General features: G+C 41.0%; 1 long non-coding RNA gene and 1 other non-coding gene across 3 annotated transcripts; both read left to right on the top strand.

The window, feature by feature from the left end:
- Positions 1 to 38,417: 38,417 nt before the first annotated feature.
- Positions 38,418 to 38,524, top strand: LOC131277383 (U6 spliceosomal RNA). The gene has a single exon (XR_009184561.1). It is a non-coding gene; the product is annotated as a U6 spliceosomal RNA (small nuclear RNA).
- Positions 38,525 to 40,437: 1,913 nt separating this feature from the next.
- Positions 40,438 to 124,107, top strand: LOC131277382 (uncharacterized). 2 transcript variants are annotated; one of them, XR_009184559.1, is made up of 3 exons: positions 40,438 to 40,511; positions 41,267 to 41,353; positions 123,822 to 124,107. It is a non-coding gene; the product is annotated as an uncharacterized lncRNA (long non-coding RNA). The 2 variants fall into 2 exon arrangements; XR_009184560.1 differs by lacking the exon at positions 123,822 to 124,107 and adding an exon at positions 64,359 to 64,449.
- Positions 124,108 to 144,179: the final 20,072 nt, after the last annotated feature.

Here is a 144,179-nt window from a genome sequence, read left to right as displayed (position 1 = left end):
TCCCGGTCCCCGCCGCTGCACCTGAGAGACTGTCGCTACTCCCCTAGGGACCACGACAGAGCACCACTGGCCAGGAATCCAGTACCCCCCCTGCTGTGGTTTTTAATTGTTGCTGTGGCAGCTTGCTCGGTCGGTAGAGGTGGGGTCTGGCTGTGGACAAGGGGTCGGTCCAGCTCTGGACGAGGGGTTGGTCCCGCTTGGGATGAGGGGTCAGTCCCACTTGGGACGAGGGGTCGGTCTGGCAGCAGACGAGGGATCGGTCTCACAAGGGGTTGCGTGGTTCGGCTGACGGGGTCGCCCAGCGAAGCCGGCGATGAAGGGGTCGCCCGGAGAAGCTGGCGATGAAGGGGTTGCCCGGAGAAGCAGGCGATGAACTGGGGACAAGGGAGGCCAGGCCCTTGTTGGGGGCTCTCAGGACTGGAGGGCGCACGGCAGAAGAACTACTGCGGAGACAAGGTAAACACGCAAGTCCACTTTATTGAGGGAGAGGCAACAGTTTTATAGGGGCTGGGGAAGGCTGATTGGTCAAAGCCATGCCCTGTTCTGATTGGTTGCCGGAGAAAGGTCAGCGGGCGGTGCTGGATGGGGGAGGGGTGGTGGTTAGGGATTGGCTGTCGCTGTTGCTGGGGGAAGGGGCAGGGTGGCTGCTGTTGCTGGGGTGGAGGGCAGACTGGATTTTTCCGCCCACGCCTGGCTGTTGCTGCTGTCGGGGGAGGGGAAAAGGGCAGACTGGAATTTTCCGCCCTGCGCCTGCGCAGGGAGAAAGAAGAACAAGGGTGCCGCCCCACAGGCATCCTGTGGCGCCATCCGGGAGGAGGGGCGGCCGCGGAAGCATGGCTGCCGAGAAGGGGAGACCCGAGGGCACTCTGCGCCCATGCCGAGCTCCCTTCAGGGGTGGCGGTGAGTCCGACCAGCCACCCTATTATGGGGGCAGTGGCTTCGCCTGCCGCGGCTGCTCCCCCGCCAGGCCAGCAAACCACACTTCAGCCTGAGGGGTGACCGCAGTTGCCACTATGAGTATATCCAAACATTACCATGCACCCTGGACATATGTTCTGTACAGCTCCCTGTCAGCCATATATCACCTGTCAATGGTATCCTATACCAGTATCCCTCCATTGCCATTGTTGAAACACTCTGTGATCCAGAACTCCCTGAAATTTGAAGCCCAATATAATGTCAGGGTCCCTTACTAGGAAATGGCATATAGCGATGGGTTTAAAGTTTAGATAAAGAATACATGTTGACTTGGAAAGAATTCTATATCCTATCTTTTTCTTTTTCTTTTTTTTTCCCCCTAATTATTGAGCTTCACTTCACAGGAGCCCTAGACCACAGCAATGCATATATATAATATAAAGCACTCCCATACATCCACCACAAAACCTTTTCCCTTCCACAGCGATACCCTTACACCCTATTCACATCATATTTACTTAACGTGATGTACAGCGTCTAAGACAATAGCTTTCTAACAAGGTGACATCTGTGCTTACATTGTGGTGCATACTTTAGGATACACAGTTTTTTACATTCTTAGTTATCCTATGTTTTACATTATGGTTTACATTATCAGTCTGTCATCTCTTATATGTTATGGTGTAATATTATATGTTTTATATCCATCCTTGTGTACTCTCATGAAACTCCTCTCTTACCCCCCATTTACCTTGGTTTCACACATTTAACGTCCATTTTCCCTTCCACCTTGGTGCCCACAGTGAGAGCCAACCTCCGTTTCCCAAGGAGCCACTTTCAGAGATAGATGGAATAGTGTTCAGGGCCTAACTTGCTCAACTGCCCCAATGCCCTGGGAGCCACCCTTTCTCTCGAGGGATACATTTCCCTCTATTTGATGGCATTAGTCCTCCCCAGGATGTGGGTCCACCCCCACTCTCACTACTTGGGTTTCTACCCAGTGGCGTCACCCACTCTGGCAGAATGAGCATTTAGACATTGCCCAGGAGCCCGTCCTGCATCAGACCCTCCCCTCTGAGTATTCTAAACAGGTAACCCTCTTTATTATATTTTGATATGATTATCTCAGCATTTTACTCTCCACCAACACCTGACCCTCTCCTGTGTTCGTATGCTACCCCTCCCTCCCCCCACTTTTGGGCAATGTTACCCATCCGCCCCTCCCCAGCCACCCTCAAACCCGCAAAGCCCCAACCAAAGGCAACCCCTTGCCCCCCTTTTATCTCTTCTTTGTGTTCATACTTACCACCATCTCGTCTTAAATTCCACCCCTGCAGACATTGGCTCACATCCTTCCTCCACCCTCCGATTTCTTGTAAGCCTATCGTTCAGTCTCTTGCTATCTAGGGCAGCTTAGTTATTTCATATCATTGAGGTCATGTAGTATTTGTCCTTCAATGTCTGGGTTGCTTCACTCAACATAAGGTTCTCAAGATTCATCCATGTTATCACATGTGTTTGTAGTGTGTTTGTTCTTACAGCCGAGTAGTATTCCATTGTGTGTATATACCACATTTTATTGATCCACTCATCTGTTGATGGGCATTTGGGTTGATTCCAACTTTTGGCGATAGTGAACAATGCTGCTATGAACATTGGTGTACATATATCTGTTTGTGTCCTTGTTTTCAGTTCTGATGGGTATATAACCAGGAGTGGTATTGCTGGGTCATATGGCAAATCTATGGCTAGTTTTTTGAGAAACCGCCAAACTGTCCTCCAGAATGGTTGGATCCTTCTGCATTCCCACCAGCAGTGGATGAGTGTTCCCCTTTCTTCACATCCTCTCCAGCACTTGTATTCTTCTGTTTTATTCATAGGTGCCAATCTTATGGGTGTAAGATGGTATCTCATTGTGGTTTTGATTTGCATTTCCCTGATAGCTAGAGATTTGGAACATTTTTTCATGTGCTTTTTTGCCATTTGTGTTTCTTCTTTGGAGAAGTGTCTGTTTAAGTCTTTTTCCCATTTTTTAAATGGGTTGTTTATCTTTTTATTTTCAAGATATATGAGTTCTTTATATATGCAAGTTATAAGTTTCTTATCAGATATATGGTTGCCAAATATTTTCTCCCACTGTGTGGGCTCCCTTTTTACTTTCTTGACAAACTCCTTTGAGGTGCAGAAGGCTTTAATTTTGAGGAAGTCCCATTTATCTATTTCTTCTTTTGCTGCTCGTGCTTTTGGTGAGATATTCATAAATCCATTTCCTATTACAAGATCCTGTAGATGTTTCCCTACACTGCTTTCTAAGGTTTTTATGGTCTTGGCTCTTATATTTAGGTCTTTGATCCATCTTTTTTTTTTTTTTTAAGATTTATTTATTTATTTAATTCCCCCCTCCCCTGGTTGTCTGTTCTCTGTGTCTATTTGCTGGGTCTTGTTTCTTTGTCGGCTTCTGTTGTCAGCTGCACGGGAAGTGTGGGTGGCACCATTCCTGGGCAGGCTGCTCTTTCTTTTCACACTGGGCGGCTTTCCTCACGGGCACACTCCTTGCGCATGGGGCTCCCCCACGCGGGGGACACTATTGCGTGGCAAGGCACTCCTTGCGCGCATCAGCACTGCACATGGCCAGCTCCACACGGGTCAAGGAGGCCCGGGGTTTGAACTGTGGACCTCCCATATGGTAGACGGACGCCCTAACCACTGGGCCAAAGTCCGTTTCCCTTTGATCCATCTTGAGTTGATCTTTGTATAAGGTGTGAGATGGTAATCCTCTTTCATTCTTCTACATATGGCTATCCAGTTCTCCAGGCACCATTTGTTGAATAGGCCACTCTCTCCCAGTTGAGAGGGTTTGGTGGCTTTATCAAATATTATGTGGCTGCATATGTGAGGTTCTATATCAGAGATTTCAATTCGATTCCATTGGTCTGTGTGTCTCTCCTTATGCCAATACCATGCTGTTTTCACCACCGTAGCTTTGTAGTATGTTTTGAAGTCAGGTAGTGTGATTCCTCCAATTTCGTTTTTCTTTTTCAGTATGTCTTTGGCTATTCGGGGTCTCTTTCCTTTCCAAATAAATTTCATAGTTAGTTTTTCTAGTTCCTTAAAGAAGGCTGTGTTGATTTTTATTGGGATTGCATTGAATGTGTAGATCAGTTTTGGTAGGATAGACATCTTAATAATGTTCTGTCTTCCTATCCATGAACAAGGAATAGTCTTCCATTTATTTAGGTCTTCTTTGATTTCCTTGAACAATCTTGTATAGTTCTCGGTGTATAAGTTCTTTACCTCTTTAGTTAAATTTATTCCTAAGTATTTGATTTTTTTATTTACTATTGTGAATGGTATTTGTTTCTTGATTTCCTCCTGATCTTGCTCATTATTGGTGTACAGAAATGCTACTGATTTTTGCGCATTGATCTTATAACCTGCGACTTTACTAAACTCATTTATGAGTTCTAGAAGCTTTGTTGTAGATCTCTCAGGGTTTTCTATGTATAGGATCATGTCATCTGCAAATAATGAAATTTTGACTTCTTCCTTTCCAATTTGAATGCCTTTTATTTCTGGTTCTTCCCTCAGTGCTCGAGCAAGTACTTCTAAGACAATGTTAAATAGGAGTGGAGACAGTGGGCATCCTTGTCTTGTTCCTGAGTTTAGAGGGAAGGAGTCTAGGATTTCTCCATTGTACACAATATTGGCTTTAGGTTTTTCATATATACTCTTTATCATGTTCAAAAAATTTCCTTGTATTCCAATCTTTTGGAGTGTTTTTATCAAGAAAGGGTGCTGTATTTTGTCAAATGCTTTTTCTGCATCAATAGATATAATCATGTGATTTTTTTCCTTCAGTCTGTTTATATGGTGTATTACGTTGATTGATTTTCTTATGTTGAACCATCCTTGCATACCTGGGATGAATCCCACTTGGTCGTGGTGTATAATTCGTTTAATGTGTTGTTGAATACGATTAGCAAGTATTTTGTTAAGTATTTTTGTGTCTAAGTTCATTAGAGAAATTGGTCTGTAATTTTCCTTTCTTGTGATGTCTTTGTTTGGCTTTGGTACTAGGGTAATGTTGGCATCATAGAAGGAGTTGGGTAATGTTCTTTCTGTTTCAATTTTTTGGAATAATTTCAGCAGTATTGGTGTCAGTTCTTTCCGGAATGTTTTGTAGAATTCACCTGTGAAGCCATCTGGCCCTGGGCTCTTCTTAGTTGGGAGATTTTTAATAATTGTTTCTATCTCTCTGCTTGTGATTGGTTTGTTAAGATCATCAATTTCTTCTTTTGTCAATATGGGCTGCTTATGTGTTTCTAGGAATTTGTCCATTTCCTCTAGATTGTCATTTTTGTTGGAATATAGTTTTTCAAAGTATCCTCTTATGATAGTCTTTATTTCTGTGGGGTCAGTGGTGATATTTCCTTTCTCATTTCTTATTTTGTGTATTTGCATCTTTTCTCTTTTTTTCTTTGTTAGTCTCACTAAAGGTTTGTCAATTTTGTTGATCTTCTCAAAAAACCAGCTCTTGGTCTCGTTTATCTTTTCAAGTGCTTTCTTATTTTCTATTTCATTTAGTTCTGCTCTTATCTTTGTTATTTCCTTCCTTTTTCTTCCTGTTGGGTTACTTTGTTGTTGTTTTTCTAATTCCTTCAAATGTGCAGTTAGCTCTTCAATTTTTGCTCTTTCTTCTTTTTTGATATATGAATTTATGGCTATAAATTTTCCTCTCAGTACTGCTTTTGCTGCATCCCATAAATTTTGGTATGTTGTGTTATCATTATCATTTGATTCAAGGTAGTCATTGATTTCTTTTGAGATTTCCTCTTTGACCCACTGTTTTTCTAAGAGTGTGCTGTTTAATTTCCAAATCGTGGTGTGAAATCTGGGTTTCTGTCCCTTGCAAATTTCCAGCTTGACTCCACTGTGGTCAGAGATATTGTTTTGTATGATTTCGATATTTCTGAATTCATTCAGCCTTTCTTTGTGGCCTAGCATATGATCTATCTTGGAGAATGATCCATGTGTGCTTGAGAAAAATGTATATCCTGCTGTATTTGGGTGTAGCGATCTATATATGTCTATTAGATCCAGCTCCTCTAATATACTGTTCAGCTGTTTTGTTTCTTTGGTGATTCTCTTTTGAGATGTTCTGTCCAGAGTTGATAGTGGTGTATTAAAATCCCCCACTGTAATTGTAGATGTATCTATTGTTTCACTTAGTTTTTCCAGCGTTTGCCTCACGTATTTAGAGGCACCCTTGTTAGGGGCATAAATATTTATGATTGTTCGATCTTCTTGACAGATTTTCCCTTTCACTAAAATGTAGTATCCTTCTTTGTCTCTCACAATTGTTTCACATTTAAAGTCTATTTTGTCTGATATTAATATAGCTACTCCTGCCTTTTTTTGGTTATTGTTAGCTTGTATGATTTTTTTCCAGCCATTCACTTTCAATCTCCATGCGTCTCTGGGTCTAAGATGTGTCTCTTGTAGACAGCATACGGATGGGTCATATTTTCTTATCCAATGTCCCAGTCTGAATCTTTTGATAGGTGAGTTTAATCCATTGACATTCAGCGTTATTACTTTCAAGGAATTATTTGTGTTAGCCATATTTTGATTGGATTTGTGTTTGTCATATTTTGTTTGTATTTTTTTTTGTCTTTTTTGTTGTTGTTGTTGCTCTTATACTCTCCTCCAACTCTATGCAGGGAAATATTTACACAGTCTTTGGGTCACACATACAGAAGTAACATATTAAATTAAAATTAAATTAAATATTGGCGTGGATTGATATTTAGGGCAGTAATTAAAGGACCAGATCTTCATAATGTCATACATTACCCTTTATTTCTTAAAAATGTGAGAGAAATAATACATATGAGAAGAAAATAATGAGACATATAGCTGTACCCAGCAGCAAGACTTCAATTTCTGAAAATGGACCATTCAATGTGTAATTTTAAAATAATGACAAACTGAGTCAACAGTTATAAGACAGTTTCTGTCAATGAATAGAAAATTCCTTCACCATGCAAATAAGTAGGCTGTCACAATTATATTTCACTAGTTCTCATTTTTTTGAATGTATTGATTTATTTTTCTCACCTTCCATGAATTACAATATTAGTTTTATTCCATCACTGGCTTAGATTACTGTTTCTCTAGACACCATTTTTAGTTTTAAGTACTTAAATTGCTTGAATTGATAACATCCCTACTTTACAGGACTGTTCTTGCAAACTCCACATGCTGTTTGGCTTACAACCAAAATTTATCACCTCAAATTTTGGAAGTTAGAAGACCAAAATCAAGGTCTTGAATGACCGTGTTTTCTCTCTGACATCTATAGAGTTAACGTTTTGAACATCTACAAACCTTGGAATCCTTGACTTGTATCTCTGCTTTTATCACATGGTGATGTCTCCCTCCTCATGTATTCTCTTTAGTTTTCCACTGAATTCTACCTTCTATTGACTTTGACTGGCTTTTTCTTCTTACAAAGATCCAGTGATATGGATTAAATCTTACCATGACTAATTTGCTTATTCTAAATGCGATCTTCAAAGATCCTATTGATAAATGAGTTCATACCTTTAATAATGACAATACCTTCAAAAATCTTATTTCCAAATGGGTTCACTACTCCAGGAAAACAGATGAAGACTTGAATGTGTCTTCATATGAGGCATGATTCAAGCCCAACTGTCTGCCTCTGGTTTCCAAAATGACATATTCCCCAAAGCAAAGCATATTCACCTTGCCCGAATATACCAAGAAAGCTACAGAGAAAGCTAAGCAGGATGCTCCAAGGAGGGCTATGGGACCACCAGGTTGGAGGGCCTGGAATGACAAATTGAGGTGATACATTGTGACCAGAATGACAAGAGAGAGACACCCCTGCCCACAATGTGGGAAGAGGGAGCCTGGGAAAAGCACAGCAGAGCAAGAGTCAGAGCCAGAGTGAGTTTGACCAAAGAGGAGATTAGGAAGGCAGCTGCTGTGCACAGAGCCTCAACTGAGGCTCAGCTGGGGGAGGTACTGCTTCCCAGCCCTGTTGTGTTGATCAGCAGGATTCATGTTAAATGGGAGATAGATCAATAGATGTAGAAAGAGAGTGGTGAAGACAGAAAAGCATTTAGTGTAAGTCTTAAAGGGGGTGTCCTGACATTTAGCCATATTATTTTGTTTAGCAGCAAATCACTAGGCCAGGTCTCAGTACAAGGGAGATATATGAGGCTGCTTGTACCTAGAAGCAGAGATGGCAGGGACCCAAGGCACAGGCAGCCCACCACAGAGGTTGAGAGGGGGCCCTTCATCTGAGTCTATTTACAATGGGGAGACTCTGAAAGGATTCTGGCACAGCAACAATGGTTGAATTTCATCTCATTTCAACCTCATCATGGTACAGACTGAAACAGGAATCCAGGAGGGAAAGTGAGTTTCCTAAGCTAACACAGCCTTACTCAGCTCTGTTTTGAATTTTATTGGATGTTTCACCCATCCCTAACTGTTTATTCCATGCCTATCTGTGTATTATCTACATGGGAAACAAAACTATGGGGTTTTCAGTGTTCTCCCTACTTAGGCCTGATGATGTCCCCAGGAAGCAGATGCTAGAATGAGTCCCACTGTGTCAGTGAGGAGACTGGGGAGGCCTCAGTGACTAGTCTGGGATCACAAAACTGAAAACAATGAGTAGCTGGATCTGAACCAGGCTGGGTCTCCTCATTGCTGAGGCCTGAGCCACACACAGGCCTTCCCAGGTAGCTGTGGGGAGGAATGTGTTGGCAGAACTGTGTCCAGTTAACAAGGTTATCTAGGTGAGGAGGATAGACAGACAGATGTGCAGAGGGACTTTTGTGGAGTTCTTACAGTTGAGGGTCCCAGGTAAGGGGACCTAAGATGTGACCTCACTTCCTTGGTGAGAGGCCCCAACAGAACTTGGAACACTGGTAACCAGGCACCCAGATTCCAAAGGCAGCCCCTTCCCAGCTCACTTGGCAGGAGACACCCAAGAGGGAACCATGTTCTCCTGCTGTGTTCCTAGTTCATAAGGCTCCAGCATCAACCAAACCAGGAATGAGTCTCTTTTCCATTGTTTTCAACATTGGCTCAGGCCTCAGCCACAAAGCCCTTGGCCATCACCCAGGAGGCACCCAAAGGTAATGTGGGGTGGCCCAGGGACAGCCAGTTCAGCACATGCCCCTACTCTGCTCCTACCTGGGCAGCTCCATGTCCACCCACCTCCCAGTGGGTGGAAGACATGAGCAGTGGGACCACCCTGGGAAGGAGCAGGTTTCAGGGACAGGTCCCCAGGAGGTCCTTCCCTGTCACCTGCCAGGTCATGGCTGGAAGGGTGGGAAGGCTCATCTCAGGGGTGGCACCCATGTGTACCAGTGTTAATTCTGAGCCCTCAGCTGTCATCTCCTCTCCAATGGGGCTGGAGAGGAAGGCAGCACCCATCTGGGCCTGATCGGGGTCCCAACCCAAATAAGAAGCAGCTTCCCCAGTGGAGTAGGGCAGGTCACTTGCTGATGCCTCTTGGCCTGGCTGCCAGGCACTGTGTTCACAGAGCGCCACACAGATGGTCAGCAAGGAGCTGGAGGAGGGACTCCTCTACATGGCCTCTCTGCAGAAGGTGCAGGTCCATCACGGCCCTGGCCAGAGGCAGCGCTGGTTCCAGGTAGGAGCAGGTGCTGATTGGGGTCCTGCAATGCGGGGTGGGGGGAGCACCCCAGGGCCTGAATCCCACCCTGGCCACTCCCTTGCTCTCTCCCAGGGCTTTAACTCCTGAGTGACCCACTTCCTGAGGAACCTGGGTCCCCACCAATCACCCACCACACTGCCATTCCATTGATCAGGAGGCAGGTCAATTCCAGTGGTTAAAGGAGTAGCAGAGAGGAGTCATTTCTGTGGGTTTGCCTTCAGGTAGGCTGAGGAATGGGCTCACTTCACATACATGTGCTTTTTGCTGCTGTATTTCTGTTTTCACTCCCCAGCCCCATGTCCCTGGGCAGCAATCTTTGTGACTGTCTTTCCACACCTGGTCCAAGCCATACAGCTCCCCTCACTTAGGAGGATTCTTGCCATCTCCTATAACCTTTGCCTTCACTTTCCCAGGTCAGGAGCTGAGGCTTGACTCGGCTGCCCAATATTCCAGAAGGGAGGCAGCTTAGAGCAGCGATTTGGCCTTTGGTGCTGCTGGACCTTGAATGGTCCTTCCCTGTGGCCCCATCAGCACTGCTGCCCTGAACACCTCCCATATACCCAAATCAATGATCCCTCCTACCCCTAGTAGAGGCTCCCAGGAAAGGGATGGCTGAACAGAGAACACACAGATATCACTTTCAAGAGTGAGGGTCAGATACCTAAGGCTGGAGCAGTTCAGTTATCACCAGCTGGCTGTTTGGTGGGAGAATTCCTGCACCCTGCCTGGAACTGCCTCTTTTCATTTTCCTTCACTTTCCTGATCTGGGGTCAGAATGGCAAATGGCATAGCCTTGTGATTCTGGCCCCATGAACAGTACAGTCCTCAAAGTTGTTTACTGACCAGGTGGGTCTGCTGTTCCCTGAGGAATGTGCTTAGATCCTTGGGCCTGTAAGGATCTTTATCCCCCCAGGGACACTCCAGGTATTTGTCCTTTGCTGGACCTAGGATCTCATCTTTCAATTATTTCCTTACCTCAAATTCAATTTTAAGGCTGAGGGCCTTTCTCTGCTAGAGGCACACACATCCCCTTGGCCTCAAGTCGCTGAGGGCTTGGGTGCAGCAGGTCAGCCCACAGCCCTAGCCTCACCTGGAGGTCTACAGTTCTGCCTCTGACCACTTGTGCCTCCTCTGTCCCACCGTAGAGGAAGAACAACTCAACCCTCATGAGGGAGGAGAGCTGCACAGTGTGGATGGTCAAGGCAGGCAATTGGAAGAATCTGGTGGAGCGCCTGGTGCCCGACTTCCTGAGGACAACCTCACTGCCACCAAGCAGGTCCTAGACTGGTTGCTCCACAGGTGAGAGCCAGCCCCACCCCTGGCCACTTGACTGCTCTGCCCTCAACTTTATTGTGTCTCAGAAATGTCATTTCCCGTACTGGCCTCAGTTTCCTCCTTGGGAAGGGGAGCATTTAAAGGAAAAATCTTCAAGGTTGATTGTAAGGTCTAACTGGGAGAATCCATGGAAAGTGCTTTCCCAAGCCTGACTCAGTGGACAGGGTGGCTGGAGGGGCAGAGTTGTTCCTAGGCAGGACTTTCCTCTTCCCAGTGAAGAAGCTCACAGCCTCTCCTCATTGACCTCAGTTTTCTCATTTCTAAAGGAGGTTTGAGATCCTTTTCAGGGCCTCCAACCTTGGTGTGGTCAGAGCAGGGATCATTGTAGGCCACCAGAAGGGTCCACACTTACCCAGAGTCTGAGAAGGTGCTGTTTAGGACTCATTCTTTCACCAAGTATACATCAAGTGTCTACTTGGTGCAGAAACTTTCTGAAGCATGTAGCTTCATGCAGTGAACAAAGCAGACTAATTCCCTGCTCTTCTGGGTTCCATTTGAGTGGGGGCTGCAGGCAGTAATGAGTCATCTTAAGCAGGGGTTATACTTAGTAAGTTACCTGTGACATGCTCATGGTCTCTGCTAGATATGGATGTCAACACCGTGGCAGTGGCAGGCATGACATTTGTCTTGAAATGGAAAAGTGAGTGCACTTTGGGAGAGGGGGGCTCTCCTCACCTGAGACCAGTGTGGGGAGTTGGATGGTGGGTGGCAGGAGAACACTGGGCCCTGCTCATCCTATGACCCCTCTTGGTGGGTCAGCTCCTCAGGCAAAAATTACTAGGTGGGGGCCAGAAAGGCCTGGGGCAGAAGGACAGACCTTGTCCCCTCCTCACTCATATATTGATGAAGTTCCTACTATGTGTCAGTGCCAGACTATGAACAGACCAGTCAAAACCCATCCATGTCCTTATGGACTTTGTGCTTCAGTGAGAGGGTCTCTGGGGGGCAGTGTGGAAAAAGGGCCATTTTCTGACTCTGCTGCCCACCTACCTGCCCTCAGCACTCTCTCCTCCCTCCTGAGCACCTGGCTGGACCAGTACCCTGAAGATTTCCTAGAACCAGCAGTCTCTCCCTGCATCAAGCTGCTGGTGATTTGTGCCCAGGTGCATTTACCTGGCTTTGCCCTGGAGCACCATGCCATGATTCTGCTTTCACAAATGAGCCTTCCAGAGCCCTTTGAGGCAGACCCAAAGAGTGAGAAGGCTAGGGGTGGTAGGATGTGAGCTTGTGGGTGGTGACTGGGACTGGACCACATAGGCAACACCTACTAGAGATTGCCCTTGGGTCCAGAGCAGAAAAGAGCCTCAGACTAGTCACCTGGGAGACTGCAGTCTGGGCACACTTTTTTGAGCCAGATATTCCCCTGAAGGTTGTGGGATCTTCTCTGTGTTTGAAAGACACTTGGAGCCATTCATCATGGGAACCTTCCTCTTCTCTAGCTCCTTTGTCAGTTCCAGAGCTGCAATGCCTCCAGTGCAAACTGTAGCACCAGTTATTTAGGCATTTCTTGATTTCCTTTAACACTGAGTTGCAGCTTTCTGAATGCAAGTGCTTTACAACATTGGTTTAAGTTTATTCCTGAGTATTTGAGTTTTCTGGCATGTTTTATTTTCTTCACTCTTTTTACACTTTTAGTTACTTTTACTAATATAATCTTGATTTCTAGACTCTCTGCTAGGCCCATCTCTCCAGTCTTTTCTTTTCAGGCTCTAGCCCATCCTTTAGAATTTCCTGAAAATCTCATCTCTTGGTTAGACATTCTCTCAGTTTCTGGATATCTGTGAATATTCTAAACTCTCATTTTTTTTAGAAATTTTTTTCTTCTCTTTTTTCAGATACATCAATCACACAAAGTGTTACATTAAAAAATATAAGATGTTTCCATATACCCCACTCCTTGTCCACTCTCCTCCCACATCAACAACCTCTTTCATCAGTGTGGCACATTCATTGCATTTGGTGACTACATTTTGGAGCACTGCTGCACTGCATGGATTATAGTTTACATTGTAGTTTACACTCTCTCCTAGTCCATTCAGTGGGTTATGGTAGGCTATATAAGGTCCTGCCTCTCTCCCTTAGATATCATTCAGGACAAATCCAAGTCCTGAAAATGCCCCCATGTCATACCTCTATTTTCTTCTCTATACCAACAGAAAGACAATTTAGTGGAAATGGACAAATTCCTAGAAACACATAAGCAGCCTACATTGATGAAAGAAGTTGATCTCAATAAACCAATCACAAATAAAGAGAATCAGTTATTTAAAACCTCCCAGCTAAGAAGAGCCCTGGGCCAGATGACTTCACAGGTGAATTCTGCCAAACATTCCAGAAAGAACTAACACCAATCTTGCTTAAACTCTTTAAAAAAATTGAAATTGAAATAGAAGGAACATTGCCTAACTCATTCAATAATGGCAACATTACCATAATACAAAAGCCAAACAAAGACACCACAAGATAGGAAAATTACAGGCCAATCTTTTTAAATCCTCAACATAATACTTGCTGATCATATTCAACAACACATCAAATGAATTATACACCACGACCAAGTGGGATTCATCCCTGGTATGCAAGGATGATTCAACATAAAATCAATCAATGTAATTAATATATCACATGACCAGAACAAAGGGAAAAATCACATGATCATATTTATAGATACAGAAAAAGCATTTGACAAACTAAAGCACCCATTCCTGGCAAAAACACTGCAAAAGATAGGAATAGAAGGACACTTTCTGAACATGATAAAGGGTATATATGAAAAACCCACAGCTAACATAATTTACAATGGTGAAGTCTTAAGTTTGCCCTTATTTTTGAAAGACAATCTTGCTGGATATAAGATTCTTGGCTGGAAGTTTTTCTTTTGTAGTATCTTAGATATATCACACCATTGTCTTGTATTCATGGTTTCTGGTAAGAGATCAGCACTTAATCTTTTTGGATATCCCTTATATGTTATGCATTGCTTTTCTCTTGCTAGTCTCAGAATTCTCTTTACGTCTTTGGCATTTTACATTCTTTTTAGTATGTGTCGTGAAGTTTGTCTATATGGACTTTTTCAGATGGGAGTATATTTTCCTTCTTGGACATGGATGTTTATGTCCTTCAATAGGATTGGGAAATTTTCTGTCATTATTTCTTCAGATATTCCTTCTGCCCCTTTTTCTGTCTCTTCTCCTTCTAGGACACCAATGACACACATGTTTGCATTTCTTTTGCTGTCATTTAGTTTCCCTGAAACCTTGTTCAATTTTTCTATTCTTTTCTTCATCTGTTCTTTTGTATGTTGACTTTCAGAGGCCATTTCTTCAAGCTCACAAATCCTTTCTTCTGCTTCCTCAAATCTGCTATTATATGATTCCAAAGTTTTAAAATTTCATTTATTGTGCCTTTCATTCACATAAATCTGCTATTATTATATGTATGCTTTCAAATTCTTCTTTGTGCTCATGCAATGTCTTCTTAATATCCTTAATCTCTTTAGCCATCTCATTGAATTTATTAAGGAGATTTGTTTGCATCTGCAATTAGTTGTCTCAGCTCCTTTATGTCATCTGGAGGCTTATCTTGTTCCTTTAACTGGGCTGTTTCTTCTTGTTTCTTGGTGTGCATTGTGATTTTATGTTGGTATCTTGGCATCTGGCTTATTAGAGTATTTATTTTGGGTGAAGTTTTCTCTTTAGTTTAGGACTTCCTGCTATTTCTCCCTTCCTGGTTGTGCAGTAGGTGCTATACGCTGTGGAGGCTCAAACTGCCTGCATTGCCTAAGGGACCAATGAAGGTTTTCCCAACTTTCTTCTTGCCAAGGGCAGGGACAGAACCACAGCCGTGTTGAATAATCCCAAGTATGCAGCCCTAGACTCTAGTTGCCCAGAGAGACTGATGAAGCTTCACGACCCTGCCTGGGGTGAGGATGAAGCTGCAGGTGTGGGCAGCAATCTATGCAGTGCAGGTTCAAGATGACTGCTGTTGACCTGATAGACTTCTGATTATTCAGTCTGTGCCAGCCAAATGTACCTGAAGTTACCTGGATAGGACAGTGCAGGGCCTGCTAGTCTCTTCCCTACCAGAGGTGGGGCTGGAGCCTAGTCTAGGACTGCAGGCTCATCTGGGTGAAAGAAACTGGTTCCTACCATCACCATGACTTTTGGTCAGCCCAGCTTCCCCTCAGGCTGGGGTTGGGGTCAAAATGGTGGCCATTACTAGAGTGATTACAACTGAAAATGGGAGGATTGCATCCAGCATCCAGGTGGAATCTGACCCTCCTCTTGACATAGAGGTGCAATGGACACAACCAATCCAATGTCCACATAGAAGAGGTGGCATTGGATTGGGAAAAGTGGACATAATGGACAAAGTGTATGGGGAAAGGCAGGAAGAGATGAGAGGTGGAGGCGTCTTCGGGACATGGAGCTGCCCTGGATGGTGCTTCAGAGGTAATCACCGGACATTGTAAATCCTCACAGGGCCCACTTGATGGAATAGAGGAGAGTATGGGCCATGATGTAAACCAATGTATATGAGGTGCAGAGGTGCCCAAAGATGTACTTACCAAATCCAATGGATGTGTCATGATGATGGGAACGAGTGTTGTTGGGGGGGGGAGAGGGGGGGTGGGGGGGTGGGGTTGAATGGGACCTCACATATATATTTTTAATGTAATATTATTACAAAGTCAATAAAAAATAAAAAAATTAAAAAAAAAATGGTGGCCATTGGACTCTTTCCAGTTTAGACGGGTTCATACTTTACCTGTTCTTAGGGTTAGACTTTAGCAAGCTGAATTTACTAATCAGTAGCTGAAATCATGACCAACCATCTCCTTCTCCCCTGTTTTTTGGAAATAGAGCTTCCAATTCCAGCCACAGAATAGCTCCTGGGGTGGCTAATGCTGCCAAAGTAGAATAAACCTTCATGGCTTGGCTGGTAATTTCCTGGAGAGGCTGATGCAGGTCCCTGCAGCTTCTTCCCTGCTGGAAGTGACACTGGTGCCTAGGCTAGAACTGCAATCTGACCTGGATTGAAAGAAGGTGGTCCCCACCAGCTCTGTGATTGTCAGTCCACCCTGCTTCCCCTCATACCAAGTGTGGAGTGAAGATGGCAGCTACCAGCCTCCTTTTGACATGGACAGTCTCAAACTTTAGTTGTTCTTAGGATTATACTTCAGCCCACTGAATTTACTCATCAGCAGCTGAAGTTGGTGCCCAACTATCTCTTCCTCCCATTTTTTGGAAGTGGAGCTTTCAATTCCAGCCATAGAACAGCTTGTGATGTGGCTTGTACCTTCAGTAGAGGATGGGCATGGGCCTCCGTGGTGTGGAGTGATCTACTTACAAGTTTTCTCTGCAGATGGGCAGTCTCCTCCTTCCATTCCTTCAAGGATGTGGCAGGATGCTCTTCTGGCCTCCTTGAGCCCCCAGATGGATGCTTCACCTAGCTCCAGATAACTCCAGGTGTTTATTAACTGCCCTGTAGCAGGAGCTGACTCTGGGAGCTCCTTACTCCACCGCCATCCTCCTCATTCTGGAGCCCAGATTTTGAACTTGCTAAATAAAGTTTATAAATTACTAGTTTTTAGTATGCTCTATGAGTAAAAGGAAAATATGAGAATTATGTCTCACCAAATAGAGAATATTAATAAAGAGATAGAAAGTAGTAAATCAACAGAAATAAAAACTTTGCATTTGAAAAGTCCAATCAGTGATATGAGAACTTATCTGGAGGTCGTCAACAACACTTGACTCCCTGTTGAAAGACCTGAATAACTCTCTGAGCGTCTTGGTGTGTGCACCTTTCCTATTTCAGTCCTTCCTCTCCCAGATCATGCCCTTGCCAAAAGATGTAGCAGTGAGACCTTCTAGTTTTCACATGAATTTTACTTGTCAGTAGTGATGTTGAATGAATGTTTATACCTTTGCTCATGCTTAACTCACTGCAGCTCCTATGACTTATGGTATACAGATGAAGGGACATGGTGAATTATTAGTTCTTTCAGAGGACCTCCACTTCCTTCTGAGATACAAAAACTTTACCCAGCCTGAACAAAAATCCCCCAAAGGAGAGACACAGCTCTGTTCTTAGCTCTCAGCTCTGTTCCACATCCTTTCTTCTGAGTCCCTCAAGACTTACAGGAAAATGATGTCTCTCCATTAAGGGGAAGAATTAATCCCTCTTTCTGTGACCCTAGTATCCCTCATAGGATCCCACAAATCCTACATATCTAAGTCAGCCAAATGTGTTCATGTTACATAAATTAATCTACCCAATCTCACAAGAGAAATAGGTGATTGGTTTACCAGTCAAGCCCCTTATTGATGTCATGTAAATTTGAGAATTGGTTTTTCCATTTCTGTAAGAAAAAAATAAGGCTGCCAGGATTTTTATAACTATTATATTGAATCTGTAGTTCCCTGTGTGTAGTATTGATATTAGAGCAATAATGAGTCCCATCATCCATTAACAATGGTTGTCTTGCCATATGTATATGTCTTCTTAAACTCTTTCATGTATGGATGCCAGTTATTCAAGTCTTCACCCTTTCATTAAATTCATTCTTAGATATTTTCTTTGTTAGAGGCTAAATGAATGGATTTTCTTTAAAAAATCCATTTCACATTATTTTCTGCTATATAAACAAAACAGACTTTTGAGTACATGTCTTGTAGAATGCAAGTTTGCTTAATGTCCATTTCTTCCAGTTGTATTGTGGATTCCTTGGGACTGTTTGTTGAAAGCATTCTTTCATCTGTGTATAAAGATAGTTTACTTCTTCCATTCCAATTTTGATGACTTTATTTCTTTATGTTGCCTAATTCCCTGGCTAGAATTTCCAATACAGTGTTCAATAGCAATGATGAAAATGAACTAATATATCTTGTTCTTGACCTCATGGGAAAGACATTCACTATTTTATTATTGCTTATTTTAGCAGTGGGTTATTTAGATGCAGCTCAGAACAGAGTGTAATGAGTTCCACAAATGACCATCCACTCAGAGAGAAGCAGAAAATCCCCAGGATATAGGATGCTTGGGAGTGCATTTCTGAGGTCCTGGAATGTGAGCTAATTGTAGAAGACCTATATTTGTATGGTTTTGAATTACATGTTTCTTACTAATGTACTTGTGTTCAAGTTTTAATAATAAGATCATGACAGAATATACATAAATGTTTGTGTTCTTAAATTTTAAAAATTCAGTAAAACCCATTAAATGATTTTTTCTTTCTAGAGGTTATTTATAAAATAGTGGGTTTTTTTAGCCATAGCAAGAACAAGTATTAACCAGAATCCTTGAGAACCACGGGAAATATAAAGATTACTTTGGGGGATGTCAGTGTATGTGCCTGATGATAGATATAAAGCCATATAGTGGTAATATTGTAGTCCAGATATAAATGACACTGAACCTATGTGATTGTGAATCTGAAGCAATAGATATTTTTTAAAATTTGTTGAATATAGACTGCCATTGCTAATACCAAGTATGTATGAAAATAGATTGATATAAAATTAAAAACTGTAGTCAAATGACTCAGTATAAAAACAAAGAAATTTCATTATAAAATATATATAAGAAACTAAAATCTAATGATCATAGGAATACAATAGATATAAATATGCAATAATAAGATAATTCAGAAATGAAATCCAATGTAACTTATTGAAATAACCTATAGATAATTGATTTTGAAAATATATAGACATTCATAGAGAATGACAAGATTTTGCCAATGTAATAATGTTTCTCCTCAATAGAGTACATGTAAAAGGAATATTTGGTAGTCAGATAGAGAAAGAAAATGAACAACAAAAGGTGTAACAGAGGTAATGAGAGTGAGGACCCATTTTTTAAGAGTGGTAGAAGAAGAGAATCCAGAAATATCAGGAAGAAAGTTGCATAATTTTAAAAATTTCATTAAAAGTCTAGGAAAAGAAACAGATCTCTGCTTTTGCTGAAGCTATTTTGAATCTCAATTTTGTCTATAATGTTTTAAAATTGTATGCATACCAACAGAAAAATTTCATGTTACTTTCAAGTACCAAAGTAATATAGGGAGAAAAAGAGCAAGTGCAGAGTATCCCACAACAAATGGATGAAAGTTCTTCATCATGACCGACATCATATACTGACATATAGTTTCTGAAAAGAATATATAAGGCATTAAGAAAATGGCCAGGGGAGCCCTGTCACAGTCCCTAAAGGAATAGCAACAATCCCCCAAGTGCAATGGCAAAGACCAAAAAAAGACTATGACTATGCTTGTGAGCCTGTGCACCTGAAATAAGAACAAGGCCTAGAGCTGCAGAGTGCCTAAGAGTTACCTCCTGAGAGCCTCTGTGTTGCTCAAATATGGCCAGTCTCAAAGCCAAACTCAGCATGTAAACGTGTTGCCTTCCCCCCAGCATGGGACATAACTCCTGGGGATGAACCTCCCTGGTGCTGAGGGATTACTACCAAGTACCAGCTGATGATGTAACTAGAAAATGACCTTGAATAAAAGGGTCAACTCAGACCAGCAGAATGTCTCACTCTACATATAATACCAGGAGTTAAAAATACATTTTGACCTGAAGAAAAGGGGGAAATGTAAAGGACAAATGAGTTTATATGGCTATGAGTCTCCAAAAAGAGCTGGGAGGTTATCAGAGGGATCACCCTTATGCATTCCTCAGCAAAGTCCCAGAGACAGATAAAGTAGATACAACCTCAGGTATTGGTTCTTCTGAGGGCTACAGAGACCCACATGTTCTATGGTCATGGCAGATGGAGCTCAGTGCCATTCCAGTTGCCCCTACTTTGGAATTTGTGTTTCTGTGTGATGGAGCTGGACTCAGATGTGATCTTGGTCCACAAGTGTCTCCTGTTACTTTTACCAGAACTGTAGTTGTTGCTGGGGTTTAATGTATACCCAGGGGACCTGAATCTCTGGACTGCCCATGTGATAGCTAGGCCCTGAGCCTCAACAGACTTGCAGCTCCTACACTCTGGTTTATTGGACTTACCCCACTCAGCTAACATGGAGTTGAAGAAGGTCAACCACCACACCAGGGAGCCAAGAGTGCCTACAACTGAAAGTAGGATTGCATCCAGCATCCATGTGGAATCTAAGGCCTCTCTTGATATAGATGTGGAGTGGACACAACCATTCTAAGGTCCACAGGATGGAGGAATAGAATATAGATTGGAGTGGACTTACTGATATTCTATTCATGAACTATTGTGATTAGTAATTGAAGAAAATGTGGCATTGGTATGGAGAAAGTGGCCATAATGGCTGCTGGGGGTAGGGAGTGGGAGGAAGAGTTGTGATGTGGGGGCATTTTCGGGACTTGGAGTTGTCCTGGGTGGTGCTGCAGGGACAGTTACTGGACATTGTATGTCCTCCCATGGCCCACTGGGTGGACTTTGGGAGAGTGTAGGTTATGATGTGGACCATTGACCATGATTGCAGTGGTGCTCAGAGATGTATTCACCAAATGCAATGAATGTCTCATGATGATGGAGGAGATTGTTGTTATGGTGGGAGGATATATCATAATGGATCAAAGACCTAAATATAAAAGCCAGAACCATAAAGCTTCTAGAAGAAATTGTAGGAGAACATCTCAAGTCCTGGTGGATTCATAAGAGAGATGAGAGGATGGCTGATGGATTACTGCTGCTTAATGTATGTAGAAGTTTTAATTAATCCTACTGCAAAAGCGTGGAATTGTATAGAATTGATGGTAACACATTATAGTGAGTAAGAGCTGATTTATAAATGATAATGTGCCTGGAAAGGGTAGTATAGGGATGTAAATGCCAATTAAAGAAAGCTAGAAAATAATCTAGGGACTGAAAAACACAGTAAACCAAGAGGTAGGTGAGAATTGTGGTTGCTGGGACAGATGCAAGAGTGTCCTTTGTGAGCTAGAGAAGATATATGCCTTATTACTTTTTTTAAGATTTATTTTTTTATTTATTTTCTCCCCTCCCCCCCCCCCCCCCCAGTTTTCTGCTCTCTGTGTCCATTCACTGTGTGTTCTTCTGTGACCACTTCTATCCTTATCAGCGGCACCGGGAATCTGTGCTTCTTTTTGTTGTGTCATCTTGTGTCAGCTCTCCCTGTGTGTGGCACCATTTCTGGGCAGGCTGCCCTTTCTTTTGCACTGGGCAGCTCTCCTTATGGGGCGTGCTCCTTGTGCTTGGGTCTCCCCTATGTGGAGGACACCCCTGCGTGGCACGGCACTCCTTGCATGCATCAGCACTGCACATGGGCCAGCTCCACATGGGTCACGGAGACCCGGGGTTTGAACTGTGACCCTCTCATGTGGTAGGCGGATGCCCTATCCATTGGACCAAGTCCACTTCCCAACTCTATGTTTTAATTATGCATGTCTTTAAAATGGCTAATGAAAAATATAGTGATAATAGCTGTGATGTGTCTAAAGATCATTACTATATTTAATTATTTCTGTCCCATATTATAGATAAATACTCATGGTATGTCTGAATATTTGATTCTGGCTTTATTACTGGTGATTAGTTTTAAAACATGGTACCTTATGATATGTATGTGCTATGTAGAATGAATTTTAAATATTGAAAATATAGTAGTAGAGAAATCACTGAGAAATTTAGCTAGTGCAAGGACTAAGAATGAAATATAACTTGAACTAGCTTGTAAAGGATACCTAAATAATTCAGAAGCAATAGTAAGTTCCCATAGCAGCCTGTACATTTGAGAGAACTTCAAGGTACAGGATACTGCCACTCCGAAAGAGATGATTTAGTGTTTTGGATTAAAGAATTCAAATAAAAAAAATTTTAGGCGAAATAGACTTTATTATCTTTTTAAAAAAGATACATAGATCACACAAAATGTTACATTAAAAAATATAAGGGGTTTTCATATATCGCATTCCCCACCCCCCCACTCCTCCTACATCAACAACTTCTTTCATTAGTGTAGCATAGTCATTGCATTTGATGAATACGTTTTGAAGCACTGCTACACAGCATGGATTATAGTTTATGTTGCAGTTTACACTCTCTCCCAATCCAGTGAGTTATGGCGGATATATAATGTCATGCATCTGTCCCTGCAATATCATTCAGGACAACTCCAAGTCCCAAAAATGCCCCCATATCACACCTCTTTTTCCCTCTCCCTGTCTTCAGCATCAATGATATACTTTCTTCCATTGCTAGTCACAGCATTCACCTTTATACAAATATCTGTGCCAAGCAATAAAGAAGTTAGACTTGCAACACAGCTGCAATATTACAGACACACCATAAGTATATAGCATTGAGATCCACAGTAAAGTTGGTTCCCTAATTGAAAAGCAGATTATAAAAAAACATGGCACTCAACACAGAATGTCATTTGGCACCTTATTCTCTCTCTATTATCTGGCTGAAAAGTGCATGACAAGCTCATTAAGTTCTACACCTGATGTAGAAGAGTTATGGAGTGGATTGAGACATAGCAAAGCAATGGAATTGAATTTTGTGTGCATAATACTATATATTTCATATATTATATGATATATTTTCCCCCACCCAAACATTAAAAAAGCCTTATGGAACAAGTTTTATTTCCCTGATTCTCAAATTTGAGCCAGGATTCTGATGGTTAACATAATTTACCATTTTATATTTTATAGTTGAATCTGAAGAATCCCTATCTTGATAATTTTCAGTGTTAAGGATCTAATTCTCTTATAACATCAGGTTGCAACCTGCAACTGGTAAACAGAAAAACTGTGCTCATTATGTTCAATGTCTTCTGTTGGGAATTTTTGAAAAGTAGTGAATGAATATCAAAAATCTATCATCAAATATAATACTAGTAAAATTCTGAAATGAATCCCTATTCCTCCAATGACAGAGATATATCTTTTTATTTTCAATAATTATTGAACAATCCATCATGTTTCTTTTCAATATAATTCATTACTACCCAGATCTCTGATGCAACTATTTCTTTGGGAAAAAAGCACTGTCCAATTCTGTATTCAATAACAGACTTATTTGAATGTACATATTTTATATACATATTGTTATGTATATTTACAGACAAATTTCTGTATCTTTGCATGTGGGATTATGCCTTTATTTGTACTACCTCCTGACTTATATTTCAATTTATATTTATATGTGAAATTACTCTCCAAGTTATTATCATGAATATATAGATTATATAGATCCATTGATTTCTAATCCTTAAATATCTTGATAAAAATTCTAACAGTGTTCTATGTCCATTTGATTGTCTCTTTATAATTTTATATTTTATTTTATTTATGAAGTTCTATACTGATTTAACTAAGGTTTTTTTTGTCATTGTGTATGTGTTTTGTTGTTGTTGTTGTTGTTTTTTATTAGTGTTCCCTTCATGAGTTAGGCTAGGTCAGTCAATAAACTTAGGGATTTCTAACCAGCATAAATCTACTCTTTTACATTTTTTACTTGTGTGTGTTGTTGTTGTTGTTGTTTTGCCCCATTACACAATGTTTACTGATTATTATTTTAAACCAAAACACAATATTAAGAAAATCCATTAAAATTTTTCTTCCTTAGTTATGTTTATACTATTTGGATTTCATCAGTACCTTAGGACCAAATTGTCTATTTTTTTTTTCTGTAGAAAATCTGCAGGGATTTTTATAGAGGTGTCAATTAATAAATTAACATAACAGACAATTTATAATATTGCATCTTCCATTCCATAAATATGGTCTAGTTCTCCAATTATTTACTTACTTCATAACTCTCCCTGAAACTTTAATCAATGGCCAAAGGACTTAAACAGCTTTCTCCTTGAGGGGTTACTGCTGAAATGATGGCTCATATGGGAGTTACTTATTCTATAGGGGAGAAGTTAAGGAAACAGCCTAGACTTTGAGTCCCCTTTCACTCCCCTACTTAGGCCCAACTGAGACTAGAGAGGTCCGGAGTGGCAGGTCAGAAGTAAGTGACTCTCAAGTTAATTAAGCAATTAACAGTCTAACTTGCCAAGTTGAGGGTCATTTCAGGATCCTCCTGGTTGATGGTTTGCAGTGTTAACCAGAGAGCCACTCCTGGATTTGGCACCTTCCATCCTTCCCTGGCACAAGGCCTTGGCAGGTCCAGGCAGTGAGGCAGCTTTGGACCAGGGGTCCAACCCTCCACACTTGAAGCAGGTTCCTGCCAAAGTGGAGCCTGGATTCTGGTGGCCCCAAGGTAGCAGGGTGCCTTCTACAGTGATAGCTAAAAGGAGAACCTGTCCTGGTGGGCCTGAACCCGTGGGCCCTGGGCCTGCCTCTCCTCATGCTTCTCAGCACTGTGGTCTCAGTTGTTGAAAACTGTAAATGCTGTTTCTAAAAGGAAGTTCATGGAAGTTTGGGGACCCAGGACAAGGTTTTGCAGCTTCCTACAGGTATCTGAGACAGATTGGCCAATAAAGCAATTTCCAAGAGGATCTATTCTTCTCTAGAGTCAACACCTACAGAGGGCATTTTTTTTCATTGACTCTACCAGCTTTCCCTAAAGTAAGTCTATATTTTTATTCTGCTCCTTAGCAATTTTCCTGAGCTTATTTTGGTTGACTGGTTTGGTAGTGCCCTTCATAATCCCTTTGAGTAGACACAGGGCCACATTGTCTCTGGCCCTCAGATCTGTCTGTCCCCTCCTTCTCTCTTACACAGGAGGTTTACCTGAATTCATCGTCCATACAGAGGCCACACTTGGCTGTCCTCTAATTTGTATTACATCCATGTTATGTGGCAGGTAATAGTAACCTCTTCCTTTTTAGACTATCAGTAGGGAGGTTGTCCCAGTTCCCGAGAAGGCACTCCAATGGGAAGTCTGCTGGATGCTGGAGAAGCCACCCATTATTCTAGGGGAAGATAAATGTATTGGTCAGTCTTAGTGGAGTCTCACTCCTAGACCTGACTGAATGGAAATTGCCCTGTGTCCTAAGGATTGGGAGTCCTACTCACCACTCCAGTGTTCTGGAGATTGGGTGTCTCTTGTCTCTGGGTATTTCCAGAGCCTTACAGGTCTTAGAAGACATCTGGGTCCTACCAAACTGGACTTCCTCCCTAAGAATAGTACTGGCTAAGGATATTACTTTTGACCTACTTGTGTAGTGGTCTTAGTAAATGGCTGTGAAACAGATCTCATTTTATGGCCACTGCCAGTGACCAAGTTTTGCATTTAAACCAGATGTTAACAAGCACATTAAAAAGCTATAAAATTACTGCTCTGTGGCTTGCAAGCAAACAGCCTTGGGGCCCACAGAGTAATGGGTTAACGGGAATCTCAGGGCCTTCAGGGGTCTGAGGAAGGAGCAACCTCTGGACACTACCAAGGCTGGGAGTCTGGGGTTTTCACTAATAAGACAAAAGAGGGCACAGACAGGCTTTAATTAAAATCCTAGACTCACCAGGTTTATCAGATGTTGGGAGAGTTACCTGTCTCTTTGTCTCCTGGATTGCTCACCAAGTATGGTAGCAGAACACTCTGGGTTCTGGGTTTCAAGGTTCTTGGCTTTATTACAAGAAAGAATTCAGAGATGTGCCAGTTTAACAAAGCCAGTAAAAAGAATTCCTTGAGAAATGAGAGAAAAGAGAAAGTACATACCACAGACAGGGTTTGGGGGTGTTACAAGGTAAGATATGCAACATGGAGACCTGGGGTAGATATTTTTAAGACCTTTCCTCCTTTCCTCTTCCCATATCAAGGAGGGATCTCAGCTCTTTGCTGTTCTAATTGTTTGCCTTTCTACCTTTACTTGTTAGTTTTTAGGGAAACAATAGGGAGGTCTTTCTATTTGGAGTTATCTGGAACTTCTTTTGGGCCAAGAATTTCAAATGGGCCCTCATGACCAAGGTCCTGGCAGGATTTTTGGCTGTAATGGTCATAGCTTTGTTCTCAAGCACCTGCCTTCCCTCAGGGTGTTCCTGGGTGGGATCTATGTTCTGACCAGTAGGGACACTGCTGTTATTGTTTTATTCTGACCAGCTGCCTTCCCCATTTCATATGCTAGTCTGCCTCACTACTCTATTCATTGGTCCATATTTTAATCTTTTGTGCAAGGCTCTTTTTTCAAACTTAAATTGATGTTTATGTGATTCACCAATATTGGGTTTACAGTAGTCTGCTTATTTTAAATTTTTAATAATGTTAAATTTTGTAAGCATTTCCAACTTTATCAATTTTCCTTTAATGGGCATCTGTGCCCTATCCATATTTTGGTTACTTAGAAAAAAACTGTTGGAAGTTCTTGTACAAGTTCCTTTGGACATAAGTTTTCAGTCCTGTTTGTTTAATAATGAAGATAATTCACAGCTTCAAAAGATAAGTTTTGTTTAGCTTTATAAGAACCTGCTCATCATTTGCAAAATGGATATAATGGAACAGTACCAAGAAAAATCATGAAAAGTTAGTTTGAGCATAATCATCACTATATTTAGTTGTTAGATGTGTTCGTTTATCTATTTTACAGGTGCAAAATAGAATATACTTTTGGTTTCAATTACCATTTTCTTTCAGAATATATCAAGAAGGACTACACACTAAGCCATTAAAGAAGTTCCAGTGGATTATAAGGATTTCATGTAGCAAAGTGTGTTTTTAGACAACAATAGCATTAAATTAGATATTAACAACAACTGTTTAGGCAAAATAAAAACAGTTGATCTGTGAATCAAAATAAATTACCACTATTTTTTTAAATTTGAAATTGAATGAGAGTGAAAGTGATGGAATAGAATTAAAAAGCACATAAAGCAAACTTTAAAATTGTAAATGTTTATACTATAAAGGAAGAATATATAAAAACAAATGACCTAATTTCCAATCCAGGAAACCAGGAAAGAAGAGCAAAGTTATACTAAAAGTAAGTAAAAGGGAAAACTAATAAAGAAAGAAGTAGAAATCAATGATATTCAAATAAAAGAAGCAAATGGAAAAAGTAAAAGCTTTTCTTTCAGTACATCAACCAAATTTATGAGCTCTACCTAGTTAATAAATAATAAGAGAATGAAAAAAGTACCAATATCAGGAAGTAAATAAGTGTTTTTACTAATCTACAGACAGCTAGTCAAACTTTGTTGTTTGACAGATGTTGTCTCCAAAACATATATATTGAGCAGGCAACCAAGAGCACAAAGTAAGAAGCTCTAGCCTACTGCTCTCCCATAGAAACTTATAAAACTATCAAAAACTGGCAGCATCTACTTCCACACTTTTGTATTCCTTGGGAATACAAACAGGGGATGCATTAACTGAGTGAGCACTGAGTAATGCAATTTGCACTTAAAAATGGTAGTAGAAGTTGGTGGTGACCTTCCTGGTCTCCCCTATCCCTCTGTGGCATGCTGTGAAACTTGCCTGTGCTCTCATTGTGGGCCCCTGACCATGTCCCAGAGGGAGGTATTCACCTATATATAGACTGAGGTGCATGTATTCTGGTGCCAGTCTATGGGCCATTCTGAAGTATTGAACTAGGACACTCATTTCTGTCAATCCCTCCAAATACTTGCCCCACAGGCAGAAGCAGCTTGCACAGAGCTAAAGCAGTGTAAACATCAATCAAATTGTAGTTCCACTGAGCAAAATATTCCCCCTAAAAACATCCATTGTGATGGGAGGAATCTATTCCACATAGGTAAGATGGAATGTCTAATTCTCAAAACAGGGGAATTCCTAAGGACACGAGCACATGTCCAAGACAAGATTCAGGCTCAAATGACTGAGAAGGCATCATGGTTTCTCCTCAGGCTGATCCTCTTGATAAGAAGGATAACTTTGAAGGAGACCACCAGCCACCCAGTCAACACAGTGAAAGGTATTTATTTGCATTGATTTGTTTGTTTTGTTTATCTTCTGCCATGGCAGGAAATCTGTATCATATTGCTAGCTGGATACAAACTTAAAGATAAGACAAATCAAAGACTAACTTCCAGAGGTAACTCTTTAAAATATTCAAATGTAGTGTGAAAAAAATGATTATGAGACAAAAAGCAAAACAGGAAATTACAGACCATCCAAAGGATAAAAATAAAATATCAGAGAAAGTCAATGAAAAAATACAAGACATTGTTCATACCAGTCAAGATTTATAAAAATCTTCTTTAAAATTCTAAAATAAAATTTAGAGAAAGAACTAAAGGGCACAAGGAAAATGATGAATAAACAAAATGAAAGACCTAATAAAGAGGCAGATTTTATAATAGGGAAAAAACACAATATTTGAAGGCAAAAGCAACTGCAATAATAAGTTCCCAGAGGCTTTCAAAAGCAGAGAGAGATGGCAGAGTAAAGCATCTGTGAGTCCCAAGACAAGACAATTAAAATGATTCAAACAGACTCAGAAAGAAAAAGCATGACAAAATATGAACAGAACTTAAGACAATTGTGGGATATTATCCTGCTCACCAGTATTCACCTTATAGGGTTCCCTGAATTATAAGAATGCTGGAAAGTGGGCAGAAAGAATATTAAAAGATAAAATGCCAGAAATCTTCCCAATTTTTACAAAAGTCCTGTATATACACATTCAGGACTCCAATGAATCCTAAGCATGATACTCAAAGAAAAGAAGGCCCAGGCACATTGTGTTAAATGCTTGAATGACAAGGACTTGGGAAGAATTCTGAAAAGTCCAAAAGAAATATAATGTTCTATGTACAAGGGATCTCCCATGAAATTAAGTAGTTATTTTACATCAGAATCCATAGAAGAAAAGAAGGCAGTGGAAGAAAATATTTAAAGTGTTAAATGAAAACACTTGCCTACCAAATATTTTATATCTGGCTTGAATGTCTTTCAAAAATGGGGGGAGATTATAAAAAGCTACACGAGTTCATCATTATGACACTTGCCATACAAGCAATGCCAAAGGGAGTTCTTAAGATTGAAAGGAAAGGACACTGTACAGTGAACTGAAGTGGTATATATAAATAAATTGTTAAAAAATGTTATAAAGACTATTATGAACAATTGTTTGCCAACATATTTTGTAAACTAGATGAAATGGACAAATTCTAGAAACACATAAACTACATAAACAAACTCTAAAGGAATAGATGCCCTCAGACAAATAACAGGTAAAGATTAACTCAAGGATCAAAAACCACCCCAAAAAAGTAAACCCAGGACCATAAGGTTTAACTGGTGAAATTAAGAAATGTTCCAAGAAGAATTAACACCAAATATAATGCAAAAACTTCCAAAAAATAAAGAGGAGGGAAAAGTTCTTTACTTTTCTATGTAGCTATTATCACTCCAATAACAAAGGCAGAGAAAGATAGCAGAATAAGAGAAAATTAAAGGTCAATATCTTGTATTAAAAATGCTTAAAATATCTTTAATGAAATACTATCAAGCTGAATAGAATTGCTTATATGAATTATACACCATGACCAGGTAGGATTTATGCAACATATGTAAGTATCATTCAACTCAAGAAAATACCAACTCAATGTAACATACCATATTAACAAAACAAAGGACTTAAAAAAAAAAAACCTCATGATCATCAGAAAAACCAGGGAAATCAGCAGCAGCAGCAGAAAAACCAGGGAAAACTGGTATTGAAGGAAACTATTACAACATGATAAAATACCTATTTGGAAAATCCACAGCCAATATCATAGTCAATTTTTAAAGACTGAAAGCATTTCCCTTAATATCAGAAAAAGGGAAACAGATATGGCTCAAGCAATTAGGCTCTTGTCTACCATATAAGAGGTCCAGGGTTTGATACCCAGGGCCTCCTGGTGAAGGCAAGATAGCCCACGTGGCGAGCTGGCCCACATGGAAAGCTGACCCACACAGAGTGCTGCCCCATGTGGAGAGCTGACATTACAAGATGATGCAATAAAAAGAGACTCAGAGGGGAGACAATAAGAGACACAACAGACTAGGGAGCTGAGGTGGCACAGGTGAATGATCACCTCTCCCACTCCAGAAGGTCAAAGGATCAGTTCCCAGAGTAGCCTAATGAGAAGACAAGTAGACACAGAAGAACACATAGCAAATGTACACAGAGAGCAGACCATAGAGAGAGGGGGATAAATAAATAAATAATCAGGAAAAAAGCCAAGACTGCCCACTCTCTCCAATGTTATTTAACATTGTCTGGAAGTTCTAGCTGGAACAATTAATCAAGCAAAAGAAATTAAAAGCATCCTAATTTGAAAGGGAAATCATGTAATACATGCTGATAATATGATCCCAAATATAGAATATACTGAAAAATCCACACCAAAATACTAGCATTAATAGACTAATCCAGCAAACTGGAAAGAAACATGACTAAGTAGCTGGGGCCTGCCTTTCAGTCATATGAATATGTTCAAGTGTTTGAAAAGCATTGTCTTGGTGGGTGGAGACCCACACTATCACCAAAAGAATGTTGAATTCCTATTCTGGGGAGCCCTGCTACATTCTCTAATAGAAAGGCAAGAATCCCACAAGTACAAAGGCAGTGCCTAGTGAAGGAAGACAGATCATTACACCAGGCCCTTGATATTGATGGTTGTACTTATTTAAAAAAAAAAAAAAGGTAGGTAAGTACAATCTTTTCTTGTGAAATTGAAACTTAGACTAGTGTCATATGGTGCTTAAGAGTTACCACCTGAAAGTCTCTTTGTTGCTCAAATATGGCCTCACTCTAAGCCAAACTCAGCATGTAAACTCACTACCTTCCTCCAGCATGGAACATGACTTCAGGGAAAGAGCCTCCCAGGCAATGAGGAATTACCAAGAGACAACTAGCAATGCATGTGGAAAAAGACCTCGCTCCAGTAGTGGTACTCCTGAGGGCTGAGACGCACAGGTTCTATGGTCATGACAGATGCCTCTGGAGTTCAGTGCCTTGCCAGTGGGCACTAATTAGGAATTTGTGCTCCTGAGTGTGATTGAGTTGGGTTCAGATGTGACCTCTCTACACATGCCTTTTCTGTCTCTTTTACTGAACCTGTGGTTGGTTCTGGGGTTGATGTATACCCAGGGGACTTGCCTCTCCAGATTGGCCATGTACTAGCTGAGCCCTGAGCCTCAGTAGAGTTGCAAATCCTACTCTCCAGTCCTCTGGACTTACCCAGGTCAGTTAACAGGGAGGTGAGGATTGTCAACCACCACACCAGGGAACTGAGAGAGTCCCTGCAAGCAGGAGAATCCCATCCATCAGCCATGTGGGATCTAAATCCCTTCTTGATTTAGAGGTGGAGTGGACATTACCATCCCAGGGTCCTCAGGATGGAGGAATAAAATATGGATTAGAGTGGACTTACCCCACTCAGCTAACATCGAGTTGAAGAAGGTCAACCACCACACCATGGAGCCTGGAGTGTCTACAACTGAAAGCAGGAGGAGTGCATCCAGTATCCATGTGGAATCTAAGCCACCACTTGACATAGATGTGCAATGGACACAACCAATCCAATGTCCACAGAGAAAATGTGGAATGTGTGTGGGAAGGGTAGCCATGGTGGCTGCTGGGTTTGGGGAATGGGAGGAAGAGATGAGATGTGGAGGCGTTTTTGGGACGAGGAGATGTTCTGGGTGGTGCTTCATGGACAATTACGGGACATTGTGGATCCCCCCAGGGCCCACTGGATGGAACGTGGGAGAGTGTGGGCTATGATGTGGACCATTGACTAGGGGTGCAGTGATACTCAGAGATGTACTTACCAGGTGCAATGGATGTGTCACGATAATGGGAGAGAGTGTTGCTGTGGGGGGAGTGGGGGGTGGGGTTGAATGGGACCTCATATTTTTTAATGTAATTTTTAAAAATAAATAAATAATTTTTAAAAAGTGTGGACTTACTGGTCTTATACTATAGAATTATTGTGACTCTAGCAATGGAAGAAATTGTGTCATTGATGTGGAGACAGTGGCCATGGGAGTTGCTGAAGGCAGGGAGAGGAAAAAGAGGTGTGATATTGGGGCATTTTCAGGACTTGGAGTTGTCCTGAATAATATTGTAGGGACAGATGGAGGACAGGACATTATATATCCTGCCATAACCCACTGAATGGACTGGGAGAGTATAAAGTACAATGTAAACTCTAATCCATGCCATGTAGCAGTGCTCAAAAATATATTCATCAAATGCAGTGAATGTGCCACACTGATGAAAGAGGTTGGTGATGTGGGAAGAGTGGGGGTGGGGTGGGGAGTGGAGTATATGGGAACCTTTTATATTTTTTAATGTAACATTTTGTGTGATTTATGTATCTTTTAAAAAACATTAAAAAAAGGGGAAAGGGGGGAGAAATATTAAATACTGAGATTTTATGGCTAAGAGATTTCAAAGTGAGTCAGGAGGGATTTTCAGATGTTTTACTTATGCACATCTCAGCAGGATCTCATTGCCACAGTAAACAGTGCCTCAAACAGTGGGCTTCCTGAGAGCTCTAGAGATGTCCAGGCACTATAAGCAGGGGAGACAAGCTCTGGAATTTGGCACTCTATCAGTGAGCCTTACTCTAGAATTTATGCTTCACATTGTAACACAATTCAACTCATTCATAGTTTACCTACACATGGCTCTTCTACCCCTTTTATTTGAACATATAATCAGCATTATACTTATTAGATATGTCCCTGTGTCTGAAATCTTTGGTCCATTCATGTGCCAGTTGAGACCTGAACCTGAGCAGAGTTCCAACATCTACTCTCCAGTTCTTTGGACTCACCCAGGACAACCAAGGAGATGATGATGGACAACACCCATCCCAAGTAATAGAGAGTGTCTGCAACTTCAAGCAAGACAGTTCTATCCATCTACTCTATGGGACCTAAGCTTCCTCTCAATCAGAAACAGAATGGGCATCACCATCCCTAAACCCTCTAGATTGGGGATTGAAAATTGGACTAAAGGGGGGGTGGACTTGGCCCAGTGGTTAGGGCATCCATCTACCACATGGGAGGTCCATGGTTCAAATCCCGGGCCTCCTTGATGTGTGTGCAGGTGGCCCATGTGTAGTGCTGATGCACGCAAGGAGTGCTGTGCCATGCAGGGGTGTCCCCCACGTAGGAGCTTACGCGCAAGGAGTGTGCCCCATAAGGAGAGCCGCTCAGCATGAAAAAAAGTGCAGCCTGCCCAGGAATGGCACCGCACACACAGAGAGCTGACACAACAAGATGACCCAACAAAAAAGAAACACAGATCCCCGTGCCACTGACGACAACAGAAGTGGACAAAGAAGATGCAGCAAACAGACAGAGAACAGACAACCGGAGTCGGGGGGAGGGGAGAGAAATAAATAAATACATAAATCTTTTTTAAAAAATGGACTAAATAGATGTAATTATTTCATTATAGACTTAGTACTTTTCTAGTAATGGAAGACATTTTATCATTGATATAAACGCAGTGGCTACCAGAATTTCTGAGAGGAGGGAGAGGGATAAATAGGTGAAATATGGGGGAATTTTCAGGACATTGGAATTGTTCTTCATGACATTGTAATAATGGATACAGGCCATTATATATTTTGTCATAGCCTACAAAACTGTTAAAGAGTGTAAACTATAATGTAAATGGTTAGAAGCAATGCTTCAATATGTCTTCATCAATTGTAACAAATGTACAACACTAATGAAGGATGTTGTTATTGTGGGAAAGCAGGGGAGGGGGAGAGGGAGAGGTATATGGGAATCCCCTATATTCTTATGTATCATTTTTATAATCTAAAGCTTCTTTAAAAAATAAAAAATAAAAAAGTTTTGTTTAATACACCAACAACAAAGAATCTGAAGAAGAAATCAAGAAAACTAATTCCTTAGACAACAGCAACTAAGGGAATCAAATATATAAGATTATATCCAAGTAAATAAAGAAATTGTACATGGAAACTTAAAGAATGCTAAAAGAAAAAGAAGTAAACTTAAATAAATGGAAGAAATTCTTTGTTCATGGATTAGAAGGATAAATATTGTTATGATATCAATTCCATCCCAATATATTTAGAGTCTATGCAACCACAAAGTTAACAGCCTTTTTGGCAGAAATGGAAATGTGAGTCATCAAATTTATATGGAATGCTAAGGAGACCTGAATAATTGAAATTTCTTGAAAAATAAGAAATTTGAAGTTCTCATATTTCCTGATTTTAAACCTTATTACAGTGGTACAGTAATTAAGACTGCATGATGCTGACACAATGACAGACCTAAAGAACGGTGAACTAGAATTTAAGATGCAAACACAAACCCTTATATCTATCATCAGTTGACCTTTGCAAAGTCCATTCAGTGAGGAAAGAATAATCTCCTCTACAAATGGTGCTTGTAGAACAGGATTCCATAAGCAAAAGAATAGAGCTGGACCCCTACCTCACACCATAGCCCACATTCAAATCCAAATAGATCAAAGTCTTAAATATAAGAAATAAAGCTACAAATCTGGAAGGAAATCTAGGGAGTCATTTTCAGGAGCTTGTGTTAGGCAATGGTTTACTAGAATTTACACCCAAAGCACAAGCAATAGGAGGGAAAATAGATTAAATGGGATGTAATCAAATTTTTTAAACTGTGCCTTAACATTCATTCTCATGAAAGTAAAAAGACAAAAGGGATGGGAGAAAATATTGGAAATGACATCCATTAGGTGTTTAATATATAGAATATATTAAGAAATGTTATAAATACAGCAATAAAAAGTAAAACAATCTCATTAAAATGGGCAAAAAAAGTTGTTTAATATGCCAAAAGGTTGCTGATGAAAAGTACCAGAAATGTGTTGGCTTGTAAAAGGGTATTTATTTAGGGTAAGAGCTTACAGTTCCAAGCCAATGAACAGTCCAAATAGAGGCATTGACAGTGATGCTTTCTCATCAAAGTCAGCTACAATTGATCCTTGCATTGCTGTCATTCAGTGAAGCAAGATGTCCATTGATCTCTTTGGAGGTCTCTCCCTTCCCCTCTGGGCTCACCATCTTCTCTTGAGCTGCTCCACGAGCCCAGACTCTTGGGAGATTCATGCTTAAGCAATCCTCTCTGTCAAATTACAGAACCAAATATGCTGGCTTGCTTTTCCTCTCTGTCTGAGGGAGTCTCTATGTTTCCATTTATATCAGACTGAGCAAGGGTACAGAAACTCAGCCTGAGTCATGCCTGACATAGTCCAATTAAAAGCCCTAAATTGTCCTTATCAAGTAATCTAATCCAAGCCTTCTCAAATGAATGTAATGCAATCAAAGAATAGCACAGCCAGAGGAATAGATTAGTTTGCAAATTTCTTTCTCTTTTTGGGATTCATAAAATAATTTCAAACTGCCACATATGTGAATAAACATTTCTCCAAAGAAATATATAAATGACCAATAAACACATGAATAGATGTTCAACGTCATGAGCCATTCAGGATTTGCAAATCCAAACCTGATTAGATAACATTTCATACCTATTAGAATGGCTAATATTAAATAATTAGAAAATAAGTTTTGGAAAGGATATGGAAAAACAGGAACAATGGGCGGAGAGTAAAACTTAGCAACTTCTGTGTGAAACAGTTTGGGATTTCCTCAAAGTACAGGTATACCTTGGAGGTATCATAGTTTTGGGTTTAGAACACTGCATAAAGTGAGTCTTACGAAGTTTTTGGTTTTCTAGTGTATAAAATGATGTGTACACTATACTGTAGTCTATTAAGGGGAAATAACCTTATGTCTAAAACAATTTGCATATGTTAATTTCTTAATTTAAAAACACTTCATTGCTGAAAATATGCTAAACACCACCTGAAACCTTTAGTGAGTCATATTCTTTTTGCAGATGGATGACCTTGCCTTGAAATTGATGGCTGCTGACTGATCACTGTGTTGGTTACTGAAGGTTGAGGTGACTGTGGCAATTTTTAAAAATGACAACAATGAAGTTTACCACACTGATTGTCTTTTCATTTCATGAAAGATTTCTCTGTAGCATGTAGTGCTGTTAGACAGCATTTCACCCCATGTAGAAGTTTCAAAATTTCAAGGAATCTTTTCAAACCCTGCTGCTGCATTATCAACTAAGTTTAAGCAATATCCTAAATCTTTTTTTGCTGTTGTTTCAATAATGTTCACAGCATCTTCACCAGGAGTAGATTCCATATCAATATACCATTTTCTTTGCTCATCCCTAAGAAACAATACCTCATCTATTCAATTTTATTATGAGATTGAAAGAGTTCAGTCAAATCTTTAGGCTCCATCTCTAGCCCTGGTTCTCTTACTATTTCCAACACACCTGCAGTTCCTTCCTCCACTGAAATCTTGAATGCTGCAAAGTCATTCATGAGGTTGGAATCAACTTCTTCCAAACTTCTGTTCATGTTGTATTTTGACTTCTTCCAATGAATCATTAATGTTCTTAATGGTATCTTGAATGTGAATCCTTTCCAGGTTTTCAATTTGCTCATGGATTGGAAGACTAAATAGCTTTAAGATGTCAATTCTACTCAAATTGATACACAGATTCAATGCAATCCTGATAAAAATTCCACCAACATTTTTTAAATTGAATACACAGGGAAGTGGCTATGGCTCAATCAGTTGGGCTCCCATCTACCATATGGGAGGCCCTGGGTTCATGTCCCAGGGCCTCTTTGTGAAAGGCAGGCTCACCCACCGCCCAGCCCACAGCACTGCTGAGAGGCAACTCAGCAAGGTGATGCAAAAAAAAAAAAAGGAGACAAGTGAAAAAAAAAACCCACAAAAGAGAGCACAGCAAATGGACAGAGAGCAGACAGCAAGCAAGCAATGGAGAAGCAAACTATCATATACAATGGATGCCCAGAAAGATTTAGTATGGATTTCTCCTCAGAACTTGGAGGAGAGAAGACAGTGGTATGATATAATTAGGATATTAAAAGAGAAAAACTGCTAGCTGAGAATTCTTTATCAAGCAAAATTGGCCTTCAAATATGAAGGTGAGTTTAAAATACAAACAAGGGAAAACGGACTTGGCCCAGTGGTTAGGGCATCCGTCTACCACATGGGAGGTCCGCGGTTCAAACCCCGGGCCTCCTTGACTCATGTGGAGCTGGCCCATGCACAGTGCTGATGTGCACAAGCAGTGCCCTGCCACGCAGGGGTGTCCCCCATGTAGGGGAGCCCCACGTGCAAGGAGTGCGCCCCATAAGGAGAGCTGGCTAGCACGAAAGAAAGTGCAGCCTGCCCAGGAATGGCGCTGCCCACACTTCCCGTGCCACTGATGACAACAGAAGCGGACAAAGAAACAAGATGCAGCAAATAGACACAGAGAACAGACAACCAGGGGAGGGGGGGAATTAAATAAATAATAAATAAATCTTAAAAAAAAATAAATAAAATACAAACAAAACAGAAACTAAGAGAATTCATAAAAGTGATTCCATTTTGTAGGAAATATTAAAGGAAGCCTTACAACTGACAGAAAAAGACAGGAGACAGGGGCTTGGAAGAGATTATAGATGAAAGAATAGCAGAACAGATAACCAAAAGAGAGAAAATACAGACAGAAATAAGACATGACATATGAAAACCAAAGAGTAAAGTGATAGAAGTAAATAATGCATTTACCATAATATCATTGAATGTGAATGGATACAAACTGACAGAATGGATGAAAAAACATGAGCCATCCATGTGCTGCCTACAAGAGACTCACCTTAGATCCAGGATAAAAACTGCCTGAAAGTGAAATCTTTGAAAAAGATACTCCATGCTAACAGTAACCAAAAATGATCATGTCCTCTACACAAGTAATAGAAAAAACTTGCAAACTTTGATGAGTGATTCTGCAGTTCTTTGGGATTTGAGGTTCTTTGACAATAGAAAAGAAGCCACTGCCTCTTGTGGTTTAGAAAAGCCTGAGAGAAGAGAAAGAAGAGGCAGGAGGAGGAGGGGTAGGAGGAGGAACTGGAGGGAGGAGGGGAGAAATGGGACATAAAGAATGGCAGGGAAGGTTCATGTGGTCAGAATGATGTGGGCTATAAGTGGGAGGTTCTTTGTCTCTTCAGAGATAACCTAAACTATCTGTGACTTGTGGGTTTGGGATGATAAAAGATTGCAGTCCCATTGCAAGGACTCCAGTCCCAGGAAACAGTTTAACAATGCAAGGCCTATAAACTTTAAGTATTCAGGGGAAATACAAACCAAATATGCTAAAAGCTTACCTAGAATACCTAAGGTCCATGCTAAAAGCTTACCTAAGATGTGGAAGATATATATGCTAATTCAAGCCTATTGAGAACTGAAAGAAAAGGACCATTTGGCCTTTCCTCTATATAAAAAGGACTCAAAAATCTCGTTCCGGGCTCGGGATTGAAACAGAAAGCTCCCAAGTCTGGCTGGCCATCAATAAACCATTTTTCCTTCTCAAAATCATTTCTGAGTCCTGGCCTCTCTATATACAAATAATTGAACCTCTCTCAAATTCTACAACAAGAGAGGACCCTGCAAAGGCACTAATAGAAGAGGGGGTGCTCGCTTCGGCAGCACATATACTAAAATTGGAACGATACAGAGAAGATTAGCATGGCCCCTGCGCAAGGATGACATGCAAATTCGTGAAGCGTTCCATATTTTTGTGCAATGGATGTGTCATGATGATGGGAGAGAGTGTTGCTGTGGGGGGAGTGGGGGGCGGGGGCGGTGGGGTTGAATGGGACCTCATATTTTTCATAACGTAATTTAAAAAAAAATAATAAATAAATAAATAAATAAAAGAAGAGGGGAAGCTTAAGTGAGCTAGGAGAAAAACCCTCTGACCAGGTTCTGTACTAGAGCAGAAAAGAAAAATGCTTTAATTGGTTCTAGTAATGAAGACTAGCAAGAGACTTGCTCAATTGCAAAATTCCTTTTTCTTCCTAATTGACTCTTGAGTATGTGATGTGGGCTATGGATGGGAGGCTCTTTGTCTCTTCAGAGATAACCTAACCTATCTGCAGTCCTGCCCTTGGTGACCATGGCAATGACTCCAGTCCCAGGAAACAGTTTAACAATGCAAGGTCTATAAACTTTAAGTATTCAGGGGGAATGCAAACAAAATATGCTAAAAGCTTATCTAGAATGTCTGAAATCCATGCTAAAAACTTACTTAAGCTGTGGAAGATATATATGCTAATTCAAGCCTGAAATAAAAGGACCATTTAACCTTTCTTCTCTGTATAAAAGAAACTTAAAGTTTTCCAGGCCCGGGTTTGCAACAGGAAGTTCCCAAGTCCAGCCAGCCATCAATAAACAATTTTTCCTTCTCAAAATCATTCCTGAGTCCTGGCCTCTCTATACACAAATAATCAAACCTCTCTCAAATTCTACAACATATGTCTGTGTTGATAATACTTTTTTAACTTAATACCCCAGCTTTTAGCCATTTTTAGAACTAGAGAAACCTATTCCTCGAACAGGAACCAGTCAGGATTTTTGTGGCTCCTTTGCAATGTAGGCACACCTTGTCCTTTTGGATGGCATGGAACTCTACCATCAGCAGGTAACAACTCAGAACTGTGCAGGTGAGAGATATAGTAGAAAGAAAGTGTTCCTTTCAAGCACCAAAGAGCATTATAATTATGACAGTTTCTTTTTCCTCCACTTTACATCTGTGTTTTTTTTGTCAGGTGAAATTAACATAACAAAATTAACAATTTTAACAGTACATTCTGTGGCATTTAGTATGTTCACTATGTTGTGCATCAAATTTATCTAGTTTCAGAACATTTTTATCCACTCCAAAGTAACTGTCATAGACCCAAAGGGAGCTACTCCATCTTCCCCACTCCCCTCAACCCCTCCCAGTCATTAATCATCTTTCTGTCTCTCTGTATTTGCATATTATGGTGAGGGTGGAGTATGGGAACCTCATATTTTTTAATGTAACTTTTTTATGATCAATGTAGCATTAAAAAAAGGGCAATTAAAATTTTTTAAAAATGTTTCCATTTATATGATAGTTTTTGACATTACAGGAATAATCTGGAGTGATTACACAAGTCCTAAAAGATGAATTACTGACAGTTTGCCCCAAGTATTGCTCTAAAATATTCCAAGTGTTGATTCACTTATAACCACAGCATTTCATAGGTCTTAATTTCCCTTGAAGATTTTCCACTTTAAAAATCCTGTGTATAGATGTGTCATGATGATGGGAACGAGTGTTGTTGGGGGGGGGGGGGTGGGGTTGAATGGGACCTCACATATATATTTTTAATGTAATATTATTACAAAGTCAATTAAAAAAATCCTGTGTATCTTGAGAAACTACAATTCTGCCCATTTTAACTATTTTTATAATCTTGGGTCCTAGAATCATGATCTGCTAGTTGAAAAGGAGCCAGTAACCATCTGTTTACAATGAGACTCCCCGCTCCCCCCCACCCAGCGCACCTCCTGCTGCCCTTTATTGCCTGCACCCAGAGCTAGTCTTTTGTGATGTAGAAGAATGTTTATCTCACAACAGGGGGGGCCAGCAGCTCTTCCTGGGAGGCGGCCCCATTCCTGGCCAGGGGGATCCAAGGGGCTGCCAGGCCTTAGCCAGGTCTCGGGGGTGGGGAGACGCTCGGCCCAGGAGATCACAGGTAGGGGCCCCGAAGGCGCGTGGGACGGGAAAGCCGAGGGGCGCGAGGGCGCGCGGGTCCGCCTGGCAGGGGCGTGACCGGGCACTCAGCCCCGCCCCCTCAGGCCCCACCCCCTCAGGCCCACCCGGCACGCTGCACCGCGGAGGCCCTTTGAAGCTCCGGGTGTTCGTGGCCGTCGGACGCGCTGACCTGGTGCTCCTGCAGGGCCGAGGCCCCGCGCGCGGGGCTCCGCGTGTGCGGGCGTGTCTGGCCCACAACCCTCAGGCGGAGCGCGCGGCCCCTCCTCAGACGCCCGCCTGCGCCTGGCTCGGAGCCCGGTACTTGTGCGGACCCCACCTGGCGGGCGGGGAGCGCCCGCGGGTCTGTGGGCGCGGCGGGGCGCGGGGCTGCGGGGGCCGCCGGCGGCGTTGAAAAGCGGGCGAGCGGCCGTCCCCGCGCTGCGCTGTGGGAGTGCCCGGCCGCGCGGCTGCCGAAGCTCCTGCTCGCTGGACGGTTGTGCGCGGCTCCCCGGCTGGTCCTGCCCTCTCTGTGCGGTTTGGGGCCAGGAGGTTGGGGGCTGCCTTCGCCGGGCCCTGGGGCAGCAGGGGGCTTGGGGCCTGCTTCAGTCTTTGGCATTTTTCCAGACGCGGATAACTTGTTTATTCTGTGAAAGTTAATTGAATGAAATTACCTAGTTAGAGCTGCAGAGCTATTTACCTTGTACCACCTTCTCTTATCCAAGCCCCGGGTGATAGGCATTTGTATTTTTTTTCCAGTTTTGGCGGCCATGAACTTGCTGTGGGAATCATGGTACAGCAATTTATCTTGGATAGATATCTCGGAGTGGAACTAGCAGCAATGATGTAAGTTTATATTTTTAAGAAACTGACAAAATGTTTCCCAAAGTGGTAGCACCTTTTGGCATTCTCACTAGAAATGTATGAGGGCTCCAGGTTTTCCACATCTTCTTTAACAGTTGGTATTATCTTTCTTGATTTTAGCCATGTTACTATGTCTATATGATAAGTCATAGCAGGTTTTAATTTGTATTTCCCTAGTGATGAAAAGAATTGAATGTTTCTTTTCTGGTGAAAGTGTTATTTACATATTTTCCCAGTGTTAAGTGCTGTTTGTCAATTTTTTTAAAAAAATCATTTTTATTGGTACGTATCAAGGAAGCGTACAGTTCATCCAAAGTGCACAGTCATTGGTATTTGGCAGCATCACATAGTTGTGCATTCATCACCTCTATCATTATTAGAGCATTTTCATTGCAATAATAATAAATAAGAAAATCCATCACTTCTCCATCTGTGCCTCCCCTACTCTTCACAACTCCCATATTTGAATATTCTTGCACAAATACTTTTTTCCCCTTTATAAATTGATTTATATTTACATTTTATATAAATGAAATCATACAGTGTGTTATACAATATATTTAATTCATAGTAATGCTGTATTTACTGTATTCGTCCTTTGTGTCTGGTTTCACTCAACATAATGTCCTCCAGGTTCATCCACATTGTCAAATGTTTTATGACTCCGTTTCTTCTTACAGCTGCATTATATTCCATCATGGGAATATACCACTGTTTGTTTATCCATTCCTCAGTTGATGAACAACTGGGTTCTTTCCAGCTTTTGACAGTTGTGAGTAGCACTTCTATGAACATAGGTGTGCAGATGTCTGTTTGTATCACTGCTTTCAGTTCTGGGTGTAGACCCAATAGTGATATTGCTGGGTCACTGGCAAATCTGTATTCAACTTCTTTAGGAACTGCCCAACAGTCTTCCACAGTGGCTGTACCATTCTACATTCCCACCAATAGGGAATAAGTGTTCCTATCTCTCCACATCCTCTCCAATATTTGTAGTTCTCTGACTTAATAGTGTGGCCATTCTGATAGATGTGAAATGATATTTCTTAGTGATGATTGGCATTTCAGTAATTTTTACTCATGTTGGACATTTTTTCATGTGTTTTCTTGCCATTTGTATTTCTTCCTTGGACAAATGTCTATTCATGTCTTTTTCCCATTTTTTAATTGAGTCTTTTTATTATTGAGTGGTAACATTTCTTTATATATTATAGATATTAAACACTTATTGGACATACGATTTCCAAGCATTTCCTTATGCTGAGGCAGCTGCCTTTTCACCCTTTTGACAAAGTCCTGTGAGGTGCACACGTGTTTAATTTTGAGGAGGTCCCATTTATCTGTTTTTTCTTTTGTTTCATGTGCTTTGGTGTAATGTCCAAGAAGCCACCATGTAGCACAAGGTCCTTAAGATGTTTCCCTATATTTTTTTCAGGTAGTTTTATGATCCTTCCTTTTATATTTAGGTCTCTGATCCATTTTGAGTTGATTCTTGTATAGGATGTAAGATAGGGGTCCTATTCCATTCTTTTGGTTATAGCTATCCAGTTCTCCCAGCACCATTTTTTGAAGAGACCTTTTTCCCATTAACATGGACTTGGTAGATGTGTCAAACACTAGTTGGCCATCGAGGGGAGGGTTTATTTCTGGACTCTAAATTCTATTACACTGATCAATGAGTCTTTCTGTATGCCAGCACCATGCTGTTTTTACCTCTGTAGCTTTGTAATATGTTTTAAGATATGGCAGTGAAATTCCCACCATGTTGCCCTTTCTTAGAATGCTTTTGGTTATTTAGGTGCACTTTCCCTTCCAAATGAATTTGGTAATTGCCTTTTCTTTTTTTTCTTTTTAAATATTTTTAAAGATTTATTTATTTATTTAATTCCCTCCCTCCCCCGGTTGTCTGTTCTCTGTGTCTGTTTGCGGAGTCTTGTTTCTTTGTCAGCTTCTGTAGTCGTCAGCGGCACGGGAAGTGTGGGCGGCACCATTCCTGGTCCAGCTGCACTTTCTTTTGCACTGGGCGGCTCTCCTTACATGGCACACTCCTTGTGCGTGGGGCTCCCCTACTGTGCATGGGCCAGCTCCACACGGGTCAAGGAGGCGCGGGGTTTGAACCGCGGACCTCCCATGTGGTAGGTGGATGCCCTAACCACTGGGCCAAGTCCGTTTCCCTGCCTTTTCTATTTCTGTAGAGTAGGCTGTTGGAATTTTGACTGGTATTACATTGAGCCTATAAATCAGTTTAGGTTGGATTGACATCTTCACGATATTTAATCTTTCAGTACGTGAACACGGAATGTCATTCCATTTATTTAGGTCATTTTAAATTTCTTTTACCACTGTTTTGTAGTTTTCTGCATATAGGTCCTGTACTTCTTTGATTAAGTTGACTCCTACCTATGTGAGTCTTTTTCTTGCTTATTGTAAATGGAATTTTTCCCTGATTTCTCCTCAGATTGTGCAGTACTAGTGTACAAAAAACACTGATTTTTGCATGTTGCTCTTGTATTCTGCCACTTTGCTGAACTCATTTATTAGCTCAGGTAGCTTCGTTGTAGACATTTCAGAATTTTCTAAATATAGGATGATGTCATCTGCTAATAGTGCGAGTTTTACTTCCTCTTTTCTTATTTGTATGCCTTTAATTTTTTTTTTCTTCTCTAATTACTCTAGCTAGAACTTGCAGTACAATGTTGAATAACAGTGATGATAGTGGGCATCCTTGTCTTGTTCCTGATCTTAGATGGAAAGCTTTCAACATTTCCCCACCAAGTACAATGTTGGCTGTGGGTTTTTCACATATGCCTTTTATCATATTGTGGCATTTTCCTTCTATTCATATCTTTTGAAGTGTTTTTTTATCAAGAAAGAATGCTGGATTTTGTCAAATGCCTTTTCTGTGTCTATTGTGATGATCATGTGTTTTTTTCCCTTCAAGTTGTTAATGTGGTGTATTATGTTGATTGATTTTCTTATGTTGAGCTAGCCTTGCCTAGCAGGAATAAATCCCACTTGGTCACGATGTGTAAGTCTTTGATAATGATGCTGCATTCAATTTGTCAACATTTTGTTGAGAATTTTTGTATCTCTATTTTATTAGAGAGATTGGTCTGTAATTTTCTTTCCTTATAGTGTCTTTATCTGGCTTTGGTATTAGGGTGATGTTGGCTTCATAAAAAGAGTTGGGTAATTTTCCCTCCTCTTCATCATTTTGGAAGAATTTAAACTGAATTGGTGTTAATTCTTTTTGAAATACTTGGTAAAATTCATCTCTGAAGTCATCTGGTCTTGAACTTTTCTTTGTTGTGAGGTGTTTGATGATGGATTCAGTCTCTTTAAATGTGATTGGTTTGTTAAGTTCTTGAATTTCTTGTAGTGTCAGTGTAGGTTGTTTGTGCATTTCTAGGAATTTGCCCATTTCTAGGTTGTCTAGATTGTTGGCATACAATTTCTCAGAATATCATCTTTTGATTCTTTTTATTTCTGTGGGGTCAGTCATTACTTCCCTCCTTTCATTTCTGATTTTTTTTTTTTTTTGCCTCCTTTTTCTCCTTTGTTAATCTTGCTAGCAATTTGTCAATTTTACTGATCTTCTCAAAGAACCAGCTTTTGGTTTTGATTTTCTCTTTGTTGTTGTTGTTCTCAATTTCATTTATTTCTGCTCTAATCTTTATTATTTCTTTCCTTCTGCTAGCTTTGAGGATTGGTTTGCTGTTCTTTTTCTGATTTCTGTAGGTGTTCAGTTAAGTCTGAGTTTAGCTCTTCTTTTTTAATATAGGTGTTTAGCACCATAAATTTCCCTCTCAAGACTGACTTTGCTGTATCCCATAAGCTTTGGTAATTTGTGTTCTCATTTTCATTTATCTCAATACATTTCCTGATTTCACTTGGAATTTCTTTTTTGATCCACTGATCATTTAAGAGTATGTTGTTTAGAGTCCACACAGTTGTGAAGTTGCCTTTTTCTTGTCTATTATTGATTTCCAGTTTTATTCCATTATGATCTAGGAAGGTGCTTTGTATAATTTCAGTCTTTTCACATTTATTGAGACCTGCATTGTGCCCTGCATGTGGTGTATCCTGGTGAAGGATTCATCGGCATGTGTGAAGAATGTATAACCTGCTGCGTTTGGATGCAGCATTCTGTGTGTCTTTTAGGTCTAACTCATTTATTATTCTTTAAGTTCTCTTTTTCCTTGTTGATCTTCTGTCCAGTTGTTCTGTCTCATGATGTGAGTGGTGTATTAGAGTCTCCAGTGATTATTGTAGAGATGCCTGTTTCTCCCTTTGGTTTGGTCAGAGTTTGTCTTATGTATTTTGGGGCACCCTGGTTAGATGCATAAATATATCTTCCTGGAGGGTTGTCCTTTTTATTAATATGTAATGGCCTTCTCTGTCTCATAACTTCTTTTCATTTAAAGTTTGTTTTGTCCAATAATAGTATAGTGATCCCTGCTCTTTTTTGGTTTCTATTTGCATGGAGTATCTTTTTCCAACCTTTTACTTTCAGCCAGTTTGTATCCATGAGTCTAAGGTGGGTCTCTTGTAAGCAGCGTGTGGATGGCTCTTGTGTTTATTATCCATTCTGTCAATCTATATCTTTTGTTTGGTGCATTTAGTCCATTCACAATCAATGATACCACTGTAAATGCATTATTTCCAACATTTTATTTTTGGTTTTCATGTTGATATCATATTTTGGTCTTTTTACTCTTGGTTATCCTTTCTGCTATTCTTTTTCCTCTACTCTGCTCCAGGCCTCTCTCTTCTGTTTTTTTCTTTCAGGCTCTATGGCTTCCTTATTATTTCCTTCAATTTGGATTCTTTTTAAAAAACTCTCCTAGTTTCTGTTTGTGGATATTTTATACTCACCTACATATTTGGAGGACAGTTTTGCTGGGTGCAGAATTCTTGGCTGGCAATTTTTCTCTTTCCGTCTCCTAATTGCATCATACCACTGTCTTCTTACTGCAATGGTTTCTGATGATAAATCCACACTATTACTGGGCATCCCTTGTATGTGATGATTTGCTTCCCTTATTGCTCTCAGAATTTTCTCTTTATCTTTGACATTTGACATTCTGAATAATATATGCTTTGGAGTATGTCTATTGGGGTTTATTCAGATTAGGATAAGGTGGGCTTTTTGGACATGCAGGGTCATTCCTTTTGTAAGCATTGGGAAATTTTAACTATTCCCTTAAATACTCTTTCTAATCCTTTTCCCTTCTCTTCTCCTTCTGGAACTCCCATGACATGTATGTTGTGTTTTCTCTTGTCATTCATCTCCCTGAGGCTCTGCTCAATTTTTTTCCCATTTTTTTTCCTCCCTCTGTTCTTTTCTCTCTTCAATTTCAGCTGTTTTCTGTCTTTGGTATCACTTATTCTTTCTTTTATCCTTTCAAGTCTGCTTGAAATTGTTGTAAACCTTTAATGTTGTTTTTTATTTCACCTATTGCATCTTTCATTCCCATGAGCTCTGTTGCTTTTCTCTTCCACATTTCAAGTTCTCTTAATGCTTGCTGAACATCTTCTTGAATGACATTCATCTCTTCAACCATATTGTCTTTTAACTCATGAATTTAATTTTTAAAGTTGGTGTGCACCTTGTTAATTAGTTCTCTCAAATCCTGCATCTCTTCTGGGACTTTGATATATTCCTTTTCCTGGGCTATGCCTTCCATTTTCTTATTCTGGCTCATAAATTTTTGCTGATGTCTAGGCACCTGATTAGTATGTGGTTTACTCAGATGCTTAATTTCTTTGTCTTTTGTTGGGATTTAGTGGCAGGAGTCTGTTGCTCTTTGATTCTTGATTCAACCTGGATCATTAGGCTTGTCCTTGTTAGTTACTCAAAAGTGTGCTCTGCACCCAGTAATGTTTTGCAGACCTACTTCTCCTAGGGCCTTGGGAGGCAAGCTATAAAGGTCAGAAAATGCCTTATTTATTTTTAATTTTCTCATATGTACTACCAAATTCTGCCAGCAGATGACACTCTTTGGCAGCCCTCAGTTCGATGCCTGTTTAATGTGTTTTTACTGTAACACAGCCTGGATCAATGTGAGAAGATCCTGCCTGGAGCCTATGAGCCTTGTAATTTGGACTTTCTTATAAAAAGTCTCTAGCCTTCTCTGGCAGCACCCTCCCATTTCCTGGGTAAGAAATAATTCTACTTCCTTCTGCATCTTCAACAATCAGTTCCTGTTCATCGAGGAGATTGAGAGGGTCAGATTTCTTTACTCCCTTGCAGCCTCCTAAGGCAAAAATGGCAAGGCCTCCCTGGCCTGGAAGGGCCCATGGGACACAACAGACCGAATTTTTGGGTCCAAAGCTGAGTCAGCCTTAGATTATGTCCCTCTCTCTCCTGTTTCCTGGGAAGGTACATCCTCAACAATCAATCCCGGCTATAAGAGAGGGAGATTGAGAATGTTGGATTTCTCCACTTATGTTTAGTAGCCCAAGGTAGACAACAGTGTGGTCCCAGTCAACCTGGAAAAGCTGGTGGGACACAGCAGACCAGAATTGTGGGTCAGAAGCTGTCAGCCTTAGGCTGTGTCCCTCTCTTTCACCTTTCCCAGGATGGTAGATCCCTGGATACCCCTTTGTAGTCAGCTCAGAGGCCTTTGTATCCTTTTTTAAATTTAATTTTTAAAGATACTTAGATTACATAAATTGTTACATTGAAAAATATAAGACATTCCCATATGTCCCACTCCCTATACCTCCCACTGTTCCCAACATTAACAACTTCTAGGATTAGTGTGCTATATTCATTACAATTGATGAACAGATTTTGAAGCATTGCAACTAAGCATGGATTATAGTTTACATTGTAGTTTACACTATCTTGCATTCAATTCTGTAGGTTATGGCAGAATATATAATGGCCTGAGTATTAATCAGTCAAAGGTGTACTGATGTAAAATGCCAGAAATTGGTTGTTTTTTTTTATAAAGGGTATTTATTTGGGGTAGGAGCTTACAGATACCAGATCATAAAGCATAAGTTACTTCCCGCACCAAAGTCTGTTTTCACATGTTGGAGCAAGAGGCTGCCTACTTCTGCGAGGGTTCAGGCTTCCTGGGTTTCCTCCCTTCTGCGGTCTTGCTTCTCTGTGAGTTCAGTGTTCCTTGCTTCCTAGGACTCCCACTTCAGCATCAAATTCCAACATAAAAACTCCTACATTAAGAACCTTTAACTCTGTCCTTTGCCATGCCTTTTTTCCACCCACCAAAGGGTTGGGACTCAATGCCCTTCTGGCACAAATGATTAACATAATTACCTAATCAAGTAAACCTATAAATCCAATATAATCTCATATGCCCAGAGGAAAAGATCAGTTTACAAACATAATCCAATACTTCTTTTTGGAATTCATCAATAATACCAGACTGCTACAGCCTGTATCTCTCATTGCAATGTCAGGTCTATTCCAAGTCCTGAAAATGCCCCCATATTATACCTCTTTTTCCCTCTCCATGACTTCAGCACCTCCAGTGGCCATTGTCTCCACATCGGTGATAGATTTTCCATTGATATAACCACAGTAAGTCTATAGTGGAATACCAGTAAGTCCACACTCCTGAGGATTCTGGATGGTGATGCCTACTCTACCAGAGAGGGGACTTTGATCCCCTTTGGCTGATAAATGGGACCTTCTTCCTTGCAGTTGTAGACTTTCTCAGTTCCTTGGTGTGGTGGTTGTCCATCCTCACCTCCTTGTTAGTTGACCTAGGTGAGTCCAATGAACTGGAGAGTAGGTGTTACAACTCCACTGATCTTCAGGGCCCAGCTGGCACAGGAACATTTCAGAGATTCAAGTCTTTTGGATGTACACCTACCAATTCCAGCATCAACTATAGTTTCAAATAAAAGAGAAGAGGCATGTGTAGAGAAGTCACATTTGAATCCAACTCTGTCACACTCAGGAGCACAAACTCCAAAGTAGGACCCAATGGTCAGGCTTCAATCTCCAGAGCTATCTGCCCTGACCATATAAGCTGGGTGTCTCTGGATCCCTCAGATGTCCCACTATTTGTGGTAGTATCTGCTTTGGCAGCCTATGAGATCCTGTGCAGACTTTTATAAGGATAACTCTCTGATGGCCTCCTGGCTTACTTTGAAGTCTGTTAGCTGTATAAACTCATGTATCTTTACCTTTTCCCCCTTTAGTTCTGTGTCTTTTTCCAGTTGCATCATCAGCTGGTGCTTGGTAGTAATCCCTCAGTGTCAGGGAGGCTCATTCCTGGGAGTCATGTCCCACATTGGGGGGGAAGGTAATGCATTTATATGCTGAGTTTGACTTAGGGAGAGGCCACATTTGAGTAACATGGAGGCTCTCAGGAAGTAACTCTTTGGTACCCTGCATCACTATGCTAACTTGCAAATTTAAGAGCAAAAAGTGCATAAGCATAGTCATCAATCTCAAGGGTATATCAGTGGACCATCCTTTTTCACTAGTCATTGCTCCTTGGAGGATTGTTGCTATGGCGTTAGAGAATGTGGCAGAGCTCCCAAGGATAGGAATTCAGTATTCTTTCAGTTGTTGTGTGAATCTCTACCCACTGTGGCAATGCCCCATGAACATTTGAACATATTTATATACCTTGTATATATCCCCACATGAACTTCCTTCCATGTATCTATCCCCCATCATGGACTCCCCACACCAATGATCCTCCCCTATCATAGCTGTAACCCTTCTGTGATCTAAAAGTTCTTCAAAGATGAAGCTAAGAATATTTTCAAATTTGCTTAATAGGAAAATGAATAACAAAATACTTAAACATAAGAAAAAATACATGATAATTTAAGAAAACTAAAACTAAAATAAGGTTAAAAAGGGGTATTTAAAAAATGAAAAATAGTAAAAAAAATTGTTTTTTAAGTTTTGCCTTTCATCACTGTAATATATGTTGTACTGTATGTACAGTTGCATTTTCTTCCATTACTTCCCCAGTATTTTTTTTCATTTTGTCTTCAAATAAGTTTTAGGTCATAGTGAAGTCACATATAGAATAGAGGAGACTCTCATATACCCAACATCCTCCCCTTTTTCCCTTTCTTTGTTAATAATCTTTTTACATGCGAATGGTATATATGTTACAACTGATGTACAAGTATTAAAACATAGCTTCAAACTATGGTCAGTGGTTTCTATTATGGTTTACATTTTATACCATACACTTTTATAAATTTCTGATGAAATTTAACATGGCCTGTATCCATCATTGCAAGATCATGCAGAATTCTTCCTTTGCCTCCTAAATACTCTTCTGTTGATCCCATTCTTCCTCTCTCTCCCCTCAGGACCCACTGTGACCACCAGGCTTCACTCCTTGAAGAACAAAATTTGTAGATATTTGCAACAGTGCTGCTGGCTTGACAGAGTAGTCTGTCCTCCCCTGTTAGGAACCACCCATACTCTCCAGAAACACCCTCCCCTGTGTTTGAGAACATATCAAGACTTCCCTGTATGGGAGCTTAATTCCTTTGCACTCATTATGTGGTTCTCCCTCCACTGATACAACACACTATGACAAAATCATCACTTGCACCTTCTTTAGAAGAGTGCCCCAGGTGTGCCCTCTCCCAAATGTATTTTCATCCAACACCCTAAACCAGTAGCCCTTCCTTGTCATATTGCCAAAACAATTTTCTCAGCATTATAGTTTCAACCACATACCTGCCAATCCCCAATGTTCACCTGCTACCTCCCCCCTCAACCCTTTCCCCATTTCCATAGACTGTCCAACCCATCCTCCCTACCCTAGACCCATCAAGCTTGCACCACCCAACTCAGTAGTATCCTTACACCCCTGTCATATCCCTTCACTGCACAACTACTCATACCTTATCATAGATTGCACCCCTGTGGGCATTGGCTTACAACCTTCTCCCTTTCTATTTCCTATAAACCTATCTTCCAGACTCTAGCTCCCTGTGTTGGCTCAATTAGCTTAATTCTTATCAAAGAGGTCATTCAATATTTGTCCTTCAATACCTGGCTTGCTTCATTTAACATAAGGCCCTTCAGATTCATTCATGTTATCCCATGTGTTGTACTGTATTCCTTCTTGCAGTTGGTAGTGTTCCATTGTATGTATCTACTGCATTTTGATTATCCATTCATCTCTTAATGGGCATTTGGGTTGATTCCAGTTTTGGCAATAGTGAATAATGGTGCTATGAACATTGTTGTGCATAATCAGTTTTTGTCCTTGTTTTCAGTTCTGGATATATACCCAGCAGTGGAATTGATGGGTCATATGGCAGAACTATAGTTAGTTTTTTGAGGAAACCCCAAACTGTCATCCACAATGGCTGGGCCATTCTACATTCCCACCAGCAGTGGATGAAGGTGTCCATTACTCCACATCCTCTCCAACACCTTAGTCCTCTGATTTTTTTAATGTCCACCAGTCTAATGGAAGTAAGATGGTATCTTGTTGTAGTTTTGATATGCATTTCCCTAATAGCTAGTGATGTTGAGCATGTTTTCATATGCTTTTTAGCCTTTTGTCTTCCTTCTTTGGAGAAGCGTCTGTTCAAATCACTTGTCCATTTTTAAAATGGGTTGTTTGTCTTTTTATTTTGAGATATTTCTTTACATATGCTGGATATTAGGCTCCTATCAGATATTTGGTGTTTCCAAATATTTTCTACCATTGCTGAGGCTGTCTTTTCACTTTCTTCACAAACTCTTTTCAGGTGCAAAAGGTTTTAATTTTGAGGAGGTCCCATTTATCTGTTTTTTTTTTTCTTTTGCTTCTCATGCTTTGGGTTTGAAGTTCATGAAGATATTTGCTATTACAAGGTCCTATAGAAGCTTCCCTACTTATCTTCCAAGGTCTTTATGGTCTTGGTTCTTATAATTAGATCTTTGATCCATCTTTAGTTTTCATATAAGGTGTGAGATGGTGTTCCTCTAATTCTTTGGTTATTTATGTCCAGTCTCCAAGCACCATTTATTGAAGAGGCCATTCTCTCCCAGCTGAGTGGAGTTGGTAGCCTTGTTGAACATCAAATGACTGTATATGCGATGATCTATATCAGAACTCTCAGTTCAGTTCCATTGGCTAGTATGTCTATTCTTGTGACAGTACCATGCAGTTTTGACCACTCTAGCTCTGTAGTATGCTTTAAAGTCAGGTAGTGTGATTGCTCCAATTTCATTTTACTTTTTCAATATGTCTTTGAATACTTGGGGACTCTTGCCCTTCCAAATAAGTTTCATAGTCTTTCCAAGTCATTAAAAAATGCTGTGTTGATTTTTATTGGGATTGCATTAAATTTGTAGATTAGTTTGGGTAGGATAGATATCTAATGATATTTAGTCTTCTTATCCATGAGCAGGGAATATTCTTCCATTTATTTAAGTCTTCTTTGATTTCCTATAACAGTGCTTTGTAGTTTTCTGTGTATAAGTCATATACTTTTTCAGTTAAACTGTTCCTAGGTATTTGTTTTTTTTAGTTTCTATTGTAAATGGTATTTTTTTCTTGATTTCCTCATCAGATTGCTCATTATTGGTATGCAAGAATGCTACTGATTTTTTTTGCATTGTTCTTATATCCTGTGACTTTACTGAACTCATAAGTTCTAGAAGTTTTGTTTCTGAGGGCATTCTATGTATAGGATCATGTTGTCTGTAAATAAACTTGTACTTCTTCCTTTCCAATTTTGAGACTTTTTACATCTTTTTCTGGCTGCAGTGCTCATGCAAGCACTTCGAGCACAATGTTACACAGGAGCGGTGACAGTGGGCATCCTTGTCTTGTGTCTGGTCTTAGAGCAAAAGCTCTTAGGATTTCACCATTTTATATGATTTAGCTGTTGGTTTTTCATATATACCTTATGTTATGTTGAGGAAGTTTCCTTCTATTCCTGTCTTTTGGAGTGTTTTAATCAGGAAAGGGTGTGTTTTGTCAAATGCTTTTACTGCATCTGTAGAGATTATCATGTGTTTCTATTTCTTTGATCTCTTTATGAGGTGTATTTTATTGATTGATTTTCTTATGTTTAACACTCTTTGCATACCCAGGATTCAATTCACTTAGTCATGGTGTGTAATTTGCTTGATGTGTTGTTGAATATGATTAGCAAGTATTTTGTTGAGGATTTTAGCATCTAGGTTCATTAGATTGGCCTGTAATTTTCCTTTCTTGTAGCATCTTTGGGTTTGGTTTTAGGTTAATGTTCACATCATAGAATGAGCTAAGCAATGTTCCTTCTACTTTGGTTTTTTGGAAGAGTTTGAGCAGGATTGGTGTTAGTTCTTGTGAAACAGGTCTGGGCTCTTGGTTCGGAGGTTTTTGTTGACTGTATCTGCTTACTTCTGATTGGTCTGTTGAGTTCATCTTTCTTCTTTCAGCAATGTAGGCTGCTTGTGTGTTTCTAGGAATTTGCCCATTCTAAATTATTCTTGTTGGCATACAGTTTATCTAAGTATCCTCTTATGATAAACTTGATTTCTGTGGGGTCAGTGGTGGTATCCCTTTCCTCATTCCTTATTTTTTGTATTTGCATCTTCTTCTTTTTTTCCTTGTTAGTGTAGCTAAGGGTTTATCAATTTTATTGATCTCCAAGAACCAGCTTTTGGTTTTATTTTTTTCTAGTCTTCTTATTTTAAATTTAATTTAGTTCTGCACTAATCTTTGTTATTTCCTTCTTTCTACTTCCTTTGGGGTTAGTTGTTCTTCTGGTTCCTCCAGATGTGCAGTTAAGTCTTTGATTTTAGCACTTTCTTCTTTTTTTTTTTTTAAAGATTTATTTATTTATTTAAATTCCCCCCCTCCCCTGGTTGTCTGTTCTTGGTGTCTATTTGCTGCGTCTTGTTTCTTTGTCCGCTTCTGTTGTTGTCAGCGGCAAGGGAAGTGTGGGCGGCACCATTCCTGGGCAGGCTGCACTTTCTTTTCACGCTGGGCTTTCCTCACGGGCGCACTCCTTGCGCGTGGGGCTCCCCCACGCGGGGGACACCCTTGCGTGGCACGGCACTCCTTGCGCGCATCAGCACTGCGCATGGCCAGTTCCACACGGGTCAAGGAGGCCCGGAGTTTGAACCGCGGACCTCCCATATGGTAGACGGACGCCCTAACCACTGGGCCAAAGTCCGTTTCCCCTTCTTCTTTTTTAATATCAGCATTTATAGCTGTGAGTTTTCCTCTCAGTACAGTTTTTGCTGCATCCCAGAGGTTATGCTATGTTGTTGTGTTGGTTTTTTATTCATTTCAAGGTAGTTACTGATTTCTTTGCAATTTTCTCCTTGACCCACTGTTTGTCTAAGAGTGTACTGTTTAACTTCCATATCTTTGTGCCTAATCTGCTTCTCAGCCCCTTGCTGATTTCCAGCTTCTGTCCATTTTAGTCACATAAATTACTTCGTGTGATTTCAGTCTTTCTGAATTCATTGAGAGGTGTTCTGTTCCCTAGCATGTGGTCTGTTCTTGAGAATGATCCATGTGCACTCAAGAATAATATATATCCCACCGTATTTGAGTGTAATGTTATGTATATGTCTATTAGGTCCAGATCCTCTAATGTATTATTCAGGGTCTTTGCTTCTTTATTGATTCTCATTGAGATGTTCTGCCTAATGGTGATATTGGTGTAATAAAGTCCCCCAGAGTAATTGTAGAGGCATGCATTTTCCCACTTAGTTTTTTTCCTTGTTTGCCTATGTATTTTGAGGTGCCCTGTTTCAGTGCATAAGTGTTCATGATTGTTCTTTTTTTTTTCTTAAAGATTTATTTATTTATTTTTATTTCTCTCCCCTTCCCCCCCCCCCACACCGGTTGTCTGTTCTCTGTGTCTATTTTGCTGCATCTTTTTTGTCCGCTTCTGTTGTTGTCAGTGACATGGGAATCTGTGTTTCTTTTTGTTGCCTCATCTTGTGTCAGCTCTCTATGTGTGCAGTGCATTCTTGGGCAGGCTGCACTTCCTTTCGCACTGGGTGGCTCTCCTTATGGGGTGCACTCCTTGCATGTGGGGCTCCCCTACGCAGGGGACACCTCTGTGTGTCACAGCACTCCTTGGCACATCAGCACTGCCTGTGGGCCAGCTCCACACAGGTCAAGGAAGCCCGGGGTTTGAACCATTCTTTTTCAAAAGAGATGAGCAGTACCCACTTCCATCAACACCATTTTCAAGATTAGTAAATCTACAAATTTTTAATCTGCTCAGTGAGTGAAAGGAAAACATGAGAATGATATTTCCCCAAGTAGAGAATATCAATAAAGGGCTAGAAAGTATAAATTTAGTGGAAATAGAAATTCTGGAGTTGAAAAGTAGAATGATATGAGAACTCTAGAGGTGGTCAACAACAGGTGTTTCCCTGACTAAAGAACTAAACAACTCCCTCAGCAGCCTGTAGTGTGCACCTTCCTATTTCAGTCCTTCCTCTCCCAGATCATGTGCACTCCAAGAGCAGTGAGACCTTCTAATTTTCTTATTAATTTTACTGGTCACTAGTGATGTTGAGTCAATTTTCAGACCCTTGCTCATGCTTAACTCACTGCAGATCCTGAGATTTAGGGTATAAAGAGTAGGGGACTTGGTCAATTATTGTGTTTTCAGAGACCTCTACTTCCTTCTGAGAACCAAAAACTTCACCCAGCCTGAATGAAAATATGGCAATGGAGACACAGCTCTGTACTCAAAGATATTCCACATCCTGGCCTCTGTATCCCTATGAAATTTACAGGAAAATATTGCCCTCCATTAACAGGGAGAATTAGGACTCAAATTTCTGTGAACCCCAATATCCCTCAGAGAATCCCACATATTCCTACCCAAGTCAACCAGATCTCAATGAAAGCCCTCCTCATGTTGTTTAAATTAGTCTATCCCAGTCTCACAAGGAAGAAATGTGATTGTTTTCTCTATTAAAGACACTAATTGAAGTCATTTAAATTTGAGAATCGGTTTTTCCATTTCTGTAAACAAAAATGGCAGCTGGGATTTTTATAACTATTATATTGAATCTGTAGCTCCCTGTGTTAAGTATTGATATTAGAATAATATAATCTTATAATCTTTGAACAATGGATGTCTTGCCATATGTTACGTCTTCTTTAGTTTCATTCAGTTTGCTAGTGTTCATGTGTTTCATCCTTTCATTAAATTCATTCTTAGCTATTTTATTTGTTAGCGGCTGATTGAGTGGACTTATTTTTTGTTGTGCTGTATAAACAAAACTGACTTTTGTGCATTTCTCTCATACTCTGCATGTTTGCTTTATGCCTTTATTGTTGCATTAGTATTGTTGTGGCTTCTTTGGAATTATGTATTTAAAGGGGTATGTCATCTATAGGGATAGCTTTCCTTCTTCCATTGCAGTATGGATGACTTTATTTCTTTTTCTTACCCAATTGCTCTGGCTAGAACTTATAGTACAATGCTGAAAGTCAGTGATGAAAGTGAGTTAACTTTATCTTGTTCATGAACTCTTGGGAAAGAGTTTCAGTATTTCACTCTTGAGTGTGATGTTAGCTGTGGATTTTTTAAATGCAGCTGTGAACAGAGTAGAATGACTTCCACAAATGACCATCCATGTAGTGAGCAGCAGAAAGTCCCCAGATTATAGGCATCCTGTGAGTGCATTTTTGAAATCCTGGAATGTGAGTTAATTGTTGGATACCTACATTTTTATGATTTTGAAGAACTTAATTCTTGCTAATGTCCATATGTTCAACGTTTAATAATAAGATCATGATAGACTATGCCTGAAATATGTTGATGTGTTCTTAAATTTTAAAAATTCAATAAACCCTATTAAATGAATTTTTCTTTCTAGAGGTTATTTATAAAACAGTACTTTAACTAGAGTAAGAACAAGTATTAACCAGAATCCTTGAGGACCATGTGTGTGCCTGGTGATAGGTATAAAGCCATATGGTTGTAATATTGTAGTCCAGATAGAAATGACCCTGAACCTATTGGATTATGAACCTTTTGAATATATATAGACTTTCATAGATCATTGATTTTGAAAATCTGTAGACATGTATAGAGAATGACTAAATTTTGGCAACATGGAAATATTTCTCCAGAGAGGAGTACATGTAAAAGGAACATTCAGTGGTCAGATGGAGAAAGAAAATAGACCAAAAAAAAGGTGTGGGAGAGGTAATGAATTGAGTGAAGACCCTTTTGGAAGAGTGGTGGAAGTACAGAATCTGAAAATATCAGGAAGAAAGCATCCATACTTTAAAACATTTCATAAAACATGTAGAAAAGAAACAGATCTGTGTTGTTGGAAAGCTATTTTCAGTCTTAATTCTGTCTATAAAATTTTTTTAATCGTATGGAAACCAAGAGAAAAAAACACTGTTATTTTCAAGTATCAAAGTAATATAGGGAGAAAAGGAGTAAGTGCAGAGTAATCCACAACAAAGGAATGAAAGCTCTTTGTCATGATCTATATTATGTACGGAAATATGCTTTCTGAAAAGTAGATAACAGGCATTAAGAAAATGAAATACATGATAAGATATAAATTTTAAAAACTCAAAAAGTGAATGAGAAGAAATAAGAAAAATGGAAATACAGTTCAAAATTGAAGTATAATCTCTAAGAAATAGGGTGACAAGATAATGCTTAAGTAGATAAAGTGAAGAGATGAAAGGGCTGAAATATTAAATGGAGAATGTTCAAGATTAAAGAAAAACACTAAGAAGTTGAGGAATGGTTCCGATGATCCACTAGCTGAACCCTGGGTGCCTGAAGCAGGAAGTGAGTGGGGCCATCCCCAGTCCAGAGGCCTTGGGTGGGGCCTGCACATGGGCAGTGCTGGAAGCTGCCCCGGCCCTCCCTCCCATGATGCTCAGCTCCAGGCTGCAGGCCTTGGCAGGTGGTGTCCAGGCTCCTTCAGCCCGGCCTTTGGTGATGGCTGTGGCTGCTCAGGTGCTAGGCAGCCTTGAGCTCTGTACCCTGGGGATGTTTGCAGGAGGTGTTAGTCCTGTGCACTGGGGAGGGTGCAGACCTATGCTGAGTTTCTTATCCTTTAATACTGGACCTCCTGCTGCTGGAGCCAGAGGTGGTGCATTTGTCTTCGTGGACCTGGGGGACTCCAGATCACTGATTTGTCAATTAAAGTAAGTCCATGAACTGGATTTCCACAGAGCCATTAAATGGATGGATGAGCTCCAGGATGACTGTGTGCTCCCCCTTGTTGAGGGCAGTCTTGGTTTATATCCTTTGTCCTGCCTTTTCATGTCACCCCCTCTCACTGAGTATCCTGATGTGACTTTATGTTACATGGTCATGCTATTAGGTCTATTTTGGACATTTCTTCAAAAAAGGTTGACTTAACTGAATAACATAAGTTAAGAACTTGCAAAATATAGGCTGTACAATGAGACACAGGCATATATACTTGTGCCCGGATGGCCTATCCAGGAAGGATATGTGTGAAATTGGTAAGTGGGTGTCTGGGCAGGGGTAGAACTGTGGGAACAGGAGCTGGATGAGAGGGAGGCTTACCTTTCACTGTGTAGCCTTTTCAACATTTGATTTTTATTAAAAATGAGTTTTTCCTAAAAAATACGTAATAATAAGATTCTGGGAAGAGATCATTACAGGCATTTGACATATGTCCTGTTTTGTAAATTTTCCTTCCAGGAGACCCCTAGTCAGCTGGACAATCCCAGACAATGGGACAAAATTTTGGTTTTATATTCAAGAGAAATATTGGTATGTGGTTTTCCATTCTTTTAATATCTTTTTCTGATTTTGCCATTGGGGTAATGCTGACCTCATTGAGTGAGTTAGGAAATGTTCTCTCTGCTTTGTTTTCTGAAAGAGATTGTGGAGAATTGGTTTCATTTTTCCTTAAATGTTTGGTAGAATTTGCTATTAAACTATCTGAACCAGGTCCTTTGTTTTTTGGAATGTTATTAATTATCAATTCAAATTTTTAATGGTTATAGGGCTATTCTGATGATGAATTTGTTCTTGTGAGTTTTGATAATTGCATCTCTCAGGAATTTTTGAGTCATTACATCTAAGTTATCAAATTATTGGACATAGAGATGTTCATAAGTATTGTTTGATTATTCTTTTTTTTTTAAGATTTATTTATTTATTTCACTCCCTTCCTCCCCCACCCCAGTTGTCTGTTCTCTGTGTCTATTTGCTGCATCTTCTTTGTTCACTTCTGTTGTTGTCAGCAGCACAGGAATCTGTGTTTCTTTTTGTTGTGTTATCTTGCTGCATCAGCTCTCCGTGTGTGTGGCACCATTCCTAGGCAGGCTGCACTTTCTTTTGTGCTGGGTGGTTCTCCTTACAGGGCACACTCCTTGTGCATGGGGCTCCCCTATGTGGGGGACACCCCTGCATGGGTGGCACTCCTTGCATGCATCAGCACTGCACATGGGCCAGCTGCACATGGGTCAAGGAGGCCTGGGGTTTGAACCGTGGACCTCCCATGTGGTAGGCAGATGCCCTAACCACTGGGCCAAGTCCACCACCCTGATTATCCTTTTAATGTCTGTGGAAGCAGTAGTGATGACCTCTTCCATTCCTGGTATTGGTAATTTTTATCTTCTCTATTTTATGTTTGGTTAGCCTAGCCAGAGGTTTATCAGTTTGATTAAATCTTTTCAAACAACAAACTAAGACTTTAGCTTGGGCATACATCTTCATTTCTATGTGATTAATGTGCAGGAGTGCACTTGCTTGGCCATATGATAAGTATATGTTTAGTTTTATAAGAAACTGCTAACTAGTTTTTAGAATGACTGTACCATTTTACATTCCCTTATGCAATGTATGAGAGATTTTTTTTCTTTATTCTCACCAGCATTTGGTATTGTCACCTTATGTTTCAGTTGTTTTAATAGCATGTAGTTATATATCATAATGGTGTAGTTTGCATTTCTCTAATGGCTAATTATATCCAGCATCTTTTCCTGTACTTATTTCCCATCCATTTATCTACTATGGTGAAATGTTTGTTCATGTACATTGCCCATTTTCTAATAGGATTGTTTCTTTTTTATTTTTTCTTATTTCCCCTCCTCCCTTGCACTTGCTTGCTGTCTGCTCTCTGTGTCCATTCGCTGTGCAATCTTCTGTGTTTGGTTTTTTGGTTTTTGGTTTTTTTTGCTTGTCTTCCTCCTTTGTTGTGTCACCTTGCTGAATCAGCTCTCTGCAGCATGTGCGGGCTGGGCAGTGATCCGCAGCCTGTGGGTGAGCCTGCCTTCACAAGGAGACCCTGGAGATGGGAGCCCAACTGATTGAGCCACAGCCACTTCCCTGGTGTAGGAAAAATAAAAGCACCCAAGAGCACCCTGTGCACAGCCAACAAGGCATAGCTTATCAGTTGCCAACACGCTGTCTCTAAGGCAACCACACAGCTAAACAAAATAACCGCTGACCATGAGGTCAGACAGAATGGCAACCAGGCCCTGTCCAGCTACACCACGTCTTCTTCCTCCTCTCTGAGCCCCTCTGGCTTTGTTTGATCCCCACCAATCAGGCAGTATGGCATGAAAAAGCTCAGCCTACGTGATCAACCTAACCGTCCCCCCTAGCTTACCCCTTTCCTTGTTTGGGCATATATTCACCCCCACCAATCTAATACCACCTAGCCCCCTTCCCTATTGCCCTGAACTATAAATTGCTGTTTCTATGTAATAAAGTTAGACTTGGTCCAGAACCCTCTCTGGAGTGTGCATAGTCTCCGTATCCATCCTCACTCCCCTGGGGCCAACTAGTTTGAGCCCACTGGCCTGAGGGACACCTCAGTCTGGTAAAAAACAGTAGCAGTGTCACTCTGTGACACCCTGGATTGTTTTTTCATGGTTGAATTTTGAGAATTTTGGAAATTCTTTTAATTTATTCTAGATACCTGTGTGTTTTTTTTAATTTTTATTTTCTTGGTATTAAGCCCAGGGGTTGAACCCAGGACCTCATAAGTGGGAAGCCAGTGCTCTACCACTAAGCCACATGGGCTCCCCTAAAAATTTTTTGTTTGCTTGTTTTTTGTTTTTGTTTATTTTAGCAAATACTTGGATCTGAACCCAGAACTTCTCTTGTGGGAAGCAAGTGCTGAACTGCTTGAGCCATAGCCACTCCCAATATTGTAGATACCTATTCCAGATATCAGTTTCAGATAGTCTAGGTATGTGTTCTTTCTTTGTCATAGTTAAGTTTGCAAATATTATTCCCTGTCTGTAGTTTGCCTTTATACTTTCTTTTTTTCAGATCTGTAGTTTTAAAATTTTGGTGAAGAGCCATGTATCATTTTTATTTTTTATGGATTTCATTCAATGCACTCTCTCTTCAGAATCTGTTTCCCTGTTTTCAAATATCAAATAGTTTTGATGATACCCCAGTCTTTCTCTTGCCTAACATCACAACTCCGTTGATACCTCTGCTTAAATGTCACAATTTGTAAAAGCATTTTGTTTTCTTTATTTTTAAAGGAGCTTTAGATGCCATAGATATTCCATCAAAAATATAGTGGAATCCCATATACCCTACTCCCTCCCCCTAACACAGTTTTCCCCATGAACATCATCCTTCATTAGTGTGGTCCATTTGTTTCATGGGATGAGCACATATTGAAGCATTGCTGTTAAGCATGGTCTATAGTTTGCATGATGTTTCACACTTTGCACAGCACATTTTTATATGTTTTGAGAAAATGTAGAATGACTTGTCTCTGTTATTGCAGTATGCAAAATTATTCCAGTGTTTGAAAAATGCCCCATGTTATACCTATTTTTCCCTCTCCCTCCCCTCAGAACCTGTGTCCACTGCCTTTATTTATATCAATGTTACAAGTTCTTACATTATTAGAATAATAATAGTCTACTTTCATGCATAGTTGCATTCCTCCTGTTTGTTCATTCCTCTGCCCTTTGGAGTTGGGATTGTGTCACTTTCTTACCCCACAGTAATCCAGCAACAGCTACTTCAAATATGTGTAAAACCCGACCACCTGGTTTCCCTAACTGCTGCTGCTCTGTCTAATCCACCATATCACTTGCCTGGACTACTGTGGTAGCTCCCTAACTGGTCTGCCTTTGACCTGCTTGCCACTGTGGTCCATTCTTACCTAGCAGCCAGAATGATCCTGTTAAAACCTCAGGCAAGTCTTGGCCCTTGTTTTTCTTTACTGAAACCCCCATGCCTTCCCAGCTTACAGTAAAAAGCAAGAGTATTACACTGGACTACAAGAACCTCCACAATGTGTGCCCCAAATTTTAAAAGCAGTTTTATTGAGATATAGTTACATACCATATAATCTATCCAAAGTGTACTTTAGTATAATTAGGGATGTGTGCATTCCTCACCACAATCAAGTTTAGGACATTTTCATCTCTCCTAGAAGGAAAGCCCTATACTCCTTAGAAGTCACCTCCCAGTCCCTCTGCCATTCCCCAGCCCTACATAACCACTAATTTCATTCCATCTCTATAGACTTATCTTTACATATGTATTAATGAAATCATAGAATATGTGGTACTTTGTGTCTAGTTTCTTTCATTTAGCTTAATGCTTTTTTAAATTACTGCAATTTTTTCAAAATGGGGGAAGTTGTATGTTTACAGAAAATTCATGTAAAAAAAGTGTTCCTGTGTATACCTCTATTGTTAACTCTGCATTAATGTGTCAGCTTTGTGAGGATTGATGAATGAATATAAGATATTACTGATAACTATAATCCTTAGTTTACATTAGGTGTATATTTTCCATCTACCTTCCTATTATTAACAATGTTTAATAGTGCCATACATTTGTTGTAATTCATGAAAGAACAATCTTATATTTGTACTATTAACCTCAGTCCATCATCCATAACAGTTTTCACTTCATTAAACAATCCCATCTTTAGGCTTCTAGCTTTCCTTCTACTAATGTACATGATCTTAAACAAATTCTCTCAATCACATAGACAAACATATAATTCACAGTAAGGTCCTGCCATCACCACTATCCATTCCCAAACATTTACAATCAACCTAAACAGAAATTCTGCACAATTTAAATATCAGCTCTCCATTCTCTACCCCCATTCTATCCCTTGGTAACATATTCTAGATTCTAATTCTGTGAGTTTCGTTCTTATCCTTAGTTCATATCAGTGAGATCATACAATATTTGTCCTTTTGTGTCTGGCTTATTTTACCAAACTTAATGTCCTGATGGTTCATCCATGTTGATGCATGTATCAGGACTTCATTCTTTCTTACAGCTGAATAATATTCCATCATATGTATTTACCACATTTTGTTTATCTATTCATCTTCTGGTACTTATTTGACTTCCACCTTTTCTTTATTGTGCTCTGAACACTGGCATACAAATACCTGAGTCCTTGCTTTCAATCCTTTTGGATATATATCCAGAAGTGGGATTGCCAGTTCATATGGTAATTTTAGGTTAATTTTTGAGTTACTGCCAAGCTGTTTTCCACAGCCAGTGCATTATTTTATATTCCTACCAACAGTGTACAAGGTTTCCTATTTATATGCATCCTTACCAGTACTTGCTATTTTCCAATTTTAAAAATAATAGCCTTTTGAATGGGTGTGAAGGATAGCTCATCATGCTTTTGATGTGCCTTTCCCTAATGGCTAGTGGACTTGAGAACATTTTCATATGCTTATTTACCATTTGTATATCTTCTTTATAGAAATGTCTATTTAAATACTTTGCCCATTTTTAATGGGCTTATTTGCCATGCCCACCTCCCTTGGAGCTCATGCAGTGATCAAGCTCTGTCTTCCTTCTCCACTTGTCACTGCCTATTTCCTTGATGTGGAAATAGCCCCTCACCACTTGGATGCTTTCTCCTCCTCTTTCGATCCCCAGCTCCAGTCTTGTCTTTTCTGACTTTGGTAACTTTTTTTTTTTTGAGGTACCAGGACTGGGCATTGAACCTGGGACCTTGTATGTGGGAAGATGGCACTGAACCACTGAGCCACATAGGCTCCTTTGAGTTGGTTTATTCATTTCTTTCCTTGTTTGTTTTTAGGAGGCACCAGGAACCAAACCTTGGACATCCTATGTGAGCAGCAGGTTGAACTTCATCAACTCACAGCATCTTTCTTACCTGCTCTGTTACCACTGACCACTCTTCTTCAAGTTGTATTTACTGATTCTTTATCTCTTGTTCCCTGGACTATAAGTCACTCCCATAAGGTTTAATTCATCTCTCCTTGCCCTGTCCCTAGCACAGGGTCACCTAAACTGTCACCATGCACTCACTGTTTATTTAATAGAGTATAAAGAGTGGAGACAGTGGCTCTTTCCACCATCTCTATGACGACTCTCCTGGCTGGGGAGGTAGTTTCAGACCATAATATTTGCAGCCCTTGGATGTAGTTGAAGCTCAACCGTGGGTTTTGAGGGAAGCCCAACTTGGATGGAATTGTGACTCTGTGAAGTCATTTCCACAGTGGTTTAGCCTAAAGTCAGACTTCCCTGTACTTACATCCTGACATGTACTTGGTGGGTCACTTCAGGAGAAGTACTTTGAGATCTTTGTACCTATCCCTCATCTGTAAAATGGTGATTAAAAAAAATACCTAATTTTTAGACCTTGTTTTATAATTGAAATCTAATTTTAGCTTGCCTGACTATAAAAATATATTTTTAATGTAATATTATTACAAAGTCAAAAAAAAAAAAAAGAATACAATGGAAAAAAAAATTTATTAAAGTATACCACTCATACATAAGCATACATAAACAATAAATGTATAATAATAGTGAATTTACAAAACAAACATATACAGCATCATACAGGACTCTCATACCTCACCCTACCACCAATACCTTGAACTGTTGTTAAACATTTTTAACTAATGATTAAAGAGCATTGTCACAATATTACTACTAACCAAAGTATTTTCCCCCAACCCACCCTATTATTATCTTTATATCATTTATATGTGATCATTCATAATAAGTATGGTAAAAATTCTGAACTTAGAAAGCAAACATGCATACCATCATGCAGGGGTCCCATATACCACTACCAACACCTTGCATTTTCATGAGATGTTTCTTACAAATTATGAAAGATTTTTGTCAAAATCTTATTGTCCTTATCTTACATTTGGTGTATTTTTCCTGCAACCCACCCTATTATTATTTTTTAAGTATATTTTTATGGCAGAAGTTGTAAACTTACAAAACAATCATGCACATGTACAGAATTCCCAAACAACACCCCTCTATCTGAACATTTGTTACAGACCAGATAATATCATCTGATTGTTACCATGACCATAGTGTACATTTGGCACACGTTTTCCATACTGCCCCATTATCAACACAGTACATCTTTGGCATAGATGCAAGAATATTATATCATCAATGCTAACGAGAGTCCATAGCTCCTTCCAGTTGTATTTTTCCCATGCTTCTCCACATTCCCACCACCTTACAGTAGTGATGTACATTTGCTTTAGCTAACAAAGACACTCTTGCATCTGTACCATCAAACACAATTCTCATCCACTTCTTGGTTTACTATGCTATTCAGTTCCTACATTATTCTTTAGCATTTTGTCAATTGGCATTTCATATCTAGAATGCCATTTTCAGCCACATCCCCATTTATAAACTAGCTTTTACTCACTATATGTTACCATCTACTCTATACATTTCCACACTTTTACAGCAAAACTAATTAAAACTTCTACATACATTAACCATCAGTAGTTCATCTCAGTCCTCCTCTTATCTTCTTTAAGAATCCACCATGTACCACCAAGTCTTGAAGATACTTTCCTACAATTTCTTTAGAAGTTTTATGCTTCTTGTTTTTATTTTTAGGTTTTTGCCCATTTTGAGTTAATTTTTGGATAAGGTGTGAGATAGGGGTCCTATTTCCTTCTTTTGGCTATGGATATCCAGTTCTTTCAGCACTATTTGTTGAATGGACTATTGTGCCTGAGCTGTGTGGGTTTGACAGGCTAGTCAAAATTGGCTTGACCATACCTGTGAGGGTCTATTTCTGAACCATCAAATTGATTCCATTGATCTATGTGTCTGTCTTTATGGCAGTACCATGCTTTTTTTAAACCACTATAGTTAGGAAATATGATTTAAAGTCTGGAGGTGAGAGTTTGCTTTTCCTTTTTAAGATGTTTCTGGCTATTCAGGATCCCTTACCCTTCCAAATAAATTTTATAATTGTGTTTTCAATTAAAAAAAATTCTGGTGGAATTTTCATCAGGCTTGCATTGAATCTGTATATCAATTTGAGTAGAATTGACATCTTAATGACATTTAGTCTTCCAATGCATGAGCATGGAATAGTCTTCCGGTTATTTAGAACTTTAAAAAAAATTTTTTTAACATTGAGTTGCAGTTTTTATGAATACAAGTACCTTACATCATTGGTTAAGTTTACATTATATTGGGCTTCAATTTTCAGGAAGTTTTGGATCACAGAGTGGTTCAACAATGGCAGCGGAGGAATACTGGTATAGGATACTATTGACAGGTGATATATGGCTGACAGGGAGCTATACAGGGCATATGTCCAGGGTGCATGGTAATGTTTGGATATACTCATAGTGGCAACAATTAAAAACTACAGCTGGGGGGGGTACTGGGTTCCTGGCTGGGGGTGCTCTGTCGTGGTCACTAGGGGAGCAGTGGCAGTCCCCCAGGTGCAACGGTAAGGACCAGGAAGAAATGAGGGTCCAACAGTGAGAGCATGACACTAATGACTATGCTTGTGAGCCTATCTGCCTGAAATAAGAACAAGGCCTAGAGCAGCACTGTGCCTGGGAATTTCCTCCTGACAGCCTTCATGTTACTCTAATGTGGCCAGTCTTGAAGCCAAACTCAGCATGTAAATGCAATGCCTTCCCCCCAGCATGGGACATGACACCCGGGGATGAGCCTCCCTGGCACCGAGGGATCACTATCAAGTACCACCTGATGATGCAACTGGAAAATGACCTTGAATTGAAGGTTCAATGTGGATCCAGCAGAATATCTCTATCTACATATAATAACATGACTTTAAAATGCTGTTTGACCTAATGTAAGGGTGAAATGGAAAGGAGAAATGAGTTTATATGGCTACGAGTCTCTAAAGAAGAGTCTGGAGGCTGTCAGAAGGATTGCCCTTATGCACAACTGAGCAGAATCTAAGAGACAGATGAAGTAGATACAACCCCAGGTATTGGTTCCTTTGAGGGCTAATGAGACCCACGGGCTATATGGTCATGGCAGATGGGGTTCACTGCCATGTCAGATGGCCCTTTTTGGAGCTGGTGTTTCTGTGTGATGAAACTGGATTCACATGGAATCTCTTTTCATTAGACTTTCATGCTACTTTACTGGAATTGTAGTTGGTGTTGGGGTTTAAGATATATTTAGGGGATTTGAATCTCTGGACTGACAATATGATAACCAGGCCCTGAGCCTCAACAGACTTCAGCTCCTACAATCTGATTTATTGGACTCACCTCACTCAGCTAAGATGGAGTTGAAGAAGGACAACCACCATGCCATGGAGGCTAGAGTGCCTACAACTGAAAGCAGGAGGATTGCATCCAGTATCCATGTGGAATCTGCACCTCCTCTTGACATAGAGATGCCATGGACATAACCAATCCAAGGTCCACAGAGAAAAGGTGGCACTGGAGTGGAGTGGGAAAAGTGGACATGGTGGCTGATATGGGTATGGGGAATAGCAGGAAGAGATGAGATGTGGAGGCGCCTTTGGGACTTAGAGTTGCCCTGGATGGTGCTGCAGGGGCAATCACCAGACATTGTAAATCCTCCCAGGGCTCACTGGATGGAATGTGAGAGAATATGGGCCATAATGTGGACCATTGACCATGAGGTGCAGAGATGCCCAGAGATGTACTTACCAAATGCAATGGATGTATCATGATGATGGGAGTGAGTGTTAGTGGGGGGGGGGGGGAGTAGTGGGGTGGGGGTGGTGGGGTTGAATGGGACCTCATATTGTTTTTTTATGTAATATTTTTACAAAATCAATAAAAAATACACAAAAACTGAAAAAAAATTTATTCTTGACTATTTGAATTTTATCTGCCATATTTTATTTTCACCATTCTTTTCCACTTTTACTTTTATTGATATAATCTTCATTTCTAGATTCTCTTCCAGGCCTCTCTCTCCTGTCTTTTCTTGTCAGGGTCTAGTACACCCTTTAGTATTTCCTGAAAATCTTGTCTCTTAGTTAGAAATTCTCTCCGTTTCTCTTTGTGAATATTCTAATCTCACCCTAAGTTTTGAAAGACAGTCTTGCTGGATATAAGATCCTTGGCTGGAAGTTTTTCTCTTGTAGTATCTTAAATATATCAGGCCACTGTCTTATTGCCTTCCTGGTTTCTGAAGAGAAATCAGCCCTTAATCTTATTGGATATCCCTGATATTATGCATTGCTTTTCTCTTGTTGTTTTCAGAATTCTCTTTGTCTTTGGCATCTAATATTCTGGTTAGTATGTGTCTCAGAGTTGATTTATTCGGAGTTTTTTGGATGGGAGTACAGTGTGCTTCTTGGACATGGATATCTATGTCCTTCAATAGGGTTGGGAAATTTTCTACCATTATTTCTTCAAATATTCCTTCTGCTCCTTTTCCCTTCTCTTCTCCTCTGGGTCACCCATGACATGTATGTTTGCACATCTTTTGCTGTCATTTAGTTTCCTGATTCCTTGTTCATTTTTTCCCATTTTTTATCTGTTCTTTTGTATGTTCACTTTCAGAGGCCATTTCTTCCAGCTCATCAATCCTTTCTTCTGCCTTCTCAAATCTGCTATTATATGATTCCAGTATTTTAAAATTTCATTTATTGCACCTTTCATTCTGAGATCTGCTTATTTGCCATGTATGCTTTCAAATTCTTCTTTGTTCTCCTTCAATGTCTTCTTAATATCCTTAATCTCTTTAGCCATCTCAGTGGATTTATTAATGAGATTTGTTTGAACTTCTATAATTAGTTGTCTCAACTCCTTTCTGTGATCTGGTGGGTTATCTTGTTCCTTTAACTGGGTCATATCTTCCTATTTCTTGGTGTGGATTATAATTTTTGTTGGTGTCTTGGCATCGGGAGTAGTAAAGTATTTATTCTGGGTGTAGTTTTTCTCTTTAGTTTATGGCTTTCTGCCCTTTCTCCTTTGCTGGTTGTGTAGTAGGAGCCAAGGATGTCGTTGGTGCTCTAAGCTGTGGAGGCTTAAGCTGCCCTCATTACTCAGGGACTGATGAAGCTTCTTTCAACTTTCTCCTTTGCCAGGGGTAGGGACAGAATCACAGCTGTGTGGAATAATTCAAGACATGCAGGCCTAGACCATAGTTGCCCAGAGAGACTGATGAAGCTTCACACCCCTTTCAATCCTGCCTGGGTCAGGGATGGAGCTGCAGGCGTGGGCAGCAATCTATGCATTGCAGGTCCAAGATGACCATGGTTGCCTTGGTAGACTTCTGATTATTCAGTCTGTGTCAGCTAAAGGTTCCTGCAGTTACATAGTCTGGTGCAGGAACCACTAGGTTCCTCCCTGCCAGAGGTGGGGCTGAAGCCTAGGATAGGACTGCTGCCTGATCTGAATGAAAGAAACTGGTCCCTATGGTCACCATGATTTTTGGTCAGCCTGGCTCCCCCTCCTACTGGGGGCAGAGTTAAAATGGTGACCACCAGCCTGTTTCTGACTTGGACAGGTTCATACTTTAGCTGTTCTTAGGGTTAGACTCTAACAAGCTGAATTTACTAATGAGTAGCTGAAATCAGTGGCCAACCATCTCTTCCTTCCCTGTTTTTGGGAAAATGGAGCTTCCATTTCCAGCCACAGGATAGCTCTTGGGGTGGCTTGTGCTGCTATAGTAGGATATTCAGTGGTGTCTTCAACTTGGCCGGTAATTTCCGAAGAGGCTAATGCAGGTCTCCCAACTTCCTCCCTGCTGAAGATGAGGCTGGGTCTATGCTAGAGCTGCAGTCTGATCTGGATGGAAAGGTGCTGGTCCCTACTAGCACTGGGATTTTTATTCTGTCCTGCTTCCCCTTGATGGCAGCTCCCAGCCTTTTTCTGACTTAGGTTCAAACTTTAGCTGTTCTTAGGATTATATTCTGTAGCCCTCTGAATTTACTTATCCGTAGCTGAAGGTGATGCCCAACTACCTTTTCCCTCCCCATTTTTGGGAAGTGTAGCTTTCAATTTGAGTCATGGAATAGCTCCTGAGGTAGGTTGTGCCACCAGTGGCGAATGGGCCCCGGCCTCTGGGGTGTGATGTGCTCTACTTAAAAGTCTTCTCTGCACATGGGCAGACTCCTCCTTCCATTCGTTCAGGATGTTGCAGGATGCTCTTCTGGTCCCCTGGGGCCCCTAAACAGGTGCTTAGCTAGCTCCAGATAGCTCACGGTGTTTACTAACTGTCCTGTAGCAGGAGCTGACTCTAGGAGCTCCTCACTCTGCCACCATCTTGCTGGTTGTCTGGTCCTATGCTTTTTTTTTTTTTTTTTTTAAGACAAATTGTCCAAGAATATTTCATATCTTAGGCATATGCATTTCGCTGTTTACAGAGCAGAGGTGAATTTTCATCTCTTGTTCACTCTGGTCCTAGTGCCTTGATGCCAGGCCCACACTCTCTAGGTGAGCTGTGTTTTGTCTAAACCTTAATTAAAAGCAAAAAAATCACCAGCTTCAAAACACTGAGTGTATCACTTGTGTTTTATTGTATGTACAAGTGATGATGCAACCTGTTCCATAGTCAGAGTCCCCTTCCCTGGGCCCACTGTCTTGGGCCTCTACCTGTGTCTCCCCCTCTTCAGGGGAGGAGAAGGGGCCTCTTCACCTTCTGCTCCCCATCTACCATTCCCTTCCCCAGGTCATTTTTACCCTGGGCACCCCATCTATCCTTTCCTTGGATCCACTATATATTGGACTCCAGACCTTAAAGTCCAAACACATTTTTAATATTTATGTGTCAGGCTTCAACTCAGGTTTCATTTATTTTGCTGCTTTCCCCACCCCATTAGCTGGGACATCAGAAACTTAAAGAGTGAAGCCTGGCTTCATCCCTCTCCAATTGTGCGAGTCAATGGCTTCTCTGTAGTTGATTTACAGATCAGAGATATATTATTGAAAAGAAAAAGAATCAGGCTTTATTTATAAAACATCTGGAAGCCTGACGAGGAAGATGGGCAGGGCAGGAGGCACCTGTGGCAGCAGTGGGCTCAGCCAGCTCCATGTCTGGAGCAGACAGGCCGAGGCCTCCTCTCCTGCCTGAGTAATCTGGCTGCTGGGATCCTACTAGATGACAGCCCAAACCCCCAACTTCAGGAACAAACCTGCAGGGAATGCAGAGGAAATGGAAACCTTCATCTTTGGGGCTCCAGCTGGCTCTAGGAATGAAGAGAACAGGGGTTGATTTGTATGACACATTTAAACTGGGCAACCTCAGATCCAACCTGTGGACAAGGCTTTTTTTTTTTTTTTTTTTTTTTTTTTTAATTTTATTTATTTCTGCCCCCCTCCATTTTTGCTCTCTGTATCCATTTGTTGTGTGTTCTTCTGTGTCTGCTTGTATTCTCATTAGGCAGCTCTGGGAGCCAATTCTGGGACCTTCCAGAGTGTGAGAGGGTTGATCATTTTCTTGTGCCACCTCAGCTCCCTGATTTGCTTTATCTCTTTTTGTGTCTTCTCTATATCTCTTTTTGTTGCATTGTCTTGCTGCACCAGCTCTCCATGTGGGCCAGCACTCCTGCATGGTGCAGCTCCCCATGTGGGGCAGCACTCCACATGTGCCAGCTTGCCACATGGGCCAATTTGCCTTCACAAGGGGGCCCTGGGCATCAAACCCTGGGCCTCCTGTGTGGTAGATGGGAGCCCAGTTGCTTGAGCCCCATCTGCTTCCTAAGGCTGATTGAGGTTCCACTCCTCACACCAGCATTCTCCTTTTAGACCCTGAGATGGTGGAGCCCCACCTGGAGAGAAGTGAATGGGCTGAGGGCCCAGTTTTGTCTCATGCAAAGCCCTGCCTCATGATGACAGAACCCTGAAGGCAAGGTTTCTCCTGGTGGGTTGCTGGGAATAAAGGTTGGGATGGATGTGCATGTAAATCCAGTATGGCTCTGAGAAGTGCTGGGCCTCCACCAGAAGAAGTAAGGGGACCCTGCTGGGGCAGGCCCCTGGGTGTCTGGCAGCTAGTAGGGGCATTAATGCCTCCAAACACAGGGTTCCTCTCAGGGGGCCAGCTGCCACAATGGCTATAGGGGTGCTCTGGCTCCAGGGCCCCAGGGTTTCAGGCCTAAGCTTACCCCATAGCAGTTTGTGGTGTGGGGCCCCACTTGTTTCTGCTCTTACACCGAGTGCTTGAATGCTGGAGCACAGATTTGTGACCTCCACTTGGCTCCCAGAGCTCTTACATCCTGCTGAAACCCCCAACCTGGAGCTGGCTGGGGGTGCTGCCAAATGTTGAGCATCACTGCCTCATGTTGGGATTGAAATTGGTCACAGCACAGTGCCTGTTGGTGGCAGCTGCAAAGCCAGAGGCATTGGCTGTGCCAGAGGACAATACAGGGGGGGTGGACCCACAGGCCCACTGGAGCCTGGCATAGGTGCCCAAGGTAGAACTTGTGGGTATCAACCCCCCAAAGCTAACTGGTGCTACTCAGGGGTGTCTGGCCTTGAGGAGAGGTGGGAGCTGCCAGGTTCACAAACTGGAAAGAATGGTCAGTGCTGATGACTCCATGAGGCTGCCCACCATGAACTTAGGGTGAAAGGGGTCTTTACACTTTGGGGTGGGGTTGCAGAACCCAAGTGTGGGTCGGCTGGGGGTGCCTGTGGCTGAGGCAGTGCTGCCACTGGTGTTGTCTAAAGCACCTGATCAGATGGGAAGAAGGCACTGGAACCAGTGGGTGGCCCACAGAGGAGTAGTGGGGGAAGGGATGTGTATTCATCAGGGTGACCCCAAGATTGGAAGATGGTAGGAAACCAAGCCTACAGATATGCTGGTTGACTTGTTGTGGAATTCTTTTTTTTTTTTTAATTCATTGAAGTATATCACTTATACACAAAATATATAAACAATAAGTGTATAGTAATAGTTGTGAACTTGCAAAACAAACATATATAACATCATACAGGGCTCTCATACTTCACTCTGTCACCAATGCCTAACATTGTTGTGAATCATTTATAACTAATGAATAAAGAGCATCATCAAAATATTACTACTAACCAAAGTATCTTACATTTCGTGTATTTTTCCCCTAACCCACTCTTTTATTTCTTATGATTTATACATTTACAGGCATAAACAGTGTATATAGTAAAAGTTGTGAACTTACAAAACAAACATGCATAACATCATACAGGAGTCCCATGCATTAACCCAACACTAACACCTTGCATTGTTATGAGACATTTGTTCAAATTATGAAAGAATATTGTCAAAATCTCACTACTAACTACAGTCCTTATCTTTCATTTGGTATGTTATTCCTCCAACATACCCTATTATTACTTTTTAAATTTTTTTATGACAAAGTTGTAAACTTACAAAACAATCATACACATGTGCAGAATTCCCATATAACAATACACCACACTGTGGTGGCACATTTGTTACAGATTATGTGATGATATCATCAGATTATTACCAGGTCCATAGTTTACATTTGGCACACTTTTTCCAGGCCTCCCCATTATCTAAACAGTACATCCTAGGCATAGATGCATAAATGGTACATTATTACTGTTAACCACAGTCCATAGGTCATTCCAGTTGTATATTTTTCATGCTTCTCCACATTCCCACCACTCTGCAATATGTATATCTGCAGATGTATATCTTCTCTAGTTCACAAAGGACACTCTTGCATCTGTACCATCAACCACAATTCTCATCCACCTCTGGGTTTACTGTGTTATTCATTCCCTAGAATATTCTTTAGCTTTCTGTGAATTGACATGTACATCCCTAGACTACACTTTTCAGCCACATTCCCATTTATACACCAACTGTAACTCACTATAATATATTACCGTCAACTCTATATATTTCCACCCTTTTACAGTAAGGTTAATTAAAACTTCTACATACATTAAACATCAGTAGTCCATCTCAGCCCTGCTCTTATCTCCTTTAAGAATCTACCATCTGCAGCAGTGCTCCAAAATGTGTTCACCCAGTGCGATGAGTGTGCCACAATGATGGGCGAGGTTGTTGGTATGGGAGGAGTGGGGTAGGGGGTGTGGGGAGTACAATTTTTAGTGTAACATTTTTTGTGATGTATGTATCTTCAAAAAATACAATTTACAAAAATGATGGGGTTGGGGCTTGGGGAGTGGATTATATGGGAACCTCTGATGTTTTTTAATGTAACGTTGTTTGTGCTCTATTAACTTTAATTTTAAAAAACTATTAAAAAAAAAAAGAATCCACCACCAACCACCAGGTTTTGAAGATATTTTCCTACATTTTCTTTTAAAAGCCTTATGGTTCTTGATTTTATATTTAAGTTTTTGTTCCATTTTGAGTTAATTTTTTTAAAGATTTATTTATTTATTTACTTACTTATTTTATTACCCCCACCCCAGTTGTCTGTTCCCTGTGTCTATTTGTTGCATCTTGTTTCTTTGTCCACTTCTGTTGTCGTCAGTGGCACGGGAAGTGTGGCGGCGCCATTCCTGGGCAGGCTGCACTCTCTTACACGCTGGGCAGCTCTCCTTATGGGCGCACTCCTTGCGCGTGGGGCTCCCCTACGCAGGGGACACCTCTGCATGGCACAGCACTCCTTGCGCGCATCAGCACTGCGTGTTGGCCAGCTCCACATGGGTCAAGGAGGCCCGGGGTTTGAACTGCGGACCTCCCATGTGGTAGATGGACGCCCTAACCACTGGGCCAAGTCCGTTTCCCTTGAGTTAATTTTTGTATAAGTTGTCAGGTAGGGATACTTTTCCCTTCATTTAACTATGGATATCCAGTTCTCCCAGCACCATTTGTTGAATGGACTGTCTGCCTGACCTGGATGGGTTTGGCAGGCTAGTCAGAAATCTCTTGACCTTAGATGTGAGGGTCTGTTTCTGAAACCATCAATTTAGTTCTATTGGTCTATGAGTCTGTCTTTATGCCAATACCATGCTGTTTTTAACCACTGTAGCTAGGTAATATAGTTTAAAGTCCAGAAGTGAGAGTCCTCCAACTTTGCTTTTCTATTTTAAGATGTTTTTGGCTTTTCAGGACCCCTTACCCTTCCAAATAAATTTCCATTTATTTTTAAAATGCTGGTAGATCAGCTAAGATGGAGGTGAAGAAGGACAACCACCACACCATGGAGCCTAGAGTGATTACAACTGAAAATGGGAGGATTGCATCCAGCATCCAGGTGGAATCTGAGCCTCCTCTTGACATAAAGGTGCAATGGACACAACCAATCCAGTGTCCACATAGAAGAGGTGGCATTGGATTGGGAAAAGTGGACATAATGGACAAAGGGTATGGGGAAAGGCAGGAAGAGATGAGAGGTGGAGGCGTCTTTGGGACATGGAGCTGCCCTGGATGGTGCTTCAGAGGTAATCACCGGACATTGTAAATCCTCACAGGGCCTACTTGATGGAATAGAGGAGAGTATGGGCCATGATGTGAACCAATGTATATGAGGTGCAGAGGTGCCCAAAGATGTACTTACCAAATCCAATGGATGTGTCATGATGATGGGAACGAGTGTTGTTGGGGGGGGGAGAGGGGGGGTGGGGGGGTGGGGTTGAATGGGACCTCACATATATATTTTTAATGTAATATTATTACAAAGTCAATAAAAAATAAAAAAATTAAAAAAAAAAAATAAAATGCTGGTGGAATTTTTATCAGGAATGCACTGAATCTTTATATCAATTTGAGTGGAATTGACATCTTAGTGACATGTAGTCTTCCAATTAATGAAAATGGAATGTTCTTCCAAATATATAGGTCTTTTTTAAAATTTCTTTTAGCAGTGAGATGTGGTTTTCTGAATACAAGTGCTTCAGAATGTTGGTTAAGTTTATTTGTAAGTGTTGGGGTTTTAGCTGTCATATTTTATTTTTATCACTGTTTTTAGACTTTCAGTTACTTTGACTGATATAATCTTCATTTTTAGACTCTCTTCCAAACCTTTCTTTCCTGTTTTTCCTTTACAGGCTATAACACACCCTAACCTTTCCTGCAGAGCTGGTCTCTATATCTGTGAATATTGTAAACTCACCCTCAATTTTTAAAGACAATCTTGTCAGGTGTAAGATTCTTCTCTGGCAGTTTTTCTCCTGCAGTATCTTAAATATATAATACCACTGTCGTCTTGCCTCCACGGCTTCTGATGAGAAATTGACATTTAATCTTATTGGGTATCCCTTACATATTATGCGTTGCTCTTCTCTTGCTGCTCTCAGAATTCTTTCTTCATCTTTGGCATTTGACATTCTGATTAATATGTATCTGAGTTGGTCTATTTGGATTTATTCAGATGGGAGTATGTCGTGCTTCTTGAATGTGGATATCCATGTCCTTCAATAGGGTTGGTTAATTTTCTACCATTATTTCTTCAAATATTACTTCTGCCTTTTTTCTCTTCTCTTCTGTTCTTCTTCTGGGACACCCATGTCACTGTTTGCATATCTCTGGCTATCATTTAGTTCCTTGAGACCTTCAATTTTTTCCATTCTTTTCTTCATCTGTTCTTTTGTCTGTTTTATTTCAAAGGCCATTTCTTCAAGCTCACCAATCCTTCTGTCTCCTGAAATCTGTTATTATATGATTCATGTGTATTTTTAAACTCATTTATTGTTCCTTTCATTCCCATAAGATCTTCTCTTTTTCTATGTATTCTTTCAAATTCTTTTTTGTGTTCATCCAATGTCTTCTTAATATCCTTAATCTTTTTAGCCATCTCATTGAATTTGTTAAGATTTGTTTAAACATCTATGATTAGTTGTCTCAACTCCTTTATGTCATCTGGAGGCCTATTTTGTTCCTTCAACTGGGCTGTGTCTTCCTGTTCCTTGGTGTGGATTGTAGTTTTTTTGTTGGCGTTTCCACATCTGACTTGTTAGAAGGATTTATTCTGGATGCATTCTTTCTCTTTAGTTTAGGGCTTCCTGCCCTTTCTCCCTTGCTGATTGTGCAGTAGGAGCCAAGGATATAGTTGGTGCTGTGAGCTGTGGAGCCTCAGGCTGCCCTCATTTCCCCAGGGACTGTTGAAGCTTCTCCCAACTTTCTCCTTTGGCAGGTGTCGGGACAGATCCATAGCTGTGTGTAATAATCCGAGTTTTGCAGGCCTCAATTGTGGTCACCCAGAGCGACTGATTAAGCCTCAAGTCCTTTTCTCCCCTGCCTAGGGGAGATGGAGCTGCAGGTGTGGGCAATAATCTATGCCGTGCATGTTCAACATGACTGTAGTTGCCCCAGTAGAGTTCCCACTATTCAGTCTCCTCACTGAATGTACCTGCAGTTACCTGGAGAGTGTGGTGCAGGCTCCATCTGCTTGCTCTCTGCTAGAGGTGGGGCTGAAGCCTAGGCTAGGCCTGCAGGCTAATCTAGGTGAAAAAAGCTGGTCTCTACCAGCACTGTGATTTTCAGGTAGCCCAGCTTCATCTCATGCTGCGGGCAAAGTCAAAATGATATCTACTGGCCTCTTTCTGACTTGGATAGGTGAAAACTTTAGCTGTTTTTTGGGTTGTACTTCAGCCTGCTGAATTTACTAATTAGTAGATGAAATTGGTGGCCAAGCATCTCTTCCTTCCCTGTTTTTGGGAACTAGAGTTTCCAATTCCAGCCACAGAAGAGCTCCTTAGATGGCTTGCACCACCAGTGTAGGATGATAACTGGCATCCATTGTGTGGCCTGTATTTTTCCAGAGAGGCTGGCAAAGTTCCCTCCAAGTTTCTCCATGCTGGAGGCAGGGCTGGGGCTTGGCCTAGAGCTGCAATCTAATTTGGATGGAAATAAGTTGGTCCCTAGCTGCACTGGGATGTTCAGTCCATCTGCCTCCCTTGTGCCTGGGGTTAAGTTAACATGGTGGATACCAAAATCTTCTGACTTGGATAGGTTCAAATTTTAGCCATTCTAAGGATTATACTTTCACCTGCCGAATTTACTAATAAATAGCTGAAGCTGGTGTCCAGTCTTATCTTCCTGCCCATTTTTGGGAAATGGCGCTTCCAATTCCAGCTGTGGAATAGCTCCCAAGGTGGCTTGTGCCTCCAGTGGAGGATGGGCACTGGCCTCCAGGGCATGGTGTGCTCTACTTTTGAATCTTTTCTGCAGATGGGCAGTCTCCTTCCTTCCATTCTTTCAAGGATGTTGCAGGATGCTCTTCTGGCTTCCTGGAGTCCCCAAACAGGTGCTTTAGATAGTGTTGTGTGATTACGAACTGCCCTGTAGCAGGAGCTGACTCTAGGAACTCCTTACTCTGCCACCATCTTGTTAGTTGTCCTTGAATTTTGGATACTTTATATATAGGTCTAAAGTTTCCTTTTACATTTTTGTTGTTTATGTTTCTTTGTTGAGAACTATCTTTTCTTTCATTCCAGTAGGATTTACCTTTCTCATTGAGCAGAGACTGATTTATCAGATAATTCCTTCTGTGGTTCATTTGGGACTGTATTGGCTGATTGTTTTTTCCCCTGGAGAATAGATGAGATTTTTCTTGTTCTTTCTACATTATGTTGTATAATTTGGGATGATATCTTGGTGTGTGCTTATTATATAGTTAGAGACTTCTGAAAGATTGTTTTGACTAGTTGGTGCCTTGCTATTCCATATGAATTTGAGGATCTTTTTCCGTTCCTAAAAAAGGTTGTGGAGATTTTGATAGTTATTGTATTTAATCTGTAGATCACTTCAGATAGTACTAATATTGTAACAATATTAAATCTAAAAAAAAGGACATATATCTTGTCATTTATTTAGGTCATCATTAATTAAAATTAATTAGGTCAGATTTAATTAAGTGCTTTGGAGTTTTCAGTGTATGGGTCATTCATCTCTTTAATTAAATTCATTATCAGGTATTTTATTCTTTTAGAGTCTATAGTGAATGAAATTTTATAAAAGACAGTTTTTATTTTTTCAAATGTACTTAGGTTACAGAAAATGTTACACAAAAAATATAAAGGATTTCTAAATGCCCCATTCCAAACACCTTCCACCCTTCCCCACATTAACAACTTCTTTCATTAATGTGATACATTCATTGCAATTGATGAACACATTTGGAGCATTGCCATGAAGCATGGATTATAGTTTACGTTCTTTATACTCACTCTCACTCAATTCTTTAGGATATATAGTGGCCTGTATTAGTTTTTGCAGTGTCATTAAAGACAGTTCCATGTTCCAAAAATGCCCCCATATTACACCTCTTTTTCCCTTTCTCTGCCTTCAGCACCTCCAGCAGCCACTGTCTCCACATCAATGATATAATTTCTTCCATTGCTGGAATACCAATAAGTCTATGGTAGAATATCAGTAAGTCCACTCTCATCCATATTTTATTCCCCAATCCTAAGGATTCTGGGATGGGGATACCTACTCCACCTCTAATTGAGAGGAGGCTTCAGTCCTATATGGCTGATGGATGGGACTCTCTTGCTTGCAGTTGTAGACTCTCGTTTCCTTGGTATGGTGGTTGTCCATCCTCGCCTCCATCTTCGTTACCCTGGGTGATGCCAATGAACTGCAGAGTAGGTGTTGCAGCTACTGGAGTTGATGTTTAATGCCCATTTCAGATTGTTCTTTCCTGGTATGGAAAAACAAAACTGATATTTTTTAGTGTTTATCTTAAACCCTGTAACTTTTCTGAGTTTATTTCCTCTAGTAGATTTCTTATGGATTCTTTGGGATCTTCAATATGAAGGATCATACCATCTGAGAATACTGGTAGTTTTTGATTTCTGATTTGAATGCCTTTCTCTTTTTTTTTGCCTAATAACCCTGGCTAGAGCTTCCAGTTTAATTTTGAATAGAAGTGGTAGCAGTGGGCATCCTTGTCTTGTTCTTGACCTTAGGCTTCATTCTTTCATTGCAAGCTTTCATTCTCATGTTGACTGTAATGTTAGCTGTGAGTTTTTTGTATTTACTTGTTATGGTTGTTACCTTTCATTTCTGTTTTTCTGAGTAATTTTATTATGAAATCATGGTAGCTTTCATCAGAAGCCTTCTCTGTGCTATTGAAGTGATCATAGGTTTTTCCCTCCTTTGTTTTAATGTGGTGTTACTATAGTGAGTGATTTTCTTAGGTTGACCCACCACTGCATTCTGGGGATATGTCACCCTTGGCCATGGAGTATAATCCTTATAATATATGTAGTTCAATTGATTTGCCAGTGTTTTGTTGGGAGTTTTTGCGTCTATATTCATATGGAAGTTATTCTTTGTCTTCTTTTGATGTGTCTATCTGGCTTGGGTATTAGAACAATAGTAGCCTTATGGAATGAGTTAGGAAGAATTCCTACCTCTTCAGTTTTTTGGAAGAGTTTGGGAAGGATTGGTGTTAATTCTTGTTTGAATGTTTAGTACAATTCTCCCTGAAGCCATCTGGACTTTGACCTTTCCTTGATGGGAGGTTTTTGATTATTTATTCAATCTCTTTGCTTTCATATGTCTGTTAAGATCTTTTATATCTTCTTGTGTCAGGGAAGGTTATTTTTATGTTTTAGGAATTTGTTCATATCTTCTCGATTATCTAGTTTGTTGACATGAATGTTCATAGTATTCTCTTATAACCCTTTAAATTCTGCCAGGTGAGTGTTAATGTTCCCACTTTCATTCCTTAAATAGTTATTTGCATCTTCTCTCATTTCTCTTTGTTTGTCTGGATAAAGGTTTGTCAATTTTATTAATCTTTTCAAAGAACCAAAGTTTGGTTTCATTGATCCTCTCATTTGTTTTTCTATTCTTTATCTCACTTGTCTCCACTCTAATCTTTATTATTTCCTTCTTCCTACTAATGTTAGGTTTGGTTTTCTCTTCTTTCCTCAACATATGAAATTAGGTTATTGATTTTAATATCATTCTTCCTTAATGTAAGAATTTATAGTTATAAGTTTCCTAGTGAGTACTGTCTTGCTCCTTTCCATATTTTTTTGCACATTTAAAAAAAATTTTTTTTCTCTAAGAATTTTCTGGTTTTCTTTGTAGGTGGATTTCAGAAAATTAGCCCATTAGTTATTTAAAAATGGGTCATATATTTTCCACTTAATTGTATAATTCCAGTTTTCTTTCTATTGATTTTTATATAAATCCATTGGGATAGGAGAGGATTTTTTTATTTCTATCTTTTAATTTTTGTTGTTTTGTGCCTAGCCTGGAAAATGATCCATGGACAGTTTAGAAGAATGAGTATTCTACTGTTGTTGAGTGGTGTTCTATATATATATTAGGTGCAGTTTGTTTTTAATATTGTTCACATCCTCATTTTTCTGTTCTGAAACTCTGATTGGCTCATTCTTTTTTTTAAGATTTATTTAATTTCTTTCCCCTTCCCCTCAGTTGTCTGCTCTCTGTGTCCATTAGCTGTGTGTTCTTTTGTGTCTGCTTGCATTCTTGTCAGGTGGCACTGGGAATTTGTGTCTCTTGGTTGCATCATATTGTTGTGTCAGGTCTCCCTTGTGTGTGGTGGCACTCCTGGGTAGGCTGTGTTTTTCATGTGGGGTGACTCTCCTTGAGGGGTGCACTCCTTGTGCATGGGGCACCCCTACACGGGGGGCACCCATGCATGGCATAGCACTCCTTGCACATGGCAGTACTGTGCATGGGCCAGCTCACCACATGGGCCTCAAGGCCCTGGTTATGGAACCCTGGACTTCCTATATGGTAGGCAGACATTCTATCAGTTAAGACACATCCACTTCCCTGATTCATTCTCTCTCTTTTTTTTTTAAGATTTATTTATTTCTCTCCCCTCACCACCACCCCCCGAATGTCTGTTCTGTGTCTATTTGCTGCATCTTCTTTGTCCGTTTCTGTTGTTTTCAGCAGCACAGGAATCTCTGTCTCTTTTGTTGAGTCATCTTGTGCCAGCTCTCCATGTGGACGGCATAATTCTTAGGCAGGCTGCACTTTGTTTCGCACTAGGCGACTCTCCTTATGGGGCACACTCCTTTCGTATGGGGCTCCCCTGCGTGGCACGGCACTCCTTGTGCACATCAGCACTGCACATGGGCCAGCTCCACACAGCTCAAGGAGGCCCGGGGTTTGAACTGCGGACCTCCCATGTGGTAGACAGACACTCTAACCACTGGGCCAAGTCTGCTTCCCCTTGATTCATTCTTGAAAGTGGTGCTTTGAAGTCTCCAACTATTACTGTATAACTGTTTCTTCTTTCAGTTTTGCCAATGTTGTTTCATGTATTTTGTGGCTCTGTGTATATATGTTGTCTATTGCTATACCTTCTGGTGGATTGACCCTTTTCTTAATATATAGTGTCCTCCATTTTCTTTTGTTGTAGTTTTGGACTACAAGGCTATTTTATTCTGCTAGTAGTTTAGCCACCCCTGCTCTCTTCTAGTTACTCTTAGTATGTAACATTTTTTTCTTTTCAAAATTTCCAAACTATTTGTTTCTTTGGATCTAAAGTGAGTCTCTTTAAAATAACATAGGTGTTTGAAGTATTTTTTACAATACATTCTGCCAATATGTGTATTTTGATTGGTGAGTTTAATCTATTTCTTTAGTTTTTAAAACATACTTAGATTACATAAATTATGTACAAAAAACATAGGGGATTTCTGTGTGTCCCCCACCATTACCTCCCCCATTTTCCAACATTAACATCCTCCATCAGTGTGGTACATTCATTACAGTTGATGAACACATTTTGGAGCATTGCCTCTAATCATGGATTATAGTTAACATTGTAATTTATATTCTCTCCCACACAATTTTATAGGTTATGGGAAGATATATAGTGGCCTGTATGTGTCATTGCAATGTCATTCAGGGCAATTCCCAAGTCCCAAGAATGCACCCATTTCACATCTGTTTTTCCCTCTCCTTTTCCTCAGAACCTCTAATGGCCACTGCCTTCACATCAATGATATAAATCTTCCATTGCTAGAATCACAATAAGTCTGTAGTAGGATACCAGTAAGTCTACTTTAGTCCATAGTTCATTCCTCCAGTGCTGAGGATTCTGGGATGGATGCCCATTCCACCTCTAATTGAGAAGGGGTTTTCCTCCCATAGAGCAAGATGCATGAGAATATCTTGCTTACAGTTGTAGACTCTTTATGTTTCTTGGGACCGTTGTTGTGTCATCAACCCATCGTTATTGTGCCATCATTTCCTAGTTAGTTGTACTGGGTGAGTCCAATGAACTGTTGAGATTCAAAGCCCAGCTGCAACATGGACAGTCCAAAGACTGAAGTCTCTTGGATGTACACCTTATAATCTATTTATTTTGAAGCAAGTACTTTGAAAAGCAGGATTCATTTAGGCATTTTAAATTCATTTTTTATACATCTTATACTTTTTCCCCTCATTTTCTCCATTCCTGCCTTCTTTTGTGTATAGTTTATCTTTTGTAGTGAAACAGTTTTTTTCCCATTCTTATTTCTTTTTCTGTATATTTTTTAGATACTTTATTTGTGGGGTTATGTTGGAGTTTATATTTAACATCACAAATTGATGATAATCCTCTTTGAATTGACTTGAACTTACCTTCAGTTTCAATAGTAATAAGAAACTAAAGGGAAGCAGATTTGGCCCAATGATTAGGGCATCTGCCTACCACATCTGAGGTCCAAGGTTCAAACCTAGGGCCTCCTGACACATGTAGTGAGCTGGCCTACATGCAGTGCTGATGCATGCAAAGAGTGCTGTGCCACGCAGGGGTGTCCCCAGCATAGGGGAACCCCACAGGCAAGGAGTGCATGCCATATGGTAAGCCACCCAGTGTGAAAAAAGTGCAGTCTGCCCAGGAATGGTACCACACACATAGAGAGCTGACTCAGCAAGATGGCACAACAAAAAGAAACACAGATTCCTGTGCTGCTGATAACAACAGAAGCAGACAAAGAAGAACACACAGCAAACAGACACAGAGAACAGACAACAGGGGGGAGGAAGAGAAATAAATTTAAAAAATAAATCTAAAAAAAAAACAGTAATCAGATGCAGAATGGAAACAACAGGGTACAATAGAGGCAGAGAGAACAAAGACCTATATTTAAGAGTGGGAGAAATATGGAACCAGGAAATACCCAGAATTAAGCTGCCATATTTTTGAGCATTTTACAGAAACTACAGGAGAGACAGCTCTGGTTGGGAAAGCTATTCTGAATCATAATACTGCCTACAAATTCAAGGGGGAAAATCATATAAATTGACCAATAGAAAAAATACTCATGTCAATCAACATACAAAGGTAATAGAGGGCAAAAAAAGGAATAAACGCAGAGTAACAGCATAGAATGAAATGAAAATCCTTCATTTCGGTGTCCTTTATGTTGTAGTTTTTTCAAAAAAATATGGCATAAGGCATTAAGAAAATGAAGGAAGATATGAAAAGACATCAGATAAGAAATAAAAAATGAAGGGGCAGAAATGTGGAAAGAAGTTGGAAAAGAAGAAGGAAAAATCACTTCAAAATGTAATGCAAGCTAGAAGAAACACAGGGAATGATAATGCCTTATAAGAAATAGAAATTGATGAAGAGAAAAAATATTCAAGAGAAATAAAAATTTGTTTAAAGATTTGAGAAAAAGTGTCAAAAGCTAATGATAGGTACAGAACAGCCAGTATGTGAATAACTGGAGTACATGAAAAGACAAAACCAAAGCAGAGACCTGAAACAAATTTTAAGATGTCATTTTTGTCTGTAAATAGAAGGAATGCTTTGAAGTTTCTTATTAAAAGTACATACTGAGCACTGAATAAGAATGAATATAATGACAATATATAGTGTAGTAGAATTGATGGGCTTTGCAGAAAAAGAAAAATCATTTGTGTGTTTAGCACAATAGATAGAAAATTAGATCCTCATCAAGGTTTTTGAAGACAGTGCATTGTGTCAGAAGAAAATGGAGCCATTAATTTTCTACCCAACAAAATTAATTTGCAAGTATAAAAGACAGGAAGTCCAAGTTATACTGTTAGACCCTGGGTAATATTGTTCCCACATTCCCTTCCAGCTGAGTGAACAAAGTTCAGTAAAGGTATGTTTAGAAAAACATTGACCTGAGGACAGATGCTTAACTAAGTATTACATTTACACTTGTTCCACTATGACTAAATGAGGGTTGTATGAGAGAGAGTGTCTTTGGTGAAAGCTACTAGGGAGACAGACATAGGATAATTCAGGAAGTTCTAACTCTCTTTAGGGTGCTTGATAAATATTAAGAAAACTTGTAGGAGATAAATAATGTTTAATATAATAATACCTAACATTAAAAGTAAAGTCTCTAAACCTCACTTTAAATCTGTCAAACTAAAAACCAGACTTTCACTAAATCAGCTGATTAGAGAATGGGTATAAGGGGTTGAGTACTGAGGTTTCTCCATTTCATGGAATTATGCCTTTCAGTCTGCAAACACCAGCTCCTCTGAGGCTCTGGCAAAGACCTTCAGTTCATGCATGGTCTTTGTAGCTGTTGATACTAGGATCTGGAACACAAACACAAGTTCTAGAATCTGGAAAGGCACAGATTAATGGAAGAGGAAGCTGTATACAGTGACCCTACATGCACCTACAGTTCTCTTGCCCAAATTAAGGAGCCATTGGATGGATGGCCAAGCAACTAAAGGGCTTTTATGGAAAGTGTTTCTGTCCCCTGGGTAGAAGTTGTCAGGGCATCTTTACCTCCTGTGCCTATTTTTACCAGCTAGTTCCCAGCTCTACTTGCATGTTCACATAAAATGTTAATCACAGTTACCTAGTGTTCCCCTCAGTTTTGCTGAATTTCCTGAAATGCCAAAAAGAAAGTAGAAAAGCAGTGGATTCCATATGCACTTATTTCCCTTCCCCTCTTCTGACCTGCTCCACATTTCCTCTTCTTTCTCTTCAACTCTTCATTCTTCCCAAGTCTCTTCTCTTGAACCAGTGCAGAATGATTTTTGGAACCAGACTTGCTCTGGAACAGTGTTGACAGCTGGGGGAGGGAAGAAAACATTTATGCCTGTTGGAGTGACCCAGTGCAGGAAAACTATGGCCTGAGGAAAGTTCACAGGGAGGGGCATTGGTAGAGTCTGGGGGACAAGGCTGACGTGTCTCACTGGAGCTGTGTGCTCTGAGAGGAGCAGGGAGCCCTGGGCCCTGTGGTCCAGAGACTCTGTGGTGGGCCTGGTTCATTCCAGGAGACCACATCAGCAGGAGTGTGAGAGCCAGTGTGTGGAACAAGCCAGGCAGTAGCCCCTTCACACAAGTCCTCCAGAAAGCCTGCCAGGCCTTGGGAAGTATTGATGGGCAGCTGGACAGCAATCCCTCTCAACTGAGAACAAGTTTAGGTTTTATTCCTAATCCTTGAATTTTGGATCTGGGTGTAGAGTGGAGGCTAGAATTGTGTTCAAGGATATGCATCCCACTGTCCCTCTCCAGGGCACACACTCACACCCCCTCCCCTGCCCCCACATTCACAAGCACACCACTCAGACTTGCACATAGACAGTCCCCAGTGCCTGTACACAGAGTCCATGCCATCTAAGGGAACATTGATGCTTGTAAGACCTAGTTCTTTACCTGGAAACTCTCTTTTCTTTAACCATACCCCAATCCTCATTTCTTCCAGGATGTGGAAACAGAATGACTCTCCAGACAAAGCCAGCAAGAATGCTCTGATTTTCTTATGCAGATATTTCCTCAAACATGAGTGCTTCCAGAATATGTGCTGTTTTTGCTTCTGCTTAGTGTCATTCCCAATTACAGAAAAGAAAACTCCATAGTGGATAAATCTCTCAAGTCTGTTTTGCTTTGTGATTACAAAATTCTTAATCAGTGGACAGAAAAATTTTGCCGAGGTAAAGACCCCAACCACATAGTTTATAATCTGCTGCCTTTTGTGGGTGCCCTTTTAAAGAAGGGGTCAGTTTGAAGAGGACCCCACTCGACACTTTCCTCTCCTAGGAAATTGTATGTATCAAATATATTATACATAATTAGATATCCTTATCTGAAGTCAATGGAAAGAGAAAGAAACAAAAAAGGTAATATTTATATCTTAGACAAAGAATAGTGATCTCACCTCAGCATTAGTTGGGCTACCTCATCTTCTTGGTCTTTGGGAAGTTCCACTATCATTTATTCCTTGGGAGTTTGGATGACACAGAGTATCTGCGCACACACTAATGTTTAACCATGAATTACTCAAGTAGTAGTCTAGCCTTGGGCAGGAGGGTAGAGTGGAGTTTGTGGATTAACAAGTACAGTATGAGCTGCTGCTGGGCCATCCTTCTTACTGTAAGAAGAATAGCAAAGAAAATAGAAGGAAAGAATTGTAGTTAATGGCAACCTAAAGTAACTTGTAATAATCAGCCTACAAATGGTTCTAAAATTCAATGACAGGTTCCCATGGTGCCTCCCATTTGTTCTGTATCTCACCTAAATTTCCAAAATAGGCAGTATCTTCTTGACATCTTCCAGATCATTTCAATCTCCATGGATCCACAAATGCTGACCCTGCAGATACTGTATGTTCTATAGGAATTTCCCTAATGAGTAATGACTTTGAATATCTTTTCATGTGCTTATTGGTACTTGATATATCCTCTGGAGAATTATCTATTCAAGTCTTTTGCCCATTTTAATTGTTTTTTTTTTCTTTTTGTTGTTGAGTTGTAGGTGTTCTTTTATACATACTGGCTATTTAAACCCATACTAGAAATAATATTTGCAACTTTTCTGTAGATTCTTTACACTTTCTTGATAATATCCTTTGACTGACAAAACTTTTGACTTCTGATGAAGTTCACTTCCATTTTTTTTGTCATTGTTGCATGTATAATTCTGTACCTCAGTTTTTCCACCTGAGGAGGAGGAGAATATATCAACCATGACATTTGCCTATGAATGACAATATATATAAACTATGAGTGTAGATGCTTGGGAAGGTTAATTAAAGGTCCAATGTCTTGCCTGAGATATCACAACTTAATGTGACTCAGAGCTGGATTCACACCTGGGAGCAGAAACTCCAAGGTCAGTGCCCTATCCATGAAACACAGCTGCTTTGCCAATAAATGACCACTTTATTTTAATCCTTTCTTAAATTTAAGTGTCTGTCAGAAATGGTGTAGAGGGTTGTGAGCCAGTGCCCTTATGGGCAAAATTGATGATAAGGTGGAAGGGTGTAGCTTTGCAGTGGCTGGGCATGACAGTGGTGCAGTGAGGCTATTGGGATGGGTGGTGCTGGTCTGTGAGGGGGTAGGGTGGGGGTGGGTTGCACTGTCCATGGAACTGGGGCGAGGGTTGGGGGAGGGAACAGATGAGCTCTGGGGATTAGTTGTGTAGTGAATGGGTGTGACAGTGGTGCAGTGAGGCTGTTGGGTTGGGTGGTGCTGGTTTGTGAGGGGTTGGGGAGGGGAAGGTGGGTTGGACTGTACAGGGAACTGTGGGGAGGATTGGGGAGGGAGTAGGTGAACATTGGGGATTTGTAGGTATGTGGTTGAAATGACAACATTGAGAATGTTATTTTGGCAAATATGGAAGGGAGAGTTAGGTTTAGGGTTTTGGATGTGGGGAGCATGCAGGACATGGTACACATGAGGCTGGCTTCTAGGGAATGTGTGAGTGTTCATCCCATCATAGTATGTGTTATCAGAGGGTGGAGACCCAAATAATGAGAGGGAAGTTGTGGTCTCCTGGGGAGTCAGTCCTGCTGTGTTCTCAGAGTGGAAGGAGTCTCTTGAGTTCATAGGCAGTGCCTTAAATGGGAGGACAGGCCAGTGTATGGAGCCCTCAGTGGTGTTGTAAGTAGCTATGAATCTCGTTCTTAACGAATGAAGCATGATGCTTGCCCAGGTCCCAAGGGGAGGTGAGAGAGAAATAAAATAGGTGGAACTTGGGGCACTTTTGGGGTGATGGAATTGTTCCACATGGTCTTACAGTGATGGATGCAGGCCTTGTTAAATGTCATCAAAATTTATAAAAGTGTAGGGTCCAAATTATAAACCATAATGTAAATCATTGACCACGGTTAGTAGCAATGCTTCAATATTTGTACATCAGTTGTAACAAATGTACCATCCACATGTAAAATGTTATTGATAGGGGAAACAGAAAAAGGGGGAAGATATTGGGTATATGGGAATACCCTATATTCTGTACATGGCTTTTTTTAAATAACCTAAAGCTTCTCTGAAGGTACAATGAAGAAAATAAGACACTGGGGGAATAAACAGAAGAAAATGTCACTGCACATACAAGACAACAGATCTTACAGTGATGAAAGGCACAATGAAAATTTTTAATTTTTAATTTTTTTCAATTTTTTTCAATTTTTTTCAATTTTTTAAATTTTTATTTTTTAACCTATCATTTCATTTTCTTATTGTGTTTGGTTATTTCATTGGCTTCATTTTTTGAATAAATGTTGGATCTAAGAAGTGTTCCAACTGTGGCAGGGGAGGATCATTGGTGTGGGGTGTTGATGATGGGGAATTCATGGGAAGAGGTTCACCTGGGGCATATATGTAAGGCATGTGGTCAGATGTTCATGGGGCATTGTCACAGTGGGTGAAGATTCACACAATAACCAGTACATTAAATTTCCAGTTCTGCCATATTCCTTAATGGGACAGCAAGAATCCCCTGTGTATACAGGCAGTGACTAGTAAAAGAGGATGGACCATTGATGGGCCCTTGATATTGATGACTGTGCTTTTGAACCTTTACTTTTGAAATATAGGCTGCCTAAGAGTTACCGCCTGAGAGCATCCTTGTTGCTCAAGTGTGGCCTCTTAGCCAAATTCAGCATATAAATGGACTATCTTCCCCCTGGCATGGAACATAATGCCCAGGGATGAGGCTCCCATGCACCGAGGGATTACCACCAAGCACCAAGTAGCAATGCAACTGGACATCGATCAAAAGGAGGAAAGAGTAAAGACAAATGAGTTTATATGGTTAAGAGACTTCAAAGTGAGCGGGGAGGTCATTCAAGAGGTTACATTTATGCACATCCTAGCAGGATCTGATTGACTGCCATAGTAAATAATTGCCTCAAATAGCTAGGTTCCTGAGGGCTCTGGAGACAGCCAGACACTACAGGCTGGGTCGACGTTTGAGGAGTTTGGCACCCCGCCATTGGGTCCTACTTTGGAATTTATGCTCCCCAGTGTGACAGAGTTGGACTCAGTTGTGGTTTCCAAACACATGGCTGTTCTGCCCATTGAATTTGAACCTATAGTTAGTAATATAATTGATAGGTTTATGTCCATGAGACTTATAGTTTTGGGCTTTCTATGTGCCAGTTGGCTTCTGAAACTCAAGAGATTTGCAACACCTACTCTCCTGTTCACTGAACTTACCAAGGACATCTGACAAGGAGATGAGAATGGACAACAGCCATTCCAAAGAACAGAGTCTGCAACTACAAGAAGATAGTCCCATCTCCCTGCCCCTTGGGATCTAAGCCTCCTCTCAGAGACAGACTGGGCATCACCATTCCAGAATCCTTGCAATTGGGGAATGAATGATGGACTACAGTAGACTTACTGTTATTCTGTTACAGACTTATTGTGATTCTAGTAGTGGAAGAACTTTTATCATTGATGAGGAAGCAGTGGCCACCAGAGGGGAGGGAGAGGGTATAGGCATAATAAGGGGGCGTTTTCAGGACATTGGAATTGTGCTCAATGATGTTGCAGTGTCAGGTACAGGCCTTTATATATCTTGTCATACTTATAAAATTGTATGGGAGAGAACTTAAACTATAATGTAAAGTATAATCCCCACTTAGTGGCAGTGCTCCAAAAAGTGGTCACCAATTGTAACAAATGTACCACACTAATGAGGGATGTTGTTAATATGGGAAAGTGTGGGAAGGGAAGGGAGTGGGGCATTTGGGAATTGGGAAAGGGAAAGGTTTTCCTGAGCCCTTTCACCTTCCCAGCCCCCTGGGCCTTCTCTTTGCCAGAGCTCTGAGTGAGGGGCTAGGTGTGGCAGATTAAAAGAATCATCTAGGCTGTAGAATTAAAAATCAGTTTGTCCTGTGGTTCCCCAATTTAAACCTTTTAATAGCCTTAAAGTAAAGGTGGTTAATAATCCTGTTATCTCAGAGACAGATAAAGTAGATACAATCCCAGGTATTGTTTCTTTTGAGGGCTACAGAGACCCACAGGTTCTATGGTGATGGCGGATGAAGTTCAGTGCCATCTCAGTTGGCCCTACTTTGGAGTTTGTGTTTGTGTGATGGAGCTGGACTCAGATGTGATCTTTGTCCACAAGTCTCTCCTGTTACTTTTACCAGAGCTGAAGTTGGTGCTGGGGTTTAATGTATACCTAAGGGACCTGAATCTCTGGACTGCCCATGTGATACCCAGGCCCTGAGCCTCAACAGACTTGTAGCTCCTACATTCTGGTTTATTGGACTTACCCCACTCATCTAACATGGAAGTGAAGAAGGTCAGCCACCACACCATGGAGCCAAGAGTGCCTACAACTGAAAGCAGGAGGATTGCATCCAGCATCCATGTGGAATCTAAGCCCCTCTTGATATAGATGTGGAGTGGACACAACCATTCTAAGGTCCACAGGATGGAGGAATAGAGTATGGATTCAAGTGGACTTACTGATATTCTACTCATGAACTATTGTGATTAGTAATTGAAGAAAATGTGGCATTGGTGTGGAGAAAGTGGCCATGGTGGTGGCTGGGAGTAGGGAGTAGGAGGAAGAGATGAGATGTGGGGGCATTTTCAGGACTTGTAGTTGTCCTGGGTGGTGCTGCAGGGACAGTTACTGGATATTGTATGTCCTCCCATGGCCCACTGGGTGGACTGTGGGAGAGTGGCTATGATGTGGACCACTGACCATGAGGTGCAGCAGTGCTCAGAGATGTATTCACCAAATGCAATGAATGCCTCATGATGATAGAGGAGGTTGTTGTTATGGGGGGTATATGGGGACCTCATTTTTTAATGTAACATTAAAAAAATAAAGACAAAATAAATAAATAATCCTATTAATGAATTTCAGGAAGCAAATGAAAAGTCCTTGAAAGCTATGGAAGATCTTTTCTAAATTATAATTAAAACAAATTAAACAATTGTAATATATTCCAGAACCTAGCATTCAGTATGTTTTTAAAATTATTCACAGTTTTAGAGTTTTATTAAAGAAGAGAAGTTTTAAGCCTTATGTAAAGGAGGAAAAAGGACATTCCTGGAATAAACTATAATGATTTCAATTTTATTTAACTTAGGTGTAATCTCCCTACATTTATAGAATGCCAATTAAATAAATTAATATTATATTAAGTCCTTAAGACAATGAAATTGTAAATTCATGTTTAATGGAATTAAGTTAAAAGGAGGAAATGTAGATGTGCCCTCTCTTCAATGACTAAAGTAAACTTCATTGGTTGCTAATTGTAATTTTTTTAAAAAAATTTATTTATTCCCCCCACTTTTTTGTTTTTGCACTTGCATCTTCTTCCCGTGTCTTTTCTTTCTTTTTTTTTTTTTTAAGATTTATTTATTTATTTATTTATTTCTCTTCTCTCCCCTGCTCACCCACTGCACCGGTTGTCTGCTCTCTGTCCATTCACTGCGTCATCATCTTTGTACACTTCTGTTGTCAGCAGCATGACAATCTGTGTTTCTTTTTGTTGTGTCATCTTGCTGTGTCAGCTCTCCATGTGTGTGGTGCCATTCTTGGGCAGGCTGCACTTTCTTTCACACTGGGTGGCTCTCCTTATGGGGTACACTCCTTGCGCGTGGGGCTCCCCTACACAGGGGACACCCCTGTGTGGCACGGCACTCCTTGCCCATATCAGCACTGCGCATGGGCCAGCTCCACATGGGTCAAGGAGGCCCGGAGTTTGAACCGTGGACCTCCCATGTGTTAGACAGATGCCCTAACCACTGGGCCAAGTCTGCCACCCCCATGTCTTTTCTTTAAGAGGCTCTGGGAACCCATCCCAGGACCTCTGATGTGGGAGAGAGGCATTCAGTTTCACACACTGACTCATCTCTCCAGTCTGCTGCATCTCTCAGTGTCTCTCCTCTGTGTCTCACTTTGTTGTGTCACCTTGCTGCACCAGCTGTGTGCAGCATGGGCTGTCAGCTCTCTGCCATGTGGGCTATCAGCTCTCCATGCCAATGGACTTTCAGCTCTCTATGGTGCTCAGGCCAGTTTGCCTTTACCAGGAGGCCCTGGGAATTGAAGCTGGGGCCTCCTATATAGTAGATGGGAGCCCAGTCACTTGAGCTACATATACCTCCCTAATTGTAATTTAATAAGCTTTGTTTTAATGTGAAATATCCATTCCATGTGGTTACAGTAAATTATATGGAGTTTGAAAAAACATCTTTTAAACTGAAGCATTTAAATGACTAATTCCAGGAACCCATTATTAATTAGAAATGTAAATTGATATTAATAATGAAAGGTAACTTGATAGCAGGGAAACCTGTCAGAGGCCACCTCAATCTGCATGTTAAAGTGGTGGTATGGAAAGATAATCTTGATTGCATTGCGAACCCTTAGTTTTCATAAAATACTGGAGAAAGTAGTTTCTCCTATACTGCTAAAGTATAGCAGTTCATTTACATAATTGTGGCAAAAGTAATATTTAATATGTTATGTATTATATTGGAAGTATTTAGAAAATATATAAAGATTGACAATACTGAAGTCTATCTCTTTTAAACTCTCTTGTGCATCCAAACCTGGCTGAAATACCCTGCACGTTGCCTTTCCATTTGAGTTGTTGGCCAAGTTGGTCACTGACCTCTACAAAATAAAGGTATCTACCTGATCTCTGGTTATGCTCCTGAAGTGAATGAAGAGTACATTGCAGCTTCAGACTCCTGCAGCAGTCAGCGACAGATAGATAATGGCCAGATGGACAATGGACATTGCCTCCATGGTGGCTCTGTTTCATAGTGTCAGAGGGCCCTGTGCACCAGGCATGTGAAACACTGGAGCCTTACCTTCTAGCCTCTCTCTAAGATCAACTGTGCAGCAGCATGCTGGCTGTGTGAAGGACTCACCAGGTGGAGCAACAATGATCAGAGTACTGTGAGTAGAACTTAAACACAATTGGCATTATGGCCTGCTCCCATGGAGAGATAATATGTATGGTATTGTAAACCCGGAGCTTAGATCTATTAACTGCAGCTCAAAGAGGAATTTGTGCATTGATTAGTATTAAGTACTTACCTACATACTGATGAATATGATAATATCTCTTCAATTCTAGATCATATGCAGAAGGGTTTTGAGCATGTTAAAAATCTTGATAAACTCAATTCATTTTATAAGTAGGTAAGGAATGTAGCTGTAAGATAAAGGGATGCCTCTCTTAAGTACTATCTTTATTTTCTTTGTCATGTTCTTATCTTGTTGCCTATACTGTTTCTGTGAGTTTATGTCTAGGGCAGTGCCTCTTCTCACCTCTCCTAGCTGTCCTAAACATAACCACTGCTGTAGGAACTGGGATTGAAGTTTATACTGAAACCTAGCAGGTCTACTACAGTCTCTCCCAGGAGTTAACCAGCAGCATAAAAGAATTCAAGGAAGAATGCTGTTTCCATCAACTTTGGGAGGGAGCAGCCTCTGAAGGTGCTTGGCCTTTCTCACTCTTGTGATCTAGTATTTCATGACTACACCCCTTTTTGGGTCTGTTTGCCACCATCCTCTTTATCTCTTTATTGGGACCATGGATTTTCAAAATTTGAATTGTTTATTTCTAATGAATCAATGGCTTATTAATCATGTGGGGATTTCATCCAGTTCCAACCAGGATGTGGACCCATCTTCCCTCAAACACAATAGAATAGTGAGAGAGGTTCATGCCCTGTCAGGCAGGGACTACTGCCCTAACCAGCAGGAAGCAACTTCAGAAGAATGACCTTGACCCCTCAGCACCCCTTTAAGAATAATGGCAAGAACTCTCTGAGGGCGAGTTCAGACAGTTGAGTACAGGGAAATGAGGTGAGCCACAACATGGCCAACAGACTATGTGGCCATGAGACCCTACTGAGTCCTTGATCTTGACTTTCAGGTTCCAGTTGAGACTCTCTCCTGGGCTGAGGGGAGTCACTGCATATTCCAAAGACTACTCAACTTTGGCCCCCACTATTAGTGGGATAACCCAATAGCAGCTTGGGCCCCTCCCATTAGCATTTGTAAGAGGAGGAATAATTAGTAGCTTTGAAGGTGACCACACAAGCCAGAACTCACTTTCTCTGCCTAGAGGAGCCGACACCAATATTAGTGCTTATTTCTATCCTGTCCATTTCTCACAACTTCTCTTCTTTCTCCCATTTCTAAATAAAATATTTTTCCTGGCCTGACTGAAAAAGAAAGAAAGAAAGAAGAGAGGTTCCACAATAGATGTTACAGATGGAGCTGTGAATAGGGTTTAGTGACTTCCACAAATGACAGTCCACTTAGCAGCAGAATGTCCCCAGAGTACAGGAAGCCTGAATGTGCAATTCTGAAATCCCAGAATGTTACCCCATTAGTAGGGACCAACATTTTCATGGTTTCAATCCACACAATTCCTAATAATGTCCATGTTTTCAAGATGCTCAGTAAGAATCAAGGTGTCTTGTGGCTGGCAGGATTATTATGTGTAAATGGAAAAATTTAAAATATCAGTAAACAAAATTATATCTGTTCTTTCTTGCTAGAGGTTATTTCTAAAATAAAGTGTTTAAATATAGTATGCACAAAAGTTACTGGTGAGTTTTTGGACCATGTGATATACATAAATTACTTTGGCAGATCTTTTATATGCCTGATAATAGGAAAACCAATTGTTGGTAAAATTGTAGGTCCTATTAAAATGGCTCTGAGCCTATATGATTGGGAATCTATAGTAATAGAAATAAAGTTTTAAAAAATTTGAAAAGAACTGCCACCACTAAAACCAAATTAAAAGACTAAATAAAAAGAAAACTGAAATCAAGTGCCTCATGTGAATGATAAGAATCATTGAAAAGGCAGCACTAAAATATAATGAGAAACTAAAATGTAATTGTAAGAATAAAATACTCATAAATATAAGCTTAAGTTCAGAAATAAAATTCATTTGAAGATATGTAATTGAAAACACCTTTAAAGATAATTGATTCTGAAAATATATACGCAGTTAAATGTAGTACCTGGACAAGATGGCAGTTGTTCCCTTCCAAAATAAGAGTTTAAATAAGGAGCAATAATCAGTAATCAGATTGAGGAACAAACTAGAGAAGGACAGGTACAGTGGAGAAAAGGAGTATGAAGACCCATACTTAAGAGGATATGAAAAGATCTTGCTGGGGAAGGGGGGAAAAGGGTTTGATGTTGAATATATGGGAGTCCCCTATATTGTATATGTGACTTTACTGTGATCTAAATTTTTTGAAGACAAAATTAAAAATTAAAAATAAAAGGGTATAGGCACCGAGAAAGGAATGGAAGAGATTGCCTTGCCACTGTACATACAGGGCAACACCTATTACAGTGATGAAAGGCAAAACATCAAAACCAAAGTTTTATGACTTTTTCATTTTTTAGTACCTGTTTATTTTTTACTTTATTTCAGTTTTTCTCAATTAGTATGGATTTTGCTTCTAATCTTGAAACCTATTATTACTATTTCATTTTCTTACTAATCAAATTTGGCAATGTATTAGTCTTCATTTTTGAAGAAGTTTTGAATCACAGTGGGGTTCAACTATTACAGGGGAGGAACAGTGGTGTGGGGTGTCACTGATGGTTGGGAGGGAGTTCTCCAGGGCATGTATATAGGGTATATAAAAATGTTTGGATATTCATTGGGTATTGTCATAGTAGGTAACTCTCCAAACAACAACTGAGGGAGTGCGGAGTTCCTACCTAGGGGAGCTCTGTCACATTCCCCAGTAGAACAGCAACAGTTGCCCTCATGCATGGGCAAAGACCAGTGAAGAAGGATGGTCCAATGATGGGCCCTTGGTACTGATGACTATGCTTATAAGCCTCTGCGCTTGAAATTCCAACTAAGCCTAGAGCTGCAGGGTGGGTAAGAGTTACCTCCTGAGAGCCTCCATGTTGCTCAAATGTGGCCTCTCCCTAAGCCAAACACAGCATGTAAATGTGTTACCTTCCCCTCAGTGTGGGACATGACTCCCGGGGATGAGCCTTCCTTGCACTGAGGAATTACTCCCAAGCAGCAGCTGGTGATGCAAGTAGAAAAAGACCTTAAATGAAAGGGGGAAATGGTAAAGACAAATGAGTTCATATGGCTAAAAGACTTCAAAATGAGTTGGGAGGTCATCAGAGGGGTCACACTTAAACACACCTTAGCAGGATCCCAGAGATAGCTAAAGTAGATACAACCCCAGGCAGTGGTGTTTCTGAGGGCTACAGAGGCACACATGTTCTACAGTCATGGCAGTGCTTTGCCAGTGGGCCCTACTTTGGAATTTGTGCTCCTGAGTGCAGTGGAATTGGGTTCAGATGTGACCTCTCTACACATGCCTCTACACATGCCTCTTCTGTCACTTTTACTGAACCTGTGGTTGGTGCTGGGGTTGGTGTATGCTCAGGAAACTTGAATCTCTAGACTAAGTACCAGCTGGGCCTTGAGCCACAAGAGAGTTGCAGTACCTATTCTCTTGTCCGTTTGGCTTACCCAGGTTAGCTAATAGGGTGGTGAGGATGGTCAAACAACATACCAGGGAACTGAGAGTATCTACAACTGCAAGCAGGAGAACTGCATCCATCAGCCATTTGGGATCTAAGCCCCCTCTTGATTTAGAGGTGGAGTGGACATCGCTATCCCAGGGTCCACAGAATGGCAGAATAAAATATGGATTAGAATGGACTTACTTGTATTCTACTATAGAACTGTTGTGACTCTAGCAGTGGAAGACACTGTGTCATTGATGTGGAAACGGTGTACAGGGAAGTTACTGAGTACAGGGAGAGGGAGGAAGTGGTGTGATATGGGGACATTTTCAGGACTTTTGAGTTGTCCTGAATGATATTGCAGGGACAGATGCAGGACATTATATATCCTGCCATAACCCACGAAAAGGACTGGGGGAGAGTGTAATCTCTCTTTATTTATTATTTATTTATTGTAAACTATAATCCAGGAGGTATGGCAGTGCTCCAAGATGTATTTGCCAAATGCAATGAATGTGTCACAATGATGAAAGAGGTTGTTGATGTGGGAGGAGTGGGGTGGGGTGGGGTGTGTGGTAATCAGAACCTCTTTTTAATTTTTAAATTTTTATTTGTTTTTTTTTTGAAGATACATAGATCACAATAAATGTTACATTAAAATATATAAGTGGCTCCCATGTATGATGGACCATAGATGTGGTGAGAATCATTAGAAAAAAACTTCTGGTTGTAAAGGTGCACAATTCAAAATGAATGGAGTAACTATGAGGGTTAGGCTAATGTGTCAACATGGCCAGGTAATTGTGCCCAGTTGTTTGGTCAATCAAGCACTGAGCTAATTGTAATATAAGGACATTTATGGACTTTAGTCACCAGTGACTTTACTGCTGATTGCATCTATGTCAATCAGGGAGATTACCATCAGCAATGAGTAATGCTTTATCCAATCAGTTGAATGCCTTAAAAGAAGAAGTGATTCCAGCATTCCAGGAGAGTTTCCCAGCTCATGTTTGGACAATCACTGTCTCCCAGAAACTCATCAAGGACCTTCATTGGACTTTCATCAGAGCCCTTGGTTTGCAGCCTGCCTGTGGAACCTGGACTTGTGCATCCCCATGGTCATGTGAGAGACTCTTATAAAATCTCTTAGTATTGACAGATATCTCCTATTGATCCTGTTTCCCTAGAGAACCCTGACTAATAGAGTAACCATGACTCTCAAAAAGATGCCAAAATATTGAATTGTTAAATAGACTCATAGATATTTGCAATCTAAAATATGGTGTGTGTACTCTCAAATAATAGGATGTTAAGTGAAGGATTATTTCTAGAAACTGGTCAGAATTCTGTTGAAGGAATACATTTTATTCCACTATTTTCAGAAACAGAGAAACACTTTAAGAGAAGATATGTGTCCCAAAGCTCCCAGAGCCCTTTTCCCCACATTTTTATTATGTAGTATATTAAACTCATAAAATGTTCAACTTGAGGCAAGTTCCCTACATCGATTTTCCCATGAAAACTCTTTTAAAGAAGACAATATTCAAGAAACATTCTAATCAATGCTATCCCAATCAATATTTTTTATTTAAGCAAACTATTTTAAAGCTATAATATACTAATTTATGTTAATCTTATTTTTTTTTAAATTATTTATGCCATTTCTGTGTTTAGTTTTTATATCTAAGGATGAAACTTTTGAAATGTTCTTTGATCTTATCTGCCACAGTGACTTTAGTTCATAGTACTGTGATTCTTCTTAGATTTAAGTCTTCATGGTCCTACAATAACTATTTTTACCACAATAAAATAGAATGGTAGATCTAGTAACACATAATCTGACTTCTAAACTTTTAAAAATTGTGAATACTTTTAAGTGGATTTATCTTTTACTGAATTTATTTTGCATACTACAAATAGTCCAATTATTTTTGGTCACAGTTGACACTTTCAAGTATCTATAAGCTAGTTGTATGATGATTTTCCATGCTATAAGCTTTTACTCATATATAAATATATCTCTGGCTTTGGATGAAGGTGTGAGTCAGGAGTGTGACCAAAGAAAATTCCTCAAGCAGTTTAAATCACTGCTTGGTATCATTTTGAAATGACTTTGTACGAATCTAGCCTGTAGTCTTGGAACAGTGACCAGAGTTTCATAGGAACAAAAGAGATAAATCTTTTGCCTTTAATAAGTTTTAATAAGGAAATTTCCTTGGACACCAAGTACCTTTTAGTATATAATACTCACTGCTATTATAAATACCTATTTTTATATCAAACTAACACAACAATTTACTAAGAAATAACTTATTTTCTAGTAAATGTTTTAAATACTTCGTTGGGAAAAATGGCTAGATATGAGTCTCTTAAAGTTCTGCATGTATCTTTTTATTTTTACCCAATTAATATTGAATTTTTCTATGTAATTCTTTATGTGTATATCTCAGATGTTCCTGGTTCATTTGGTATCATTAGAGGAGTGATGTGCATTTCATTTTTTATATTTTAGTTTTTACTCATGTTAGACATGTAGTGTCAAGGTACCCAAATCCACATCCATAGGTCATAAAATATTTAAAAATATATAAATTCTTTCCAGTGAATGATATATAGGTCAGTTGTTTATATTTATTTGTAACTCTTCATACAATATTGGTTGAATATTTCAATTTCTATTTATGATTCTTTGCATTTCTGATTATTCAAGAGCATTCATTTTGGTATCTTTTCATCTGAGCCCTGCAAGCACTCATTCAAAAGCAAGCCTCTCACTTGTTTTGAGAAGCACTGGAGAGAAACTTGAACAAAAAGGAAGACATGATTGTAAGTTTGGAATGCTGGGATAGTATTTAGGACCTGGTCCTAAATTTCTTGCATGACTGTGAGCAACTCTCAACCTGTAGGAAAGCCAGACATGTTGCTTTTGCTTGTAAAATATTATATATAATTATATAAGTGTGTGAAATGTAACTAGAGCTGAGTGAGGCAATAGGAGATAGGAAGATAAAGCTAGTGGTTTCTCTCTATACATCAAAAGGATATTGGGAAAGGAGTAATCAGGTTAGTTCTTAAATGGTGTGGGAGGTAGTGACATCACATGGAATCTATAGTCCATCTCTTGCAGTATCCTTGAAGACACCTCCACTTCTAATAGGAGAAATTGGGTTATAAAGGCAGACAGGATGGGGAGCTTCCCTCCTTCTCTGACTTCGTATGTATCCATGAGGCAAGTGTCACCAGTCTGCTGCAGAACAGGCAACAGAGTATGCAGCTAGGGCTGGAGAGCAGAGTGAGCACCTGTCAGTGTGCAGCCTTCTCAGTAGGGATGGGCTGCTGAGAGTTCAGGAATTCTTTCCAGGATTAGAAATGGATAAAACCAGATACAGGTGTTGTTTTGTCCTGTCACTAAGAAACTTTAAAAAGTTTTAACTTGGGTGATGGAACTTCTACACAGATGACAGTTATCAAATTTGGTATCTCGGGAAACGGACTTGGCCCTGTGGTTAGGGCATCCGTCTACCACATGGGTGGTCCACGGTTCAAACCCTGGGCCTCCTTGACCCGTGTGGAGCTCGCCCATGCACAGTGCTGATGTGTGCAAGGAGTGCCATGCCACGCAGGGGTGTCCCCGCATAGGGGAGCCCCACATGCAAGGAGTGTGTCCCGTAAGGAGAGCCGCCCAGTGTGAAAGAAAGTGCAGCCTGCTCAAGAATGGCACTGCCCACACTTCCCATGCCACTGACGATAACAGAAGCTGACAAAGAAATAAGATGCAGCAAATAGACACAGAGAACAGACAACTGGGGGGGGGGGGATTAAATAAATAAATAAACCTTAAAAAAATTTGGTATCTCAAATTTTGGATGGACAACCCCCATCCAAAAAAAAAAGTCTCCTCTCATTCTTAAGCAGAGTGGATGTCATCCCCAATACCTCAAGTCTGAGGGATAAACAAACGTAAGTGAGGAGTGCAACCATGGACCACTCTAGATGTATTGCTATTGTAGTTTTCAGCATGTGTAACAGAAGAACTTGTAAAATCAATTTTAAAAAGTAGTTACCAAATGTCATGAGAGGAGGAGTAGGGAAGAATAGATGGAACATGAAATTGCTTTAAAGCTGAAGCAGTTTTGTTAGTGCAGGTGCAATGTCTCTAAAGGAACTCCCAGATAGCTTTTGACCTGTACCCTGTGGAGTCCGCACTATGTTAGCTGCCTCTTTGCCATTTCCTTCCTGGTGGGAAAATGCTTAGCCCTGGTAGGATGGCATGTGGGTTTGCCAGTCAGCCCCAGGATATGAGTGGGACAGGTTTTGGAATAAGGGCTAGGAAGAAACCTGGGTTAAGCATGCCTTTCATTAACTACTTAGAAAATGAAGCTTACCAGGACCTTTTGACATGTTCAATATCCCTCTGCATATGGTCTAGAACAGAAATGCCTCATTGTAATTGTTAGGCATATAAGTACTGTACTTAATACTAATTAATGCACCAACTAATGCATGTTTCATTTTGAGTGACAATTAATAGATCTAAGCTCCAGATTTACAATACTATACATGTTATCTCTCCATGGGAGGAGGCTATAGTGCCAATTGTGTTTAAGTTCTATTTACATGTCTCTGGTAATCATTGCTCCACTTGGTATGCCCTTCATACAGCCAGCATGTTGCAGCACCATTGACCCTAGAGAAAAGCTAGGAAGGTAGGCTCCAGTATTCCACCAGCCTGGTGCATAGTGCCCTTCAGCACCATGAAACCGTGCCAGTCTGGAGGTGATATCATTGTATATCTCACCATTTTTTAAAATTGATTTTGTAAAAATATTACATTAAAAAGACAATATGAGGTCCCATTCAACCCCACCACCCCCACCCCACCACTTCCCCCCCAGCAACACTCACTCCCATCATCATGATACATCCATTGCATTTGGTAAGTACATCTCTGGGCATCTCTGCACCTCATGGTCAATGGTCCACATCATGGCCCATACTCTCCCACATTCCATCCAGTGGGCCCTGGGAGGATTTACAATGTCCGGTGATCGCCCCTGCAGCACCATCCAGGGCAACTCTAAGTCCCAAAGGCACCTCTACATGTCATCTCTTCCTGCCATTCCCCATACCCATATCAGCCACCATGTCCACTTTTCCCACTCCACTCCAGTGCCACCTTTTCTCTGTGGACCTTGGATTGGTTATGTCCGTGGCATCTCTATGTCAAGAGGAGGCTCAGATTCCACATGGATACTGGATGCAATCCTCCTGCTTTCAGTTGTAGGCACTCTAGGCGCCATGGTGTGGTGGTTGTCCTTCTTCAACTTCATCTTAGCTGAGTGAGGTGAGTCCAATAAATCAGATTGTAGGAGCTGAAGTCTGTTGAGGCTCAGGGCCTGGCTATCATATTGTCAGTCCAGAGATTCAAATCCTCTAAATGTATCTTAAACCCCAACACCAACTACAATTCCAGTAAAGTAGCATGAAAGTCTTATGAAAAGAGATTCCATCTGAGTCCAGTTTCATCATGCAGAAACAACAGCTCCAAAGAAGGGCCATCTGACATGGCAGTGAACCCCATCTGCCATGACCATAGAGCCCGTGGGTCTCTCTAGCCCTCAAAGGAACCAATACCTGGGGTTGTATCTACTTTATCTGTCTCTTAGATTCTGCTCAGTTGTGCATAAGGTCAATCCTGACAGCCTCCAGACTCTTTTTTAGAGACTCATAACCATATAAACTCATTTCTCCTTTCCATTTCCCCCTTACATTAGGTCAAACAGCATTTTAAAGTCATGTTGTTATATGTAGACAGGGATATTCTGCTAGATCCGCATTGAACCTTCAATTCAAGGTCATTTTCCAGTTGCATCATCAGTTGGTACTTGATAGTGATCCCTTAGTGCCAGGGAGGCTCATCCCTGGGTGTCATGTCCCATGCTGGGGGGAAGGCATTGCATTTACATGCTGAGTTTGGCTTCGTATCTCACCATTTTGAGCCATCATTGGCTGCAGCAAGAGTCTGAAACTCTCCCCCACTTTCCTCCATTAAGAAAATCTTTCATTATTGTGGTTCATTGGTTCCAATTGTTGAACACATATTGAAGCATTGCTACTAAGCATGGACTATAGTTTACACTCTGCTCCCCACAACTTTTTAGGTTATGACAAAATGTGTAGAGGGCTGTATTGTCATTGCAGTGTTATGCAGGACAATTCCAATGTCCTGAAAATGCATCCATGTTGAACCTATTCTTCTCTTTCCCTCCCACTCAGAATCTCTGGTGACCACTGCCTTTACAATGATAAAAGTAAGTCCATTGGTAGAATAAAATAGCAATAAGTCTTTAATTGTATACTACTAAGTCTACTTTAGTCCACTGTTCACTCCCAATGTTGAGGATTTGGGAATGGTGATTCCCACTCTTGTTTCTAATTGAGAGGGCATTAGATCCTGTTGGGCAGATGGATGTAACCATCTTGCTTGCAGCTGCACACACTCTCTATTCCTTGGGATGGGTGTCGTCCATCATCACCTCCTCATTAGTTGTACTGGGTGAGTCCAGTGAACTGGTGAGTAGTTGTTTAAGCTCTGCTGAAACTCAGGGCTCAACCAGCACATGAACAGGCCAAAGATTTAAGTCTCTGGGACATATATTTAAAAGTATAATGCTAATTATAGTTTTATACCTTCAAAGAAATGCTTTTAATTCTGAATTAGTAATATTTTATTATGAAATCCTTCTTTTGTTATAGTTGAAGGACCACACTTCTCTCATTCTTTCTAACTAATGTATTTTTGTGGTTGGTTTTTGTTTTTGGTTTTTTGGTTTTTGTTTTTGTTTTTTTTTGGATGCTCAGAATGAATTTAGAGGACTTGGAATTTTTCTATTGGAAAAATTGTGGTAGAAGAAATAAATATCCCTTGCCTACAATATTGAGCCTTGATATGATCCAGTAAATCTTTCTACATGCTCTTGTAAGTTGTAGTCATCCATTTATCTATATCTACCTACATAATTTTTTTTTGGTGAAAATATTCCATAGTTCTAATGGACTAAGAGTCAAAACAGTGATTCAAAATCCAGTGTTTCTTGTTACTGTATCACATTGTTTCTCAAAGTGGTTAGAAAATCACAGACTTTCAAAGTCATAAAAAGCCCCTTCCATCACTATGACATAGATTCTTCCTGAATCGTTGCTCTTTCTTCATTTCTGCAGCCCCATTGTTCAGATCCTCTTGGGACCTTATTTCTCCCTCCTTTACACTTCCTTCATATTCTCAGTTTCATATTACAGTTAAGCCTTTTTATTTTTGCTTTTTATCCCCTCCACTCTTTTTCCCTTTGCAGATCTCTTATTTACCCACATTTACTTGTGCTTTTTATACAATTACCCACAAATCTGCAACTTAAGCATTGGTTTTTCATCAATTTGTTTGAATCCAGCATCCACCTTTTTTCTTTGGTAGCTTTTACATGAATGTCCCCTCTTCGGGTCTGATATACTGTGTCTAAAATGTAATTTCTTATCTTTCTGTGAAACCAACTGCCCTTTTGGAACTTATCTTGAAGTCTCTTCTATGATTGAAAACTCATATGTCATCCTTCACCTCATCCCTGCCTTGAAAAATGTAAGCATTTGCTTGTGTTCTGCAAATTCTGTCCTTTTTAAAATTCTTAGTACCACTTCATTGCCCCATGTATTAAGAGGTCTTTATTTTTTGCCTTCAAGATTTTTTTTATTTGAGAGGTTGTAGATTTCCAGAAAGATGCATAAAATGTTCCCATTTCCAGCCCCCATTTTAAACATTTTACATTAGTGTGGTACCTTTGTTACAATCAATGAGTAAATATTATCATTGTACTATTTTTTATAACCTTATTTCAAATCAGAAAAAAATAACAAAAATGCAGCTCAACAAGTTATGGATACATTCCACCTAAAAAGTTCTTTCTCATCTTTATCTCATCTAATTGCAACTTCTAACTCAGTTGTTCCTGTAGTGTTCATAAAGATACAGAGATTAGTTAAATAACATAATTATGCAGTATTAATGAAAAAATAATGAAGAGAAAAAAATGCTTAATCATATTCAGATTTCACAAGACCAAACTCCTTTTTTTCACCCTGAGCATTAATGTAGTATCAACCTTGCTTTTGCTAGAAAATCATTACAATGGTGTTCTTAATTATAGTTCCAAATAATTTATGTTTTTCCATTGTATCAGCACATTCTTAACATGTAGTAGAAGTCCATTCCTCTATCTTATTAACCACAATCTCCTGTCAAAATCATTGTTCTACATTCCCAATATTATCCTCCAGCTGTCCTCCAACTAACGTTAATTTTCCTAGACACTATTTTTGGCCACATTCTCGTTCATAAATCATCAGTTCTTGTTACATTCATTATAATGTGTTGCCATCAAGTTCAAGCATTACCATATATTTACATTTTACCTGATTAAGCATTCTATACATACCCAGAATCATCTTTCCCTTTCATCCACATTCAATCTCCCACCAAAATTCATTTCATAGTCCCAACTCCATAAGTCTACTCATTGTATTTAGATCATATTAGTGAGGCCATAAAATATTTGCCCTTTTGTGTCTGGTTCTTTTACTCAACCTAATATCTTCAATGTTCCCCCACATTGTCTTTGCTCCCCCAATTGATTTTTTCTTACTTCTGATTAATATTCCACTGTATGAAAATATCAGATTTTGCTTATCAATTCATTGGTTGATGGGTACTTAGGTTTTCCCATCTTTTAGCAATTGTGAATAATATAATTGTCCTATTAATTATAGTCCCTAGTTTCCTTTATGGTTCACTGTATTGTGTAGTCTTATGGTTGTTTACTTTTAATTTTTATTCTATCAATGTATGTACCACCCCAAATTTCCCTTTCTATCAACATTTAGATATATAATACAGTGGTGTTAATTATATTCACAATGTTGTGTTACCATCACCACTGTACATTAACAAAAGTAAGTGATCTTTTCACTTTCCATTTCTTCCTTCTTCAGTCTTAACAGTTCTATTCAGTGTGGACCATTTACTCCTCATGACTTTCCTTTTAGCCCAAAATCTTTAGTTAGAAGCTTGATCTATGTTTATTGGATCAAGTCCAAACTCCATTCTCTGGTTTTCAGAACTCCTCAGGCTATTTCCTTTTGTTTTGCAACTTATCATTTCTTCTTTCTTATTATAGGCATTTATGGCTATGAATTTCCCTCTTGGTACACCTTTTGTGGCAAAACCATAGGTTTTGATACATTGTGTTGTTATTTTCATTCTTTCAAGGTAGTTACTAATTTTTTTGTGATTTCCTCCTTGACCCACTGCTTGTCTAAGAATGTGTCATTTAAAATATATAACTTTGTGCCTAATCTGGTTGTCTGCCCTTAACTGATTTCCACCTTCATTCCACTGTGGTCAGGGAAATGATTTTGTATAACTTCAATCTTTCTGAATTCATTGAGAGTTGTTATGTGACCTAGCATGTGGTCTATCCCAGAGAATGATCCATGTGTACTTGAGAAGAATGTATATCCCATTGTATTCGGGTGTAATGTTCTGTAATTGTGTATTGGGTCCACATCCACTAATGTATAATTCAAAGTCTTTGTTTCTTTATTGATTCTCTGTCAAGATGTTCTGTCTAATGGTGATAATGGTGTATTAAAATCCCCCACTATAATTGTAAAGGCACCTATTTCTCCATTTAGTTTTTCCATGTATTTTGATGCACCCTGGTTAGATGCCTAAATGTTTATGGCTGTTTGTTGTTCTTGATAGAGTGTCCCTTTTATTAATATATAGTGTCCTTCTTTGTCTCTTACAATACTTTGAATTTCAAGTCTAATTGTCAGATATTTGTAAAGCTATTGCCAGTTTTTTTGGTTATTTGCTTGTAAAATTGTTTTCCAACCATTCACTTTCATCCTCCTTTCATCCCTGGGTCTAAGGTGCATTTCTTGTAGACAGCATATTGAGAGGTCATATTTCCTTATCTATTCTGCCAATCTGTGTATCTTGATGGGTGAATTTAATCCATTAATGTTCAATTTTATTATTGTCAATGAATTACTTACATTATCCATATTTTCTTTAAGTTTATATATGTAACATATTGTTTTTATTTCTCTTTTTAAAATGAGAAATTATTGCTCTTGCATTCTCCTCCAACTCTCTCTCCTGTTCTTTCCTTTCAACCTGAGGACTCCCTTCAGTATTTCTTGAAAGGCAGGTTTCTTAGTGACCATAATTCTTAATTTCTGTTTATCTGTGAATATTTTGAACTCTCCCTCATTTTTGAATGCCAGTTTTGCTGTTTAAAGTATTTTTGGCTGACAGGTTTTTTCTTGTAGCATGTTAACTATGCCATACTATGGCCTTCTTGCCTCCATGGTTTCAGATGAGAATTTGCACTTAATCTTATTGAGCTTCCCTTGTATGTGATGGATCTCTTTTGTCTTGCTGCTTTAGGTATTTTCTGTCTTTACCATTGGACAATTTGACACATGTATGTCTTAGAGTAGGACTGTTATGATTTATACTAGTTGGGGTGTGCTGCACTTCCTGGACATGTACATCCATCTCCCTCAATAGGTTTGGGAAGTTTTCAGCCATCATTTCCTCCAATACTCCTTCTGTCCCCTTTCCTTTCTCTTCTCTCTCTGGGATGCCTATAATACATATTTTTGAGCATTACATGTTGTCATTCAAATTCCTACATCCCTGCTGGATATTTTTCTTTTTCTTTTTTTATCTATCTGTTCTACTATCTGCTTCATTTCAGATGTACTGTGTCCCACATCATTGATCATTTCTTCTGCTTGTTCAAATCTGATGTGCTTCCATTGTATTTTTGATTTCTTGGGTTGTGTCATTCATCACCATCATATCCGTTATCTATTTAATGTGTATTTAGAATTCCTTCAGTATATTTTCCCAGTGTCCTCTTAATATCCTTAATCTCTTCCTTCCCTTCATTAAGCTGCTCATGATACTTATTTGGACATGTCTGATTGTTGTTCCATGTTCTGCATCTCCTCCTGAATTTTAGTTTGTTCATTTCACTGGGCCATGTCTTCCTGTTTCTTATGATGGCTTGTAATTTTTTGTTGCCACCTAGGCATCTGTTTATTTTGATGGGTTTATTCAGTTGATTATGTTCTCTCTCTACTCTGGGGTTTTATTTTGTTGTTTGTGTGTGTGTTGTAAGGTTTCACTTTGACATTTCATTCTTATTCTCTTTCTTTGCCATTGTCTATGTTCCTTTGAAAAAAATAGGACCAGGAGGAGGAGGGGCAAGTTGGTGGCTTAGTGAACTTGCCTTGCGGTCTCTCCTGGGAGAGGAGGCTGGGCACCACTGCTGGTTCTCCGAGGCGGGGCTTTTTCAGGATTTTTGCAGGGCAGGAAGTGTCTGGACATCGATTTGGTGGAAAGGTAATGGAGAGGATTAGTCTATAAGATATAATTTGGCTTCTATTGCCCGGAGGTGAGACCGGCAGATGGGTTGCTCACTCCTTGGGGGGGTGGTGGAGCCATGGTATCGGCGCTCTGGCTGCACTTTTGGTGGTTCTGCGGTGCTGGGGAATTTGCGAATCCTGGGCAGGCTGTTGGGAGGTTGAGGGAATGGACGCCTCTGCGAATCGATTTGGGGAGACAGACGGTGTTTTGTGAAGTGGGGGAATTTTTGATTGTGGACACAAATAATAGCGCTTCCACCTGGAGCCCCACCTCCCAGAACCGGCTGCCAATCTGCAATGAAATTAGATTCTTAGTAATAAAGGGACATAATTGGGAGGTAGTTACAGGGTGCGGTGAGGGAGGGGGACACGTCAGGAAGCCGATTGGGGAATATTTCGCGAAGCTTGGGAATTCCGGTTTTGGAATCCATTTTTGGCATTTCCAACCAGAGCCCAACCCACGTCGGGCTTCAGATCTGCTTCAGTAAATTGGCTGCGGTGTAGAGGCGCCCTCAGCTGGCCGTTTTTTGGAATCACAGGGTGGGAGCTGTCCAAAAGCTGAATTGTCGATTTACCCACTAAAACAAACCCTACTGAGTAAGTGAATTGCAGGGTTCAGACATAATATAGACTTTGCGGATCTGACTTCCCCCATAAGGCTGACACCCAGCTGCGGGGCTCCCTGAGGGCTGTATTACACTCCAGGGCTCCTAGGCTTCCTGTTGACCAGATTTGAGGTTGCCAGGTCTGAATCCCCTAAACTCTGGTGGCCCATACCCGAGACTCATACCTCTTGAGTCTTCAGTAACTCAGACTTTCCACCCCTGAATCCATCACACCCTGAGGTCGATCTGAGATCCTTGAATGCCCTAGCCTTCAACGTTTGCATTTTTTCTTTATCATTTCATTTTGTTTTGTTTTTATTTTCATTTTATCTTATTTTTTACTTTTTTTTAATGTCCTGATTGCTAATATTGCATTATCCCCTAGTCTTTTCTCCCAGTGTATCCCATAAAGACTTTTTTTTATTCAGTTATTTAAGGTTTTTTAAAAATTTTTTTCTACTTATTTTATTTTAACTCAGTTATACAATAAGTGCTGCAGGGAACACCTCACATTTGCTGGGTTTTCTCATCCTCCACTGCCTCATTTCTGTGTGAACTGATTTAGGCTACCAAAACTATCCACTCTCCCCTACATCTTGATATCTGGCATCATCTACTGTCTCTCCTATATTCCACCTCCCACCCCCCTTTCTTTGATCCACAAAGTGTCTAACTCTTAATTTCTAATACCTCTGTTTTGTTTTCTGTCTGTTATCCACTCTTGAAACTATTACCTTTCTTTTCTCTTTCCCTCTCTCATGAAAACAATAGCTTTTTAGCGCATACCATATTCCTCCCATATTCAGTCATCTACCTCATAATAGGTACTCTACCTACTGCTATAACGCTACACAATTTACACGAATCTAACCTCCATCCTCCCAGATCTCATATTCTTGCTTTGTTAACATATATCACCGATACTACTTTACACTTTTTCCTTGCTTACACAATTGCCTTTCCCCAGCACTAACACTTTCCTCTAAAGTGAACTTAACCAGCAACAAGAAATTAGAATAATAAGAACAAAGTGACAAAGAGAAGATATAACACTTATGCAAAAACAACAGCTAACTAATCTCCAAGAGTAGACAAAGAAGCTAAGGAACTAAATAAACCCGTCAAGATAAAATGATGAGCAGACAGCAACAAAAAACTACAAATCAAACCAGTAATCAGGAAAACATGGCTGAATCCAATCAACAAACTAAAAATCAGGAAGGGGAGCAGAACTTTGCACAAGCAATGAAAGATCTCAGAACATTTATGACTGACAAATTTGATGAAGTAATGAAAGAGGTTAACAACATGAAGACAACACTTGGAGGGGAAATTGCAGACATACACAAAAAGATAACAGATATGATGGGAATGAACACCACAGTTCAAGAAATCAAAATACACTTGCAGCAAATATCAGCAGACTAGAAGAGGCAGAGCAGAGAATTAGTGACGTGGAAGACAGTACATCAGAAATCAAACAGATAGTGGAAGGGGTCGATAAAAAGATAGAAAAAATCCAGCTAGGACTCAGGGACCTGAACAACAATGCAAAACGCTCAAACATATGTGTTATAGGCATTCCAGAAGGAGAAGAGAAGGGAAAGGGGTCAGAAGGAGTGATGCAGGAAATAATGGCTGAAAACTTCCCAAATCTACTGAAAGAGACAGATGTACATATTCAAGAAGCACAGCGCACTCCACTAGTCATAAACCCCAACAGGCCCATCCCAAGACATATACTTGTCAAATTATCAAATGCTAAAGACAAAGAGAAAATCCTAAATGGAGCAAGAGAAAAGAAAACCATCACATACAAGGGAAGATCCATAAGATTAAGTGCAGATTCCTCATCTGAAACCATGGAGGCAAGAAGGCAGTGGTATGATATAGTCAAGGTACTAAAGGAAAAAATTTTCCTACCAAGAATACTTTATCCAGCTAAACTAGCATTCAAACATGATGGAGAGTTCAAAATATTTGCAGATAAACAGAAACTGAAAGAGTATACCAACAAGAAACCTCCCCTTCAAGAAATTCTAAAGGGAGTTTTGCAGGAAGAAAGGAAAAAACAGGACAGGCAGAGGTGTAGGAGAGTATAAGAGCAACAAAAAAAGACAAAAGTAGAAGAAAAAAATACAAAATATGACAAACACAAATACAATCAAAATATGGCTAACACAAACAATTCCTTGAAAGTAAAAACACTGAATGTCAACAGATTAAACTCACCTATCAAAAGATTCAGACTGGGACATTGGATAAGGAAATATGACCCATCCGTATGCTGTCTACAAGAGACACATCTTAGACCCAGAGATGCATGGAGATTGAAAGTGAATGGCTGGAAAACAATCATACAAGCAAACAATAACCAAAAAAAGGCAGGAGTAGCTATATTAATATCAGACAAAATAGACTTTAAATGTGAAACAATTGTGAGAGACAAAGAAGGATACTATATTTTAGTGAAAGGGAAAATCTGTCAAGAAGATCAAACAATCATAAATATTTATGCTCCTAACAAGGGTACCTCCAAATATGTGAGGCAAACACTGGAAAAACTAAGTGAAACAATAGATGCATCTACAATTATAGTGGGGGATTTTAATACACCACTATCAACTCTGGACAGAACATCTCAAAAGAGAATCACTAAAGAAACAAAACATTTGAACAGTATATTAGAGGAGCTGGATCTAATAGACATATATAGAACATTACACCCAAGCACAGCAGGATACACATTTTTCTCAAGCGCACATGGATCATTCTCCAAGATAGACCATATGCTAGACCACAAAGAAAGGCTGAATGAATTCAGAAAGATTGAAATCATACAAAACAATATCTCTGACCACAGTGGAGTCAAGCTGGAAATTTGCAAGGGACAGAGGCCCAGATTTCACACCATGATTTGGAAATTAAACAGCACATTCTTAGAAAAAGAGTGGGTCAAAGAGGAAATCGCAAAAGAAACCAATGACTACCTTGAAACAAATAATAATGATAAAAAAACATACCAAAATTTATGGGATGCAGCAAAAGCAGTACTGAGAGGGAAATTTATAGCCATAATCTTATATATCAAAAAAGAAGAAAGAACAAAAATTGAAGAACTAACTGTACATTTCAAGGAATTAGAAAAACAAAAACAAAGTAACCCAACAGGAAGAAGAAGGAAGGAAATAAAGATAAGAGCAGAACTAAATGAAATAGAAAATAAGAAAACACTTGAAAAGATAAACAAGACCAAGAGCTGGTTTTTTGAGAAGATCAACAAAATTGACAAACCTTTTGCGAGACTAACAGAAAAAAAGAGAGAAGATGCAAATTCACAAAATAAGAAATGAGAAAGATGATATCACCACTGACCCCACAGAAATAAAGAGTATCATAAGAGGATACTTTGAAAAACTATATTCCAACAAAAATGACAATTTAGAGGAAATGGACAAATTCCTAGAAACACATAAGCAGCCTATATTGACAAAAGAAGAAATTGATGATCTTAACAAACCAATCACAAGCAGAGAGATAGAATCAGTCATTAAAAATCTCCCAACTAAGAAGAGCCCAGGGCCAGATGGCTTCACAGGTGAATTCTACAAAACATTCCGGAAAGAACTAACACCAATCCTGCTGAAACTATTCCCAAAAAATTGAAACAGAAGGAACATTGCCGAACTCCTTCTATGATGCTAACATTACTCTAGTACCAAAGCCAAACAAAGACACCACAGGAAAGGAAAATTACAGACCAATTTCTCTGATGAGCTTAGATGCAAAAATACTTAACAAAATACTTGCTAATCGTATTCAACAACACATTAAATGAATTATACACCATGACCAAGTGGGAGTTATTCCAGGTATGCAAGGATGGTTCAACATAAGAAAATCAATCAACATAATACACCATATAAACAGATCGAAGGAAAAAAGTCACATGATTATATCTATAGGTGCAGAAAAAGCATTTGACAAAATACAGCACCCTTTCCTGATAAAAAACACTCCAAAAGATTGGAATACAAGGAAATTTTTTGAACATGATAGAGAGTATATACGAAAAACCTACAGCCAACATTGTTTACAATGGAGAAATCCTAAAATCCTTCCCTCTAATCTCAGGAACAAGACAAGGATGCCCATTGTCTCTGCTCCTACTTAACATTGTCTTAGAAGTACTTGCTCGAGCACTGAGGCAAGAACCAGATATAAAAGGCATTCAAATTGGAAAGGAAGAAGTCAAAATTTCATTATTTGCAGATGACATGATCCTATACATAGAAAACCCTGAGAGATCTACAACAAAGCTTCTAGAACTCATAAATGAGTTTAGTAAAGTCACAGGTTATAACATCAATGTGCAAAAATCAGTAGCATTTCTTTACACCAATAATGAGCAAGATCAGGAGGAAATCAAGAAACAAATACCATTCACAATAGTAAAGAAAAAAATCAAATACTTAGGAATAAATTTAGCTAAAGAGGTAAAAAACTTATACACTGAGAACTATACAACACTGTTCAAGGAAATCAAAGAAGACCTAAATAAATGGAAGAATATTCCCTGTTCATGGATAGGAAGACTGAATATTATTAAGATGTCTATCCTACCAAAACTGATCTACACATTCAATGCAATCCCAATAAAAATCAACACAGCCTTCTTTAAGGAAGTAGAAAAACTAACTATGAAATTTATTTGGAAAGGAAAGAGGCCCCGAATAGCCAAAGACATATTGAAAAAGAAAAACGAAATTGGAGAAATCACACTACCTGACTTCAAAACATACTACAAAGGTACAGTAGTGAAAACAGCATGGTATTGGCATAAGGAGAGACACACAGACCAATGGAATTGAATTGAAAGCTCTGATATAGAACCTCACATATACAGCCATATAATATTTGATAAAGCCACGAAACCCTCTCAACTGGAAGAGAGTGGCCTATTCAACAAATGGTGCCTGGAGAACTGGATAGCCATATGTAGAAGAATGAAAGAGGATTACCATCTCTCACCTTATACAAAGATCAACTCAAGGTGGATCAAAGGCCTAAATATAAGAGCCAAGACCATAAAAACCTTGGAAAGCAGAGTAGGGAAACATCTACAGGACCTTGTAATAGGAAATGGATTCATGAATATCACACCAAAAGCACGAGCAGCAAAAGAACTAATAGATTAATGGGACTTCCTCAAAATTAAAGCCTTCTGCACCTCAAAGGAGTTTGTCAAGAAAGTAAAAAGGGAGCCCACACAGTGGGAGAAAATATTTGGCAAACATATATCTAATAAGAAACTTATAACTTGCATATATAAAGAACTCCTATATCTTGAAAATAAAAAGATAAACAACCCATTTAAAAAATGGGAAAAAGATTTAAACAGACACTTCTCCAAAGAAGAAATACAAATGGCTAAAAAGCACATGAAAAAATGCTCCAAATCTCTAGCTATCAGGGAAATGCAAATCAAAACTACAATGAGATACCATCTTACTCCCATAAGATTGGCAGCCATGAAAAAAACAGAAGAATACAAATGCTGGAGAGAATGTGAAGAAAGGGGAACACTCATCCACTGCTGGTGGGGATGCAAAAGGATCCAACCATTCTGGAGGACAGTTTGGCAGTTTCTCAAAAAACTAACCATAGATTTGCCATATGACCCATCAATACCACTGCTGGGTATATAGCCAGCAGAACTGAAAACAAGGACACAAACCGATATATGTACACCAATGTTCATAGCAGCATTGTTCACTATCACCAAAAGTTTGAATCAACCCAAATGCCCTTCAACAGATGAGTGGATCAACAAAATGTGGTATATACACACAATGGAATACTACTCGGCTGTAAGAACAAATACACTATAAACACACGTGATAACATGGATGAATCTTGAGAACCTTATGTTGAATGAAGCAACGCAGGCATTGAAGGACAAACACTACATGACCTCAATGATATGAAATAAGAAAGCTGCCTCAGAGAGCTAGAGACTGAACAATAGGCTTACAGGAAATCGGGGGGTGGAGGAAGGATGTGAGCTGACGTCTGCAGGGGTGGAATTTATGATGAGCTGGCGGTAAGTATGAGCACAAAGAAGAGATAAAATGGGGGCAAGGGGTTGCCCTTGGGGGGGGGTGTGGGTTTGAGGGGGGCTGGGGATGGGCGGATGGGTAATCCTGCCCAAAAAGTGGGGGGAGGGAGGGGTAGCAAACGAACATAGGAGAGTGTCAGGTGTTCATGGAGAGTAAAATGCTGAGATAATCATATCAAAATATAATTAAGAGGGTTACCTGTTTAGGATGCTCGGAGGGGATGGTCTGATGCGGGATGGGCTCTTGGGGAATGTCTGAATGCTCATTTTGCCAGAGTGGGTGGTACCATTGGATAGAGACCCAAGTAGTGAGAGTGGGGGTGGACCCACATCCTGGGGAGGACTAATGCCATCAAATAGAGGGAACTGTATCTCTCGAGAGAAAGGGTGGCTCCCAGGGCATTGGGGCAGTTCAGCAAGTTAGGCCCTGAACACTGTTGCAAGTATCTCTGGACGTGGCTCCTTGGGAAACGGAGGTTGGCTGTCACTGTGGGCACCAAGGGGATGGGAAAATGGATGTTAAATGTGTGGAACCAAAGTAAATGTGGGATAAGAGAGGACTTTCACGAGAGTACACAAGGATGGATATAAAACATGTACTATTACACCATAAAATATAGGGAACGACAGACTAATAATGTAAACCATAATGTAAAGCATAGGATAACTAAAAATTTAGAAAACTGTATATCCTAAAGTACGGACCACAATGTAAGCACAGATGTCATCTTGTTTGAAAGCTATTGTCACAGAGTCTCTACATCACTGTAAGTAAATATGATATGAATAAGGTATAAGAATATCGCTGTGGAAGGGTAAAGATTTTATGGTGGATGTGTGGGAGTACTGCATATTGTATATATGAATTACTGTGGTCTAGGGCTCTTGTGAAGAGAAGTTCAATAATTAGGGGGAAAAAAAAGAAAAAGATAGGATGTAGAATTTTTCCAAGTCAACACGTATTCTATATCTAACCTTTAAACCCATCGCTCTAAGCCATTTTACTAGTAAGGGATCCTTACATTATATTGGGCTTCAATTTTCAGGAAGTTGTGGATCACAGAGTGGTTCAACAATGCCAGTGGAGGAATACTGGTATAGGATACTATTGACAGGTGATATATGGCTGACAGGGAGCTATACAGGGCATATGTCCAGGGTGCATGGTAATGTTTGGATATACTCATAGTGGCAACAATTAAAAACTACAGCTGTGGGGGGTACTGGATTCCTGGCAGGGGGTGCTCTGTTGTGGTCACTAGGGGAGCAGTGGCAGTCCCCCAGGTGCAACAGTTAGGACCAGGAAGGAGTGAGGGTCCAACAGTGAGAGCATGATACTAATGACTATGCTTGTGAGCATATATGCCTGAAATAAGAACAAGGCCTAGAACAGCACTGTGCCTGGGAATTTCCTCCTGACAGCCTTTATGTTACTCAAATGTGGCCAGTCTTGAAGCCAAACTCAGCATGTAAATGCAATGCCTTCCCCCCAGCGTGGGACATGACACCCGGGGATGAGCCTCCCTGGCACCGAGGGATCACTATCAAGTACCAACTGATGATGCAACTGGAAAATGACCTTGAATTGAAGGTTCAATGCGGATCTAGCAGAATATCCCTGTCTACGTATAATAACATGACTTTAAAATGCTGTTTGACCTAATGTAAGGGGAAAATGGAAAGGAGAAATGAGTTTATATGGCTACGAGTCTCTAAAAAAGAGTCTGGAGGCTGTCAGAAGGATTGTCCTTATGCACAACTGAGCAGAATCTAAGAGACAGATGAAGTAGATACAACCCCAGGTATTGGTTCCTTTGAGGGCTAAAGAGACCCACAGGCTCTATGGTCATGGCAGATGGGGTTCACTTCCATGTCAGATGGCCCTTCTTTGGAGCTGTTGTTTCTGTGTGATGAAACTGGATTCAGATGGAATCTCTTTTCATAAGATTTTCACGCTACTTTACTGAAATTGTAGTTGGTGTTGGGGTTTAAGATATATTTAGGGGATTTGAATCTCTGGACTGACAATATGATAGCCAGGCTCTGAGCCTCAACAGACTTCAGCTCCTACAATCTGATTTATTGGACTCACCTCACTCAGCTAAGATGGAGTTGAAGAAGGACAACCACCACACCATGGAGCCTAGAGTGCCTACAACTGAAAGCAGGAGGATTGCATCCAGTATCCATGTGGAATCTGCACCTCCTCTTGACATAGAGATGCCATGGACATAACCAATCCAAGGTCCACAGAGAAAAGGTGGCATTGGAGTGGAGTGGGAAAAGTGGACATGGTGGCTGATATGGGTATGGGGAATGGCAGGAAGAGATGACATGTGGAGGCGCCTTTGGGACTTAGAGTTGCCCTGGATGGTGCTGCAGGGGCAATCACCAGACATTGTAAATCCTCCCAGGGCCCACTGGATGGAATGTGGGAGAGTATGGGCCATGATGTGGACCATTGACCATGAGGTGCAGAGATGCCCAGAGAGGTACTTACCAAATGCAATGGATGTATCATGATGATGGGAGTGAGTGTTGCTGGGGGGGGGGGAGTGGTGGGATGGGAGTGGTGGGGTTGAATGGGACCTCATATTGTTTTTTTAATGTAATATTTTTACAAAATCAATAAAAAAAAATAGGACCAGTGAAGAGGAAAGAGATAGGAAGAGGAAAAGAATAATAGCAATAATAATAGTGAAAGGTAAGAGAGGAACCATACAAGACCTAGGAAAATGAGTAATTAACATGAGTAAGAAGTACTGAGGAAAAAGAATTAAAAAGTAGGGTAGAAACAATGAAATGAGTAACAGAATAGAGAAAAATATGTAGAAGGAAGTCAAAGGCTGGGATGAGAAGAGAGGAAAAGAATAGGGAAAAGAGAAAAATAAAAAAGAAAACAGGAAAAAGGAGAAATAAAAACAAGAAAAATTGAAGACCAAACAAAAGAATTTGAATGAAAGAACAACAGAAAATAGAAGACAGGAAGATGCAGGAAAGAAAAGAAATAGTGTAGGTTAAAAAAATTCAGTAAACAAAAAAGAAATGGAAACAAAGGAGAAACACAACAAACAAGAAATAATACAGCAGCAACACATTTTAAAAAAGAAAGAGAGAAAAAGAACAAGAAATAAAAATTAATAGAAAAACAGCCTTCTTTCTTAAACCTCTAAGAATTTTTTCAGGCTGCTCGTGTTCATTTAATCAGCCTGTAGTCTGCCCTCTGCAAGTTTTGAACCAGGTTTTAGTTAATAAAATAAGGAAAAATTTAAAAGGAACTTGAAAAGAGAGAGATCCAAGAAAAGCTAATGTAAAAGGAATGTCTGTAGGATCCCTGTCATGAAGTTTCAGCTGGATGCCTGGTAACCCAGTGGGGTTTCAAACCAGGGACCTCATATATTTAAGGCAGGAATGCTTCCAGTGAGCCAACCTGTCTCCTTCGGGTAGTTAGCCTTTCACAAGGCTGTCTGTCCCCTTTCCCTTGGGCAGGGTTGATTCCTTGCAGTTTAGCCAGAGTCCTGCTGATGAGGCACCTGTCTGTCCCTGCTTCCTCTCTAATCTAATTCCTCTCTTTACCTGGGTGGCTGGGCATGACAGTCTGCCTGAGGAGATCCCCCTCCCTTCTCCCTGTCTGTTTGGCATCCCTTCCAATATTCAAAGGTGAACTCAGCTGGCCAAACTCACTGTCAAGAATCCACTCCCCACACTCCAGGCCCCTCTTCCTACCAGGAAGCTTGGCTCAACCTCGGCTGTTTGCCCAGCCACAGGGGCGAGTATTGCACAGTTTTCCTTTGGCTTTTCTTTCCACTACCCTCCTAGAGGACTCAGAGCACCTTCCCATTCTCTATATATCCAAAGCAGCTGGCAGGGAGGAAGATGTCTGCTCTCCTCTCAGATGCAATTCACCAGGGGTTTTATCCTTGCTTAATATTTCAGGGGTGGGGGAGGGGAGCCCTTCTCAGCCACTGGGAGGTTTAATAACTCACAATGTGTTGTTTGGCTTCTTCGTCTTTCTGTTGCCCACTTTTCTGGGAGTGGTGAAGCAGTGTCCTGGTCTGCCGTACCCCAAAGCTGTCTTCAAGGTAGCTTTTGGCTCTTTTCCCATTGTTTTAGTGAGAGCTCTGTCTTACCTCCCTAATCCAATGGCCTATTCCCACAATTCCTCCAAATTAATTTCTTCATACAGCTGCATTATATTCCATTATGTGAATACACCAGTTTATCCATTGGGTTGTTTCCAACTTTTGGCAATTGTAAATAATGCTTCTATGAACACTGGTGTGCAAATATCTGCTTTCAGTTGTTCTGGGTACATACCCAGTAGTGGTATTGCTGGGATACATGGCAAATTTAACTTTAGGAACTGCCAAACAGTCGTCCCTAGAGGCCTGTACCATTCTACATTCCCACCAAGAGTAAATAAGTGTCTCAAACTGTCCACATCCTCTCCATTTGTTTTCCTGTCTTTTTAATAGTGGCCATTCTAGTAGGTGTAAAATGATATCTCATATGTAATTTTTATTTTCATTTCCCTAATAGCTAGTGTTGTTGAATATTTTTTCATGTGTGGTTTGTTTGTTTTTTTTCCCATTTATATTCCCTCTTTGGACAAATATTTATTCAAGCTTTTTCCCATTTCTTCATTGCATTGTCTTTTTATTGTTGAGTTATATCATGGATATTAAACCCTTGTCAAATGCTTGAGAGCCAAATATTTTCTCCACTGAGATAGTTGCCTTTCACCCTCTCCACAAAGTCCTGTAAGGTTTAAAAGTAATTTTGAGGAGGTCCCATTCATTTTTTCTTTTGTTGTGTGTGCTTCAGGTGCAAGGTCCAAGAAAAAGCACCTACCACAAGGTCTCTAATATGCTGCCCTACATTTTCTTCTAGTAGTTTTATGTTCCTAGCTTTTATACTTAGGCCTTTGATCCATTTTGAGTTGATTCTTGTACAGGGAGTGAGATAGGAGTCCTCTTTCATTCTTCAGGTTATGGATATCCAAGTTTTCCCAGCATCATTTGTTGAAAAGACTGTTTTGTCTCATTAGCATGGCTTTTGTAGGTTTGTTGAAAAACAGTTGGCTGTAGAGGTGAGGGTTTATTTCTGAACTCTCGATCTATTCCACTGATCAATGCCAATACCATGCTGTTTTGAAGACTGTAGCCTTGTAGTAAGTTTCAGTGTCAAGCAGTGAAATTTCTACCATGTGGCTCTTCTTTTTTAGAGTGCTTTTGGCTATTCCCTTCCAAAAGAATTTGGTATTTGCCTTTTCTATTTCTGTAAAAGTAGGTTGTTGGAATTTTGATTGGTATTGCATTGAACCTATAGATCAGGTTGGGTAGGATTGACATCATCACAGTCTTCCAACCCAGGAACATGAAATGTTTTTCTGTTTGTTTAGGTCTTCATTGATTTCTTTATCATTGCTGTGCAGTTTTTCTGCATATATAACTTACTGGGCATACCTTTTATGTGGTTTGCTTCTCCATTGCTGCCCTCAGAAATTTCTCTTAATCTTGGACATTTGACACTCTGAGTAGTATGTGTCTTGGAGTAAGTCTATTCACATCTATTCTTATTGGGGTACCCTGTGCTTCTGACATGTAAGTTCATTTCTTTCATGAGAGTTGGGAAATTTTCAGCTGCCCTAATAAGGAAATTTTCTTATTCCCTCAAATACTCTTTCTGCTCCTTTTCCCTTATATTCTCCTTCTGGAACAGCCATTGCATGTATGTTGTTGCATTTCATGTTATTCAATTTTTTGAGCTCTTGCTCAAATCCTTCCATTCTTTTCTCTCTGTGTTCTTTTGTCTCTCTAATTTCAGCTCTTCTGCCTTCTGAATCACCTATTCTTTCTTCTTTTAAAAAAGATTTAAAGCCTTTACTGACTTTGACCCTGAGTGTGGAGACTGCTGTGCAGCCACTCTCACCTCTGCCTGCACTGGCCCTTTGGGCAATGTACTGTGCCTGCTCCCTGCATGATGACCTGGTGTAGACAACTGTCTTGTCCAGCCTCTCACCCATTTCTTGGGGGAGCTCTGCTAAGACAGTGCCCAGCAGCCAGGCCTGGAGGCATCCAGTCCCTGCCTGCCCATCACATGATGTCCATCTCTCCAGATCAGAAACAGAATCCTGTCTTCACAGACCTGCAGCCCTTGAGGTAAAGAGGTGACAGCTGTTGATGAAGCCGTCCCAGCATTCCCTTCCCACCCTGCCAGCCATGCACTGGGTGTGGACATAGAGGCCCACCAGGACCCCATCCCACTGAGAACCTGCTTCTGCCAGGGCCTGCCCACCCAATATCCTCCAGGCCACACATGTGCTGGGAGGGAGAACTGCTGGGAAGTTGCCCAGATGGTCACAACTGCCACCTGGTCTCCAGTGCTCTGCCCTGCATCACCTTGTGTTATCTTGGGGTGTCTCCTGCTAAATGGCCAGAAAGACCTACACTTACATCAACTCAGTCATCCCTACAGGTGGTGGAAGGCCTGGGAAATTCAAGGCCCCAGTATTGAGGGGGTGGAGCTCCATCAGACCTCACTCGTCCTCCTCCCAGTTGTGTGGCCCTGGAAAGTGACTGGGCCTCTTAGGTCTTCCCAGTCTCCTCATCTTTATAAGTCAGCCAAAGGGGTGCTGATGCCAAGTCCCAGAACTCTGCTGCCTATTCTATGGGGTATTTATTTGGGATAGAGGCTTACAGTCACAAGGCTATAAAGAGTATGTTACTTCTCTCACCAAAGCCTGCTGCTCCCTTTTGGAGCAGGGTGGCTGCTGGTGTCTGTGAGGGCTCAGCCTCCCTCTTCCTCTTCAGGCTCATGGTCCCAGCTTCTGATCACAGCTGGAGGCTGGCATAGGGCTCGCCTCTCTTCCTTGACTCATTTCTATCTGGGCTTAGCTGCTCCGTTCTCTTCAGCTGCTAACTCTCAGGCTCATCTCTTTTCCCAGGCTGCAGGATTCTCTGTGTATCTCCTCCTGTGTGTCTGCTACCTTGTGAAAGTCTGTTTTATCAGCCTGAGGGGGCTATGTGGTTTGATCAGAGCCCTAATCTTAATGTAATCCAATCAGATAGCACAACTTAATCTAATATAATATAATCAAAGGGTTATATAACCAGTAGAAAAGGCCAGTTTACAAACATACTCTATATTTCTTTTTGGAATTTATAAATAATATCAAACTGCCTTCTCACCTGCACCTTGAGGATCTTGTAGCATGTACTCCCTAGGGGGTTTGGCAGAGGTATATGCAATAGTCTCTAAAATTTATGGAATGGTGTCACAGGGACCTAATACATGAGCTTAGAGGTGGAAGAATTACAAGAAAGAAAGGGAGGCAGCAGGAAGTTCAACCAAAGACTGTAGCAGTTCGATATTATTGATGAATTCCAAAAAGAAATATTGGATTATGTTTGTAAACTGATCTTTTCCTCTGGGCATATTAGATTATATTGGATTCAGAGATTTCCTTGATTAAGTAATCATGTAAACCTCTTGTGCTTATAGGGTGCCAGTAGATAAAAGACATGGCAAAGGACAGAGTTGAGGACTTTTAATGTAGTTTTGATGTTGGAGTTTGATGCTGAAGCTGGAGCCCTGGGGAGAGAGGCAAGCCTAGAGAGCCTCATCATCTAGAGCTGACCTTGTGGAGCTAACAGAAGAGCTGAGCCCAAGAGGAACCCAGGAATCCTGAACCCTCACAGACTTCAGCAGCCATCTTGCTCCAACATGTGAAAATAGGCTTTGGTGAGGGAAGTAACTTATGCTTTATGGCCTGGTAACTGTAAGCTCCTACCCCAAATAAATACCTGTTATAAAAATCAACCAATTTCTGTTATTTTGCATCAGCACCCCTTTGACTAACTAATACAGAGACCATGCAAATATTCTCTTCATCAAACTTTCAAATTACCCATTCATTTATTTCTTTTGGTATGGAATCATGAATTCCTGTTATATTCCTATTATATTCAATGGGTTATCATTATATATTTTGATACTCAAAATGTTTCAGATTGATCAGTGGAATCCACTTCAAACTGTCTTCTATGTCCTCTTGACAGAATTCCTTCATTAATTTATGACAAAACCAAGTCTTCAAGGCTCAAGAAGTACTCTCCCTGCCCCAGCCTGGAACCAGCTATTTTTCAAAAAGGGATGTGTGCTTTTAGTGGAGATTGATATTTAGATACCAAGATCTAGGTGATAGGGATCTCAGTGCTATTGGGTTGTCACTGTTTACAGTTTTCAGTAGACAGAGCTAAGGAATATATGAATATTTATACTGTGTATGTATATATCTGTATGTATATATGTAAATGGGTAAGTTTACATCTATATTTATTTCTATATCTATATATATTGAAAAACACAAATTCACCTGAAGACCAACTACTTAATCAGCAGGTCCCAGTAAAAACTGATAGCAGGACGCTTGTTCTAAAAGGGCAAAAAATATAAGGCTTTTTTCCTTCTCCACAATATCTCTACTTTTCATGGTACTTACTACGTAATACCATTCTAACTAAAGAAAAATTTAAAATTTAATTACCATGAATTCTACTGTTGCTCTTTATATTGTGCAGTGTCACTTATAAATACAAATACAATTTATCTTGTATGTGGAATCATGAAAATTACTCAATTCTTGGTTCAAAGCTGTATTTCACTGTGCATATATTTAGTTCTTACCAGAATAGTGGAAACCTGAGCAAACCTACCTCAACTCTTTATTTTATTTTATTATTTTTTTAAAGATTTATTTTTATTTATTTCTCCCCACCCCCTTGTTTGCACTTGCTGTGTCTATTTTGTTCTCATCTTCCTTTTTGGAGTCATGGGAACTGAACCCAGTACCTCCCATGTGGGAGGTAGAAATCCAGGGTGTGCAGGGCTGTTTTTCCTGGAGGTTCTAGGGAAAGTCCACTTCTAAGGCCTTTCAAGAGGTTGTTCATTTCTTCTTAATATTCCATCATATGAATATATGACATTTTGTTTATCCATTCTTTGGTTGATGGACACTTGGGTTGTTTCCATCTTTTGGCAATTGCAAATCATGCTGCTATGAATATCGGTGGGCAATTGTCTGTTTGCATCACAGTTTTCAGTTCTTCTGGGTATATTCTTAGTAGAGGAATTGCTGGATCATATGGCAGTTGCATATTTAGCTTCCTAAGGAACTGCCAAACTGTCTTCCACAGAGGCTGCACCATTTTATAATCCCACCAACAATGAAGGCGTGTTCCTATTTCTCCACATCCTCTCCAGCACTTATTGTTTTCTCTCTCTTTTAGTAATGGCCATTCTATGAGGTGTGAGATTGTATCTCATAGTTTTGATTTGCATTTCCCTAATAGCTAGTGATATGGAACATTTTTTTCATGTGCTTTTTTTACATTTGTATTTCCTCTTTCAAGTAATGGCCATTTAAGTCTTTTGTCCATTTTTATATTGGATTCCTTGCTGTTTTATTTTTGAGTTGTAGTGTCTTTTTATATAGCATTGAAATCAAACCCTTAATGGATATTTGGTTTCCAAATATTTTCTGCCATTGAGTGGGCTGCCTTTTCACCTTCTTTTTTTATTTTTAGGTTTTAAAACTTTTTATTTGCATATTTTAAAAATTGTACATTCCAATAATTAAAATCACTTGAACAAAAAAAAAAATGGCACTCTGATTAAATTGCATTTTACAGCCTGTAGGACACCTTGGACCAACTTTTGCTTTTACTCTAGATTTCACTGTCATCCTTCACCAACATGCAAGTTCTTTTCCTTCCCTGCCAGCCAGACAGGCAGGTGGGAGAGGCAGGCGTGGCCTTCCTTGTCAGTAGTTCTCGATTCTTTGATGTGAAAAGGTGCAGCACAGTCATTTAAACTTGACCAACCTCTTTGCATCTTACAAAGTTAATAGCTAAAAGAAGTAAAATAAGAAGGCAATGCTTGTGGAATATACAGTGCATATTGGCGGCACCCGCCTCATTACAATTTGCCTGCTTGCTTCTCCTATTTGATCGTTTCTTTGGAAGGCAGTGGATTTTTCTCTTGCATTTCTGTCTTCTTCAATTTCAACTTATCGAATTTCTCAATCTCAGCCATATCAGGTTTGTCAGACATGTTTGCAGAGGAAGCCGAGCGAGCTGCAAGTGAGGAGAAGCTGGTTCACGCAGGGTTTGTCGCCGAGTCCTTTTCACCTTCTTGACAAAGTCTTTGGAAGCACAAATTGTTTTACATTTTGATATGTACACATTTGGCCAATGCTTCCCCCTTTGCTTAATCAGGAAGGGCTAGAAGGAAAGAAACTATTAGTTGCCCTATCTTTCCCTTCCCTTTTTGTTTTTTAAGATTTATTCCTCTCCGCTTTCCCTGCCAACCCCCTCCCCCATTGTCTGCTCTCTGTGTCCATTCTCTGTGTGTTCTTCTGTGACCGCTTCTTATCTTTATTAGCAGCACCAGGAATCTATGTTTCTTTTTTTCTTGTATCATCTTGCTGTGTGAGCTCTCCGTGTGCATGGCACCATTCCTGGGCAGGCTGCACTTTCATGCTGGGCGACTCTCCTTATGGGGTGTGCTCCTTGTGCATGGGGCCTCCCCTATGCTGGGGACACCACTCCATGACAGGGTACTCCTTGTGCACGTCTGGATGGGTCAGGGAGGCCCCGGGGTTTGAACTGCGGACCTCCCATGTGGTAGACGGACACCTATCCATTGGGCCAAGTCCATTTTCTCCCTTCCCTTTTGTCATCATTTTTACTGTAAGAGGTTGACTTACAGGAGGGAGAAAGGATCTGATAGGAATCCTTGGTGGTTTTGTATTTCTTTGAAGGCCAATTTTCTACCTTCTGCTTTGGAAGTATCTCTAGTTTGAAAGAAAAATATGGTCTTTTAGAGCAGAGACTTGCTGAACTTCCGCCCATCTTAGTCATTGTAATTTTGTGCTCATGGGATATTATGAATGCAACATGCTAATGGGGTGGCAAAGAATTATGGCAGACTTGCATAATGTGTGTGTCTCTTTGGCTCCACTACACCGTTGTACTTCACAGACAAAACACAGTGCCTGCCCTATGGAATTTGGACACATGAATAGAAAACCCTGACTGATAAACAGTTGCAGTTAAGTTATCACATCAAACTATTGTTGTTAAATTAGGATGTTGAATTTAAGCCCCTATATCCACAAAACAATCACCTGAAAAATATACAGAGAAAGAATTGACAAGGGACTAAAAATGGTTCACTTCATAAATCAGTATGAAAGTAAGCAATAATGAAAGAATTGAGGTATCAAAAAGATTGAAGACTTGCAAAGCCAAGTGGCATGGCTATATTATATTTCAGAGAAGTTTTTAAGAATGATGTAGGAATTACCATTCTCTCCCATGAGATGTCAGTGCCATGTGCACCTCCCAGACACTACCACCATACTGAGTAAGTGGGAGACAGAGCACAGATTGACTTGGAGAAGAAAAGGTAGAAGACTTGCTCTCTTCATGCACAACTTCACTCACTACTTGTAAAGACAGGAAAAAGGAGGTCTTCCAGTGAGTTTTCTGGCTTGTGGAAGGGAGATAGCTACAACAGAGAACCTGGGTAAAACTGAAAGAAATGAAAATAAGATGAAAGCCATCTTTCCCTCAGCATTATAGATGCCAATAATGTACCTTATTATGCTTTAAGCAACAGAACATTTTCAGAGAGAACCATGCTATCACTTGAGCTGTGGATCACTTTGAGTCAGATCGTGTAGAGTTATAGAAAAATAGTTGGATATTTCCAATGTAGATGTTCTGAGCTCTTTCAAAACCAGATATCATTAAGGTTTTCAAACTAGAAATGTAGAAGCCACTGTGGCATTCTAGGTTATAATTTCTGATAAGGAACTAGGAAGAGTTAGAACCCACATAAACCCAAAGTTCTGTGGGATCCCCCATAATTTTCTGAAAAGTTTCGAGATTTACTGAGACCAGAAAGTGAGGAGAAACCCCTGAGGATGACCACAGCCTGGATTGGCCCATTGCTTGGATGACCTCACAAGGAGCCGCTGTGCAGGACCTGCTGCCTCTATATAAGACCCTACAGCTGAGGCTCAGGGTCCACTTACCCAGGAAGCTGTTTTTGATGACCTGTGGACTAGAACTGCTCTTCATTGGTTTATTTTTCATTTGTGGATTCATTTATTTTGTTTCTTATTTTTTCTATTTGCCTTAATTCTTTTTTCCAGATTTTGTTTTCTTTATTCTTTCCTTTTTTAAAAAAAAATATTTTGCTTTTTAATTTTCCCTGTTTGTTGTTTTAATCTTTTCCTTTTTCTTTTACTCCTGTTTTTTATTTTTGTATTTTTTTGTTTTCATTTTTTTCTAGCATTTGATTTTTTTAAAAAATTAGATCAGTTATTCAGTCTTTCCCATTGGAAAGTCTACCTAGAGTAACTGGGTCTCCAGCCCAGCATGAACCCCAGCATGCTGTGGCCTCTCACAGCCTTGAGGGCTAAGGATGAAACCCACCTCAAGAACTACGATATTGGGGCTTCAATATTCAGGAAGTTCTGGATCCCAGAGTGGTCCAACAATGGCAGTGGAGGAATACTGGTATAGGATACTATTGACAGGGGATATATGGCTGACAGGGAGCTATACAGGGCATATGTCCAGGGTGCATGGTAATGTTTGGATATACTCATAGTGGCAACAATTAAAAACTACAGCTGTGGGGGGTACTGGGTCCCTGGCTGGGGGTGCTGTGCCGTGGTCCCTAGGGGAGCAGCAGCAGTCCCCCAAGTGCAGCAGCAAAGACTGAGAAGGAATGAGGGTCCAACAGTGAGCCCCTGATACTAATGACTATGCTTGTGAGCCTATATGCCTGAAATAAGAACAAGGCCTAGAGTAGCACTGTGCCTGGGAATTTCCTCCTGACAGCCTTTATGTTACTCAAATGTGGCCAGTCTCAAAGCCTAACTCAGCATCTAAATGCAATGCCTTCCCCCCAGCGTGGGACATGACATCCAGGGATGAGCCTCCCTGGCACCGAGGGATCACTATCAAGTACCAACTGATGATGCAACTGGAAAATGACCTTGAATTGAAGGTTCAATGCGGATCTAGCAGAATATCCCTGTCTACATATAATAACATGACTTTAAAATGCTGTTTGACCTAATGTAAGGGGGAAATGGAAAGGAGAAATGAGTTTATATGGCTACGAGTCTCTAAAAAAGAGTCTGGAGGCTGTCAGAAGGATTGTCCTTATGCACAACTGAGCAGAATCTAAGAGACAGATGAAGTAGATACAATCCCCAGGTATTGGTTCCTTTGAGGGCTAAAGGGACCCACGGGTTCTATGGTCATGGCAGATAGGGTTCATTGCCATGTCAGATGGCCCTTCTTTGGAGCTGGTGTTTCTGCGTGATGAAACTGGACCCAGAGGGGATCTCTTTTCATAAGACTATCATGCTACTTTACTGGAATTGTAGTTGGTATTGGGGTTTCAAATATATTTAGGGGATTGAATCTTTTTACTGACAATATGATAACCAGGCCCTGAGCCTCAACAGACTCCAGCTCCTACAATCTGATTTATTGGACTCACCTCACTCAGCTAAGATGGAGTTGAAGAAGGACAACCACCACACCATGGAGCCTAGAGTGCCTACAACTGAAAGCAGGAGGATTGCATCCAGTAACCATGTGGATTCTGAGCCTTCTCTTGACATAGAGGTGCAACGGACACAACCAATCCAAGGACCTCAGAGAAAAGGTGGCATTGGAGTGGGAAAAGTGGACATGGTGGCTGATGGGTATGGGGAATGGCAGAAAGAGATGAGATGTGGAGGCGTCTTTGGGACTTGGAGTTGCCCTGGATGGTGCTTCAGGGGCAATCACTGGACATTGTTAATCCTCCCAGGTCTCACTGGATGGAATGGGGGAGAGTGTGGGCCATGATGTGGACCAATGACCATGAGGTGCAGAGATACCCAGAGATGTACTTACCAAATGCAATGGATGTGTCATGATGATGGGAGTGAGTGTTGCTGGGGGGGGAAGGGTGCGGTGGGGGTGGTGGGGTCGAATGGGACCTCATATTTTTTTTAATGTAATATTTTTACAAAATCAATAAAAAAAAAAAAAAAGAACTACCGGTTCCTGAGAACAATAGGCAAGGGTGCCTTTTCTGTCATCAAATTAGCATGGCACGTCCTCACCGGCCATGAGGTAGCCATGAAAATCATACGCAAGAATGACGGCCCCAGCAGCCTCTGTATGCGCTCCAGAGAGGTGAGCGTAATGAAGAGCTTGAGCCATCCCAACATCACCCGGCTCTTTGAAATCATTGACAACACCGAGGAGCTCTACCTCATCATGCAGTACACCTATGGAGGTGATCTCTTTCACTACTTGGTGGCCCATGGCTCTCTATTAGAAGAAGAAGCCTGAGCGAAATTTCACCAAGTCATATCTGCTGTCCAGTACTGTCAACAGAAGTTTATTTCGCACAGAGACTTGAAAGCAGACAACCTCCTTTTGGATGCTGCTGGGAATGTGAAAGTTGCTGATTTCAGCTTGAGTAACACATTTGACATCAACCAAAAGCTGAAAACCCTGTGCGGCACTCCCTGTTATACTGCCCCCAAAATACTTAAGGGGCACATGTATGATGGGCCATCCATGGATGTCTGGAGGCTGGGGGCAATTCTGTACACCATGGTCAGCGGGAAGGTCCCTTTTGTTGCACAGAGCTTCAAGCGCCTGCAGGAGCAGGTGCTCAGCCTGGAGCTCTGCATCCCAGACCGCCTGTCTGCAGACTGTAGGAATCTCCTCAAAAAGTGCCTGACAGTGGATCCCTGTAAGAGATCAAGCCTCCCAGACATAATGACTGACCCATGGGTCAATACAGGCTATGAGCATGCAGAATTGAAGCCGTATGTGGGACCCCTACCAGCTTGCCAGGACCCCCATCAGATAGCAGCTATGATTACCATGGGCTACAAAGAGGGGGAGATACTGGCATCCTTGAGAGATGGCAAACATGAAATTATGGCCATCTATCTCTTGCTGGCCCACAGCAGATGGGAACAGGGGACCTCCACCAGCGCCCTGCAGACCCAGCCCCCTGCCAGGCCAGAAGTGGGAGAAGCCCACCTCTCTTCCCTCCTACCAGAGCCTGCCCTCTATCCCAGTTCACCCTGCAGCTCTCCCCTCCTGCAGAGGACCAGCCCTAGCCAGGCCTTCATGGATGAGAGCCAGGAGAGCCAGCACATGCCAGAGACAGGCATGCCTCCAAGATGTCGGCTTCACCCACAGGGCCCCTGGCCCTGCCTCATGTGCACCAGCAGCCCCAGATGGCCTGGGTGAAGCCCAGCCAGGCCGCCAGGCCCTGCCCCAAGGAGCATCATTAGGAGGGTCCTCTGCTTGGCCCTGTGGTCACCGCCTCCTCCCACATCATCTGCAGCGGGGATGGAGGACCTCAAGGAAGCACTTCTGCCCACTGTTGGCATGGGTGAAGCCATCCCTGGGGGAACACCCCAAGTCAGGGGTGAGCAGCAGAACTTGCCCTGCACGGGGAGGCCCGCCTCCCCTCCCACCAACAGCCAGGGCCAGCTGAGCACCTGGAGGCAATTCTGGACTTTCCTGAAGCATCACCTGTGCGTAGGGTGTGCCTGCAAGGAGCAGCACCAGGGGAGGAACAACCAGGTGGACCTTCAGGGAGTCCTGCCCTGGTCATGGGACCCAGAGTGGAGGATGAAGGTCATGAGCTCCCTGGGGCCAAACGAGATAATGGGGGAGATCTGCTGGGTGCTTGATGTACTTGGCTATGAGTGGGACCTGATGGGGTGCCATGGGCTGCTGTGCATGTGTGGCACGCCAGGCCAGGAGAACCTCCTCCAGTGGAGGATGGAGGTGTGCAGGCTGCCATGGCAGGGGCTCCACAGGGTGCAGGTCAAAAGGGTGTCTGGGAGCTCTGGGGCCTTTAGAGACATTGTGGCCAGACTAATAAAGCTCCTTCAGGTTTAAAGCACTCCCAGGCACCCACTGGGAGACCAGGGAAGGAGGGCAGGCCCTTGCTGCCCAGGTGACCACTGCCCACACCCCAGGGAGAACCCCAGAGGCTGCACTGGTTGTGCCCTGGGCCTACTCCCTTCTCCTGTCCTTCTCCCAGGCTGGTGGTGAGGCCCAGAGGCTACCCCTTGACCCACATCTCCTGGGAGCCCAATAAAGCAGAAACTCCTTAGCTACTGGTAATGTTCTGCATGCCATGGAGGTGCTGGGATCCTCCTCAGTGGACCCCCACTGTGAGCCCACCAGGGCCTCTGTACACCCCCATCCTGCCCTATGTACATTCCCCAGCTCCATGTGACACACACCACAGCAGCATGTTTTGGCTGTTGAGGTCCCACTCATGACTGCTGGTGATTGTCTCCTGTATCTCCTCTGTGGGCTCCATGAGGCTCCTGGTCTCCATCCTCCATGGTAAAGTCTACTGAGTGGACCTTGGTTTCTCCCCTTGGTATTTGCTAAGGTTCAATGACCTCCTGGCAAACCTGACCTGCTTTTATCTTCATTTAACCTTGAACAGACCCTTTTGGTGTGTTCTAGCCTGGCTATTGCTAGAACAAGAGGCTGGGGACCCAATGCAGGGGAAATTTTCCTAGGTGCCTTGCTGTGGGAACTGCCCTATGTGGACAGAGCTCTCTTTGACTTAGCTTGGTAAGATGCTTTGTTTTTGGACTACATTTGTGCTACTGCTGTGGGGTGGTGAGGCCACGAGGCCATGCTGAAGTGTTCCTGGTTCTTGGCCTCTCCATTGAGCATCTGTGGGGCCCAGTCCAGAGAGCCTGAGGGGCTGCAGCCAGCTGTGCCTGAGCTGTCTTTGATTCCTGGTCCTGGAGAGTGAGTCTGGGAGATGGCAGCGAAATAAGAAATCTGTTGTGAACCTGAAAGCGAAAAGCACATGGAGATGCTCCCACCTCTGGTGGTGAGAAGCAGAGGCAGTGACCAAAGTGGAAACCATGGGAAGAGTCCAGGCTGCTCTCCCTAGACTTTCTGTGGAGGAACAAGATCATGCACCACACAGAGCCTGAAAGGACAGTGGGGGAGATGAGCAGGTGCTGGACACAGCAGCTGTAGTTGGACCTGAACAACAGTTTCAGCTGCTGGGCACAAGCGCCACGTGTACTGGAGGGCTTAGGGCAGTGGAGGACGGAGGTCTGCAGTGCTGGGCGGGTCTCAGTGGGTCCACCTGCAGAGGAGATCCTCATCCACAAGGCCTTCCAAGCATCAGCTCCTAATGAAGCCAGGGGCTTCAGCTTCCAAAGGTGAAGGGAACCATCTGGGGGACCAGAGGAGTGGCCTGCAGAGCCTCACTGCCAGGGGGCCACTCGGCCCACCTACAGTGCTGCAGACTGACCTGTGTCCCCTGGGGCCCTGCACCCCTCTCCTGCCTTCTCCATCTTTTCCTCTTTGTAGGAGAGTGGAGTTCATTCTGGAGAAATAAAAAGAATTCAAAGGAGAGCAGAGTCTGTTTATTCAAAGCTTGATCTCTAGTTTGGGAAGGGACCCCAAGGTAGGCAGGAGCAGGGGGAAGCATCACAGTGAGCAGCAAGAAGGCTCGGGGGGGGGGCTCCTAATGCCAGTGGTGGGCAGTGAAGGCCACCTGAGGGGCATCTTATGTGACTGGGGAGCTCATTTGGCTTCCCCTGGTAGGTCCTTATTTGGGAGAATACTTGACTTCCATAGGGTGAACACAGGGAGGCTGGGTGTCATTGACAAAATTCCTCCCCTCTGGGGCCTGATGCTTACAGAGGTTTTAGGGTCTCAGTTCTTTCCCTGCCCAGAAATTCCCTCTCCCACCCTGTCCTCTACAGTGGTCCAAGGAAGTAGAGGAGGGGAAGATGCAACAGGGCCCTCTCACAAAACAGGCAGCACAGGGGGCTGCCTCTAAAGGACAATAATATGCATAACAACAAAAAATAAATTCAGAGGTCCCCTTTTTCTCCAGCTCCAAGCAGGAAGTGGACACTGCATCCCTGGGGTCCTGCCCTGGTGACGGGATTCCCTGTTAGCCCTTGCAAAGCCCACTTAGGCTTCTACCCTCTCCTCCCTCCTTCCCCTCAAGCAAACCACCCCATGGCCTGTCCCTCACCTCAGGACCCTGGGACCCATGCCTGGGTATCTGTGCACCTGCCCTGGTGCAGATCTGAACAGGAGGGGCTGGCATCTGCTCTATGATGCAGAGGTGAGGGTGAGGGGTGCTGGTGACCCCCCGTACCAAATGCTGTCCCCTTCCCCAGATAGGCATATTCCTCCCCAAGCTGCTGTCGGGTCCTGTCCTCCAAAGAGCCTGTGCTCCTACCTCCCCCAGCCCTCCAGGTGGAAAGAGGGGCTGGCCCAGGCCTGGAGAGAGCAGGGGCTGTGGGCTGCTGGGCCCCCAGTCACCAGGAGGCTGCCCCAGGAGTCCTCTCCCTGGTGAGGGGACACTGAGGTTTCACCCTCCAGGAGAGCCTCTGCCTGACAGCACCCACCTGCTGCTGCTCTTCCCTCAGGGTGCCCTTGCTGTGATCCACGCAGCTCCTGTCACAGTGACTCCCCCCTCCCCACCTCCCTGAGCCATCCATCTGCTTCCTGCCTTCCCTCATGGACAGTGAGGTCCTGCAGTGGCTGAGGAAGAGGCAGGACCATGGGGCTCCAGCCTTCTCCTCAAGGCCATTTTGGGAGCAAGTGTTTATGGGCACTTAGCTGGAGGCAGGCAGTACATCCTGATTCATTTCTCCCCTCTATTGAACCCTTGAGATATTGGGGAAGGGGGCCATACACAACAGTGCTCCCACTCTCATCTGGACTGTGCATTTTTATGAGGGCTTATTTATAAATTTATGGAATCATAATGAGTCCACAACCACCCATCATTTTTCACCTCCCCTGGTCTCATTCCAGGTTCTGAGGATAGTCAAGACCTTGGGAACATGCAGGTAGCCTTGCCAATATTATCCTTCCTCTCCTACTCTCCTGGGCCACCCCTCCTTCCCTTCTACTTTTTGTGATGACCTGAGGGTCCAGAAAGGCACAGCATTACTCAAGAGGTGAGGGTCAGCAGGACCCCAACAAGGTAGACCCTTCCTGTCCAGCTTCCCATACTGCACTAGTTTCTCTGAGCAAATAAACCACAAATCAGAATTTTGTGGGAGGAAAAACCATGGGGAGCATAGAGGGTTTTCACCAGTAACTGACACAATGTGACGTATGTTTTAAGGGGCTCCCTGCTTATAGAAAGTGGTGGGGGACAAAGGCAGAAGGAGGTGGACACTGGGAACATTGCCATACCCAGGGTTGCTTGACTGGCCCCGTGTCACAGAAGCAGCATGGAGCTGCCCATGAGCTGCCAGACTGATGATGCACCTCCAGCAGGGCCCTCTGCCCCCCAGGTCAGGAAGGTCACACACTCTCTTCTTTTCACCCCTTCTCCTCGACTCTGTTTCCAGCTAAGACCAGAAGATAAATTCAGAGAGGAGTCATGCCACAGCCCATAGAGCAACTCCTCTAGTGAGCACCCCCACCCCACCCCACTAAGCACAAGACTCTAGTTGTGCACAACACACCCTTCTCTGGAGACGGACACCATGCCCACCCACCACCACAGCTGCCCTGGGGATCCAGTCTGAATGAAGGGTCCGGGTCCCCAGCTGTCTGACTCATCGATTCTGCTTCCATGGCTGCATCTGATCGTGGAATGCCCCTCACTGGGAGGAGTCCAGGAAGCAGGTGCCTGGCACTTTCAACCCCATTTAGGTGAGGCATTCTCTGCCCACTGTGAGCAACAAAGTTGGGAGATCCCAAACCTGCCTGGCCTTGTAGAGGCTGAGCAGCCGACATGTCACAAGTGCCCAGAGGAGAAGTCTATCAGAGCAGAAGCAGTGAACGTCCTTTGAATATAAAATGAACAGTGTTTCCTTTCATGGCTCTAATCTACACTAACAGAAGGAAGTTCTGAAAGAAAAATAAAAAAGTATTCCGTTCTTTTATTCTGTGAATTAGCCTCCTGAGGGAACTGTGATAAACTATGATTAAAAACTATGATTTAAGAAAGCACTTGTTTAAGAAATACTGTTGGGCAGCAGACTTGGCTCAGTGGTTATGGTGTCCGTCTACCACATGGGAGGTCCATGGTTCAAACTCCAGGCCTTCTTGACCCATGTGGAGCTGGCCCATGCACAGTGCTGATGTGCACAAGGAGTGCCTTGCCACGCAGGGTTGTCCCCCTCATAGGGGAACCCCATGCGGAAGGAGTGCACCCCATAAGGAGAGCTGCCCAGGGCAAAAGAAAGTGCAGCCTTCCCAGGAATGGTGCTGCACACGTGAGAGCTGACACAACAAGATGATGCAAAAAAAGAAACACAGATTCCCATGCCGCTGACAACAACAGAAGCAGATAAAGATGACGATGCAGCAAATAGACACAGAGAACAGACAACTGGGGCTGGGGGGAAGGGGAGAGAAATAAATCTTTAAAAAAAAAGAAATACTGCTAAAAGCATGATCAAATTTATGATAAACTGTAACCATATATACTTATATGCATACACAGAGAATCATATATACATGTATGCATGTATGTAGGGAGAAAGAATGAGGAAATGAAAGAACCCAAAAAATATCACTTGACATCCTTATTTTATCCAGTTGTACTTTGAGCTGAACTAAGTCTTAGAAATCTCAGGTATTCAAAAAATTTAATTATCTTTTAGGTTACAGTTAGTTTATGATGAGTTTCTATCATTCACCTTTGCATGGAATAAAAAACTATATGAATATGTTTGGCACTTAATATCTGTTGGTTCTATGTTTTGCATTATAGACATAAAAGTACATAAGTGAGGATATGTATATGTACTATAAGAAGGAAATGTCAGATAAAAACAAACGATTTTAGATTCAACTTTATAATCCTCTGTCAAAAGGTAAAAAAAAATCTACATTTCAAAATTCTCCTTAGTTTTGAAGATTTACTTCTACTGTGCATGTGGGGCACAACCATGTTTGACAAAAAGGAGATATACTTCTATTGTATGTGGAAAAATCATTTTTTAAGTTTAGCTAAGGCTGGTTCTATTCATTCCTTGAAAGTACACTTGATTTGACAAAAAAATTAATGTTACTTGCAAAAGAAAGATCTTAAAAGTTAAGCAAATTTAATTTTTATGTTTTTAAAGATTTTATTTCTCCCTACCCCCTCATTGTTTGCACTTGCCACATGCTGTTTTTAGGAGGCACCAGGAACTGAACCCAGGACCGCTGATATGGGAGGGAGATGCATAATCACTTAAGACCCCTGTGTGCCCTGTCCTGTCATGTCTCTCATTATGTTTTTTCTTCACGGTCTCTTGTGTCATCTTGTTGCATCAGGTCGCTGTCCCTGCCCATCATACCAGCTCACTGTCTTCTTTAGGATGCACTGGAAATCAAATCACAGATCTCCCATGTGGTAGGCAGGAGCTTAGTTGCCTTAGCCACATCTCTTCCTTAACTAAATTTAAATACAAGGACAAAAGAATAAGGAAAATCATATATGGGATTACAAAATATTTTATAAGCATAAAATTTAGACTCCACTAGGAATGAGTCCTGTGTTCTTTCCTCAATACACAACACATACACACAATATTATCCTCTAAAGGGTTCTAGAACATTAGATTCAACAGGGTATGAATATTAACGTATGAATTTTATGAAACACTTCCCAATAATCACTGAGAAATGAATATTGACACTTACCTCTGTTTTCTCACATAACTTAAATGATTATAAAGTGATTAATTTAAAGGACCAAACCACAAGGATCAACAGAGAGACAAGGAAAACAGAATAATAAAATAGTGAAAGTAAAGTGTGGACTTAGGACTAGTAACTTGTTGGCAAAAGTAGAGAACCCTAACCTGAGGCAGCAATGGCAGAAGGACAGGCCTGCTCATTTATGCTCTGATCCCTGCAGGGCTCGGCACTGCAGATATCAGGGACCCTGTGGTGGAACAGGTGGGGAGAAAGGCAGGTCAGGAGAGGGGGAGTCTGGACAGAATGATCAGCAGCCGGTAGCTCCTGCCCACTGCAGAAGACTGGGGTTTACTTTCCAGAGGTGTGGATTCAGTGATGCCCTGGACTAAGGACCATTCGCCCCTGTGTGCAGTAAGATGCGACTTAAAACAAGGGGCTTTGTGGAAGTCTACCTGTCAGAGAGACTTCTAGTCCTGGGCAGTGCATTGTTTCCAAGAGCTATTCATTAGAAATAATAGTGTGCTGAGCAACCCTGTGAATGTAGGATTTTTCCTTCTGTTGGCTTATTTACCCTACATATGCTTTCTCTAGTTTTTTGTAAACCTATTTAGTAAGAGAGTGATGTCCAGGCATGAGAGTTTGAATTTGGTGACTCCCCCCAAAATTTATGTTTTTTAATTCATTCCTATGGTGGTGAGAACTTTTGATTGCCTTTGATTTGGTTCTCACCCTGAATAAGTCACTTGATCAGTTCATTTTGATGGGACTCCATCAGTGAGGCATGGCCCAGGCTTGGTTTCCCCCCTCTTGCTGGGCCTTACGTAAATGGAGACACAGGGAGGAGACCTAGAGAAAGCAAGTCACCATTTTGACCCTGCCATGGGAGAGAGGCCTCAAGGATCACTAGCAGCTGAAGCTGAAGCCTGAAGCCCCCAAGAGGCTGGGCTCATGGAGCAGCTCAAGGCTGAAGAGATGAGCCACATGCCTGATCACCCACAGCCAAGCACTGGGAAATGGTGAGCCTTGAGCAAAGGCAGAGACCAGGCAGAGATCTGCTGTCTTGTCCCTCCACATGGCAGGGCACCAGGGTCACCAGTAGCTGAATTTGGTGAGAAAGCATCTCTGATGGTGCCTTGATTTGGCTATTTCACAACCACAGAACTGTAAGATTTTACCCTAATAAATGGGTTGTAGGGAAACGGACTTGGCCCAGTGGTTAGGGTGTCCATCTACCACATGGGAGGTCCGCAGTTAAAACCCTGGGCCTCCTTGACCCATGTGGAGTTGGCTCATGCACAGTGCTGATGCGCGCAAGGAGTGTCCTGCCACGCAGGGGTGTCCCCCACGTAGGGGAGCCCCACACGCAAGGAGTGCACCAGTAAGGAGAGCCGCCCAGTGCAAAAGAAATTGCAGCCTGCCCAGGAATTGCGCTGCCCACACGTCCCGTGCCGCTGATGACAACAGAAGTGGACAAAGAAACAAGACGCAGCAAACAGACACAGAGAACAGACAACCAGGGGAGGGGGGGAATTAAATAAATAAATAAAGGGTTGTAAAAGCCAAACCCTTTTTGGTACTTTGCTTTGGGAGCTCTATGTCAAACTAAAACACCACATTATTCTGTTTCATTTCTGTTTGAGTTAACTTTTCTACTTTTTAAATGGAAACATGATCTTATGGAGTAGATTCAATATTGAAGGCTTAAGTTTTTAAAAATTAGATTCAAGTCATTTTTCCTTAAGAATTCAATTTTGAATGTATTTAGGCTTTCTGCTTTGTCAAGTGTTGATGAGAGTGTTAACTGTGTGTTTCTCTGTGTGTGTGTGTGTATGTACGTGTGTGTGCTTGAGTTTGTAGTTGCAGACTGAATTTATTTTGCCAGCTATGATAGCCATCCTTTATAAACCACTTGAAGGTGATTTTCCTGGAGCACAGAAAGGAGTCATCTCTTTTCCATCTCCCTACCTGAAGAAGGCAGTGAATTGTCTAAATAATCCAGAAAACCAAGTCCTTTTTGAAAGATGGGCATTTGAGTATAGTCTGGGAGATCATATATTTGTATTGAACTAACAAATATATGCGGTGAAATACATAAAACTTTTTGGCACTTCCTGAGAACTAAGATTTCCAAAAAATAAGTCAGTGTTGTAATTTTTATGGAGCTGTATTTTTGCTTTGATTTTGATTAAACAGAAGAAAGAACGGTGGAAAGCAGAGTCCTTTTGTCTCTTGGCTCCAACAAGGGCATTATTTGAGACTGTTCTATGTACAAGTCTAAGAATAAAATGGTACTTTGGATGGACACTCATGGAATCAACTTTAGGTTTGCATTAAATTGGTAGTTTGGTAATGACATGAATGATTGTCTTGTGAGTGTAACTCTTCTCTGTATCTTTTCTTTAGAAATTATCTTTGGGAACAACCGTGTTTTTCTGCAAAGGCTGAAATTTTCCTCCATGATGAAATGAGATAAGGTATGTAGGACATCATGAGAGTGATAAATCACAGTGAAGGGGGACAGGAACTGTGAGGTCCAGCACAGGCAGGCAAGGATGACAGAGCAGGGGGGCCCTTCCTGGGAGGTACATGTCTCCAAGGGTCAGAGGTCGGTCGGAGACGCAGGGGCACCTGGAGGGGAGGGCTGCAGGTGGGGGGAGACTGTGGAAAGATAAAGGTGCAGGGAAAGCAGCTGCCCTGGAGCACAGGGTGGCCGAGGGAGGAGCCTCTGCTCTGCAGTGGGAGGAGCCCTGGCTGCCAGCAGGTGCCTGGGAGCACCTGGGCTGGTCCCCAAAGCCTCTGCTCCCTGGGGTCCTTGCGGTCTTGGGCCACACTGGCCACTGGCAGCACCACAACCACTTTCCTGGCTGCAGAGGACACGGTCCTGGGCTCCTGGTCCTGCACAGAGGCTGGTCCTTGTGACCCGGGTGGTTGTGCAGCCCCTCAGAGCCGCTCGGCTCCTCCAGAAGGGCCCCTGCTCGGCCTCACCCTGCAGCGCCCCCTCGGGGCCTGGAGAGCTCAGTGTGTGTCTTTGGGTTCTGCTGCGCCCTCTGGTGGTGCTGGGTGGAGGCTCCCTCGTGACCTTCACCTTCTCCAAGGGAAGCCAGCAGAGCCCCCTGGGCTCCCAGGGCCCCCCAGCTCCTGGGCCAGGCGAGGGAGGAGGAAGGTGCCTTGGGAGCAGGAGGCTCCAGGCTCCAGGCCTGGTCCTGTGAGGAGCTGAAGAGGACCATGGAGGGTTAGGGTGAGCCCTGAGAGGGCGCACTGGGCCCCCTACAAAGTGAAGCTGGATCCCCAAATCCGGTATCCAGGAAATGGAGGTATTTTCCTTGGGTGGAATCAACTCCACAGATGAAAGCAACCAATTACATGTAATTGACTGAAATTGAGTTGTATTAAGTCCTGAAGCCAGGATACAGCATCTGTGGCTTTTTTAACAAAGAAAATATGACACCATTTTATTGCAAACTGGCCAAAAGTTTAAGGTACCCAAACTATGATTTTCTTTGAAGCTACAATTTTGTGGCAGCTCTCAGTACTTTTCCAGAACATGCTGACCCTGGTTTCCATATCACACGCAAGGATCCAGGGCATGACATTTAACAGCTGGATTTCTATTTTCAGCTAACATCCTAAACTCAGGAAAGTGTGGATTTACACATACCACTGTAGTAATACAAAGCTCATTAGAGCTTATTAGAAAGTTTCTTTTATGAATAAACATCAGTGTCAGAATTTGAAGGCTGCTATAGAATATTCAGGAATATATCCTAATACTTTAAATTAGTTACAAATGTCCAAGAAGTCAGAGAAATAAGACCAAAGAATTTGTTGAAGGAGACTTTCTTAGTTTGTGATCCTTTCAAGGTGGAAATGTTAATTGGTAGTGCAGACACTACATAGTTAAAAAGGCTTACCTCTCCTCAGTGAGTTTTAAAGTTTTCTGGGACATCCTGCTGTGCAAGTAAAGTTGCTTTACTCATGCTGGGAATCCAGGGTGACTCCCTTGAGGAAGCAACATATGATTTACTTTATCATTATCACAAATGTGATCGAGGAATTCAGATTAAATAAATGCTTAGGGAAACATCTAAATTACAGATATCAAAGCTCTAATAATAAACATGGTAACCTAAATTTATATTCTCTTCTTTTCTTGGTCCTCCACTTGCTCAATTCATTTGAAACTCTTGGCTTCATTTATTTTAATATTTGCATCCACAATTCCTACATGAACCTGTGTATAGAGCAAAAGACTTCATAAACTCATTTCAGTCATTACATCTGACAATTAATAAAGCCTCCCAATTATAATAGATTTGAAGATTATTTGTTAAAATGCATTAAAGTTATTTTGTATGCCATCTTTTTCTACCTCCTTCAATAAAAAAGCAAAGCATTTCTATTGCCTATCTTTCCAGATAGACTGTGAGCCTCCCAATGACAGAGGCCAGATCTCCAGAACCTTGCAGGGTGTGAGATGTATCCTAAGTGCTCAATAAATGTTGAACAGGCCCAATTTTGAAAAATCTGTTTTAATGAGGTGGGAGCAGTTGGTGACTGACCCTTGTTTTTTTAGATAAGCAACATTTTCAGCATAATGAGTGGTTAAAAGCAGGAGTCTTTGAAATCACAAAGCCTGGTTTTGAATCCCAGTTTCTTCATGTAATACTTGTGCATCCTTCAGAAATCACTATATTTCTCTAAATTCCATTTTTCTTGTCTATAGAATAAACTGAGATTACATATGTCTAACACATAGGGGGCATTCCATAAATGGTGGCTAATATTATTACAAGAGACTATACCAATGTTTTGTTTGTTTTTTAATCTGTTTGGGTTTTATCTGTGAAGTTTAATGTAAATAACTGTAGTGGTATACAATACTGCTGAGCATGAAGAAGATAGATAATTTGACCCTTCCCACAAATACCCAAGTCAGAAAGTAAAGAAGTTTTAACTAGTAACCTATTTATTTGTTGAAACTAAACTTTATGAGTTACTACTAATCATTGATAATTGATTGGATAATTATGACCTTATCAGTTCAGAAACTATATTTCCTTCCTTTTCAGTCAGTTTTTTAAATAAATGAAATAGTTTTTATGAATGGTTTTTTGTGGATTTTTAAATTGAAATAAGTTCCTGGTGTATCTTTTACATAGATTGAGATATTCGGTGTATGAGGTTTACTTGAATGGGTGTGTGTGAACACATTACATTTGGGGATTGAACAAATAGGAAATCTAGTCTGTACTTCTAATGTTTCAGCTTCTGTAAATGAATTTCATCATTTTAAATACTTCTCAGTTATGCTCTTTTCCTATATAGTGAAAGATATAGTTGTTAGGCCTCAGAGAAGGGCCTCTTTGGATAAGCAGAGATGACATGAAGAAATCTTTCACATGAGAGCTAGGCAAACCTACATTTATTACATCTGCAGAGGTAAGGAGCCAAGGCCAGTCCAAAGTGACTCAGACACAACTCCCCATGCAGCAGTTTCTCTCTTGCTTCAATGCCTAGTTACTACTTCACATTTTCTTTGATTATGCATCAGTTTTTCTGCTTATGGATGAACACACACAGCTGGTTATATAATTGCATGATTAGCTGTTCAGGAAATCATGCTTGCACATACATTGGGTGGGTGATCAAGAAAGGGGCAGATAACTCCACCCCTGGGTGGGAAATTTACTATGCTAATCAGCAAGTTGAAGTGAGGACAGCCAGGGGCTTCTGTGCAGGCCCAGCCAACTGGTAAAAGCTGGTTTTCCTACTTCATTGCTTCAGTAGGATATTCTTGACCACCAAAAGTGGAATTTGGTAGAAAGAGCGGGTTGCATCTCATTACCTTCTGATTTACATATAATTCTTTACTTTGTATCCTGGCTGTTACAAAATAAAAAGCATAACCTTGCAGAAAATTATCTAACAAGCCTCTCCTGCACCCTGCTTCTGTAAATCAGCCCTTGAGAACATGGCCTTGCAGGAGATTATCAAATGAACCACTCCTGCCTGCCCCCCCACTTCTGTAATCTAACAAACCACTCCTGCCTCCGCTTCTGTAAATCAGCCCACAAAAGCATGACCTTGCACCTACCTTCTGCTT

Source organism: Dasypus novemcinctus (genome assembly GCF_030445035.2).
Source record: "Dasypus novemcinctus isolate mDasNov1 chromosome 11 unlocalized genomic scaffold, mDasNov1.1.hap2 SUPER_11_unloc_2, whole genome shotgun sequence".
Classification (NCBI taxonomy): domain Eukaryota; kingdom Metazoa; phylum Chordata; class Mammalia; order Cingulata; family Dasypodidae; genus Dasypus; species Dasypus novemcinctus.
This window is presented reverse-complemented; position numbering and strand designations above follow the sequence as displayed.